This window comes from Gossypium hirsutum, chromosome D10, assembly GCF_007990345.1.
Source record: "Gossypium hirsutum isolate 1008001.06 chromosome D10, Gossypium_hirsutum_v2.1, whole genome shotgun sequence".
Classification (NCBI taxonomy): domain Eukaryota; kingdom Viridiplantae; phylum Streptophyta; class Magnoliopsida; order Malvales; family Malvaceae; genus Gossypium; species Gossypium hirsutum.
In genome coordinates, this window is record NC_053446.1 from 62,047,422 (window position 1) to 62,183,431 (window position 136,010).

The window sequence follows — 136,010 nt, forward strand, 5'->3', positions numbered from 1 at the left end:
TACTTGAAAACTCGATACCTGATGAGCTCATCCTTGTTCTTGTTATTTACATGAAATACATGACTAACATGTTTGTTGAGGTTATATGTGTTAGGCTAATTGCCAAATTGCTTTGGATGTATTATGCATGTTTATTATATAAGTAAATGAATGTGTAACAGCCCGGTTTAGACCCTAGTCGGACAGTGGTTTCGGGACCACAAATCTGAGTTAGAAAAATATTTTAATATTATTTTCCATGCTTTTAGTATGTGAATTGACATGTGTGAAATTTTCGTGATTTAATTTATCTGTTTGTGTGCTTAATTAGTAATAGGGAGAAATTGCATAAAAAGTAAAAGTGACATTCTCATTGTTAAAGTGTTAATTTGTCATGATTTGATTTTTGGGAAGTCCTTAAAGGGTTATTATACCATTATAAGGTAAGTGGACATTTAAGTCCATGAGTAAGGTGACTTATATTATGTTTTTAAGTAAGGCTAAAATAGTAATTAGTAAATAACTTCTTATTAAATTAATTAAAACATAATATGGCCATGCAAATGGCTTCATTTTGCCGAATGTTGAAGAAAGAAATAGGCTTTGAAGCATTTTAAGTTTCGGCACATTCATAGCTCAATTAAGGTATTTTTTGAGCTCGGTTTTTTTTTATGATTTTTATGTTTTTGAGATCGTTGCTTCGTATTCTAGCTAGCCCGTGTCCTAATTTTTGAATTGGTTGTGTATTTTGTAAAAAGCCATTGAGGAGAAATTGTTCTTTTTGTTGTTTGATGATGAAAAATAAATATTTGTTCATAGAATATTAAATTTTGTTAAGTAATTTTTGATAAAAATCCAAGTTAGGGATTTATTTGTGAAATTTGAAAATTAAGGGACCTAAATGTGAAATAAAAGAAATATATGGATTGCTAAGGACTATATGAAAATTTGGCTAATGCATGGTTTTGATGAATTTTGTGTATTTTGTAATTTTATGAAATAGGGACTAAATTGTAAAAATGTAAATTTTAGGGGCTAAAATGAAAATTACCCAAATTATGTTGTTATGGCTTAAATTTAATGAAATGTGTCCTTAAATAGCTAAATTTGAATTTATCTAGATCAAGAACAAAAGAAAACGCAATTAGAACGGAGGAAGTCGAAAGTGATCATGTAGTCGATTCCATCCGCTTGTCTTCGTCCGAGGTAAGTTCGTAAGTGAATAAATATTGTTAAATTGAATGTGTTTATTTTATACATTTCCAAATTAAATTTAGCACAGATTGATTAGTTACGAGCCTAATTTGATTGATTTAAAAAATCTGAAAGCCATACGAGCTACAAAAATGCTGAAATGTGACATCGTGTAAGACCACATCTGGGACATTGGCATTGATTTGAGATTTACGTGTAAGACCATGTCTGGGACATTGGCGTCGTATATGATTACGTGTAAGACCCTGTCTGCGACAGTGCCATCGTTATTTGATTACATGTAAGACCACGTCTGGGGCGTTGGCATTGTACGAGCTTTTGAACTATCCGAGCATCTTTTATATGAATTCAAATGGTATATAGGGAAATTATATGGCAAAACCGAACATGTATTTGAATTAAACAATTTTAGGTATGTTTGAATTATATGAAGTCGAAAATAAAGGTAAGTAATATGTATAGCATGAAAAGATGAATGAATCACTTATATATGAATATATATGTATGTGTACAAGATTAGTGAAATTTGGCCTACTTGTTTAATTTGTATGTGAATTTTGAAACTTTTTGCTTACAACTTACTAAGCTATTTAAGCTTACTGTGTATTGGTTCGTTCAATGTTTTATAGAGTTTAGAAGCTAGTTACGAGCTCGGGGATCGTCAAGGAAATCCATCACACTATCGATCTTTATTTCGATATTTTGAAAGCTTGAAATTTTGAATATATGACATGTATAGGTTAGCACTTGTCTCGTTTAGTTATGATGTGTATATTTATATATATAAATTTAGCCATGCGAAAATGGCTTAATTTTGATATTAGTACGTATGTGTATTCGGTTATAGTAAAAGCTTATTATGAAAGTATATGTTATGGTGTATTTATATGTGTGGTTTTTGGTTATAACGTTAAAGTTTGTGTATATATATTTGGCTAGAATTTGAACCTATTATGAAAGTATGTTATTAGTATATATATATTTGGGATGTTGGTTGGAATTCGGCAATGAGAAATTGGTAAATAGATTAAATGGTTGGTTTGATAGTTAGCTAATTTTTGGAAGTTTGAGTGGTGAACAATTTTGAATGGTGGATACTTTGATTATATTGTGTAAACAGGTATATGACAGATTATATATGTTTTGGTATTTGATGGATAATTTGGTCATTTAAGGGTTGGATTTTATTTAGGTGTATAATGCTATATATATCAATTAATAGTAGTATGGCCACATTAGATTGATTATTTATTAGTGATAATTAGTTATGTCTAGCCTTGCATTCGGATTAAAAATAGGTTAATATAATTGATCACATGATTACACTACAAGCATGTCTATTTTCGGCTATCAATAGTTAAGACCATTGGTTATATGCTTATGGTATCTTTGGTTGTGGATTGATCTTTCTATTAATGTATATAGGATATGGCTAATATTAATCAAATAAGTAGTGAATGAATGGTATAAAATTTTATATTGTAACTTGATAGCCAAATAGAGAATGGAACGAATGGCAAAGTGTGCACAATATCATGCTTGAATGATCTATTTCGATGTGATTAAATATGCATAAGGTTTTAATGGCTAATGGAATATACTTGAACATATTACAGAGTGGTTAAAGTCGTATTTGCTTATGGACATTAATCTGCGTATAAGCATATACAGAATTATGAAATAAAGTGTTTAATTGTTGTTAAGTATTTGAATACTATTAAGATGTTGTGCATATGATTTGAGTAATATGTTTGTAAATCATGTGTACATTTTGTATAGCTTTGAGTCGTGTCAAATTGTTTGAAATGGGATAATATTCATGGTATGGATTCGAAAAAAAAATTATGAGGTATTGATTTGTAATTGTAATATGAATTATATTGTATGATTAACCTTTAATTAGCAATATACTTTATATATATATGAATATGACTTGCATAAATATTTGAATCTGTACTTTAGTTTGGTAATAGCTCGTGACCCTAATCTGCCGACGAACACAGGTTCGGGGTGTTATAGAATGGTAAGTTAATTTTTCGTTATACGAACTTACTAAGCATTAAATGCTTACTTTGTCTTATTTCCTCTGTTTTATAGTACTCGAAGGCTCGTAAAGGTTGGAAGCTGGTCGGAGCTACATCACACTATCCCTCGAACTTTTTGGTATATATATAAATAGTAAACTAATTTTGGTAATAATGATATGTATAGGTTAAATGTTACCATTGATGACAATTTAATGTTGGTTGAAATTAGCCATTGAAATGACTATTAAATTATATGTTTTGATATGAAGGGTATGTTTAAAAGGGTGTATGAGGAAAATCATATAAGTATATTGGATATTAGTTTATGATAGTGTATTTGGTAAAACATGTTTATAAGTATTAGGCTATCTTGGTGAGTTGGACATTTGATCGTAGGGAAATTTTCCCTTCTCTTCTAAAACGGCGCTGTTCAAAAGGATTAAATTGAAATTTAAAATAAATAAAAGGGTAAATTAAAAAAATAAAAAAAAAACTTAATTACAAAAACATTAAAAGGCGGAGGGGCTAAATAAAAATAGATAAATAAAATTCGCAATGGTATCACCTTCTCCTTTTTTTAAAATCGTAAATAAGTAAAAAATAATCGAATGAAAAAAATAGTAAGCCACCTTTAAAAAACTGCCAATCGTTCTCTTTTTTTTTCTCCTCCCTCCCTTTTCTCTTTTTTTTTACAATGAAGGGAGAGGCCTCTATTTATAGCTGAGCCTCCCCAAATCCAACGGTACAGATCAGTTACATTAACGACTGAGATTAAAGGGTATCTACAAATTAAATCTTTAAGATTACAAAATCATATATTCTAAGATTGCATATCATATCTAAGATTATATATCATCTCTAAGATTGCATATCATATCTAAGATTGCATATATCATATCTTGGATTGCATATCATATCTAAGATTGCATATCCTCAAAAAATATGTTTCCATATGTGAGCCCAGGCTAAAATTGGGTATTACAGCTGCCCCTCTTTGCTCGTTCTTGTGTAACAGGGACGAAGCAAAGACTTTAAAAATGCCTGATTTTGTCCGGTCCTGCTGGATCTTGGTACTCTTCTTCTTTAAGTAACCTCATTCCTTCCTACTGCATCTTCAAAGGTATAGGAATTAGTGCTTCAATCTACTCCACTGCAACTTCAGGGAGATAAGACTTGCCATCTTCAGTCTGCCTCACTGCAACTTCAGGAGGATAAGACTTGCTTCCTTAGTCTGCTCCACTGCAACTTTAGGGAAATAAGACTAGATGCGATCTGCTTTCTGCAACTTCAGAGAGATAAGATCTGTGATTTTAATCCGCTCTACTGCAACTTCAGGGAGATAGGTTTATCGGCTTTAATATGCTCCACTGCTACTTCAGGGAGATAAGATTTGCCATCTTCAGTCTGCCTCACTGTAACTTCAGAAGGATAAGACTTGCTTACTTAGTCTTGTCCACCGCAACTTCAGGGAGATAAGACTAGATGCGATCTACTCTCTGTAACTTCAGAGAGATAAGATCTGTAATTTTAATCCGCTCCACTGCAACTTTAGGGAGATAGGATTGTCGGCTTTAATCTGCTCCACTACAACTTCAGGAAGATAAGATTTGTCATCTTCAGTCTACCTCACTGTAACTTCAAGAGGATAATACTTGCTTACTTAGTCTTGTCCACCGCAACTTCAGGGAGATAAGACTAGATGCGATCTACTCTCTGTAACTTCAGAGAGATAAGATCTGTAATTTTAATCCGCTCCACTGTAACTTCAGGGAGATAGGATTGTCGGCTTTAATCTGCTCCACTACAACTTCAGGAAGATAAGATTTGCCATCTTCAGTCTGCCTCACTGTAACTTTAGAAGGATAAGACTTGCTTACTTAGTCTGCTCCATTGCAACTTCAGGGAGATAAGACTAGATGTGATCTGCTCTCTGCAACTTCAGAGGGATAAGATCTGTGATTTTAATCCGCTCCACTGCAACTTCAGGGAGATAGGATTGTCGACTTTAATCTGCTTCCCACTATTTTGGAAAGATATGATTTGTCGTCTTCGATCTACTCCACTACTGCTTAGGGAGATAAGATCTACAATCTTCAACCTATTCCGCTGCTGCTTAGGGAAACAAGGCTTGGTGGCTTAAATCTGCTTCCCACTATCTTGGAAAGATAAGATTTGTCATCTTCGATCTGCTCCACTACTGCTTAGGGAGATAAGATCTACAATTTTCAACATCCTCCGCTGCTGCTTAGGGAGACAAGGCTTGGTGGCTTAAATCTACTTCCCACTATCTTGGAAATATAAGATTCGCCGTCTTCGATCTGCTCCACTACTACTTAGGGAGATAAGATCTACAATTTTCAACCTTCTCCGCTGCTGTTCAGGGAGACAAGGCTTGGTGGCTTAAATCTGCTTCCCACTATCTTAGAAAGATAAGATTCGCCGTCTTCGATCTGTTCCACTACTGTCTAGGGAGATAAGATCTATAATTTTCACTGATCTGTTCTCTGGGGAACATGACCTGTATAATGAACCTATATTATGCCTAAGATTAGGATGACATGATCCAAATGAGTCAAATGCTCCTAACTAGACATGTGCGAATGATGTTTGCATGAATGTTTTTTTTAAGAGAATGATCCCACCTGGGTTGTCTTTGTTCGAAGGTTATTAAGGCTTTAACACTGACGTGCTACAACGCTTTCTTGCTTGACTGGCTTTTCTGAAGAAATATTTAGTCAGGTTGCCCCCACTGTAAACCTCAAAGTTTAATCCATTGGGGCGTAAAAATTCATACCATTGTTCTCCCACTGTAACCCAAGGGTATGTGGCTTTTCTTCAATCCTCTCCTATCACAACTCAAGGATACAGGATCTAAATCTTTCTGGTCTCTTACACCATTCCCAGGGTGTCGTACCAAAGGCTCATGCGCAAATGAAGGCTCTCTTCCCTGAGGTAACCTCTTTCTATTGCCCGGTGATCATTACTTTGTCACCCACCTGACGTTTTTTCATTTTGTTCGATCAATGTTTTTTGACAACAAAATCCAAAGAGATAGTCTTCATTTAGACTCTTCCTTATCAGATTTCTAACCTTTTTAAATGGTGCGTTCTAAACAATAATCCTGTTTCAGGTTCCTGTATTATTTAGAAACTTCTAAAGTAATATGCAAAACCTCCATTGTGAAAGTTTTATTAGTCCATTAATCATTATTCCAATACAACATGTTTGCTAAAAGGGTATAACAATGGATGAGAATACAATTGGTTCTGAGCATAGCTCGAAAGGAATAAATTATCAACAAAAGTAGATAAGGATAGAAAAGAAATTGATTGGGAATGTGTATCTTGGAAAAGAAAGAAGTATTCCAAGAATAACAAATTCAATATATAAAAAAAATTGGATGCCCCAAATATCGCAGCTTGGACTTCTCTGTACAAACTTTCTGAAGACCCTCCTGAGTTTGACATGTGTTTGAGAGATCTACAGTACTCTGTCGATGCCTCAAGATGTCGTCTACCCTTTCCTGTTGATTCAAGTATAGCAAGATCATCATATGCCCCAATCTGATCAAAATTTAAACTGCTCTGATCACCTCATGCCCCATTTTGATCAATATTTGAGCCGCCCTTTTCGGGTTTTCAACTCAAATCCCCTTTGGTCTCAAGGCGTCCTTTGCAGATTTTCACCTTGGCCTCTCATTTTACTTTTTATTTTTCTTTTTTCCTTTTTCCTCTTTTTTTGAAATATTTTTTGATTGAATCTAAACTCATAGGATTAGGCATGTCCTTGTTATCCCTTCTGATCGATGCTTTTCCAGATAAGGCCCTCAATATAAGGTCCTTCTCAACTTGGATAAAATTCTTTTTGTATGGGAAAGATCCTCTTCAATACCAGGTTCCTCTCAATGAGTTCTCTAGTGCGGACCCTTTTTTGTGAGCTCGCATCATTTTCTTTTGGCGTATTTGACCATGATGGATAACTTTGAACATTCCTCTTCAATTAGATCTTAAAACTCAGAGTGAAAGAATCTTGCCTTCAATAGGCAAAACCACGATAGGCCCAAGAGAAATTCATTACCCTGGCAGAGTTCTTTTTTTTTTGCCATCATTTCTTTGGGCAATATAGCATTAATCGTGAACAGACTGCAAACTTTTGATATTGTGCTGTTGTTCAAATTTAGTACATTGTCAGATATGATCCTTTTGGCATTCTATATAATTCTTCAAGAATTGACATACGAAGCAGCTTCCACACATTTAGTAAAGTAATTGATGATCACAAAGATGAATTGATGACCGTCAGACTCTTTTGGCGAGATCGACCAAATGACCTCCATGTCCCACATAAGGAGAAGTCATGTACCCTGATAATTCTTTGTAGGGTGAGATCCATTTTTCGACTTGTTCTACCATCCTTAACAGGTCTAAAAATAGGCTACGATCTATGACATCTTTAAAGTTATGAGATCCCTTTAAACACATGTCTCACTCAGAAGGAGATTCTGAGTCAGTAGCAGCTTCACTCATGTCATTGATATCTAAGGACCCATAGTAATTGCAAAAGAATGTACAAAAGAATGTGTGAATTTACAAATGATTATTTATATAATTTAATTATGAACGAAAGAATGATGTGGAAGAAAATCCAAAAGAATGAAAGAATGATTACTTGCAAAGAATGAAAAAATATTGGCTCAAATGCAAAGATGTATGTTATTAGAATAATGATGTTCAGACATGAGCCTATTTCACAAAGGAATTCCTATCGTTTTTAGGCTAAAAGCAACAAGAATGTTCTAAACATTACTCTAAACAAGCTCTAAAGACTACAGAGATTTCTTCCGCAATCCAATTACTTAGAACACTCCCAAATTTTATAAGGGCAGACATCTAACAAGGTCCCTTTTCAATTGTGTCTCCGTATGTGAACACTTCTCAACACCTCTTCATATATTACATTCATACCATTATCAATCATGATTGGGTAGCGAATTTCCTGCATTAGATGAGTCATCCAACTTGACAATACACATGTTAATGAATTTTTCAACTAGCTTTTTGAAGGCAATGCAATTCTCTATTGAGTGCCCTGTAATTCCCGCATGATAATCGCATTGTGCACCTGTGTCGTACCATTTGGGATAGGGGGCTGTGGAGGTTTCACATGTAAAGGAGCAACAACATGCGTATTGAATAAGCTTTGATACAACTCCTTGTACGACATTAAAATTGGCGTGAACTGGAGTTTTTCAGTACCTGGCTTCACATATGATTCTTGCTTTAAAGAAACCTGATGGCTGGTGGTTTCTGTCTTTAACCGGCCCACAGCGATTGGTCTTGAGTGGCCCTCATTATATCTGCCTTCATTTTTCCCCTTATTCCCTTTCTTCCATAAGACTTTTATAGTATCTGGGTGCTCTACCTTCACCTGTTTTATTTCTGATGAATTGTCAAGAGCAACAAGATTGGATTTTGAGTTTGTCAGGTGATATACTGGTGTCGATGTACCAGTCAGATATTGTCGGGATCTGATAGTAAAGAGTGCCTCTTGTGGACATGCGTCTGGTTGGGCCTGGACACTTATCAAGGTAAAATCTGGAGAATATATAGGGTCCTCATTATCATCCCCAAAGTGAGCCTCTGGGCTTTTCCCTATTCTACAGAGTGATCCTATCAGGTACCATGTCAGTCACATGGCCGTACTGCCTTATGAATGCCTGTGCCAGATCTATCCATGAATTAATCTGGGTACAGCTCAATCGATTGTACCACTTGGATGCTGCCCCTGCGAGGCTATCCTGGAAGCAATGAATCAAGAGTTGGTCATTATTGACATAACCGGTCATTCGTATGCAGAACATGGTAATATGAGCTTCAGGGCTACTGGTTCCATTATATTTCTCAAACTCTGGCATTTTGAATTTGTAAGGAAGCACTAAATCCGAAACCAGACTCAATTCTTTAGCATCAATCCCATAATAGCCTTCTGCACATTCCATCGCTCGAAGTTTCTCTTCCAGCCATTTGTACTTTTCCTCTAGCTATTTTGGTAATTCATCATTCATTTTCTCTTTTCCAGTCGTCTTAACGAAATCAGGGATAGCAGGATTAACAAAGTTGGCTCCGGGGTTAGAGCCTGATCTTGCCTGGAGATTCATTAGCGTCGCAGCGTCACCCTGAGGATTAATGGTAACAAAGGACCTCCGCGGGTATATCTCAACTTGTTGGGGGGTAAAGTCCGGAGGACAGACAGGTCTCTCATTGTCTCCTTCTTCAATATTGAGCATGAAGCCTTTTCATTTACCAGTTCCTTTGTTGAACCATTGAGTTAACTGAGCCATCATACTCCCTTGAGATTCCATCATTTTATCTATCATTTTTTGTTGTTCATTCATTTACTTTTGAAGCTGCTCCTGCATTTCTTTTTTGGGATTGTTCTAGTCTTTCCATCCTTTGATCCATATCCTTAGTTTTCGATTGAGTATCGTAGCGGTGTTTAGTAGGCCGGTTGGTTTCCAGATTAACTGAGGAATGATGTAAATTAATTAGAATCTTTTAATTTTTTTAAATGCATATGAAGTAATGCAATGCATGAATGCAAAAAGACGTCAATTTTGATTCAATTCCATATAAGAAAACCTTACTAGAAAGCAAATTTCTTTTCATAAAGCGAATTACAAATAAGATTTTGCCCTAGTGCCCAGAACTCTGATCTTCCTAAGTAACAAAACTAATTCTTGCCCCCGATCTGATTCTAATTCATACTTCATACTCAGCATGTCAGCCTGTACTGCTAAAATCTATACGTAATCAGCTACTTCTCGAATCTAGACCACAGCTTCCTTCATAAGATGATCTCTGCTCCTAACTTGACTCTGAAAGTGGTGGAGCTGTTCATTATTACTACTTTCGTTTGCTTTCAAGTGCTTGATCTGGATCTCACAATTTTGCAGCACCGTTTCTAGCTCTTCCAAGGAATGCACTTGCTGTCCCTCTTTTGCTTAACTCGTGCAGCGACCCACTACTCACTCATCTCTGTTATACCTATCAGCTTCTTTGAAAAGGTTGACACATTTACCGCTCTCGAGTAAACTCTATCCACTTGAAACTTTGAACATCAAAGTAAAGCCGAATATTTTTCTATCGTAGGTACCAAATCGACATTCCCAAACGTGAAGCAACTGTAAGCAGGATTCCAAAACTGGGCGAGGGCTCGAAACAAATGTTTGTCTACAATCAAGCAAATAAGGCAAGTTCTCATAATTGTCGTAAAATAACTACCTAGTCTCATTATTCCATTGATTCCAAATTTCTTTCAACTCCTGCAAATTGTTTTGAGTTACACTGATGCGAGTAAAATCCCATAATTCCGATACATACCCATCGGCCAGGCTATCACCCTTTTCTTGCTGCGTTGTTTCAGACCAAGTTCGGACAGCCGCATTGTCCTCCACTTTATCAAGAAACCCTTCTTCCATGTCAAGCTTTCTATCTAGCAACCAAATCTGAACTGACGCCTTTTATGATGAAATGAAATGCCATGTCATCCAAACAAAATAAAACACAAAAGGTCAGTGTCATATAATAATATAAAATGTAATCAAGAAACAGTAAAACACCTAATTGGATGTCTACTAGGGTTCAGTAGTTTTACCTAGGGTGGATTCCTAAGGTTCATTATATGAAGTTTGGCTTCTAGGGTAAAGGTACCCGAACCAGCAGATTCCTCCATCCTCACCCATTATAGGCTCATATGGATCAAGTTCGGTTCATGGGAATACATTTCCCTATGGCTGCACGGAGATGAAAATCTCACGAAGACATAGGTACGGATGTATCCCGGAAGCAATCCACTACCCTACACGGAGGTGAAACCTCACGAAGGCATAGCTTCTCACTCCCACTTAAAAGGGTAAAAATGTTCAACTCATGAAATGTATAATGCAAACAATATTTAAGGAATAAGATAATGAATGCGAAAGGATGTTATGATTTTTTTAAAAAAAATATTTTTCTCGACCGTAAGACAAAAATTAATCAACTTTGTGGCTCGACTCTCTTCTTTTTTAAAAAAAAATTCCCTAGTGGAGTCGCCAAGCTGTCGAAACCATTTTTTGAAAACAAAAAATTTAGGTTGTCGACTCTAAAAAAATGAAAATTTGGGAGTCGCCACCAATCTTTTATTGAGGTGTGATTGGATCACCTAAAAAAACAACTTTGGTCTACGAGTTTTAGAAAAACGGATCTGGGAGTCAGTTACGTACGAGGAAGGATTAGCACCCTCGTAACGCCCAAAATTGGTACCTAGTTAATTAATTAGTATCTTAAGGTCGAGAATTTGGAAAAAACGTAATCCTTAGCAAAACTTAAAAGGCTACGTATTAAGACCCTTATTATTTCAGAGAAAGAAGATACCACACCCAATGCGTTAGGGCACAGCATTCTAATTTTCCCCAAAATGAATTGGGCCAAAATACTTGTACAATAAAACTTTAAAAGAACATCCACTCATCCAAGATTTAAGAAATCACACCCAATATGTTAGGGCACGATTCCTCTAGAATCTCAAACTCGGAATATTTCCTTTACTTTAAAAGAACATCCACTTATCCAAGATTTAAGAAATCACACCCAATACGTTAGGGCACAATTCCTTTAAAATCCCAAACTCAGAATATTTCCTTTATTATTTTTAAAAAAAAATCTTCATTTCGAGAAATCAATGCGTCACATCCAATACGTTAGGACACAACGTGTTGAATTCCCAATAATGAGTTTTTATTTATTTTTTGATTGAAGAGAAATGCTCGATTGTCGGATTTAACGAAGAAAATCGTAACCCAATACGTTAGGGCTCAATTCCCTTGAAAATCCTAAATACGAACATTATCTCAATTTAAAAAAAAATTCTATCTTTAAATTTGAGTAAAAAATGATGTAACGTGATTTTATACATACAAATGCTATAATAATAACAATAATAAATATATCATCGACATAAAAATAATATAAGCAAATGAATAAAACAAAAAAAAGGGTAATCCATGACATGCAAAATATTAAATGTAAACACAATTATACAATGGATGGGATAGCAAACAAATAAATAAGGATCAAAAGATGTACACATGGAAATTATGAAGATTAAAAATATACATATAATTTACAAATAAAATTTTAGGTTATAGAATTTATATATAAATACAACACATAATATACTTATGAAAATAAGGGAAAAAAATAAGTATATTTTAAAAAAGGAAAAAAAGGTGAGTATTTAATCACTTAAAAACGTAAATATATACATATATATATATGAAAATATTCATTTAAAAAAAAAGAAAATATTCGTTTTTAAAAAAATATATATGTGTACATATAAAAGGAATATATATAAATAAAAAAATTAGAATAAAAATAATAATTACACTATTAATTAATAAAATAAATAAAAAGAACATAAAAAACTAAATTGAATTGCAATTAAAAAAACTGGGGTAAATCCACAAATAAATAAAAGTAAAATGACTAATTTGAACGCGCAAGTTACATAGAGGGGCTGGAAGGGAAATTTTCCCTTCTCCTCTAAAACGGCGCCGTTCAAAAGGATTAAATTGGAATTTAAAATAAATAAAAGGGTAAATTAAAAAAAAAACTTAATTACAAAAACATTAAAAGGCGGAGGGGCTAAACAAAAATAGATAAATAAAATTCGCAATGGTATCACCTTCTCCTTTTTTTTAAAATCGTAAATAAGTAAAAAATAATCGAACGAAAAAAATAGTAAGCCACCTTTAAAAAACTGTCAATCGTTCTCTTTTTTTATTTCTCCTCCCTCCCTTTTCTCTTTTTTTTTTTACAATAAAGGGAGAGGCCTCTATTTATAGCTGAGCCTCCCCAAATCCAACAGTACAGATCAGTTACATCAACGGCTGAGATTAAAAGGTATCTACAAATTAAATCTCTAAGCTTACAAAATCATATATTCTAAGATTGCATATCATATCTAAGATTATATATCATCTCTAAGATTGCATATCATATCTAAGATTGCATATATCATATTTTGGATTGCATACCATATCTAAGATTGCATATCCTCAAAAATTATGTTTCCATATGTGAGCCCGGGCTAAAATTGGGTATTACAACTTGGTTTTATTATTATTATTAATTTAATTAATATATGCCTATTCCGTTCCATTTTTCCTTCATTTTTTATTATTTTAATAGGAATCTCGGTATCCACCAAAAAAATCAAATCAATGAAATGGAAGAATTATAGAATCGTAAGACTTGCCTTTCAATTATTTCTAATTAGTTTACCTCTTTAAAGAATACCTAACGGTAAAAAATTTAATCACTATTATCGATGGATACCTTCGTTACAACCAAAAGAATATAATAAATCATATTTCGAGATCTAACAATTTTGAGTTTAGAAAAAAAAGTATTTATGTCATACTAACTTGTTATGCTACTAAAAAGTGGTTTTTAAAAAAATATATTTAAGGTGGGAAAAAGTTATTTGGAAATAAGAGTTGAAGATATTTTGGTCTCAATTAATATACATTGCAGATATTTAGGTACTTCGCCTATCATATTAGATTAAAATTTTATATCAAAAAAAGCAACTACTTGGAAAAAAAAAGTCAAAATTTGCTATCATATGCCTAAGTTATAAATTTAGTATTTATATTTTAATTTTGTCATTTCCAATTTTTCTATTTTTAAAATTTGAAAATTTTAGTTTTAGCCAAATGATAATTACTATTAAATTCATTAAGTTTTATTGTTTTTAAAATTTGATGTATCAAACATATTATCGCATATATAATGCTATACCAGTTTGTTATTTTCACATGTTACTCACAAAAAATCAATTAATTGATTGAACGACTGTCGTTTACATTATGACTAAAATTTTGAAATTCAAAAAATATAACCACTAAGAACGATTCAATTGATGAACGTGGACTAAATCTATGACTTTAAGCCTAATACATGACTGACATAATTTAACCAAACATAGTTAACTGTTACCATTCGGTCAAAACTAAAATTTTGAAATTCAAAAAGTATAAAGACTAAAAATTTATCAAATTGAAGTATAGATACGAAATCTAAAACTTACACGAAATACAGGGTCTAATAGCAAAATTAAAAAAAAAGGGTTTTGTTTTTTCTTGAGCACTAATCCACTAAGTCAAAAGATGACACCCTTGTTGATGGAATAATTTTCTATTAGCCATCTTTGTATTATAATAACGGTCCTAATTATTTTACTTTTAGTATAAGCAACAACGGTCCTACTAATATTCTTTTAACCATTAAAAACGCACCGACCATGAAATTTTATTATTTGGTCCCTCTAATTTTTCTACTATTATAGCCTTTATTATATCAATATCGTTATTTAAGATTTTTATTGAGGTGCAATGCCACTCTCGGCTGTGTCTCACTTTAGTTGTGAATTTATGAAACACCGTTTATTTTTATAAAGCAGCAAATATAAATTTGAGGGTATTTTTCTCTCTTTATATGAAAAATTGCAAGGATACATTCACGTGATTACATACAATTTAGAAAAATAAATGCATATGATGGAATTTGAACTAGACCTGTCCATGGGCCGGGCCAGGCCGGGTTCAGGCCGGGCCCACAAAAAAATTTCAGCCCGTTTACTAGGTCCGGGCCCGGCCCGAAATATGGGCCTAAGATTTTGCCCAGGCCCGACCCGAAGAAAAAATATGGGGCCCGAGCCCGGCCCGGCCCGGCCCGTTTTTAATTAAAATTAAAATTAAACTTTTTTTAAAATAAAATTAAAACTAATTGTTATTAAAATTAATTGTTAGTAAAATTATCAAATTATTAATTGTTAATTGTATTAATTGTTGTAATAAAATCTAACATTTGATTAGTAAATTTATCAAATTATTAATTGTATTAATTGTTGTAATAAAATTTAACACTTGATTAGTAAATTTATCAAATTATTCATTGTATTAATTGTATTAATTGTTGTAACAAAATCTAACATTTGATTAGTAAAATAAACTTGATGTTTTATTATTATTATTTTGTAACACTAGTCAAGGAAATGAAAGTAAATAAACTTAAAATAAAAAAATATTATATTTTAAAAATAAAAAAAATATATTTAATATTTTTCGGGCCGGGCCCGGGCCAAAATAATCTTGCCCGAGGCCCGGCCCATTTTTTAAACGGGCCTAAAATTTTGCCCAAGCTCATATTTCGAGCCTATATTTTTACCCAAACCCTCCCATATTTCGGGCGGGCCGTCGGGCCGGGCCGGACTGCCCGGCCCATGGACAGGTCTAATTTGAACCCAATACCTCAAAATTTATTTTACCTCGACTTTATCATTTCAACAAAAGCTACTTTTGATTTTTATATCAATTTTTTATGTACTTATTTCATAATTCTTTTTCACCTAGATGCTGTGTATTGTAAATCTAGTAATAATTAAGGTAGGTAAAAGTACCATAAAGGCCCTATACTAAGAGAAAGATTGCATTTTACCCCTTCTACTCAAGAAATGGGTAAATTAGGCTCTATATGTAAGATAAAATAAGAAATTGATCTTTTGTATTTAAAATTTCATCAATTTGTACTGTTAAAATCTAGAGTGACTGACAGAATGATTAGGCAATGACACATGACATGCCACGTGTACCTCATGCTTATTAGAGCTGATCATAGGTCGAGCCGAGCCATGATTGGACTGGGCTGAGGCAAAAATTTAGGTCCGTTTCCTAGGTTCGACCCAACTCGAAAAATGGGTCTAAAATTTTGCCCAAGCTTGTGCCCATATAAAAAAATAATAAAACCCGAACTCGACCAGCCGATGTTAAATTTTTTTATATAAAATAAATTTAAAAAATATAAGACGTCAAATACACTAAAAACAATAAAATAAATATTTCTCAACAAATTGAAAATAAATTAAAAAAATTATACTTAAATAACACTAAGATATGTACAACTGAACAACCAAATGCCTCTAAAATAGTAGTAAAATTAACAATAAAACAAGAGTTATACAATATCCAAACAATAACAGCAAAATAGTAGCAATATAATGGTGAAATGACAACAAAACAATGACAAAATAGTGTAAAAACAACAACTTTTTTTTTTGCAAATTCGGGCCGGGCCAGGACCAAAAATACTTACCCGATACCTGGCCCGTTTAAAAAACGAGCCTTATTTTTTTTCAAACCCATTTTTTGAATCTATATTTTTGTCCAAATCTTCTCACTTTTCGGGTAAGCCTATCAGGTCTAATGTTGATGTATAGAAATCAATTTTTTACAGTGACATTGAAAAGAATTTTTAACAAAAGAACTTTTAACAAAAGAACTAGTTTACTCTTTAATATGACGTACATGAATTAATTTACCTATTTTTTAAAATAAAAAGAGTAAATTGCAATATAACTATACAATACTTTTACTGATTAAGTGTTAAAACCGAGTATGAAAAAGCTAGGCAAAAAGAACCCCATAAATGAAATGAGCAACTTGTGAGGAAATAGTTAGCAGCCCATTGAAGACTTCTGTTAAGAGTGAAAATGCTTTAAGTGAGTGTGGTCAAAGCTGCCGTCCACTGCCACTCTCATTTGAACACTGTTTCTCCCCCGCAAATGGCCACACTATTTGCAATCAAATTGCAAAAAACAGTAAACAAGTGGATAGGTTTCAGCTTTTTATTGATGATTTCTTTTGGTTTTTATGGCAACCCAAACCAAATTGGCATTCTTTTGACTGTTATTCAACATCTTTTAGTGTGAATCTAAAGAAAACCCTATTTCCATCGCTGCTTCCCCTTTTTGGAGACATAACAAGTGGGTTCAGAATGGATTTAAATTATCCGTACAAATTCAATGATTTGTGCATGTTTGAAAGAGATTGAATAAAAATGTTAAGTGTGTAAGATAAATTAATAAAAAATAGACTTATTTAAAATATGGTTTGAATATAGGCGTTTTTTTCGATTTTATGATATGTTTTTATATACTTAGTATCATAAAAAATCAAAACTTGTGCCCAGGTTTATTTTTATATATATATAACATGTTTAGTTAATAAATTGTTTTTATTTAAAATTCTAATAAAAGGAATATATATGTGATTACTAAATATTAATATTATAATAATATAATTTTTAAAAGGCTTAAATGTAAAATTAGACCTTAAACTTTCACTTTTTTATTTAGGTACTTAAAACTTTTTTTTGAAGGGGGTCAAAAAGTAGTATATAAATTATCAATTTCGTCTCATTTTATCTAAAAGCATAAAACCGGCTAATAAAAAAATGACATGTGGCACATTCTTATTAACATCATACATGTTTTTAGTAAAATGAGACGGGATTGATAATTTTGATATACTTTAAAAAAAACCAACTTGAGTAAAGCTTAAATAGGCCAGTTAACCATTTACACATAATAGATGACCTTAGCCAAAATTTTAAGCCTGTATTTCGACTTGAACCTAACTTGGACAACAAATTTACAATTAATGTCCTAAAACCAAAGCAAATCTGATCTGACCAAGCCTAACCCATGAATACTGACTCAAAAATTACTCTGATGGAGCAGTCAAGGTATATTTAGGAGAGGCCGCGGCAGGGGGAACACTGAGGGACCATCATGGCGAATGGATTGTTGGATTTATCAGGAGGTTGCAATGCTAAGCTTTGGGGTATTCTAGATAGTTTGATTGTAATACATAATAGGAACCGAGACAAAGTGTCGACTCAGACGGATAGTATGGATGTTATTTAGGCCATTCAGGTAGCTTTTTCAAGGTCATCTAATTCATCAGTTGCGAGACGTAATCAACAGATGTTGTCGTCAATGATTCAATGGGGAATTATTTATACTCCTCGAGAATAGAATACAGAAGTTGATCGCATCACAAAGTTGACTTTTAATAGGGATGAGGGTACACAATTATTTGCAGAAAATTCGGGTAATCTGATATAATTATTGTATTGTCTTTCTTTTTCACTCAAAAAAAAATTACTCTACTCTTTAATTACTTTCTTTAATAATACTATTTTACAAGCAAATTATATTCATTGGGTTTGAGTTGCGATATTCAATTGAATTAGTTCAATTCAATTAATTTTAAGCATCTAATTAATCAAATGTTGGAATATTAATATTTGCAATTTTGTTTAATCAAATGAAAACTTTTTATTAATGAAAGAGAAGTTTACAAGCAAAACGGGTGGAAATCCTTTTCAATATCCTTTTACAAACAAATACCATACCATTTTTGGGGGATTGGGTACGAAATGCTCTAAATTTTGTACCAAAAAACTTTGGGGGTTGGGTTTGGTAATTTTCCCAATTATGGAATCAATTGGCAAATAAAATGAAATAATAAAGGTAAAAACATCAATCTAGTTCCACTCAATTTTGATATTAAGCAAATTGATCCCTTTCAAAAAAAATCAGAGCAATTTAAATTCTGTCAATTTCGAAAGAGAGAAGCTAAAGATAATTCATCATGAAACTTAGCTTTTTTTTGTCAGTTGTACATAATTTTGATTGATATAATTCAAATATATATGTAAATAGGCAGAATGTGTAAAATTTAAGGATTAAATTTATTATCATACCAATCAAAATTATGTAAAGTTGACGGAAAAAAATTAATATTTGATTAATTTTCCATAGATGCTAGCTTTTGAAATTAATATGGATTGAATTGCTCCGATACATTTAAGAAGGACCAATTTACTAATACCAAAATTGAGAGAAACAAAATAAAAATTTTCACTAATAATAAAATAAAAAATAAAGACAGCATATGGATAGAATTTTGTTGCTTAATTTTCTATTTTTTTTTAATTATGGTTACCGATTCTTCTTCCACTATTTAATTCAGATACATCATTCCTTTACTTAAATTTAAGTAATAAAATAATATTTAAAGCAACCAATTCTTTTTCAAAGAAGATATGCTTAGACTTTGGATGATTATCTTTGATTTTTCTTCATAATAGTAATAATTTTTTAAGATTTATAGGTTCTGTGTTTGTTTTTTTTTGACACAATGCTTGGAACTATCTATAGTCTCTCCCCAACCTATAAATAGGAAGATAATGTGTTTCAGTGCACTTGAACCGACGTCTTCTTACATTAACAACAATACTCATGCGAATCGAGCTAAAATTTAATCGACTTGGATTGTAATTTGTAGTGAAACTATATATAAAAAAACATTATCCACATCTTAAAGAGACAACTAATTTTAATGGGATGAAAGTAAATAATCTTAAAAGGGATATAATACCAAAATTTTAAATGGACTAAAACGAAATTTCATCTTTTCTGGGGCCCCTGCCTCCCCCTCCCCTTGGGCGGACCCTGATGTGTATATATATTTAGAATTTTTATCACAAAATCGTCTGAATCTCAAACTCATTAAACTTGAATTTTTGGTCAAATTATTTTCCAAAACTCTCTTCTCCGGCGCACGGTAAACAAAATCCATGGTTTGTTCTAATCTTCTTCTTCTTCTTCTTCTTCTTCTTCTTCTTCTTCTTCTTAATCCTCTTCTTTTATTACATGTTTTTTTTTTCTGATTATATTATGTATGTCTTTTTTTTTTCAGGATCTTGAAAACGGAACAGTTCGATACGAAGATGTTAGTCGTTAATGGAGTTCTTTACATAATATAAACACCAGTTTCTGTAATCTGTTAAACTGAACTGTGTTCTGTTTTCTTTTTTTCCAGGAATATGTAACGAATTCTCGAGGATTAAAGCTATTTACATGCAGATGGTTACCAGTAAACGAAGAACCCAAAGCTTTAATCTTTATCTGCCATGGTTATGCCATGGAATGCAGTATCACCATGAACAGTAAGTACATACATATATGCATGCATATAGATTATATATATATAAGGAAACATGATGATATATGGTATAAAATCCAGGTACTGCAATTCGATTGGTGAAAGCAGGGTATGCAGTTTATGGCATAGATTATGAAGGCCATGGCAAGTCTTCAGGGTTGCAGGGCTATATCTCAAGTTTCAGTCATGTTGTTGATGATTGTTCCGATTATTTCACTGATATTTGTGGTAATTATGAAATTTCAATTTCTCTTTAGATATATATATGCTTGTGAATATATATATATAAGTTGTTTACTGTGGTTTTTTTAATGAAAAAATTGCAGAGAAAAAGGAGAATAAAAAGAAGATGAGGTTTTTGTTAGGGGAATCAATGGGAGGAGCAGTGTTGTTGCTTGTTCATAGGAAGAAGCCTGAATATTGGGATGGAGCTGTCTTGGTTGCCCCTATGTGCAAGGTAAATTTTATTTTCTTTATTTTTTTAAATTTTTTTAAAATAAATATGAATATAGTATGTCGATATATATTTTTATTTTATATTTTATAAAATGATAAAATTATGAAACTATGTTAATTAAAAATTTAAACACAAATCTTATTTATATTTAAAGCTAAAGTAGGTAACATCTTTAAATAAAAAAATGGTTATTTTGTGTCCTTACTTTTCTTTTTCTAAAAAAAAAAAACATTTTCTTGAGTTTTATTATTATTATTTAACTTCCTTTATTGTGGGAACCACGATGAACAAAAAAAAATGGTTTTCCAAAATAAAAAAATAAAAAGGAATAACGTGTGTTTAGTGTTTTCCTCTCTTTCGAGTAGTGGTATCCATATATTTATATGATATGACATGCTAGAAACACGTATTCTACTGACTCAACATGTATTTATAAAATTTTACGCACATGTAATATTATAGAAGAACGAGCCCGACCTACAAGCCTAACCTGTAAATTAATCTTGCGAGCTCATTACAATCCAACCCAAATCCATTCGAGTTGTGGGCCGGTATTAATAATTATCCTAATAACGGGGACCACATTTGGTAGCTATAATAATAATATACCTTAAACTTTTGGTTAAAAATGTTGTTAAATAAAAGTTAAATAATTTAATTAGGATTTTTTTTACAAAAATACTTTTTTTTAAAGAAAAAGTGAAAAAGAACGTTGACCCATAATTTGGCAGTAAAAGACGGAAATTAGTTATAAGAACATTATTGCTCATTGGTTGTTTAAAAATGTCAATTTTCCATTTTTAATTTGAAAGATTACAATTTTTTGGTTAAATTCTACCATTAATCCCTACACTTTATGAAAATTATAGATTTAATCCTTATATTTTAATTTGATTTTTTAATTCCCATCGTAATTTTTATTTTGTGATAAACAAATATAGTACAGTTTGCTTTTGACCTTTATAAAAATACAAAAACTAAAAATATTAAATTAAAATATAGGGACTAAATTGAATTTGAACATGTGTAATTTGTAATAAATAAATATTAATGTCCTTTAATCAACGTGAAAGGGGCTTTTATTTTGTCATGTACTAGAGTTTGCATTTGACTTTTAGAACAAATCCATTCAGAAAATGTCACAGCTTACCTCATATAAAAGGACAAATATAGCGAAAAGAAGTACATTTATTTAATAGTAAATTTAAAATTTAAAAGTTTACATTTGAGTCCCATGTAAATCATGTATAAATTCTTTCAAAATTTTATTTAGATCCAAATATATTTCAATACAAATGAATTTTTTTTTAATTTCTCTCATTTTTTTTTGTTTTTCTAACAAAAACTACAAAACAAGTAATATTTTTTAATTAAATTTGATTCTTAAACTAAAAAAAAAATCATTCCCACCTTTGAATAAATTGCTTTGAACAGCTGTTATGGTTGAATCAAGCTGTAAGTTTCCTTTTATAATTTAGATCAGATCAAGGAAAATTAAAAATAATTATTTTATATTAATTAATTAATTTATTTATTTATATGTATAGATTGCAGATGAAATGAAGCCACATCCATTGGTGATAAGTGTATTGCAAAAGGTCAACAAGTTTATTCCAACGTGGAGAATCGTTCCAGGTCAAGACATCATTGATGCTGCTTTTAGACAGCCTGAAATAAGAGCTCAGGTGCCTTTCTTTCTTTCTTATCTTCTCCTATAGTGGCGGGTCCAACCCTGTTTACTGAAAAAGTGGGTTCGGAATAAGGATATCTGAAAAGCTGAATCACTAGATTTAAATCCATGTCATAGAGCATGTAGCGCATCAATAATTTGGAATGCTACTATTCGGGTTATTATGGTTCACCTTCGTAAGCATTTTACGAAATGTCTCACTTTATGAAACTGTAGTTTATCTAGCCACTCGAGTTTCATTTATGCGTATACGAATATTCAATAGAGTCGAAAGACAAAACCCTGAAGTAAAATGGAATTACAGGTTAGAGCAAATCCATATTGCTACAAAGGACGGCTTCGTTTGAACACAGCCAATGAACTTCTAAACACCAGCCTGGAAGTTGAACAAAGACTCCACGAGGTTTGTTAATTTTTTCCATTATTTTACCCCTTTTTTTGGGTTAATTCACTAAATGTCCCCAAACTATCTCTTAGATTTTAAATTGGCTTATAAACTTAAAAGATGTTATAAATTGAGTACTTAAAATATCAATATTGTATCAATTAACTTAATCATCAATTTACGTGTTAAATGTTATTTCGAATTTGTGGTAGAGTATATTTACTATGTTTGTACTTGTCACATTGACAATTTGGGTATAAGTTTGAACGGGTCTTGTTCCATTAACGTCGAACAGGTATCATTACCATTTCTAGTTCTACACGGAGGGGAAGATAAAGTAACAGACAAAGCAGTGAGCCAACAATTGTACAATGATGCAGCAAGCTCGGACAAGAGTTTCAAGTTGTATCCTGGGATGTGGCATGGCCTGTTGTACGGCGAATTACCGGAAAACATCGAGATTGTGTTTGCAGATATTATCGGTTGGCTGAACCAGAGGAGTGAGTTCGGGAACTCGAGGTTGGAGAGAGAATTGAAACTTCAAGATGATGAGATATTGATCTTGAAACACAAGTGAACTTATTATAATTAAATGTTATAGTGAAAATTTGTACCTGAAAAAGAAAATTGTGTATTAAAATATTATATAATATATTGTGGAGTGTATCTTGTATTTTTCGATCAAATCAAAATTAAAGCAGAGACGATATTACGATTAAGAATCACGTGACATCACAACGACACAACAATATTCTAAACGGAGACAAAATAGAGATAATAATGTGACGAGAAGCTTCGGACGTCACGACGACACGACAATTTCCTAACTTAAAACAGCTCCATATTAGACTTTTAGCAGGATTATTTTTTTGTTGTGTCACCCTAGAACACAGAGAACAATCACCGTATAAGCTCCAATAGGCAATAAGCACTCAAGAACCACAACATTAGATTCCATTAAGGCACCAAAATCTAATCCAAAGTGTCATCATCAATTCCATATCACTTAGACGATGAAGTATTTTTTGTGTGCAAGTTACATGCATGTTATTTTTTTAATGATATTTTAATAAATTTTTTATATTATTTTATATTAAAATTTATTTTTTATAAATACATATAATAAAATTGTGCATCACACATGTATGAAAATTAGTTAATTTATTATTTTAAATGTTTTAAAGATGTTAAACTAAATTTTATCATTTAAAAGGGACAAAATACAATTTTATCATTATATCAATTTAGGAGTTAAATGTCATTATATCAATTTTATCATTATATCAATTTAGGAGTTTTATATGTTTTTTGTTTGTTTTTCTATTGTTTAATAAGTCTTCAGTTTTAGAAGTTTTTGTTTGCTCTTGTAGCACCTTTTTTAGTCTTAATTATGCATGTAATTTTAGTTTTACAAGTGATTTTAGAGATGATTTTGTTGTCGTCCTCTCTAATTTGGTGAATAGTCGATTCTTTGTCGATTTTTACTCGCCGCTTTGGACCATCAAGAGTTGATTTCATTATCGTATTAAGCGTTTGCAGTCCCTCCAGATACGTCGTATTTGAGTTGTAACAAAGTCAGCTGTCAACGTGTCATAATGTTCTATTGATGCTGAGGCTAAAGCCTTTGTTGTGTTGGTGGAGCTTGTCTTTCACCATTTACGACGAGTATTTGCTATTTGTTTCTCTCTGAATTGTACGGTATATATTTATCACATTGATAATTTGGGTTTTAACATATTGAAAAAAGAATAAAGTCCTAAAAAAAATTATATAGTAAATACTTCCGCATTTCATTTAATGTACAACTTGACAATTAAAATGATAGAAAAATTTGATTAAAATGATATTGATACTTTTAAAGACATAATTAAAAAGATTCGAAGTTTGGGGCCTAATTAGGAATCTGCGCTATAGATGGAGGACATCTAACGCAATTCATTTTTTTATCGAAATCTAAAGGGTCTTGTAATTTTCGTCTACTTTGAACAGGTTTCATTACCATTTCTAGTGTTACATGGAGGGGATGATACATTAACAGACAAAGCAGGTAGCCAACAACTGTACCATGTTGCATCAAGTTCAGACAAGACATTCAAGTTGTATCTTGGGATGTTACAAGCCTTGTTGTACGGGGAAACACCGGAAATAGGTGAGGTTGTGTTTGCAGATATTATTGATCGGTTGGATTAAAGAAGTGAATATGGAAATTCGAGAATGGAGAGGTAATTGAAACTTCAATTTTTGATGTTGATGGTATTTAGAAATACAAGCGACCTATTAATAAGTGATTGGGTGAGATGATAAAGTGCATTGCACTCTCAAGAGAAGAATGTAGATTCGAATTTTGAAAACAACATTATTGAGAATGGATAATCATAAACCCCAAACATGAATCATAGAACGGACATTCATAATATAAAAAAAAAACCAAAAATACAAGTGACCTAATAAGTAACAATATGCAAATTTCATCGCCTTCTTTTAACACATTCTTTCAAATATTATAAAACTATGTAGTTGATTACCTAAACTTAAATATTAATTTTATAAAGATTAACAATCTTTTTCACCTTCTTTTGTAATATAATGGTTAATTAATTTAGATCACACACATATATAGGCATGAGTTTACAAAATTGAACCCTTACATTTTTTTCACTTAATTTTTGTCAAAATTATGTAAATTTAATCTTCAGATTTCAATATTATGATTCAATTCGACTTTAAATCGAATATTTCGTTTTATGGTTGACCTTTAATTGAATTAGCATTTTTTTTTGTCACCACATATTTTATCCAATTTATTTGTAATTTTAACAATTTTTTAGCCTGATTTTTGGGTTTTTTTCCTTGTTATATCATCTTATTTTTTTCATATATTTTGAAAAAAAATAATTTACCCTCTCAAAATATAAACTTTTTCATTGTCTTCATGGCACTGGTATGTTTGATTTTTTTTTGTTCTTAATTTCTTAATTTTTCATACAGATTTTGTCGTTTTTTTTAAAATAATATTTTCTATCAATTTTGTTCACAGGAGCATCCACCAGAAAATGTTAAATATGATGAGGTGAATTTTGCAAATAAACCATTTTTTTTCTTTTAAATTGGGATTTTATGGCTAAATTTTCATATAATTTTTTTTACAGGAATTCATTACAAATTCTCAAGGATCAAAGCTTTTCACATGTAAATGGATCCCAATAAAAGATGAACCCAAAGCTTTGATCTTCATTTTCCATGGTTATGGCATGGAATGCAGCATCACCATGAGCAGTAAGTGTTTTGATTTTTTAATATAAAAATATGTAAAATTAAAGTCTAAAATGAGATATTTATTAAATTATTGGGGATGAAATTAATTAGGTACTGCAATTAGGCTTGTTAAAGAAGGATATGCAGTATATGGCATAGATTATCAAGGCCATGGAAAATCATCTGGATTGGATGGCTATGTTGAGAACTTTGATGATATTGTCAATGACTGCAATGACCATTTCTCCAATATTTGTGGTGAGTTTGCCTAAATTACGAAATATAGGTAAATTAGTTTCGATACGTTAAATTAAAAAGTAAATTGATTTTTTTGTTAAAAATAAGTGTGGCTGATAAAATAACCACGTGCACCTCATGCTGATGTACATAGACCAATTTTTAACAGTAAAGATGAGTGAAACTTTTAAAAGGACTAATTTACTTTTTTAATTTAACATACAAAAACTAATTTACTCATTTATGAATAGAAGGGGCAAAATGCAATTTGACTCATAATATAAGGTTCTCCATGATACTTTTACTCAATGATCAACTTGGAATTTTCCATTTTGCTACATCCAATGTATGTTTAGGGACAAAATCAAAAATTTATTCTAATTGGATTAAAATTAAAATTAAAATTTTTGAGACGATAAAAAAATATTTTTATCATAATATTAATTTATTATTTCAAAAATTTTAAATCAGGGAGTAAAGTGAAAATTTTAAATTACTATTTATTATTTTACTATTTATAAATAATAAGCAATTATTAATATTTACAAATGTGATTTAATCAGAGGAAGAAAAGAATAGAAGGAAGAAGAGGTATTTGCTAGGAGAGTCCATGGGAGGAGCCGTCATTCTTCTTCTACATAGAAAGAAGCCCGAGTTTTGGGACGGTGCCATTTTGGTAGCCCCAATGTGTAAGGTATGTGTAATGCTGAGTTCGGTTCGATTTGATCAGGTTTTTCGAAACAGAATTACATTGATTCTCAAATTTTTCATATTAATTCTGGGTTTTGAGTTTTTTAAATTTTTATAAAAAAAAATGAATTTTATTTTATGGCTTTGAGACATTATAAGGTAAAATTTCAAAAAAATTTAATAAATATTTCTTTAAAAAATTAAATATTCAAGTAAGTAAAAAAAATAGCAATAACTCTTAATTTTTTTAAAAAAATGGTTTTATATATAGTATTTTAAGTTAATTTCACTATTCTAAATTTGAATTATTTATTTTTACAACATAAAAAATAAAATCAATTATAAATCAAACAAATATAAATTCGGTTCATGTAATCACATCTTTTAAACTTGTGAATTAAAAACCATACAAACACCATTATTTGAATCAATTTTTAATTTCTCGAAACTTTTGTTTAATATTTGATGAAAAATATACATGTAACTGTTTTATACAATTTTTTTCTCGTGATTTGATGACGTATAAATTTTTTTAAAAAATGTTGATGAAATATTGGAATTTGTTGTTAGTGTTTCTGGAATTTATATATTTAATAAAATTAGTATTTGTGAAGTGATACATATTAATTAATTAAATTAAATTAATTAATAATAAATTAATCAGATTGCAGATGATATGAAGCCACCAGCAGCAGTTACAACGCTGCTCCAAGGGTTGAGCTGGGTAATCCCAACTTGGAAATCATTCAATATAACCAAAGACATTATTGAAATTGGCTTCAAAGAGCCTCGAGTTAGAGAAGAGGTAATTATGTTTTATTTTTAACATAACATTTAAAATCAGGGGCAAAATCTGAAAATCTTTTAGGGGTCGAAATTAAATTTTAATTTTTAATAGTCTACATATTTATAATTTTTAAAGGATTAAATCAAATTCTTTTATCATTTTTAAGGAGGTCAAAGTGTAATTTTATTTTTATTAATTTAAAATTTTAAAATTTCTAAAGGGCCTAAATGGAGAATTTTTCATTTTAGGGGGTTGAGACCCCCACCAGCGCCCTAGATATGTCACTGTCTAGAACTATCTATAGCCTCTCCCCAACCTTAAAATAAGATTTAATATTTTAAGAGTTTAAGGTTTAGTTCAGTAAATAAGATTTCAGATGTAAGATTTAGAATTTACATTTCATCAAGAAAATAGGTACATATTTTATTATACTAAGATAAATTTTTTTAAATATTAAATTAATTTTTGAATTATATTAATATTAAACTAAGTTGTAACCATTTTAATTATTTTTAAATTCTTAATATAATTTAAGATAAATACATATTGATCTTGTAAACAGATTAGGAAGAACGAATACTGCTACAAAGGACCACCACGAATGAGAACAGCCTCTGAGCTTTTGAGGGTTAGCTATGATATTGAGCAAAGGTTAAGTGAGGTTTGTACTACTAGTAATTAAATTTATTTATAAATAAATATTAATTTTTATAAATATGATTGCATGAGTGTATAGATGATAGATTAAATTTAACATTCATTCGAGTATGGGGACTTACGGCATAATTTGACCATAACTAAATTGTAAAAAAAATATAAACTATAAAGGTGGTCTTTCACTAATTCCTTGTTTATTGTAATATGATTAGGTTACACTTCCATTTATAGTTCTCCATGGAGAAGATGATAAAGTGACAGACCAACAAGTTAGCAAAGAACTATTCAAGGTAGCTTCAAGCACAGACAAGACCATCAAGCTCTACCCCGGAATGTGGCATGGTTTGCTCTGCGGCGAGCCCTTGGAAAACACCGAAATCGTGTTTTCCGACATTATCAGATGGTTAGAAGAACGAACTAAACTCGGAAATCCGAGGGCAGAGACGTTAAACAAGGTTCAAGCTGATAATTTGTCATTGAACAGGAACAACAAACTCTAGTAGAAACTATTGAAAACTTGAAGCTCCAAAACCCGAAAATCTGACTTAGTACACAATTGTTTACTCGAAAGTGCAATGTTCAAATCATTCATCATTTTTTTCTTAAACATATAATTTCATGGTCTTAGTTCTTGCGTTTACCTATTTGCAAAGAAATCCAATCCAGTAACAAGGCAAAAAATCGAAACACAGTCACACATTTCGATAGAATTTGTTAGAAAATATAAACCCTAATCGAACAAAACATACGATTCTCTAAAACCTGATAAATCTTAGCAATAACTGAACAAAGTTCTACAATGGTACGATTTAGGGTTTATCAAAAGCAAGTTCAAGCATATAAGGAAGGAAATAGGAAGGAATATACCTATTACTGACTCGAACTTGCAGGGCCGACAAGGACTCCTTGAGCGGAGCCTTCCTTCTTGTTGCTTTCATCTTTCGAGTCATCATCGGACTTTTTGATCCTAATTTTGTATTTTGTCTCGAAATCAGCAATTTCCTTCTTTTTCTTCTCCAGGGTCTCGTTAAGACGAGCAATTACTTCCTCGAGCCCTTCTTTGTTTCGTTGCACAGCAGGGAGAACCTCTTTGATGGTTCTCTCGACAAGGACACCTCCAATCATCCGGTAACACCGCCTCGACTGGTCAAGTGGCTGAATGGCATTTATAACTAGCGAATGCTCGCTCACTTCCATCTCCAACTCGGTGATCTTAGAATAAATTTGATTTAGTTCAGATCTCATAGCTCCGTACATATTCGCAACCACTTGTTCGTTCACAGGTTCCTTACCCTCAGATTTGCTGGCCATTTTTTCTCTGCAAACAAAGGGAATAATGACAGAAAATAGAGCAATAGGCAATATCTTAAGAGAGACAAAACATCACGGATTCAATAAAGCAAATTAAATCTATTAAACATTGCAGATAAGCAAAGCCCTCACATGGCAACATCAACACCCAGAGTAGGATTACTCGAACAACCACCATAATCAAACTCATAGCAATCTTCAAAAACATAGACCATTAAAAACTTCATCCAGATGAACTAAAACAATAGAACATCTATTTCAAAATGGAATTCAAATGAAAGCTTATTTTCTGAGCGACCTTACTCAGGGAAAAAAAGGTTGATCAAATTTCTTATGTATAAACCAACCATTTGCACATTATCTCAAAATGAGAAGAAAACCCATCTCGAGAAACGATACTCTTCAACACAAGAACATGGATATAAATTATGGCGGCAGATGGCTTTCCGATCATGTCACATTCATCATAGTCGGGAACATAATAGATATTATAGCTATCGATTGCAGGTAAATATCCAGAATCCGAAAATTAGCAGCAGTACATAAATAAGATCAATTAACATTAAAAAGCAAACAAAACAAAACCCTAAAATATATCTGCCAGAAATATCAATTAAAAAAAAAAGAACATGATCAAACAGATATAGAAAATGCCAAAATAAACTAAACACTTGCAAATCATTACCACTGAAAAGTTCTACTAGTTACTAAACATCAAAGTTAACGATCAATTTTTAGAACTAGAGATTCAATAAAGACCCATCGAAGAAATTGGAAAAAAAAACGAAGGGGAAATTAGAATAAAGCAAACCTGGGTCTGGGTATTGGTGTGGTGGAAGAGAAATGAACAGCAAAAAGGTGTGAAAATGGTGCGTTTTCCCGATTCGAAGAGAAATGAACAGCAAGAAGTGAAAGTCGGCTGCTGAGAAAAAGTTCGGTTCTTGGAGGAGAGAAAATAAATTGGGCCGGGTGTAATTTGACCTTTTTGAGGCCCATGGTTTTTTACAAGTGGATCTGATAGTGCCGTTAATATTTGAATAAATTTAAAATAAATTTTAAAATATTCTAATTGAATCCTCGAAGCATCAATTCAATCATCGAACGATAGTTCTAAATTACGGGTGAGAGAAAAAAACTGAGAATATGAAAACGGACTCCAACCGAGATGTTTGGATGATTTTTCGTGGTTAGGTTTGATACTTCATTTGATATTCAAGTTTGTTATATATTTTTTAGTGTGGTACTTATATTTAGTAAAAATCATATATTTTGATGCCTTAAATTATTAATGTTAACTTTTTTAATGTTAATTCGGATTTTAGAGTTGATTTGATGAAAAGTCATAATTAACTAATAATATAAGCATATCAATTCAACCATAAAAGAATACAAATATACCATATTAGTAATTATCTTTTACCAAATCAATTTTAAAACCCGAATTAAATACTAAAAAATTAGTATTGTTACTTTTGAGTATCAAAATGTATAACTTTTACCAATTATAATATCAAACTCTTACCAAATTCAATATCAAACTCAAGTATTGTATGTTATATTGACCTATTTGATTAATAAATCAAAATACCATAATTACTTTAATCGAGTTCTAATTTTTATTTAATTTATAATTTATTTTAATTTTTTAGGATATAAAAATAATGATAAACTACACCCAATGTCATTAAATTATTAGTAAGTTTATATTTTAGTCACTCAATCTCAAAAAGTTACAAAATAATCACCAAACTATTTGAAAGTTTCATTTAAGTCAATGGGCCTTTAAATTTTTTTAAGTACAATTAGTAAGCTTCAAGTAATGATTCAACGATCTATATAATAAATTAATACCCATCAACAAATAGAAGAACATACCTTAAATCCAAGTTAATCTGACAAAATTGAACTATAGAAGATAAGAAAAAAAACTTTATGATTAACCATACAACAACAATTGTAACAACCCAATAACTTAAATAAAAACTTTCGAACAATTTAATTACTATTTTGTAATTTTTTAAAATTACTAATAATTTAAAAACTTTAGATGTAATTTACCCTAGAAACAAATATTTCTCTTTAAAAAAACAAAGATAAAAATATTATTCTTTTTAATTATACAGTTTTTCTTTTTCCTTTTAATATTTGTCATTAGTTTTTTTTCCCTTTTTATTTAATTTTAAAATCACAATGCTAAGTCCAAGTTAGAAGAGGGCATTAGAGATCAATCTCTATCTATCAAATTAACAAACATACAACAATCTTAAAACTGCAATAACAGCAGCAAATACTCGAATCTGCAGCAGCTAATACTGATTTTTTGCCTCTACTAACACAACTAGTTTGCCTCATAACTACTTATACAATACTCCCATTCTTGGTCTCGTGTTCTTGACTTTCGACTCCATCGTCCAATTTCTTCCTCATCTGCCTTGGATTCCAACGTGCTAAAGCCTTCTTAACCGCAATTGGTTTCCCGCAATCCGGGTAAAAGAGAACTGTAAAACAACGACAAACTATTATTGAGTGGTGATCCCAAAAGGCAGAACCTAATCAGACTATTCTTAACTAATCCAGTTCAAGTGACAATTATCAGAAACAGGAGAGGTAATGGAAGCTACCTTGACCTTTGATGCTATCTGCTATCTCAAATGATCTTGTTTCGGGCTTCTTCGAGTTTCTTCAGTATCTCCCCAGGAGTACGGTCCAACTCGTCTGCAATTTTTCTCTGCAGATCCAAAGGTAGGGTTGGAAACTGCTCACACAAATCCCCATCAATCACATCCTGCAAATTCAATTCAAGCTTTCAAAACCCGAAGCAATAAGTTCAACCAATTTAATATATGGCTAACGACAGTTTGATGGTAATTATTTATTCACCTTGACAGGGAAATAAGCAGATCGGTAAGCCATATGATCTCGTCCGCACAAGGGAGGGTGTTCCTGCCTCATATGCATCTCTAGGTGCGAAAAGAAGTCAACATCATCACGGGAAGTGAACGGAAGCAATGCCCCCAAGCTCCCCATTACAGTTCCATAAAGAACACACTCTCCACCACCTGGTATAAGAGATGCCTTCTGCAAACTAGTTACCACATCCCCGACATGGAACTGAACTATCTCCTCTACCTTGTTAGGAGCTCCATTGAGCCTCCCTTGTTCCCATTTTATCTTTCCACCAGTTGGGTCTTCCTCTATTTCATCTGAGACATCTTGTGGCAGCCGCACAAAATAGACATTCCCGAACTTGTCTGCACCAGCCATGGTGTCAAAATCTATATGGTATGATGCAGTAAGCCATCTTGGAACAACATCATCAGCGAATATATACAGTTGATTTTCATCCCTCCTATACTTGCAAAAATGGAATGACTGCAATAGAGGACCACCTTTATTATCATTCAAGAATAATTGACAAAGAAAGCAAACAGAGGAATGAATAAAATCAAAGTGGACTATAATTTAAGAACCATGGGAGCATTAAAAAGACCTTGCAAAAGTTTCTTACTTTCAGCCATATTCTAAATTAAATTAGTTGATAAATTTCACAAAATCCATATACAGGTCAAGCAGCAAAAGAGAAGACATGCATACGAGTAATAAAAATAATTCTCAAAGAAATGAGCTAAAGATACGAGAATCCAGGAAAATTTAAAAAACCATACCTCTTGGATGTCCCCAACATATATTCTATCACGATAAGTTTGGATAGAGATAATAGTGTTAGGGAAAAGCTTATTCTCACATTTCCTAAGCAGTCTCCTTTTCCCCAGGTCATATAATCGGAGCACCGATCCTATCCCAGCAAGTAATCTTCCCTGAAATTGGCATAAAGCAAGAGGAACACCTTCGACTTGTGTCTTGTGCAGAAGTTCAAGCGATCTGCCATCTTCTAAAAACCTATAGATATGAATGAATCCTGCAGTTAAGCTTCTTTTGGGCCAAAACTGCAGACCCTTGGCCGTGCCAACAGCCAACAGAGTTCCATACTCTTTATCATGGAAATTCACAGTACACACACTGAAAGCAGCTTCATTGTCCTGAAGCTCCAAAAGACAAGTTGTGGAAGCAGTCCTCGGATCAAGAACTCTAATGCAAGAAACCCACTTGTTTGACTCTGCCTTAGGATAACCATACTGCTCATCAGAGAGGGGATCCTCTTTGTCCTCATCATCACCACCATTTTCCATTTGGTTCATATTGCTGTTACCATTTTCTCCCATTCCTGCAGCCTCAAAGCACTCCTTTCTTGCAGCTTCACGCTCTTCTGCAGTATATGATCCTTGGTCACTCTCAATAATTACCAACAATTTCCGCTTTGGTTGCAAAACAAACCTCCTAGGAGTATACCTCAAAGGAATAGCGGTCTCATTGAAGGTTTCTCCAAGTCGCTCAATGGTGAAAACTCTCAATGCATCCCCTGCAACAGCAACGACACCTTCGGCACACTGATCAGATGAAAACGAGGCAGCAAATTCAAGTGTCTCGTAAGAAAGGGGTGTTAACAGAAAATGTCCTTGGTGAATATAACCAAGCCATGGTCGACTAGACAAGCAAAGCATTGCAGGTCGGCCTCTTACTTTAACAGAGAACAACTTTGGGGCTCGTAGCCCTAAGAAACGTGAACGGGAATCAGAAAGTTGCCCTGTAACCATATCCACTACCGTCCGAAACAGAACTCCATTCTGCAGACCAGCATTAAGGAAAAGATTGGCAGGGTGATCAGCACCATCCTCACCACCTACCGATGCCTTAACTTCAAGGAAAAGGAGAGACTCAGGAGGTGAGGACACACTCTGAACACTCAGAACCTGCATACAATCATCAGGATCCAAAGATAATATACGGATTGTATTATCATAGGAACCAACCGCAAGGAAACGGGACCTCTGTCTTCCTTCAGGAACAGGGGCAATGTCCAGACATGCCACATCTCCAGACATTTCATGCTTCTCAACTTCCATAAGTTGCCCAGTCATATCCACCTCAAAGTATATAAGCTCACCTCCACTCAATGCAATAACTACTTGAAGCCCATTTGAACCAACTTTAACAATCGTCCTTTTCCCAGGTGTTCTCCACTCATTAATACGTCCATCTTCCCTTATATGCCTAATACCATTTGGGTGAACTTGCATCAGTGAATCATCACCAATTAAAGAAACAGCAAGAGAGGGCGTAGTATCAAGAAACCCACTATCGCTAACTTCTTCAACTGTTTCACCAATGGAAAGAACAAGTGTTGCATTGGCAAATGACACGACAATGTATGCATCAAAGGCATCATTAACATTTTTCTTCACAGTCCACACAGCACTTGGGACACCAGGAAGCTGTGAAACAGCCATCTCACTGATGGCTAAACCAGGCCTTAGTATCCTCAATGATGAACGAGGACCACGTCCACAAAGTGAAAATATCTGAGGTGTTTCTTCCTCGAAGAGATTAGCAATTTTCATGTCCATTATTGGCATCAGGCTCTCAGCTTGGTCAATCCTAACTAGATTCTTAAGCCCTCTTGGCTGGAAAAACACTGGCTGAAAACCTTCTTCTGTTTCCATCAATGTAGATGATGATGATTCCACATCAGGGTCATCCCCAATAGCCTGAAACTGATACAAAGCATGATTGCCAAACTCTGAAGCTGCAAATAGAAAACCAGTTTTCAACACACACATTGAAGACGTAACCGGAATTGTATCAAAATACTTAATCTTCAATTCCGAAACTCCTTCATTTCCATGTTCCAATGTAACCTTAAAAATATCCCCATATTCTGTCTGCAAAAGAAAGAAAAACATTGACTTCTGCTTATGTGTAGCCGCTGAAACAATCAAAACACCACGTTCTTCTGGCAAATCAGCCCGTCTAGGAATCACCGCTCTAACATCAGGATGCCCCTGATTCTTATAGATAACAAAATTTTCTGCGCAAACCAAAACGCCACTTGGCCCATCACCACCACCAGGCACTGTGACCAACATATTTGCCCCATTGTCAACCTGTTCCGACCACTTCCGAGACACATGGTTAAGCCCTAAATCAAGTTCATAAAACGTCAAATGCTTCTGTGCTTCACCAGCAGCCACTCCCGTGGAATCCTGATCAGCCTCCGAGTAATCCAACTCGATGGCAGCAAAAATAGGGTTATCGAAACCACAATCAACACCACAAATAGAGTAAACAATCGTATGTGATTTATGAGCTTCTAAAGGTGAAGAAATGGTTAACCTAGCAGCGGTATCTCTATTCAAAACATAAACTAATTTCTGCTTCTCACAAGCACCAATCATTACAGCTCTTCCTTTCGGGTCAATAGCCAAGTATTGACCCGGAACAATCCGGCGACACCCAGATTTCCCAAAAGTTTCTTGGTGAACTTTATCAAAGACGTTCTTCTCTTTATTGTATTCAAGTATAACGATCCGACCCGAATCGGACCCTACAACAATGTAGTCCTTTTGAGCTCCAGTTAGCCGGAACTGAGCTAGGGAACGTATGCAACCGAAAATTTCGACGGAATGAAGTGTTTGGAGCTTACCGAGATCGTCGGGGCGGAGAAGGGAAAGGATCTTACCACGGGCGACGACAATTTCTTGGATTTTACCGCCGGAGAAGTTTCCATTTATGGCGGAAACGATGCCGGTGGCTTGTTGAAGAGTTAAATTGTAGAGATACATGGCGGTAGTTAGGGTTTTTTAGATTTGGAATGGGGGTTTTAGGGTTATTGTTTTAAAAGAGGTTCATTCGAAGCTTTTGTGCGAGTGAGTGAGAGTAAATTGAGAAATGAAACTGTGGGAATTTTCTTGCGGTAAAGTTCAAAAAGAAAATGAGAGAGGAACCCTAAATGGTCAAAATGAAGGGGACGCCCAAACTTCCATTTCAATTTTAGGGTTTTTGGGCTTAATTTGGGCCTTACGTTTTCTCATTCAATTTGTTGAAGAATTCAGCTAAATCCTTTAAACTTTAAAAACCACATTAATAATTATAAAATTATAAAAATTAAAATTAAACACGAATTATGAAAAGTCATATTTTAAAAAATCAAAGATAAAAAATATAAAAAACCCCAAAAATAATTTCCCAAAAATTAGAAAAAACTTAATTTAAATTTTTGCTTTTTTATGTTTTTAATAGATTTTTTCCAATTATCATTTTTAATGATTTAAAATAGTTAGTAATTAGTTTAGATTATATCTTGTCATATAAATATTAAACTAAAGTTTACAAAATCAGATTTATGATTGAATCGGTCAAATCATCGATTTGTTTTTTCTTGTTTAATTAAATAAATCATTAAGAATTCAAAAAAAATTTTGTTCAGTTGATTTTTTAACCCAGCTCAATCAGTTTGTATCGATTACCGAATCAACCAATTCGATCCCTATCCCTAGATCGATACTCCATTTGACTTCTAGTCTAGTTTGGTTCAAACATCACTGAATTAAACCTCCAATTTTCGATTTAATTAACTGACTAGGTATGATTATTCGTAATATTGATTCAATCCAATCTTTTATTTATTAAAGATATTAAATTTTTATCAATAAAAAATTATAAAAGACCGTACAACTACTATTTGGTGATACATATTTTCAGATCTCAATAATTTTAAAATTTATGTGTCTATATGAATGCAATGACAGTCATAAAGTAAAGACAATACATGTTTTTGCACAAATCAGAGAAAAAAATTTAAAGAAAACCAGGTCTCTCTTTTTTCTGCCCTAGGGATCTCTCCATGCCAGTACGGAATCTCAGATCAAAAATTAAAACGTTCATCTGACTCAAGTATGAGAAATCATTGATCCCCTGTTAAAGAATGAGTAAGACCTTCTAACTTCTCAAGATATTTGTTTAGTGACACTAATTGGGATGATGGATGTTTTGCCTCTCCGTCTCCGCAACCTTTTGAGTTATCGTCGGAGCTTCTTCAATCCACCAGACATCTCATTTTTACCAAAATTGTTTTGTGACTAGTAAAAATAGTTGATTAAAATAAAATCGAAACAAAACAAAACAAGCCAAATCAAATTTAAACTCAAGTCGAGAGGCTAACATTATACGTTCTGTCACCTTCTTTTTGAAATATGTATAACATTCAAGTGATTAAAAGAACATTATAAGGAGAAAGAAAAAAATCATACAAAAAGAATCATTTTTCTAGATAGGACAAAGCAACATTTTAGTCCCTAATATTGACAACCATTTCCAACTTAATCCTTAAACTTCTTTTTATATCCACATTAGTCTTTAGGCTTGACTATTTTTTCTAATTTTGGCCCATATGATGATGTGACATTGATGTTGTATCGCGTAGTCACCTAAAAAATATTTTTTTTATTAAAAAATTAGATAATATTATATCGTAATCTTAAAATGTTATGTCATAGAAGAAGCCAAAGTTAAGAAAGTTGTCAAGTTTGGGAACTTATATGGACAAAAAATTTTAAAGACCAAATTGGAAAAAGTAGTCAAATTTAGGGACTAAATGTTGACCGATGCCAATTTTACTTTTGAGAAAAATATGTCATAAGTCCATGTACTCTTCACAAATTTGGAATTTAGACTCTGTACTTTTTATTTCTAGTAATTTAATCTCTTCACTTTTCGAATTTCAAAATTCAAGTCTACCTGTTAACATTATTAAAATTATTTCATTAAATCCAGGTTAACTACAACATCATTTTTTTAGTTGCACAACCACCATAGTTATGTAGCCACAAAGTGAGGTTTTATTTTTTTGTATTTCAAAACACCAACAAATTTAACAATACTAGTGATTGGATCTGCATTTTGAAATCTGAAAAAATAAAAAGACTAAATTTCTGAAAATAGAAATACAATGACTAAATTCCAAATTTATAAAGAGTATAAGGACTTATACCATATTTTAACCTTTTATGTTTTTAATTGAAGAGAAAACATGTATCCTATGGGCTACTATCAAATCCTACCCATATTATATCAACTACTCCAAACTAAACCAAAAACTAAAGCAATATGAAATATCCAACTCCTCTTAAGTGCCCCATTAATCTATCAATCTCAAGCAATGGCCAATCTTTCATGCTTCTTAACCTTACTTTTCTCCCTTTTGTTCATCATAAAAAACACATCCTCAGCCAGAAATCTTGAAAACCCATCATCAAATCATCACCATCACCATCATCATCATCATCACCACAAGATCTCATTTTCCATGCCAGATTTACTCAACATTTCCCACCCTACAACTTCAACACTCAACACTCACATCCCATTTTCAAAGCCTATAGGCTTTTTCCCACCTCATAAAGGCATCCCCATCCAAGAACCCATCCCTAAAGTCCCCGGCTCGGACTCGTCGGTTCAAACCTTCGGTGGTTCAAACCTCGGGATGTTTTTCCCAGCAAGGGCTACTCTCCAAGAGCTAGAGTTTGGTGCAGTGGTCACCATTGATGAGAACTTGTTTGGTGGTGGTATTGGTACCAATGGTTCACCACTTGGGAAAGCACAAGGGGTGTATGTTGCGAGTTCGGAAGGCGAAACGAGTCACATGATGGCGATGACGACGGTTTTTGCTGACGGTGGGTTTAAGGACGGGTTGAGGTTTTTCGGGTTGCACCGGAGGGATGTGTCGGAGTCTCTGTAACAGCCCAATTTTCAGTAGTGTCAGAACAATGATTTGAGATCACTAAATTCGATGAAAAAGTTAGAAATATTTTTGAATCAGTGAATTTTGTGATTTAAAAGAAATTATTAGGTAAATTGGGTCAAAAACGAGGTATCGAGACCTCGATATCATAAACTGAGCCGTAAATATTTTTATAAATATTTACAGAGTGTCAATAGGATAATATTAAAGTTTCGTTAAGAAATTTTAACGTTTCGATAGTTAATTATGAAAAAGGATTAAATTGCAATAGGGATAAAAGTTTAATTATAGATTAAAGAAAAGTTAAAAGGACCAAATAGGCAATTATGCCTTTTTTCAAAGTTGAGGCGGCATAAGTATAAAAATCTGAGATTTTTATGTGTTAAAAAAATATTATTATATTATAGTAATGATTATGTTTTTATATCATATTATTATTAATATATTATATTATATTATATATATACATAAAACAAAAGAAAGAATAGAAAAAGAAAGAAAAGAAACAGAATAGAAGAGACGAAACAGAGAAAGAAACAGAGAGCAAAACGGGCAGAGAAGGAAGGAAAGAAAGAAAGAAAGAAAGAAAGAAAAAGAAAAAGGGAAATTTAAGGTTTTAAGGTTCCAAGCTCAATTGGTAAGTCAAATTAAGTCTTTTTCTTATAATTTTTGAGTTTTTGGAATCCTAGAGATAAATACTACTTAATTTATGTTGATATTTTGAAAGTTAGTAGATTGTTAGACATGAGTTATGTTGAATTAATTGATGAACTAGAGGTTAAAATGATTGAATTTTAAGTTAGAAGTTAGTAAAAGATTGATTTGTAAAATAAAATATAAGTTTTGAATTGATAGGGATTAAATTGAAAGAATCCCGAAATTAGGGATTTATGGGGAAATTGAAGAATTAAACTGAGTTTATAGTAAGAATTAAGAGAGAATATAGAGTTAGAATGCAAAAATAAAATTAGTATTGATAAGGGATTAAATTAGAATTTGATGTTGCCATAGAAGGGAAAAATGTTCAGAATGTTATAAAACATAAGAATAAGAGATGAAGTTTAATTTCCGAGCCTTGGGGCAAAAATGTAATTATGTAAAAGTTTAGGGGCAAAATTGTAATTTTGAAAAAGTTAGAGTCGAGGGTTATTTTGATGAATGTGATTATTAAATAAGTTAAATTTAATATTTTAGATCAAGAAGTACGAAACTCGAGGTTAGACAAAGGGAAGAATAAAGTTGAAGACTAAGTTGGTGAATTTGGCTATAATTGGTACCGAGGTAAGTTTACGGTAAATAAATGCAATATTTCAATATTTATTATTAATGCTGTTAATTTCCAGCAATTATGAATTTATTTTATGAATTTATTTGATGATGATCCAAGCATGAAATGATAGAGAATTAAAATTTAAAAGTCCCGTTGATACATAAGGATGGTACTGGATACGAATGTCATGACATTTGGGTAAAGAGATCCCATGTAAGACCATGTCTGGGACATGGCATTGGCATCCTTAAGATCATGAGAGGTCCCCTGTAAGACCATGTCTGGGACATGGCATGGGCACCGAGACGAGAGGTCCCATGTAAGACCATGTCTGGGACATGGCGTTGGCACCGAGATGAGAGGTCCCCTATAAGACCATTTCTGGGACATGGCATGGGCAACATCACGAGAACATCCCATGTAAGACCATGTCTGGGACATGGCTTTGGCATGTTATTATCAGAAGAGACCCGAGTATCCTTATTATTCCAATGTAGTTCAACGGGCTTGTAAACGAATCATGTTCATGAAAGTTCAGTTTAAAGCATAAATGGCAAGCTCAGGTAAGTTGTAAGACTTAAGAACTTATTATACTATCAATTGATGTTCAACGATGCAGCAAGGATTGAGTAAGTTATGCACACAAGTATTCTAAGTAAACAAGTAAGAGAACTAGTATGAGATTAACTAAAGAGTAAACTAGAGATATAGACATTGAGTTTAATTATTTAAGTTAAATATTGTTATTTATTTGCTAGTAAACTTACTAAGCTTTATGCTTACTTCTTTTATTTCTCTTTCTCTTATAGTATTGCAAAGCTACTTCAAGGATCCTAAAGAAGTCGGAGATCGTCCACACTATCAACTACAACTGCTCGGTATTTTATATCGAAACACGTTTAAGTTATGGCATGTATAGGGATTTAGTTATTTTGTATGTTTGTAGTGATGATTTTGCTAATGAGTGATGTGTAAGTATTTGATGATGTATGGTTATTAAAATGATTAAGGATGAAGGTGTTTGTTGTTATGAAAGATTAGGTGATAAATTATGCATGGAAATCATGAAAGGATAAAATTTTGCAAAGAAACAGAATTCAGGCAACACAGTGACGTGAATTTGAAAAATCACCCAAGATAGTATAAAATGAATTAGAGGGTGAATGATATATGGAATTAAAGCTTGTTGAGTCTATTTTCATGGAAAAATAACGGTGTAGAAAAAAAGAAATTTATATTTTAAGATATGTGAATTTTAGTAAGATAGGGTCAGAACTATTTTGGAGTCCCCTGTTCTGAGTTTAGAAAATAATTACAAATTGTACAAAAATGGTTATGAGTTGAAATTTACATGCTTAGATTCCTTAATGAGTCTATTTTCTATAGAAACAAGTAAGAACTTTATATGAAAATCCTATAGTGAGAAACTTATTTTTAGTGACTAGAGGTCAGGGCAGTCTGGTGGTGACACAGGGGAGACTTTAACTAATAAACTGTACTAATTTGCTAAACCAAAAATTCTAAAAATTTTATGGTGAGTAGATATATGAGTCTAGTTTCAGGGAAAATTTACGGGATTAAATTTCGAGTTCTGTAGCTCAAGTTATAATTAATTTAGTAACTGCTGTGCGATTAGACAGATTTGCTGCGAATAATGAAATAAATTTTCAAACCTAGTTTTTATGCTCCGAACTGGTATGATAAGCTAAGTAATGCCTTGTGCTCGACTCCGGAAACGGTCTCGGGTAAGGGGTGTTACAGTCTCATATAGCTGTGATTGGTGGCATGGGAAAGTATGTTGGTGCTAATGGTTATGCAACAGTAAAATTTGTGGAATTAAGGCCTAATTCTGCAATGGCAATGAAACAAGGGGTTAACAAGTTGCTATTGTTCAATGTTTATCTTAGTTAATTTATAGCTTGATTGATAAACTATATGTGTATTATAAGTTCATTTGTTTGCAAATAAATTGGACTTACTTTTTAGTTTACAACATGTGTTTTCAGTTTAATATATTTCTTTAAACCCGAAATTTAATTTAGTTGGTGTATCTAATGCAATCATTTTTAAGATATGAAAAGTTTTCTAATTCGAAATTTGAATCTTAAATTTGTAACTCTTTTCCTTATTTTGAGATTTCTTTAAAAGAAAAGAATAATTATGAGTGAACTTTGTTAGGAGAAAATTAGAAATTCTGTAATGGGACTGAAATAAAATTTTAAAAAAAAAGTAGAGGTTTGAAGCTAAAATTTTTATATTAAAATGGCTTAAATTATTTTTTAAAAAAGTTTTGAGAGAAGCTAAAATTGCAATTTTTACATCTAACAAACAGGTTAAAAGGAACTAAATTGGATTATTAAAATTTGGTAAGGACTAAAGTTGCAATTTTATCATTTAACTAAGGGGCCATAGCCCAAGAATATGTCAGTCCCTAAAACCGAAGTTTAACTCAGTTGGTACTGTTGTCTGGACTTGGAGTCTGGATCTTTAGTCTGCAATTCTTTCTCTTATCTCGAGACTTTCGTAAATGAAAAATTAAAACATTTATGAGTAAACTTCATTAAACTCGCTAGGATGTAGTGAAACCGAGATAAAATTAAAAAAATTGTATTCAAATGACTTAAATTAAATTTTTAATGTTTGAGAAGGGCTAAAATTGCATATTTTTCATTTAACAATGAGACCGAAAGGAATTTAATTGATTATTGAAATTAAGAGGGATTAAAAGTGCAATTCTATCATTTAAAAGATGTACCAAGAATGAATATTTTACTCGAAGAAAGAAAAGAAGAGTCCAAAATAATATAGATGGAAACTCAATGGCTACCATTGTAAGAAGATACATATACAAGAAACCTGGAAGGTAAATTTATAACAGTGACAAATTATTTAAAAATTAATTCAACATACTCATATTTAATACACACAATACTCGTATTTAAATCCGAATAAAAATCAATAAAATTGATTTACTTAGCAAAAATTTAATGATTTATAAAATTTTCTCCAATTTTATTTACCATCAATCTCTTTTAATGTAAATCCAGTATATATAAAATATTGTAAAGAATCCAACCATACCATAAAGTTTGTGTAACCAATATTCCTTTAATCATATCATTAGAATTAGGTTTTTTTCCAACCAAAGCACTTCGTTAAAAAATTGGGTTTTTTTTAACTACTTCATATCATCAAATCCACTTTCTCATCACATATATGTGAATATATATGTATATACATATACCCTATAAACTATATATATAGGCAAGTGAAACACTTACATTCAATCCATCAAAATAGTATACATCTTAGCTAAAAACAATCTTAAACAATGGCAAAAGCTCCCATGCTCACTTCCAAAACATTCAAGGCAATCATCTATCTTTTGTTGGTGGCTATCACCTTCACTTGTGTCAATTCAGCTAGGGTCCTTGATGAGGTTGAACCGCAACCCCAAGTCGTCGACGACAAGCCGAGTGGCCAAGTGGTCCCTGCCGCCACTCCAAGTGTCCCAGAGGACGATCCTCCGGTTCCCACCGTGGCTGCCCCAGCTAGTGAGGATGAGGCACCAGTAGCTACCCCTGCAGCACCAGAAGCCCCTGCTGATGATGATGACGCACCAGTAGACACTCCTGCAGCACCTGTTGCAGGTGGTGCCGCAACGGGACCAGGAGCGGCGGCTGCCACAGGGGCTAACCCGGGCTCGCACGAACCTGCATTGTCCTTTTTCATGCATGACATCTTAGGTGGAACACACCCATCAGCCAGGGTAGTGACTGGTGTGATTGCCAACCAAGAAATCAATGGCATACCATTCTCAAAAACCAACAACAACATTTTCCCAGTGGAAGGAGCTGCTCCACTTCTGACAGGCAACAGCATTAACAACCTTAAAAACATCAACAACCTTATTAACCCCAACAATGTCCCTTTCCTAACAGGTCTAACAGGTGCACAAACCAGTGTTGTCGTCCAAAACTCCCACAACAGCGACAGCGTTATCAATTCCGACAGCAACCCTTTCGTCACCGCAGGCCAACTCCCACCCGGCTCTCTCCAACGTCTCATGTTCGGTACCATAACCGTCATCGACGATCAACTAACCGAAGCCCACGAGTTAGGTTCAGCTATCCTAGGCAAAGCACAAGGGTTCTATTTGGCTAGCTCAGTAGATGGTTCTAGCCAAACCATTGCATTGACAGTTTTATTACATGGAGGTGAACATGGTCACGAAATCGAAGACACCATTAGTTTCTTCGGCGTTCATAGGACCGTGTCACCTGAATCGCAGATCGCGGTGATCGGTGGGACCGGGAAGTACGAGAACACAAGAGGGTACGCCACGGTTGAGACACTTCTCAACCAGGAGAATCAGCATATAACTGATGGTGTCGATACAATCCTGCATTTCAATGTGTACCTCACTGAGTGATATTAGCAGCTTGGAGGCTGGTGGTCATTAATGGTGGTTCATGTTTTCTACTATTTTATATATTGTGTGATGGCTAAAATTTAAGTGTGGATTTCATATTGGGTTTGGTATTGAAATTTACTGGTGAATATGTGTTGATGTATATTGGTTTATGTTATGTAAAATCCAATGTCACTTTTAATTAGTGATTGATTATAAATTTATAAATTTACATTTTGAAAAAAAAAAAAGAACTTCAGTATTTTGTTTTCATCTACATTAATTGAGGTATACTTTTACACGAGTGCGTAGCTGGTGGAGACCAGCCCTAAAATGAAAAAATTTACATTTAACTTTCTTAAAAATTTATAAAAATTTATAAAAATTTAAATTAGTAAAGATAAAATTGTACTTTGTCTTCCTTCAAAATGATAAAAATTTGATTTAATCCTTTAAAAAAATTATAAAGATATAGATATTAAAATGGTAAAATTGTATTTTTACTATCTTAAACATATACAATTTAATTTCGACCCCTAATAAAAATTTATGAGTTTGTCCCTGTTTTTACAAATTCATGATCCAATCAAAATATTAAAATATCATATAAATCATTCTATTGATAAAAAAAATTAGAAATGCTTCTAAAAGTGATGTTAAAATACTTGGAGGTTACTATATTATAAGGATTTGGTCAAATTAGTCACTCTATTATTAAATGGATTAATTTAGTTCCTTTACTATTAAAAATAATTAAATAAAGCCAAATTGTAATTGAATTAACATTTACTATTTAAAAAATGTTTTGAAAATGATTTTTCTCAATTCAATTTAATTCCAAATAAAAAAATTCATCTACAGAACCATAAAAAATTTTAAAATAATAAATCTGTTAAATGATTTTTAAATAATAAATGTTAAGTTTATTCTAATTTGACCTTATTGATTCTTTTTATTAGTAGAGACTAAATTAAAGCATTTAATAATAGAGGGACTAATATGATACCGTCCCTATAATACAGGGATCTATTAGGTACTTTTATCCTAATCTAAAAGGAACAAAAACAGCAAAAGTTAAACATGGGGCATTCCGAGAATTGAACTCAGGACCTCTCGCACCCTAAGCGAGAATCATACCACTAGACCAAATGCCCAATTTTGATAAGTAGATTCTGTAAATCTTATATATATTTCCTTTTTTACAACGGGTGTTTTTAACACGATTTTTTTCCCTTTTTTGCAGAATTTTTTTTACCCTCTAACTTTACCAAAAAAAATAACTATTTTAGTCCTCTATTTATTTTTTTATCTCTTTTTGTCCTTAAACTTGCACATTTGTCAAATTACCCTATATTGGATAAAAAAGTTAATTAATTATTTTAATGACTTTTAATTATTTAATGACTTTTTTGCTTCTATTTATACTTCTAAATTATTTTAATAACTTTTACATTTTTTTAATTCTTAAAAATTAATTAAATACTGATGTGTCATTCATTTGACAATTTGTGTGTATACCACATCAGGAAAGTTAAAAAAGATTAACTTTTCCATCTATTTTTAGGTAATTTGACAAAAAACACAAGTTTAAGGACTAAAAGAGACGAAAAATAAATGGAGGATTGAAATGACTTTTTTATTATTAAATTGTTTCAAACAAATAGCTTGAGTAATTACGATGCAGAATCAAATCATCACATCAAAAACAAGCTAAGATCTGATACAATCCAGACTAAAGTCAACAAATTGATTAAATCGCAAAGCAAAATTAAACCATTACATCACAAACAAACTACAAACTAATATAATCTAGACTAAAGCCAACAAACTGACTGGAACTAACTAGACTAAAACTTACTCATGACAACCGCATATGAGGGGACTCGGAAACCTACACATAGTAAATCCCGAATCTGAATACTCGAGACCTAAGACTTCCACCTTACCAATTGAACCAAGACCTCATTAACTACAACATAATTTCTTTAAATGATTGATGAATGAATTATTTTACTAACATTTTACGTTTGTTGAAAAATATTGATTAAAATTCTGAGAAAGTTTTATTTTATTTTTTTAAATCTTATGATAATTATCAATGAAATTTAACAATTTTAATCCTTTTTATTATTTATAAATATTTTAGCAATAATAAGATTATTAAAAATAATAAATAAGGATAATATTTTAAAAATTATAACTTCCATTTTTTTTCTTTGGCATATACATTGAGCATAAATAAGTTCATTTTTTGGATTATAAATTTCATTGTTTTTCATGTTCATAAGATTACAACTTTAGATAATATTCATATATAGGAGTACAACATACCAAATATGTAAATCACACCAAATTAAAGTCACTTTCACTTAAAAATCACACACCAAACTATGTGGGCACCCTTCATCTAATAGGTCAGATAAACATTGAACTCTAGCACTGTTTGAAACCCATCAGTCTCCCCTGTTTGATTACTCGCTGGTACAATCCTCACAATTGCAAACCCTTTTGAATTCACATATTTTCCTGTCCCCCCCATGATGGCCAAATGCGACTCCGATGCCCCGGTTCGATGAACCCCGAAGAAGCTAAGCGTGTCAGCGTAGTGTCCACTCTCGAACATTGCTGTAAACGCCATTGTATGGCTAGTTCCATCGACTGAACTAGCAACGTAGAATCCTTGTGCCTTACCAATGAATCCAGAAGTTAGCTCATGTCCTATTGTCAACTCGTCATCGATGACGGTCATGGTTCCGAACATGAGCTTTTGGAGAGTGGAGCCTGCCGGAACTTGGCCACCCACTAAGGCTGGGAATCCACCGCCGTTGTTGTTACCGTTTTGCAACATTGCTTGTGCGTTGCCACCGAGACCTGACAGCAATGGGATGTTGTTGTTGTTTAAGAAACCATTGTTGCCGCTATTTTCGTCTACCCCATTGTTGACCGGGAGGTTAGCACCATTTGGTTTGGGGAATGCAAGTTGACCGTTGACTGCAGGGTTGTTGACCACACCAGTGATTGCTATAGCAGTGGGGTTTGACCCACCTAGGATATCATGCATGAAGAAGATCAAGGGGTGGTCAGCAGTGGCTGCACCAGCACCAGAGTTGGCAACATTGGGTCCTGTGGGAATGGGACCACTGGCTGCAGCACCTACACCTGGGTTCCCAACAGTGGTTCCTGTGGGAATAGGACCAGTGGCTGCACCTGCAGCCACACCAGGGTTGCCAACAACGGCTCCAGTAGGATTAGGCTGTGGGACTATTGGGGTGGCCGTAGCAACAGGTGGCACGACCGGATTCGAGGGTTGCTCATCAAGCATTCTTGCAGAAGTGGAGAATGCAATAATTGCGAAGGAAAGAAGGATAGAAATGAGTTTGTAGGTTTCCATAGCTAGTATGTTGAAGAAGAGTTGCTTTACTATTTTTCTTACTGAATTGGATGATGTGAGTGCATGTATGTATGTGTATATATAGGTTGAGTTTCATAGGGAGCACAAAAAATGGAGTTGTTAAAGTCGTTTCCATGGTCTAATGTTTATATTATATGATCTCAACAAAAACATTAGAAAGTGGAGTAGTATGTAATAAAATATTTTTATATTATCAGTTCATAGCAATTCCACTTGTACGTGTAACCCCACCTTCGAATAATGAAAGTGGATTAGAAAGAATATTTGGAAGGGTTAATGTCACAATTGGTCCCTAAACTTTCATCTAATGTGCAATGTGTACCTATACAAAGAGAATATCTAATTCGGTGCTTGTACTATTCTGTCATGTATCAATTTACCCCAAAGCTTCACCATCCTTTAATTTACACGCGGACTTAGCAACAAGGAATAAATGAATGACACGTGCCATTTTATGATTAGTTTTGGATTTTGAATATGATTTTACGGGTTAATTAATTAATTGATACTCTCTTTTTATTTTTATTTTTAAGCAATAAAAAAATTTTAAACAAAAAAACTATATAATTGTTGTCATTTAATTTATACAAGTACCATATTGCAAATTAGATGAAAGTTCGGGGGCCAACTGTAACATTAACCCTATTTGGAAGAGTGGCTTACATATGGTTTTGCTCACCAGAAAGGCTTTCAACTGCAACCAAATAAGAATCAAACTGAACCACCAAGTTCTTCACAGAATATATAATATTGGATCAAATGACAGACAGATAGTTCTTGCAGAGTTCATCAATGGCAATCCCAAAAATTTACAGCAAATTGTTTAACTTCATAAACTAATCACCACAAGGAAAAAGAAAGAAAAAAAAATACATAGAATCGGCTTTCTTTTTTCATTTCATTTCTTTTTGAAACAAAACCTACAATAATAAGGCATCATGGTATATGCCATCATCCCAACAAATGCATCCATACATATATAAGAGTTTTCACACCAATGCAAAGAATGAACCATGTTATGTATGTATGTATCTTTTTCAATACATTAACATGGCTGACATTGATAAAAAATTTTCCCTACATATATCTCTCACTCACTCACTTTCTCACGCTAATGCAACATTAGAATGCAAAAAAATCCGAAAAAAAAATGAAAGAAAAAAAAAAGGATTCACTTTTGGTTTTTAAGATGCATGTAAATATATCTGCCAAAACCATGAGGAAAAAAAAAAAAGAACTCTATAGGCTAACAATCTCTGCTGCTAGCTCATCAATCAATGAATTCTCTATTTCTCTACCAATTGCTTCAATATAATATCCTAAGGATAACCATCCATCGTCTTTTCCGAATACTTTCTCAGATGAGTTCGTTTTCGCTTCATTTTCTTGGCTAACCAATAACATGTACAGCTCTTCCTCAATTTCTTTCAAGTTCTGTGCGTAGCTAATAAGTCTTCTTGCAACAGGTTTTGTCCACATAGGGTCTCGTAAGCATGGCTGGAGGATTTTGATTAAACCCAAATTTATGCGGTCGAACAGTAGCCTCCTTGCTGACCTTTTCCAAGATATTTGTTCACCGTACTTCTTCTCTAATGTCTCGAAAACCGAGAGGCTTATTGGGGTTTCAGCAGAGTGCCATCCGTTGAGTATATCGGGGTTTCTAGTATGAAAGCCTGCCTCAGTCAAGACATCGACTAAATAGGAGAAATCCCTGCTCTCTGCTATTCTGAATGACTTTGTCGAGTATTCATTTACATCACATTCCTTTAAAGAGTCTTCTGTTGGATCAGTTTCGTCGTCACTTGAAACAACCATTCCCGGTCCTTCTGAGTAGTCTTCAATTGACTCCGATCTTAGAAATTCGAGTTGCCGCTTCACATCTGTTACAAAACAAGAACATGAAAAAATTTAATTGGATTTATACAAATGAGGCAAAAATCCAAGTGGTCAAGGAATCTTCAGTTTTACTAACCATTTAAGCTAGCAGTGACACTCAGAAAGCATTTAGAGCTCAATAAATTCCCTTCCGTGAATGGTGCTTCCAAAACCGAAACTGGACTGGGCTGATTAGCTGCTTCCAAGTTCACGAGAAAGTCAGGGTCGGTGCCGTACTGTTCAGATATCTTCATCGATATATCTTCCTGCAAGATTATAGTGCAAAAGTTCAAGGATATCCATGTTTCAAAGACAATGAGTAGCTCAAAATTAAAGCTGGAAAATTAGAATAACGAAAACATCCAAAGAAAGTTATTAAAAGCTCGATGTATCGAGCACAAAATATAGTCCGCATGTATCGTGCACATTGACTGTATTGTACATCCACCTTTTGTGCAAAGCATAGTACTAGTATTTATTAATCCTACCATAATAATTGGATGCTTAAAAAGGAAAGGAACATCGAACCTGTTGATTCCAAGTGTCGGGGATTCCAAAAGAAGAATCGTGATCTCTATCGGAGATAGTACAGTCCATTGGTTCAAACCGGTGCTCATTATGATCTTGGGTAGACTTGCCAGCATCTGTAGTTTCTACTACAACCACCACATCAGGGACAATGGTTCGAGATGCAGGTGAGTACGTTGATGACTCGGGATAATCCTCAGTAGACATTTTCCTACCTTTGATGTTGTTCCATTGATCAATTGGGATGATTTCATTTTTAGAACCAGAGTGAACGATACCACGCTTTAACGACTCAGGATCCCACTTCTCGAGGTCGTTCTCCTCGTATGTATTATTGATAACAGGTTTGTCTTCGGGCAAGTGATTCTTTTGTGATTCTCGGTCTGGACTAGATGGATACTGCTTGCATTTGGGTCCTGAGTTTCTTTGTTTCGGACAATCTTTCCCGTTGGAACCTTGCTTAACCCACTTTCTTCTTGACCAAGGAAACACCGGCCTCATTGTCATATACGAATCAACATGGAAAGCTTTTGGAGTAGTCCTGATTATAGGACTTCTAACAGACGTAGAATACACTTGAGATCTCAACTTTATTAAGTCTCCGTTGCCCCTGTTTTTCCAGCCATCTCTACTGCTAATACCTAAAGGACCACGAAAGTTTGCACGTTTAGCATGGTCAGACAATGCGAGCATTTCACCAAGAGTTCTGCTTCTGCCTCTACCCCCAAAAGAGGGCCCATTTTCCCGAAACTCTTTATTCATCCTCCATCTTTCCGAGATTTGCTTCTTTGCTTCCTGAGCCACATATGATCCATCTAAGTCGTGACATAAGGGCTTGTACCAGTTGTTCATATCAGAGTTACTTCGGGAAGAAACCATCATGAGCTCTGGCTCATTTGTAAGACCTTGAGCATCACTGAATCCTAACCTCGGTGGCTCGAAAGAAACTTCGGTTTCAGAGGAATGGATAGACCTACACCCTGTGGATTTCACATCATCGGGGAAGTTCTTCCTCTCCTTAACTTGAGTATACAAATTTCCTTTTCCGCAACCAAGGAACCCTTTGTTGTTCTTATCAGTCTCGGACTCTCCGGACTTTGGTTTCAAAATGACAATTTTTCTAGAGGAAGGCCATCGTTCGTTGCTCGATTCCAGATGAAATCTAGGAACCATAGAAGTACCATATTCCCTTAGGGAATCATTCACGAAGCCATTCTCGAGTTCTTGAAACAGCTTAGGATTTTCTTGAAAAGGGACACCTTCTTGATCGGTAATCATATAATCCGGTTTCTCGAAACAATTTGGTCCTTTGATATGCCTTTGTTCCCGAGACGATCTTAAGTCCAATGACTCTATTACTTCAAATGCAACCTTGAACTCCTTTTGCTCTTCAATGCTAAACCGAAACGAACGCCGTTCATTAAACAACCGTTTCTCCCAAGCACCTATCGAAGCAACTTTACGCAGATAATTCTCCGAGAGCACTCTTTGTTGCTTCCTCTCCTTATTGACAGCTTGCTGAGATTGCAGTTCATCAAGACCCATTAATCTTGCAATCACACTTGGTGTGGCCGTGTTTTTCGACATTTCGTCTACTCGAAACAATCACTCCCTTAATTCAATCGCATCCTCAAATTGGCAAAATGCATATACAATCTGCTACAAATGGAACAATTAACAAATTTAGAACTAAAAACTAACTAAATTAAAGCAACAATTAACAAATTTCATATCTCCACAAAGAAGAACATATGATTTACTTACCATAAACATCATTTTTTTGTCAATTAAAAAAATTAAACTTTAAAAACAAGAAGATTAAAGCAGTCATATGAGCATATATGATAAAGCCAAGAATATAGGGAGGTAAAAAAAAAAGTTCATAGAAGACTCATAAATGCAAACAAAAAAAAAGTAAAGCTAAGAGTAATAAATATGTAAGAAACAAAATCATTAAAATTCACTTTCTTGTCAAAAGTAATAATTAGAACCCTCGCATGAAAACAAAGTCTAAAGTTCAACCCCATAATCATTTTTTAAAAATACATTGAAACAAATAAAAGAAAACCCTTCTTTTTTCTTTAACAAAAGAATCAAACTTTAACAAAAGCAAACATAAAAAAGATTTAACAAAATAGTAGAAAGAAGAACCCAAGAAAGAGAAAAGAAAACCCAGAAAGAAAAAAGGGGAAAGAAATTGGAAGAAAGATCTGACCTTATTTGGAATGTTGGAAATGAGATTAGGGTTTTAGATGCTGAACAAAAATACCATCAAAATCACTTCATTTCATAGTGTGTTTTTTTTTTCTCAAAGGATTGATTATTGGGTATGATTAAAAGAATAAGATAACATAAGGGATCAAATAATTTTGTCTTGCTTATAATTCACGAAACAAAAAGACAAGCCGACATGTAGAACAAGTAGGTAGGTCAAACACCTTATATATATATTAAAAAAATCAAATTGTGCATGCAAATTCTTTTAAAAAAACAAATGGGCGGTTTATTAAAAAAAGAAACACAAAACAAAAATCTGGGAAATGGGTTTTTTGGGATTGAATCGAAGATTGGGGAAAAAATTGAAACTTTAGATTTGGAATAAATAAACAATGAAGATAATAAATTTGATGATTTGAGGAAGAAAAAGAAGGAAAAAAAAAAGGTGGGTATTTTGTAGGGACATGTTTTTCGCGTTTTTTTTGTCGTTTCGATGCTACGCGCGAACGTGAACTGTCGTTTCTTGCGTGTTTCCCGCCACCAAAAGAAACGGTCTTTTTTTCTTTTTTTTTTTTAAATAATAAAAAAACCCTAATATTTTTATTATATTCAAGTAAGTCCTTAATTTTAGGTTTGTAACTGGATAAGTTTTTAGATACGACATTAGCTTTTAATTTATCTATACCAATTCAATTATAAATTATTAAAATATTTTCTTATACGCAAATTAAGTTATATTTTTAGGATAAATTACACCATTAATTGTTAAAGTAAGGGTAAGTTTTATCTTGGTCACTTAATTAAAAAAGTTACAATTTGGTCACTGAATTGTTTGGAAATTTTTATTTAAGTCACTAAACTATTCAAAAGTTTTTATTTAAGCCACTAGGCTGTCAGGGAGCTCCAAGTGATAATTCGACAATCGATACGGTGGATCAATACTCATCAACGAGTAGAAGAACATACCTTAGGTCCAAGTCGATTTAACGATCAATGTCGAAGATCAAAGAAAAAATTTGTTTGAATTTTGATTCGTAGATTTGTGATGTCTAAACTTGTTTCATGAAAAAAAAAGTTGAACTATAGAAGAGAAGGGGAAAGAGAGCTTTTGATTGGTGCAACAATGCAAACAAAGAGAATCATATAGTATCGATTTTAATATCCCAACGACATAAATGAAACTTTAAAAAGTTTAGTGACCAAATTGTAACTTTTTTAGTTTAATGATTAAAATGAAAACTTACCCATAATTTAACTACTAATAAATATATTTTAATAAGATTCTTAATATAAATAAATTTTTTATTTGAAATAAAAATATATTTAAACGAAAATTAAAATATAAATTCAAATATGATCTGATGAATATTTACAAAAATTTTAATGGAAAATTGTCTCTCAACTATAAAATTTGCATTTTTTAAGTAAAAATGTATATCATCTATAATATATATAAGTTTGGAAAAAAAATTGAATTGACGAGAATATTTATCATTTTCTATCGTATTACTAAATTAACATTTAAAAATATTTATAATTTAATTTATGTTATGAATATCTTATTAAGTGGATGTCAATCATGATCAAGATAAAGTTTTGATGTACTTTAAATTCTAATAGTTATAATAGTTATGCCCCGAGCCAATGTTCGAGTACCAGGCGCTACAGCGCTGAAGTAACCCATGCTATACTCCCAAAAAAAGCTTGAACGACCTTCAACAAAAGGGTACCTGTACCTGAAACCAACACAGGTGGGTAGGTAGAGAATACCTAGGGGCGCGAGACAACTCTCCCTAAGGAACTCGGCAAAATAGCTCCGTAACTTCGGGAGAAGGGGTGCCTCCTCACAAAGGGGGTCACAGTGACCAGGCCTGAGCGACTGTTTACCAAAAACACAGGTCTTCGCAAAGTCGTAAGACCATATATGGGGGCTGACGCCTGCCTAGTGCCGGAAGGCCAAGGAAGTTGGTGACATGATGATAGGGGAGTCGGCACATTCTCTGTTGCTTTCATATTTTCTTTGTTCTTTATTATCTCCATCTCTCTTTATTTTATAACACGTTATCAGCACGATCTTACTCAAAGTGATAGTTGCTTTTATCGATGATCAAATTTATCCTTCATGATTTTCAATATCTTTGACGGCAAGATGCAAAGTTTTTACAGGAAGTTTCTTTTATTTAATGTTTCATATTTGATTATTATTTTTCATTCTTCTTTCATTATACGTTACCATTGTTTTGATTAACTTATTTTACTTTTTGTTCTTAAGAATGGATTATGTCAAGGCGATGACGTTGATGTTAAAGATCTTCAGGTATATTTTATTATATTTTATTTATTATATCATGTTTATTATAATTGGAGAATAATCATGACAACATGAATGGATAGATTCTGATTTAAAATCCAAGCATGTTTACGATGGTAATTATGAAATAAAAAATCAATAAAAACATTTAGAAATCTGTCCTACCAAATTTATTGCATTCCCTGAAGTGAATGCAAATATAAAGAAAATAACAGATATAATAATGAACCACTAAAAGTGGGAACATACTAATATATAAAAGAACAATAAGAGTTTTCAAGATAACTCTTCAAAGGATAAATATAACTTATATTATCAATATGATATGAAATATTATTGGCCATATATGTGGTGTTTGCCCAAATATTTTGTTTCTATTAATATTATTTGAGGAAGGATATGAGAATGTAGTAATGAATTCTATCATTACAGACAGAAAATATTTGTCTTATTTGATACTGAAAAAACAAATATTATTTCAATATTTAGTAGTACAAAATTAGTCGAAAGCTCCTGAAGAGCTAATATATTAATATCTTGTGATGGTTAATCTATTAGTTTTAAAAGATATTTACAATGGACCTTATATTGAGATTATGAATGAGGAAAATATTATATTTCATATGAATCACTATTTTTATAAATATCTATTTTGAAAGGATGAAAAAGAGATGATTGGTTTATAAATTTATATTTTAATCTTTGTGATCTTCTTTTGTCATCATCCCCATTAAAGGGTTGGAAGCAAAATATTTGACTGTGAAATATATATTTATGAGCAATAAAATATGATAATTATATCTAAAACTCGTTATGGTTGAATGCACCTGAAGTTGTAAAAAATTTTTAAGATATTTGAAGATTTTGGCATATTCCCTGAAGCGAATATTGCATATAATTGTTTAGAAATTATATTTATTTTGTTGACTTAGTGACATTATCCCTAAAGCGAATATTGCATATAATTGTTTGGAAATTATATTTATTTTTTTGACTTAGTGACATTATAATATTCACATTGATTTGACATTTCCAGTAGTAAATGTCACAATAGCACTTATATGTGGATTCAAAGTAAAAGTAATGATAGTAAAATTATTAATTTGTTACAATTTAGTACAACTGAAACACATGTTAAAGTAAACCAGAAGTTTACTAATACAAATGCATGTATTACTTGGCATAATCAGTTAGAGCATCCTGGATCATATATTATGCGAAAATTAATTGAGAATTCATATGGACATTCATTAAAGAACCAGAAGATTCTTTAATTTAAAGAATTCCTATTAGTTGCTTGTTTTCAATGAAAATTGATTCTTAGACACTCACTAGCTAAAGTTGAGATTTAATGTCTTGCATTTCAGAAATGAATGTGGGCACATTCATTCACTATGTGGATGATTTTGATATTATATGATTTTGGTAGATGTATCTACAAAATAATCACATGCGTTACCAACTCGCAACCTGTCGTTTGCGAGATTACTTGTTCAAATGATTAATTTCAGATTATGCAATTAAAACAATTCATCTTGCTAATGTTGGTGAGTTTATGTCCCAAGTTTTCAATGATTATTGCATGTCAATTGGGATAAAAGTTGAACAAATTGTTTATCAAATGCCTCCAACTAATAGCTAAATCATTACTTATGAGAACAAAACTTTCTATTTCAACATGAGATTGTATTGATTTACATGTACGCATCAAGCCAATAAATTATAAATACTCCCCATTAGAATTGATTTTTTGTCATGAGCCAAATATTTCCCATCTTACAATTTTTGGATGTGCAGTATATGGTCCAACTGCTCCACCACAACACACAAATATGGGTTATAATAAGAAATTGAGAATGTATATTTATATGAGTCTCCTTATAATATTTGAGCTATTAATTTGAGATTTAATTATACATGAATTGTCAGTTTTCCCAACATTAAGGGGAGAGGATAAAAAGTTGGATTAATAAAGTACTTGAAATGAATTATCAATGTCTAAGATCCTCGTACAAAGCAATATGAACCAGAAGTTCAACAGATGATTCATTTTACAAATCAACTGCCAGATTCATTAAATCTCACATACCAGCTGAAAATGCTCCAATACGAATTGATGCCCTAATAGTGCAAACTGTTAGTGCAAAAGAAAGTAATCCATGCCTGAAGTGTGGAAGATCGGTCGGTTTCAAATATAAAAATCCTTGTAAAAGGAAAGGAGCAAACATTCAATATGGTCATATAGTGGAGGTAGGGGTTCCTAAAGAGACCCATGACATAACTAATTATAAAACTCAAGAAGAGATTCAGCTACCTAAAAGTGAAAATGAAAATGATGAAAATAAAGAGATCTCAATAAGTTATGTCAATACGAGAAAAATGGAACCGAAACAAAATGTAATTGTCGACAACAATTTTGCTTATAATATTGCTATTGAAATAATAAAAGAAAATAAAGATCCTGAGCCTAAATCTATTGAGGAATGTAAAAATAGAAAAAATTGGCAAAAATAGAAAGATGCAATTCAAGCAGAATTGATTTCCCTTTCTAAACGTGAAGTTTTTGGACCTGTAGTCCAAACACCTAAAGGTGTAAAGCCGATAGGATATAAATGGGTATTTGTACGAAAACAAAATGAAATTGATGAAGTCGTAAGATATAAAGTTCAACTTGTAGCACAAGGATTTTCGCAAAGGACCGACATTGATTTTGAAGAGACATATTCTCCTGTGATAGATGCAATCACGTTTAGATATCTTATTAGTTTGGCAGTACGTGAAAAACTTGACATGCATCTAATGAATATTGTTACATCCTATTTATACGGTACACTTGATAGTGAAATTTATAAGAAAATCCCTGAAGGATTTAAAATTTCAAAAAGATATAGACTTTATTGAGAAAATTGCTAGATCAGATTAAAGAAAAGTTTATATGGATGAAAACAATTTAGACGTATGTGGTACAATCATCTTAGTGAATACTTGTTAAAAAAAAGGTTACAAACACGATCCAATTTGGCCATGTGTCTTTATAAAAAGGTTTGGATCAAATTTTGTAATAATTGATATTTATGTTGATGATCTAAATATTACTGGAACTCCTGAAGAGCTTTAAAATACAATAAATTGTTTAAAGAAAGAATTTGAGATGAAAGATCTTGGAAAAATAAAGTTTAATATTGGCTTACAAATCGAGCATTTAAAAGATGAAATTCATGTTCATTAATCAACTTATATGGAAAAGATATTATCGAAATTTTACATGGATAAAGCACACTCATTAAGTACTCCAATGGTTGTACGATCATTAGATGTGAATAAAGATCAATTTCGTCTTTATGAGGATGGTGAAGAGTTTCTTGGTCTTGAAGTACCATATTTAAGTGACATAGGGGCATTGATATATCTTACAAACAACACAAGACCTGATATAACTTTCGCTGTAAACTTGTTAGTAAGGTTTAGTTCTTCTCCAATACATAGACATTGGAATGTAATTAAACATGTATTTATGTATCTCAAAGGGATTATTGATATGGGGTTATTTTATTCAAATGATTCAAAATCTCTATTAGTTGGCTATGTTGATGCTGGATACTTATTAGATCCACATAAAGGTCGATCTCAAACAGTATATTTATTTACATGTGGAGGTACTGCTATATTATGATGTTCAACAAAGCAAACATTAGTTGTTGCTTCTTCAAATCATGCAAAAATAATTGCAATACATGAGGCAAGTCGATAATATGTTTGGTTAAGGTGATTGACCCAACATATCCAGAAGATATGTAAGTTGCCTTTACAGGAAAAGATGCCAACTATCTTATACAAAGATAATGCAACATGTATCAATTGAAGGGTAATTATATCAAAGGTGACAGAACGAAACATATTTCACCAAAATTATTTTTCACCCATGATCTTGAGAAAAAATGTGATATAAATGTTCAACAAATTCGTTCTAGTGAGAATTTAGCAGATCTTTTTACTAATGACATTGCCAACTTTAACATTCGAAAGACTATTACACAAGATTGGAATGCATTGACTCAAAGATGTAATGTAATGTTGTCATCAGGGGGAGTCTAAAAACAAGTTGTACTATTTTCCTTTAACGAGGCAGCTTGTAATAGAAGATTTGATACTCTTTTTTCTTTATTAGGTTTTTTATCCCACAGGGTTTTTCCTAATAAAGTTTTAACAAGGCACATTATCTATCAATGGACATCTAAGGGGGAGTATTATGAATATCTTATTAAGTGGATCTCCATCATGATCAAGTCTCTTTATTTTATAACAATTTAAAATTATGAATTATAACTTTATTTTATTATTCACGTGCTCTTTCAAATCATCAAAAGAGACAATATTATTTACGTATAAATTTTATTATTAATTATAATAGATTGTTATTTTTAAATTATATAAACTAATCTTTTTACTTTGTATAATATATATTTTTTAATTTTTTACTTGATATTTTATTATTAACTTAAATTATGATATTAACTTCTTTTCATTCATAAAATATATTTATTTTAAATATTATTTACATTAAATATGTTATATATTTTTAATTTATAAAAAATAAATATGTGTATTCACCAGGAGAAAAAGAAAACTAGTTGAATAAAAATATCATATCATATCTTATTTTCTAATATCCTTTTTGGATAAATTAAAATAAAATTAATAGTCTTTACCTAATAAAGGACTTCTTAAAAAATAATATGCCAACTTGTTTTTAAAGTTGAACTCAAAATCAATATTTATTAATAATCCCCATATTTCACATTAATATTTTCGCTGTATCAACTTAAAAAAAGAAAAAGAAAAGAAAAAAGAAAAAGAATTTCGCTGTATAAAAGAATAATAATTAAATATAAGGGTAAACTACCAAAATAGTCATTTTTGTTTACCTTAGGTTACATTTTAGTCATGTCTGAAATGTTACGTTTTACTCACTTACATTATCGCGTTGTAACATTTTAGTCATTGAGCCGTTAATTATTGTTAACGGTGTAACGGTAAAACTGACGTGGCATGTTAAATCATCATTTCAAACGAAAATTTTAGGTTAAATTATACAATTAATGATCCCTATATATTTTCGTTTTGAGCAATTTCTTTTCTTTTATGTTCTTTTAACTTTATTTTTCTTTTTTTTTTTCCATTCTCTTCTGCTTCTCCTTCTGTTCTCCTCCCTTCTTTATTTATTTTAACGTAGTTTTTCTAGGTTTTTCATTTGCTAAAACTAGCCCACAAGTTTGCCCCAGTCGAAAAAATTAAATTGTTCAAAAAAATAAAAGTATAGAGACTAGTTTTAACAAATGGAAAATATATAAAAAAAACTAGGGTAAATTGCACCCATGGTCACTTTTGTTTACCTTAGGTTACGTTTTAGTCACTTATGTTTGAAATGTTACGTTTTAGTCACTTATGTTATCGTGTTGTAACATTTTAGTTATTGAGCTGTTAATTGTCGTTAACGGTATAATGATACGCTAATGTGGCGCTTTAAATCATCATTTCAAACAAAAAAATTAGGTTAAATTATACAATTGGTCCCCATATTTTTCATTTTGAGCAATTTAATTTTTTCTTTTATGTTCTTTTAACTTTTTTTTTCATTATTTTCCATTCTCTTATGCTTTTCCCTCTATTTTCCTATATTCTCCATTTCTTTCAACATATCAGGAAGTCGAATTGGCAATGAAGAAAAAAGCATGGTTTGGGTTTAATGGGTTTTGGTTATAGGCAATGATGGTTTTCGACTTCCTACTTATTTCTTCACTGCCAATTCAACTTCTTGATATGTTAAAAGAAATGGAGAATGTAAGAAAATATAAGCAGAAACATAAAATAATGGGAAATAATTAAAAAAAATTAAAAAATTTAAATATGAACATAAAAAATTAAATTGTTCAAAATGAAAAAATATGAGGATCGATTGTATAATTTACCCTAAAATTTTTGTTTAAAATGATGATTTTACGTGCCACGTCAACTTACAGTTACACCGTTAGCGACAATTAATAGCTCAGTGACTAAAATGTTGCAATACGACAACATAAGTGACAAAAACGTAACATTTCAAACATAAGTGACTAAAATGTAACTTAAAGTAAACAAAAGTGACTATGGGTGTAGTTTATCCAAAAAACTACATAAGAAATAGGGAAAAAGGAAAAACAGAGAGAGAAACATAAGAGAATGAAAAAGAAAGTTAAAAGAACATAAAAATAAATAAATTGCTCAAAAAAAAATATGGAGATCAATTGTATAGATTAATCTAATTTTTTTTTTCAAAATGATGATTTAAGCGTGTCACGTTAGCTTATCATTATACCGTTAACGACAATTAATGGCTCAATGACTAAAATATTACAACGCGATAACGTAAGTGACTAAAATGTAACTTGAGATAAATAAAAATAACTATTTTAATAGTTTACCCTAAATATAACATAATGAAACTATATTATTTATTTAACATTAATATAATAATTTAAGATAAGATTGGATCGTATAATAATTTAAGATAAGATTGGATCGTCGTCTTAGTCTAAGCCGAACTTCTTTAAATACGAGAGAAGTAATTGGAAATTAAAAAATATATAAATAATCACACATTTAAATTTTAAATCTATTAAATTTAATCACATGAATACTGAATTTTGAGCTCATTTCCTGAACTCCCCACGTTCTTGATTTTGCAAATCAATTTATTAATTAATTAGGGAATGTAAAATGGTAGAAATTAAAGTAATTTTACATATTTTCGTAATTATTTATATAATTAATATTTTAATTATTTAATTTATCAATATAATTGTATTTGTTAAGCATGTAAATTTGCGAATCGATCCGATATCTCTATTATATTGATATGAAATATTCTATATATTAATATATATTCAATGTTTGACTTTTTTTACATAAAATAAATAGTTAGAAGTTTTAAATTTACATCGAATTTAACATGTATGATCTACATGAATAGACCGTGAAATATAACAGTTGGATCGTTAAAATATTAATCCTATAAATAATTACAAAAGTATGTAAAACTATTTTAGTTTTTACACTGTGTAAGTGGGTCCCTCCCCGTGAAAATATTAATGACATCTTTAAAAAATTGAATGGCTTAAAGAGTCTTTAATTCAAAATTATCATGAATCCAATATTGTTATTATGTACTTTTTGACATAATGTCTAGAACTATCCATAACCTCTTCCTAACCTATAAATAGGAGGATATTACGCTTCTACCCGCTTATATCAGTATATAGTTACGTTAGAAAATAATATAATTGTACTTTAATTTGATAATAATTAAAATATTTATAAAATTATTTATTTATTAAAAAGGCATGAATAAAATATCAATTAAAAAATTTAATAGAAGAATAAATAATTAATAGAAGGTAAATTTCCCTTCCTTCAAATAAACATTGTATTAGAATCAATCTTTTTAGAATATGATTGGTCGTATCGGTCAAATCATCAGTTTATTGATTCGATCATTTTGATTAAAAAATCATTGAAAGGTAAAAAAAAATGGTTCAATCTATTTTTAATCGGTTTGTACCAATCCAATCTAACTAGTTCGAATTCATTATTTAGACCGATACCCTAATTGATTTTTTTTCAATTGGTTTGATCGATTTTTTATTCTAATGCATAAAAATCAATCTTTCCAAATTAGAATGAAGAGAAGAGATGTGTATATTAGTTTTAAATTATACATTTTTTCAAATGTTTTATTTTATTTCATTCTATTTTTCAACTCCACCAAGTAATGGATGGAAAAGATAAGTAATTTTCTTTCTATTTTTCATCCTTCTAATTTTTTATCCCTTCAAATTTTCGTCCTTCCAAATTCCTTTATACTCTATCAAGCACAACCTTAATTCGAAAGCATCAGTAATGGAAACAATAGCGTCTAGATACGAAGTATTACGACAAAAGAAAAGCCTCATCGATTGACAAACAACGAAGTGTCCGCTTTGGATTGTGTAAATCCAAAATGTAAAATATCAGTAGAAATTTTCGCTAACTACGCATGAACTTTGATTTAATCTATAAAGCCGGAAATAAATGGACATGTAGGGGTTGCATATAAACTTCTTCATGCAAATCACCATGAACCAAATTATAATGGGTAAACTAAATTTGTAATCACCTAACTATTATCTTGTTTCTATTTTATTCACTACTCCGTTAAATCATTAACAAAATGATGACGTGACCCTTTTTATTGGTGTAATAACAAATTTGACCCTCCCATGTTTATGGATTAAATTTTTTGGAATTATAATCAAATTGATAAAATATACAAACATTGAAGGGTTAAATCTGTTATCATCCGAATGAAAAATATCACATTTAACAACATTTTGTTAATAATGTTAACAATAAGGTATGCTAAATAATGTTAATTTGATCCTTGGTATTTGTATTTTATCTTGTAAACCCATTTATGTCTAATGGCTTTTCTTTTTATGTAGGGGTAAAGTCCATGTATGATTCTACTCAAGAGCTTTCATTTCTTTTCTAATAGCCCACTTTAGTGGTCCGCTAACACTGCCTGTTTATAAGATGTGGGCTCTTGACAAAAAACAAGTACGGGCAAATGAAAATTTGGAATAAGAAACATAATTTAAAAGAAAAATGAATGAATTATATCAAATACTAGACATGATCATGAATCAAATCATCTGTCTAGATTTAAAGGCTCGTTTGAAAAGTGAGAGAGTTTGGACAAAAATATAGACCCAAAAAATAGATACTGACAAAAAAATGGCTGTTTAGAAAAATAGGTCTGGCCTTGAGTAAGACTTTTTTGCCTAGGCTCGGCCCGAATTTAACAAAAAAATCTGCTGTTTGTTGTTGTTTATTGTTATTTTGTTATTGTTATGTTGTTGTTTTTGCTATCATTTTATTATTATATTGCTACTGTTTTGCTATTATTATTTGTATATTATATAACTCTTGTTTTATTGTTAATTTTGTTACTATTTTAGAGGTATTTGCTTGTTAAGTTGCAACTATGTTAGTTTTATTTAAGTATAAATATTTTTTTACATGTATTTTCAATTTGTTGGGAAGTAATTATTTTAATGTTTTAGTCTATTTGATGTATTATATATTTTTTAAATTTATTTTTATATAAAAAAATTAATACGAGTTGATCGGGTCGAGTTCCAGTTTAGTTTTTTTTTATCCGGGCCGAACTTAAACAATATTTTAAATCCATTTTTCGAGTCAGACTCGAGCTTAGAAAACTGACCTATTTTTTTCACTAGCCCGACCCGATCCGACCCGACTCATAATCAACTCTAATCAAATACTTAATGATGTTGAAGAAAATCCTTTATTATTTTTGAAAAAACCGAGTTCATGATCCTTCTAATGAATTGGTTGAGCTTTAAGTGTTGGGGTGGGGTTTATTTTCAAGAAACAAGAAAATAAAGATCAAGAGAAGCTAATGTAAGCCTTAGAAGTGTACATAGCGCATTGTTTAGTATTTGTTTTGAGTTGCGAAAAGTTTGTGGTTTCTTGGTAGAACGAGATAAAGTGGAGGAAGTGACGAATGTCATCAAAAGCTAGAAAAAGCTTTCACCCCACAATAGTACCATCAAAGGGTAACTACGTACCATTTGGTACCTGTACAACTGAAACTCCACCTATCATACTATTATTAAATCTCAAGATGATGTTAAGATAAAATTTATCGGTGATTGGGATTCTCAAATTTAAAGGCATATTTTATTTTGAATGTGCATTTGGTGAGACATTGGATGCAATTGCAAGGTGATGAAACTTGTGATTGTAGAGTAAACACGTCGTGGCATGACTTACCAATTGAGGATGGCAAATGGCACTTTAAATTATGATGTGAGGGTAGTGGGAAATGTTGAATATTTTATGTGTTTTAATATCATCAATCTCATACATTTTCTTGATCATATGAATAACCAAGAAAGACTTATGAGAAATATTTTTAAATTTTTATTTCAAATATTTTCCCTAGAAAATAGTTCATAATCAATCAATGCTTTTTGACAAATTTCATCTTAATATTTATTGAGCAACCCACGTTTACTTTGAACTTGGCCAAAATCATGACCATGTTCATTATTGGAAAAAAAAATACATGAAGGCAATCTAACCTATTAAAAGTAATGGATAAAGTAAATAAATGGTGAATAAAGTATTGCTCGTGTTTTATTTTAGTTATTAAACTATACGAAATTAAATATTTTTGTCATGTTCTATCAACTTAGCCCTTTAATGTTTATACATTCTATCAATTTAATTTTAAATATTAAAAAACTCAATAAATTTAACTCTTAACATTTACAAAATGACAAATTTTAATTTTTAAAAATTTTGTAAAATAAATAGATTGCCAAATCTAATATGGTAAGAAATTATTACCAGTTAAAAAAATCATGGAGTTGTTGGCTATATCACAACCACAACCATCTAAAAACACACTTGGCCATAACAGTACAAGACTTAACGAGAAAGTTGAGTAAAATCAAGACAATCAATCTTATCAGTCTACTTTTTCAAGATTTTTAAAGTAAACTAAATATTATTTTCCCATTTTTTTTTTATCTGCATTGGGTTTAAATTATTATTTACCATTAAAAACTATTAATTTCAATATTTATCTCATTGTTTGATCCTTATAAGAAATTATAGAAATATAGTATTGTGTTTTTGAGAAACTATGAACCTTGTTTTGCTAATCTCGGTTTACACCAAATTTCAATCTTATACTCTACACGTGATTTATTTGTGGTTCTTTTTTCAGTTTCTTGTGCTTAAAAATAGGGTATTAATGATTTTTTAGTACTGCTACTAGTTGTTTATAAAATTGTTCAAATTTGTGTGTTTAGCTAATGGGTAGAGGAATCAATAGCATTTGCTATACTTACTTTTAGGCCTCGTTTTGTTTTGGGGTTAACCCAAAGTTAAAGTCTCGTTTTAGATTTGAGAGATTAGCTAATGGTGCTGATAATTATTTTTTTTTCTTTTAGTATATTTAGGTTTGGGTAATTGGGTTTTTAAAAGAAATACAAGGTCTTTTAAATAAAAAAATTTTATTTTATAAATATTAAGAGCTAAATTTATTGATTTTTTAAATTTTGAATTAAAATGATAAATTTTGTAAAAAATGAGGGCTAAATTTGTTGAATCTTTTTAAATATTTAGGATCAAATTAATAGAATGTGTAAACATTAGAGGGATAAATTTGTTATTAAACCAATAAAAAAATTCACGTCAACACTTTTATCAAATTTCAAATGGCTGTTAATATTTGGTGACAAAAATCTTTGATTCTATATAGTTTAGTGACCAAAATAAAATAAAAATTTAAAAGTTCAATGACAAAAATAGAATGCGGGTAATACTTTAATGACCATTTCTTTAATTTATTTTTAAAAAGTTAATATATTTTTGTTTAACTGATTAAATATATATAAAAAATTAAAGAAATATTTTATATGGGAAAGAATTTTAAATAATACTTTTAGCCAATTTCTTTACATTGTATTTAATAAAAATGTAAGGAAAATTTATCATTGAGTGTAAATTTTACAAACAAAGATATTAAAAGAAACTCTATAAAATAGTTTTAAAAATGGTGAATATATTTGGAAGGTAAGAATTTCATCAAATTAGCTTCTTTATTATTACTATTTTAGTACTTGGATGAAAGAGTAATTATGATATTAGTAATTGCATTCTATTATAATTATAAAGAATTGTAATCCTCTAGACGTGTTTTGCTGATAAAGTGTAATTATATCGTAATTTCGTATGTCGTGTTTGGTAGTACAATTTATAATTGTACAGTCACATATTTTATAATTTTAAAAATATTAGTATCATAAAAATAATTTTTTAAAAAGTAATAAAAATAAAAATATAATCATTATATGTATTATGTTAATCTAAAAAAGTAGTTGATACTAAAATTACTAATAAAATAAAAAGAAAAATTATATAAAATTTATAATATGTAAATTAAGTAAAAAATAATATAAAATTTATAATATGTAACCTTTATAAAGAAAAAAAAAATATAAATTATAATAAACTTTCATAACACTTCTTATAAATAATATAATTTTTGCCATAATTTTTAAAAGTTGTTTTTTTTTATAAATAAGTTATGATAAAAAAATTATAATATTTTTTATGAATAAGTATATTATTTTTATAATATATAAGATGAGTTACTGTACTTATGGTGTATAACTATTTATGATATTTTATTTATTATGTCCACCTTGCCCAAAACCTTGTAATTTTGGAATTTATGACAATTTGCCATTTATTTTACCATTGCCATATCTGCTCTTCAAAACAGAAAAGATCATTTCTTGATTCTCAAATTTTTCTCTCGAGGAAAAAATGGCTTTAGAGATCTGTGTGAAAGCTGCTGCTGGTGCCCCAGATATTCTTGGAGATTGTATGCTCTCTCTCTCTGTATATATATATATCCTTATCGTTGTAAAAAGAATCATGTTATGTTTCTTTTGGGGTGATTTTGTTTCTGGGTTTTTGAGTTTGAATTCAATGTTATTTTGCCCCCCCTTTTTTTTTAAATTTGTTTTCCAGGTCCATTCTGCCAAAGGGTTCTTCTTACTTTGGAGGAAAAGAAGGTTCCTTACAAGTTGAACCTTGTTAATCTCAGTGACAAACCCCAATGGTAATACTTCATAAAATTTTTAAAAAAAAATTGTAAACTGTTAATATTTGTTTGTTGGTGATGAAGTGTTGTTTATTGTGTTTAAGCAAATGGGTAGCTGTAAATTTGTGAAGTTTGGGAGGTTAGAATTTTAAGCAAAAATGGGTATTGAAATTTATGTTATTTATTTATTTATTATTATTTGTTCATTTGATAGGTTCTTGGAGATAAGTCCAGAAGGAAAGGTACCAGTGGTGAAGTTTGATGACAAATGGGTGGCTGATTCTGATGTGATTGTTGGGATTATTGAAGACAAGTTCCCTGAGCCTTCTTTGAAAACACCCCCTGAATTTGCCCATGTGTATGCTTCTATTTTTCTTTCATTTCATTTGTCGCTCACTTTGTGTACTCTTTTAACAGTTCTATAAGCTTTGATTTGTATGACAAATATTAAACATTATTACATGTTTCTACTTGTACTATCCGAGTTAAGTGGTCTTATGTTGCTCCGATTCTTTTTTTGTTGTTGTTGTTGAATAATTGTCTTTGATATCCATGTCCTACAAATGTTGGACTTAGGATGAGAATATGATCCTCTAGGACTCAAAATAAATGAAAAACCTTAGGGGAAACCATGTTGTAGACATATCAGTATCTGACACTTACACCCGAGACCGAGTAGCATAGGCTATGTCTGAAAATATTTGATAGCTTCGGTTGTCACTTGACTACTGAAATGTTGGGAGTATTGTTTCGTATAAGAACCATGAAGGCTCTTATACTAGGAGTCAGATGCATTTTATCCCTTTTACTCAAAAAATGGACTAATTAATCCTTATCCGTTAGATAAAATAACAAACTGGTTCTTTCTGTTAAAAATTTCTTTCGTTTCTACTATTAAAAATTGGCACGGTTGACAAAACTACATGTACCTCATTCTGACATATAGGGACCAGTAGAAATGGACGGAACTTTTAACAAAAAGACCAGTTTGCTCTTTGATCTAACGTACAAAAACTAATTTGCTCATTTTTTTAGAAGGGGACAAAATGAAATTGAACTTTTAGTTATAAGAGCTTCCATGGTACTTTTATCTCTTTTGGCTGATTCCATATGGATAATTACCTTGAAAGCATTGTTGCTCGTACTCATGTTTGACACGTGGATGTGACCTCTCAAGGATCCAATAAATATATGGAAAAATTTAGAAAAATTTAACCATACCTGTGTTGGATACTCATGCACGAGTGTGAGTAACATAGCTTGGAATAGAGCTGATTCTCTTTGTGATCTTTTTGCTCGTATTGGATTCATTTATTTTTCTTAGAAAAGTTCTGAAACCATTTTGTTTTCGAAATCTCCTGACTGATTATTAATCTTTAATCACTTTTTTGACGCAGTGGATCGAAAATATTTGGTACTTTTATCTCATTTTTGAAGAGCAAGGATGCAAACAATGGATCAGAGCAGGATTTGGTTATTGAACTGAAAGCATTGGATGAACATCTTAAGGGAAATGTAAGTGATAATAAATTTGATGTGCCTCTGTCTGTAGAGTCGTGATCTTATTTCGTATCGATTGTCATGTGAGTTTATCCTAATTTATGGGACTATGAATCAGGGGCCGTTCATTGCTGGGGAAAAGATTACGGCTGTTGATTTAGGTTTGGGACCAAAGCTGTACCATCTCGAGATCACACTTGGCCATTTTAAGAAGTGGACTGTTCCTGAAAGCTTGACTTATGTCCACAATTACATGAAGGTATGCTGCTGTACTGCTATCATATATATATATAGTGATTTAGCAATTTAACAAGTGAACCTTGTTTATTATTATAGTTATTTAAAGCATGTTTTGTATTAAAACATGCATAATTAGTAGTAATGATATATTATAAGTACCTTTGCTCCATGTAGCTCTGACTCTTCATTTTTTCTTAAAGAACTTGTGCCTAATACCCATATCCGGTACATTCTCAGAAATATATAAGGGGATATAACCCTTCAAACACATGAAAAAAAAAGTTAGAAAAATTTAATGTACCATATCCGAAAGTGGCACTCAAATACGGGAAATGTAGCCTGCGCTATAATGGGGCATGATCGTACCGGATTGACTGTATTTTTCGGTCGTCCGATGAATGAGTATAAGGGGAGAACCTTAATGTCTACTCGTATTTGAGTGTATTGGTATGAATATGTTGGAATTTTCAAGCTCTGCCGTGAATTTGGGGCCCTTGGATAATTATATTCTCGTACATATATCTATATAAGTGTTGGACATCGGTGTCAAACATGAGCAACTCAGCTTAGTACTGCATATTGTAGTTAGAGGTATAACTAAACCAATGAAGGCCCTTCGTTTTCGGAGTTGGTCTTATTTTAGCCATGTCAGGGTATGTGCTGGACACGGGTACTTAAAGAGTCAAAGCATCAACATGCATTTTAACCGATGATACATCTATGAATGTCGTGACTGACATTTCCTGTATCTTCTTGCATTTGCAGTCGATTTTCGGTCGGGAATCTTTCGTGAAAACTAAGGCTGCGAAGGAACATGTGATCGAGGGATGGGCACCGAAGGTCAATGCATGAATTTTACTTCAAAAGCTTTAGGTTTTTCAAACTCTTTCTAGAGCATATAAACTATGAAAGTGTGTAGAGGCTGTGAAAACTAGATGAAAACTGGGTGTTCCAGTCATTTCACAAATGTTTAAGCCTATAGCTTTCATTATCCTTGCTATGGTTAATCAATAAATAAGTGGTAAGAAATATACTACTATGAATGGGAGATTTTCTTTGGTATATATGACAGAAAGAGAGATTAATTCTATGTACTATTTGGAAAAGGATTGTAATAAACAGTGATGCCACGTCATTTGTATCCTTCTTTTAATAGATTAATGCCATATAAGCATTTTCATCTAAAAAAATTAAATCCAAATGAAAATTCTAAAATCCAAGATGAAATTGTTAATGTGGCATTAAACTATTAAAAATGGATAATATCGCTGTTTCATAGAATCATTTCTCGTATTATAAGGATGTAGTTTCAACTATGTAATTTTTTTTGAAAAAATTTATAAAATTATTAGAAGATATAAAATATATCTATAATAAAAATTGTTGGGAGAAACATATTCTTTGCTATTTAATGTTTTATTAGAAGATATTAAATATTTTTATAATAAAATTTGTTGAGATAAAATTCAAACCATACATAGTATAAAACATGAAACATTATTACTATTATTAAAATATACTAGTTTTCGATAATCCGTGTGGTGCACATGAATATACGTGTTTATATTTTATTATTTAATAAAATATTTTATTTTTTATAATTAGTTTAAGTAATCATTATTAAAAATCATTAAAAATATATAATATTCAAAAAAATAAAATATTTCAAAGAAAAATATAAGTAATTGATATTAGAGTTTGATTTAATTTGTATGTGTATACTAATAATAGATAATAAAAAATTGTGGTTTTAATTTATTAAAATTATTTAATTAATTTTTAATTTTAATTTTAATGTTAAAATCTTAATTTAATTTTTTAGTTTTAATATTAAAAACTAATTTTTAACATTTTATATTCAGATTAAATTTATGAATCTTGTCCTAAAAATTAATATAAAATCTAATTTAAAAATAAATATTAAAATATTCCAAATACATTTAAAATTTCTATTTTAATCTTTTGTTTCAATCATGATTTTTTTTAGATAAATCTAACTTATCAATGCTAATAATTTTTTTTACGAGGACTATAGAAATCGCTAATAATAATTAAATTTAATTAAATCACAAGACAAGTCAAGGTGTAAATTACAAAATAAAAAATTAAACAAATATTACCATTATAATTTCATATTATTAATTATTATTAATAATTAATATATTTAGTTGTGTAGTTCAAACAAATAAAAATTATTATATAAAAAAAAACATTGATACAATTTTATCTATTATTACTAGAGGTGTTCAAACAGTCAAAACTAAATTTCTATTAATAGAATTACCCAAAATGTAATCTTTAGCTGTTAACCGAATTAAAGTTTTTTTCAAATACATTAACTGAACCAAAATTTATATACTTTTTGTCTTTTGGTTAAAATAAGTATAAAACATTAAAAAAAATACGTTGCTAATGTTCATTTTCTTTTATTTAATAGTTCAAAAACTTAAAATGGAGGTGAAAACAAAAAATAAGACAACACTACATAAGTCTTGAAAATAACAAATATTTCGATTAATTGATTAATTCGGTTAATTATTTTATTTCAAATCGAATTAATTGATAACCGAAATTCAAAAAAATCATTAATCGACCTCCGACCGAATTAAATTCGACCACCGATTGATTAACCAAATTAAATTAATTTGAACTGAATTGAACATCCCTAATTATTACTAATTAGTAATATATTTCAAGTAGTTGAAATGAATAAAACTTATATTATTAAAAAATATATTTTTAAGAGTAATTTAGTATAGATTGAACAATTAAAAAATAATTTCAAAATCATATTTTTATATATATTAAATCAAGGCAATCGATTCTATTAATTCAATTTTGAAAATCATGATACCAAACGGCAAACAGCAAATTGGCTTTACAAGAGAATGATTGCAAAGTTATATTTTTTTATTTAAGTCAGAACATTATTTTAAGATGTATATATATTTATTTTTTATTTACAAGTTTTTAATTTTTTATAATTTATTTTTTATTAATAATAATGTTTAGGTTATATTATATCAAATAATAATTATTTATTAATTTTATATCAAATAAAATTATTTTTTATAATTATTGAACTCTAAAATTTTCTTTCTTTAAATTTATATTATTTTTTATTTTATTTTCTTAAGATGTCTATCTCAATTGATTTTGTTTTCGTTGATCCCAAAATTTAATGTATAATACCGTCTGCCAATTTTCGTCCTTATAAATAAATTTAAAAGCAAAAGCTAACTTTTATAATTAATAAAAATTAAATAACTAATTGTTTTAATATTATACATTGTCTACCTTGGCTATTCCCCAGCGATGTAAAAAAATATCATCGTAAATTAAATTATTAAAATAAGATTTTTTTTTAGGTAAAAACTTATAAACTTTTTGTGATAGAAAAATAAACGGTTAAAAGCATCGTTTTAGTTTTTTTTTTTTGAAAGCAGGTTAAAAGGATAGTTGATAAACTATTGAAGGGGATAGTTTTTTTTTAAATAGGGGAAAATGTTTATAAAATAAAAATACCTTAATTAAAATCTTTTTCCGGTATAAAATTATATATTATTTAGTTGTAGAATCAAAATAGTAGAATCAAAATTTAAGATAAAAATTATTGTAAATTTAGACTTTTATATATGCACCAAATGAACAACAAATAAATAAATAACAATTTTAAGAATACTTGTTTTAAATAGTATAAACTTATAAGAAAATTTTAAAAAATTGTATCATAATATTATATTACGCCATCCTCAATCAATTAATATAATTTTTAGACTTTGATCACTCTTTGATACTTATTGTTCGAATATTATCAGATATTGAAAAACTATAGCTTAATTCTTCATTTTCTTATATAACTCTTGCTTATTAATATTAAAAATCTCTATTTTTAATTTTTTTTAGATATTACTTGAATATATCTAACTACTTAATGCTATTTATAGCTCTAATATTAATTATTTCACAATAAAAATCTTAAAATTGTATTTAAATGATAATTTTATTTTACATCAACAAATACGATTTTTGAAAAAATAAAAATAATTTTTAGCTAATAATTATAGTGAACTTAATTTTGTTATAGATTATAAATAAACCTTGCATATATTTCATTTAAACATATTTTAAAAATATAATACTCTTTCTTAATACTCATTAGACTCATTTAAATATATATTTTAAAAATACACATTACTTTTACTTATATTCTTTGCCCAATAAGAGATCATATAAAAGTTTCAAATAAGACTTAGGGGCTGGGGACCAAAATTTGGGAGGCCCGCACAAGTGAGTTCTGCACAAAGTAAGTGCAGCGTCAACACTTGGCCAGCCTATTACCCCTCCACAAATTCTTGCGCACCTTATAGGTTTGGGCGCGGCGAGCAGCTCCCACCGCTCGCTTTGTTTTCCTTACTCATTAGTTTAAGGCAAGTTTTTCTGTTGCATGCCAGGTTTAATTTATAAGGCCCAACATAGTCTTCGTTTCTATTCCCCAGCGATGTGGGATGCAAACGTACCAACAAAAAATTTACTTTCTTCTACCTTTTGTGAACTGTATTCTTTTTGGGCATCCCTTTTAGTGCAACAGACTGATTTAGCTCCTTGGTATGAAAAAAATTAATTCTTAATAATCAAGCCAACTTTTTCTTTTATTACAAAAGAGGTTTTCACGAATATGAGAAGAGTTACGAATGCTTGAATTCAAACTCCCAACTTACTGTATACAACCTCATAAAAGTGATCATATAATCCGACTAGGCTAAGCTTTAGCTTCATGATAATTAAACAGACTGATAAAAGTTTTACGAACTAGATTTAAGCTTTAGCCATAGATTAACGATTTTTCCGTTCTTACCGAGCAGAACAAGTCTCGTAAGTTACCCAGTTATCGATTTTTGGCAAGTTAAAAAGCATTTTACTTGAATACTGGACGAAGATAAGAAATGAAATGAGTAGATTGAATCAAAATTTGTACAAGAAGCAGCTTTATACAGCTACTAAATAAGTTAAACTACTAGTAGTAGTACAATAATGTTCCAAACAATACATACAAGAATCGGAGTTCTTGGTCCTAATCTTTTAACTAAATTGTAAACAATTGAACAACATATCGGATATCGGAAACACCTTGTTAAAAAAATGGCATTATCCAAAACGTTTGCTTCGGATGCAAGCAAGTTTCAAGACCGTCGAGACAACAATGGCTCCAATTGAGGGTCATCCTGTGTTGAATCCGAACGCATTTGACTATTACCCGATTCTAGCTCAGAAACTGATATATCCTCCCTTCGCTGTTTCATTTTTCTCTGAAAGAAACTTGATTTTTCATGTGAAGGATCTGATGCTTTCGGAGACATGGTCTGAACATGCTGGAGGCAAACTTGGACTGCATCATGCACTCTTACAAAGTACCATTCCTTACCAATCATCTCAACGACACCGGCTTTCGATAAGGTCAACAGGACCTCCTGGTTTGGGTTTGAGATAGCTATCTGAAAAAGGATGAGTCTTTAGAAACTCTGAACTAAAAGCTCATAATCTGTTTAAAACATTCGGGGTTTAATCAATTACGACTACTCAACCTGGATGTCCCGTGATTTGTACTCCTGGTGCAAGTCTTTCAGAGCTTGGACAGCACTAGCGTCTATGTATGTTACAGCTGCAGTAGAATCAAAATATTATAGCTAGATGTACCGATGCTGCCAAAGCATAAGCAAAGTCTTTCTGACATTTGGCACAAAATGTGATCTTATGATTACGAGTATATTTCATGGTACGACTAACACTTACGTGCCAACTCCAAAATTACAAAATAAATTCGTTCAACTTCTGGTCCACGTTTGGTCGATTTATCACCCACAACTTCATATTCTCGTAGCCTAACAGGGGAATCAACAATTTGTGAATTTAAATTCTCAAATTGGGAAATCAAAAGTACAATCCAGTAAAAGGAAACTGGAAAAGGAAATTCACAGATACAACAAGGTGCCAAAGCCGGTTTATGTAATGAGGAAAGCATGAACATTCACCTGTCTTTGATGTAACTTATGTTCGCAAAGTAGATAGGAGCATCGATGCGAACAATCACAATTCCATTGTAAGTATATGCTTCTGGATACTGCTGAATGTTCCTATAAACAGTGGTGCCAGGAAGACGCCCCAATACAGCTGCAATGCCAGTAAAGGGATAAGATTAGAGTTTTACAATGGATTATATAATTGTGCAGAGCAGAGATGATAAGAGGATCGATCCTGATAGATAATGTCAAGGCACTGAGTTTGTTAGAGATGATGGAAGTAAGTTATCGTCGTAAATTACGAGGACAAGAGAGTACAGTAATCATCTTGGATCTAGTTCAGAAAAAGTGCAAGACATGACAATTTATTAGAGACATGGTATAGGTGATGTTCGATTCACTCACCAATATGCGGATTCGCTGATTCGTGAATGACGAAGGCAAGTGAGACGCCTACCTGAAATGTCAAAACACAATAAAATTATACCAGATATGAGACTAAGATCATGAGGCATAATTCAACCTTTGGGCTTCAGAGTTGATGGATGAATTGTTTCCAGAAAAGATATTAGACACAAGTAAAGCTGACTAGTTTTACAGGGTAAAATATTTTGGCAGAACTGTGTGTATAATTATAGATTCGTAATAGTAGCATGTAAATGTGAAATACTGAAAAATATATTGTTGATTGGCACAAAGAAAATCAACATATGTAAGGCAAATAGTTTTAAAAGTACTTACCCCAACAAGGACACCAATCTCGATTCCGAGAAACAGTGTTGTAGTAGTTGTAATGGTCCAAAGAAGAAAATCTTTCTTATCTACACGCCATAAGAATATTGCCTCTTCATAATCCACCTGAAATCATTAACATGAAGAAAAAACAAATTTTAACCAAAGGTACACAATTAAACAATCAATAACTTTGCAGGATATTGATTACTCTTTACTCCAGTTGATTTAATACATATTGCAAACTGCAAATTGTATGGTCCAACATCAACTGAAGCGTAAATGTGGCATAATCTAGCTTGAAAAATGTTTCAACAAAGGCTTGTGTCTTTGCTTACCAGGGTTATAACAGCAGAGATTACTATAGCAGCCAAAGCACACTGCAAAGAAGATGAAGTGTAGACACCTATGGTTAGCATTCACAGTAAACCTCACCAATTGCTAAAATTAAATCGAGCAGTACAAGTCATGTGGTGAGGGGGAAAAAAAGGAAAGGAAGGCATTATGGCAGGTGCAACATAAATGGTCATAATACCAACATATAAATCGTACGTACTTCAGAACTTACCTGTGGTATGTATTCAAATAATGGAGTCAAGAACAAAAGAGCACAACACATTATGGTTCCTGATATTATTCCAGATAAACCAGTTTTTGCACCACTCTCATGATTCACAGCTGACCTGGAGAAGGAACCTACAAAATACAAACAAAAAGTTCAATTAACTAGAGTTTGCAACAAAAATTTCAGTAAACAAATTCTAAGAATTAGAGTAGAACACTAGCAACAGAAACAGTTGAACACTGCATCAAGAGTTAATATTTCGGTACATAGGGTCAGGAAGAACTTTCACCTGTTGTGGGGTATGCTGAAAAGAATGACCCAAAGATATTGGCAACACCAAGACCAAACAACTGTTGACAGAGAAGAAAATTTCATTACAGCCTTCCTTTGAAGGAAATTTGGAAAACACTATATCTTACTACTAGCTTCCCTAAATGTAAACAAAACTAAAACTAAGCTATGCAATTGAGACATCATATTCATTTTGGGAAACCAGTTGAATTTGCAGTCCTCACAAATGGTAAAATATAGCAGTATATCATCCATCATGTATACTGACAACAGTATATCCATTAAGTAATTAGTTCCAAGTAAAAATGATCTTTTTAACCTAGTGATCTACAGCAAGGAACACATTTAAATTTGAATGTTGACAGGAAGCATATACACCAGGAGATTGAGAGGGAAGATTTTAGATATTGCTACTGGCATTCCGTTAGTTCTAAATGTGGAAATCAGGTACTGTTAAAAAAAAAAGCCCTAGATTGAATACTAGCTTATAGGAGTATAGACCTGGACGGTCTGACCTTGTGCAGGGTATACCTAGACATGGGGGAATGTTAACATACAAGAGTGATTTCATACAGGAAAGAAAAGCAGAGAAAAAAGTTAATTATTATAGAAGCAACTATAGAGGGAGTTGTGCTACATTTTCACAATATATACCTCTTGATTTGAATCCAGCTCATACCCATTTTTTGCTGCTAATGCTTTGGCAATCCCAACAGATTCCTAAGATTAATAAGTGACATATAACCATTAGAAGTCACAAATTCAAACTCTATTTGGAAGTATGTATTCTTTGTTGAATGATCCATAGGATTCCTTACCAAGATGGCAACACCAGTAATGAGAACTGCCGTGGAAATTAAAGACTTTGCATACTGAAAACTTTTAGGAATAGAAAAGCTGGGAAGGCCCTGAGGTATATCTCCAACCTAAAGATCAACAGTACAGCATTCTTTATCACCTTTTCCATGAGAATGTCATTTTTCACATAAATATAAGCACCAATTATCACTTGACTGAACTAAGCTATAGTGTTCTTGTGACTATGTGCCTGATTAATATCCAATAATTTGAATTTACTTTATATTTTTCTCACCAAAGTTATAGATGATGGATGATATATCTTGACAAAAGTTGTACCCAGAACAACTGCTGTCAGGGGACCCATTGCTCGCAAGAACCTCAAGTGCTTCCTTGATTTTCCCTACGAATGAGATATCAAATGTATAACCAAAAAAAGAACACATTTTAAGAGAAAGATAGAAGGGAAAGTTGGGTAGGGTCTAAGGGGGCAGAGAGAAGGAAAGAGTTCTGGTACCAGAAACTTCATAGTCTGAATTATAGCAAGAATTGTAGATCCCATTACAAAAGGGGGCCATGAGAACTACAAAAGGAAAACACCACCTGAGGTTAAACAAAGGAATGAATGAGTTGCAACAGAAAGGATAACACACTTACCAAAGTTGAAGGAGAATAATAGATGCTTCTCCAAGTACAATTTACAATAAGGAATGCAACCAAATAAAGAGCAAAGGACAATTAACACACAATTCACCATAAAAGCAAGCTCAAAGCCAAAACCCCTTCGCAGTTAAAATTCCTACAGTTTATGATCTATCAAAGAAAAAAAAAATTATGATTATGTCACCCATGGTTGGGCCAACAACTGTAGCTATTCAAATTGAAAGAGAAACAGTCATGCCCAACATGTGAACACAGTTAACAGGAAAACAAAACTCTTTCAACTGCAAGACAAAACTTGGAAGTATACAAAATTTTCTTAAATGATGAGAATGTATGACAACTTCTGAATTTGGAATGAATTTGCGAATTATACATTTAGAAGTTTAGATGACTATATATGCCAGTGACAAGGATAATGCCTTCTTTAATCAATGCATCAACATGAACATATATTACTGTAAATTAAATACCACTTGGGCATGTAAAGACTACCTCATCTGATCCAGCTATTATGCTCTTAATTACTGGCACAATCTTGCTGCTTCGATCAATGTCATACCCCAAGAAGTATTTTGCTTGAGATAAAGCAATCACAACAGCTGAAGCCGTAGTGAAGCCAGAAATCACAGAATGACTAATGAAACGAATGAGCCATCCAAGCCTGGAAAAGGGGGCAAAAGTAGATGAAAACTTTCCGGTCTATAGGCAAGGGAAATGGAAGAGATGATGGTAACATAATGTAGAAAGACGTTCTAGATAATAGTTCTCCATTTATCCTTTTTCTTTTCTTTTTTAAAATGTAGAATAACCTCTTTAAAGTCAAGAAAAAAAGTACGATTTTCAACAAAAATGCATAAGCCCCCCCATTCCCTAGTTCTGTCGACCAATATTAAAAAGGTTAAGCTTAATGTGAAATAGTTGGTTAAAACATAGTAATTCATCTAAAACTTGTTCATATAGGAACAAAGTTAATACCCGCATGGCATGGTTTGTTGATGAATCTAATTTTACCCTCAATTAATGTTTGAAAACCGTAAGACGGTCCAATATTTGCCAATGGCATTTTACGTTCTAAAGATGGTTACATTAAGACTCAAATTTGCAACCTCTTGACATTTGGTGATGGTTTTTTAAGAAGATCAAACCCAGTCCAAATATCCAGACAGATGATAACTATCTAGGATGGCAGGAAAGAGAACATGCGAGAGCAAAAGCAAAATTTAGATGACAAAAAAGATCAGCACTACCTCAATAGCCCCATTATGCATTCCAGGATCCCAACCATCAGTGCCAACAATATAGCAAGTTCTGTGTATAATGCATCTGATGACTCGGCAATTCCACTTAACACGTTGGAGACCAGGAGGGAAACCAATGCAACTGGACCAATTGCCAGCTGCCGAGATGACCCAAATATGGCATAGATAAATATTGGCACAAATCCAGAGTCTGCCTTGCCAAAACCACATAGTCATTGTGAACAAGATTAAAAATAAACTGATTGTGTTCTAAAGTGTTTAAGAAGACAATAATCTGTCATATAACAGAAAAAAAAAAAAAAACTTCCCAAACAAAGGTATATATTAAACAATAGCAACAGTGAAGTTTTCAATAAAATATCATTATATACTAAATGTGCATTTCTCTATTTGAGTACCATGTGTAGCTGATATCCTAACATAGAAACTAAGAGTGTGATGTCGTGTTCTGAGTTCTTAGTCCAATTTTCTACTCTTTCACCAAGAAATATATGCAACAATGTGTAAATCTGAGTAGCAAAACCACTCCATTATTTCATAACAAACATCTTTAGTATAAACAGAATCCAGAATAATTTGATTTGGTAGAAACTTACAGAGCCCATATATTGGTTCAAGCCCAGCTAATTTTGCATATGACATTGCCTGTTGACAAATTCAAGAAACAATAAAAAACCCCATGTCATAAATCCATATACCACTTGATAACTTCAACAAATAGATAGAGTCCTAAAATACATAAATAAGCATAAAAAAAGGCCATCTTTTGTACTACAAAAATAGATATCCATTCAATTCCAGGAACTTGCCAAAGCCATGCATTTAGAATCCAATGCTTCTGGCACTACCAAAGCAAAGAGAAGAGGCAAATCCAGCTAAAGCAAAATCTGATCCTTTTACTTTGATTATTTTGTAATTAAGTAAATATTGTTTCTCTTTTTACTGTGATGTGACCTGGCAATAACCTTGAATATAGACATCAAACTAGATCACTGATCCAATCAAATTATTCAACCAATTAGAAGCAGTAAATCAGTGATGAGTAGATATCAGATTAGTCCAAAGATCCAATCAAATTACTCAACCAATCAGGAAATTCTGAATCTATGCTCTATTGTGATTTGACCACAGGATAAAAGTTTAAAATCTAAAAACCATACGCGTATGAGTTAAGCACAGATGAAATAAAAAATTACGCAATTGAAAACAGACGAACAATCCTTTCGGTGGACTAGAAATCGACGGAAACCACCGAAAAATCTGTTTGGTTGCCAAAAAAATACAGGAAAAAAAAAACTCAACAAAGAATTAAAGATCCTGCACGTCGGTTTAATTGAACTTAATTACCAAAGCTTTAAAATTAAGGCTTAAGCTTCACAGTTTTTGAAGAAAACGAACCAATTTCAATATATAACATTATATACTGTATACACAACAGTTTTTATTTTTTTTACTATTTTCTTTTATCCTTCCAATCGTTTCTTTCTTTTTTTCCTTATTTTCTCAGTAAAAAAAGAATCACCTGAGGAACAAGCATGATACCAACGGTAGTACCCGCCATGAGATCAACCTGAAAATACTCCCGCCATCTGTACGTCCGAATCCAACGGCAACAAGGGAGGAACATCTCGATCCAATCAATAAACGTCATCCTTTTGATCTTCCCCCGGTACCGAGAAATCCAGGAATTAGGCCACAACGAAGACGAAGAATAATTGTTACCGAAGCCACCGGGGGTGCCGTACGACGACGTGTGGGGATGCTGTAGAGGGATGATTTTAATGGTCCGAGGAGTCGGCATAGTGGATCCGGAAGCGGCGGTCGAAGAGCGCAATAAGTCGCCGGCACTCGGGGATGCGTAGGTTATCTCCATTCCCGCACTGGCACTCGAGGATGCGTAGGTTATCTCCATTCCCGCACTATCGGAGCATCGTATGATTGAGAAACCACGGGATTCTTTTAACGAGCAGTTTTAGTGGCCGTTGGCGTAGGCGCGGTTGCGTTTCGTGGCGCAAGTTGAGGATGGGGAAGCTTCGTATATATTATGAGGTGAAAATGAAAATCGAAACAGGTGCCCGGGGCCCGCCAGTGTGACGTTATCAGGATAAAAACTAAAAGAAATTATATAAGATGCGTGAACCGTGAACGTATAGAATGGCGGGCGCGGCGTTTACCGCTTTATATGGTTTTCTTGAGTTCGGTTCTTCAATTGAACCGGTCGAAATATGCGCAAAATTTTTAAAATTAGAGGGTGATTAAATTGATTAAAACTATTATTAAAAATTTATAAAAATTACAAATCGATTTATTTTGTTTTTAATTTGATTTAATTAATTTATATAAATTATGGGTTAAATTTTTTAGATCATTAATTTTCAAATAAAATAATTAAATTAATTTGAAATCAAGCATTGGTTTTGAAGTAATCTTTTTATTAGGCAACAATGGATACTTTGACCCCTCAAGAGTAAATATTTCATTTAGTTCATTCAAAATTTTTGAAAATATAAATTAATATAATTATAAAATTACACTTCAATCTTCTTTACAATTTACAATTCATTTTTAATTCTTCTTTTATTTAAATATTTCGATGTTTATCTTGAATCAAATTCAAACTTTAAAAGTAAAACTTTATGAAAATTTAAGTAGTTTTAGAGTGAGTTTGGATGAGTGGTACGTTACGGTATGTTACATTTAGCTTTTTTTTATCTCACTTTACAGTATATAATCTCCCCGTCACTCTTGTTTTTATACTAATCACAGGTAAACACAACACTATCCAAATCTACTTTTAAATTTTTCATACAATTTCAACTCTACCAATGATAGGTTTGGATAGGTAATTAGGTACAATGCAGTGTATTTAGTTTACTTCTTATCTCACACTACAGTATTATTATAATATCTAATCTTATCATCATTATTATTTTAACACTAAAAACAGATAAATATAGCATCTATTCAAACCTACTTTAACTCAATAAACGATGAATATTCAATGATCTAATAATATAAAACTTGTACGTCACAATCGAGGATTATTTTTCAATTCTGTTGAAATCTAAAGATATTTGAAAATGATGGATTGGATGTTTTTTCGTTTTAATGGAAAACCATTTTAAATTAACAAAAAGTTGAGTGGTCAGTCTAGTTGGCATATCTACCAACCACAAACACATCGACTTAAAACAAGCAAATGGTCCACACCTTTATTTTATGAATATTATAACACAGCTGTTTCATTTGAAAAATATTTTCACCATATCGACGCAACATTTTATCATTGGACCACTTATAATTAACGTTTTAATACGGTAAAAGCTCCTTTCACCGTCCATTAATAGACATTTAATGTTGGATCTTTATTTTTTTATCATTTTGTTTATTTATTTTTTTAACAGTAATACTTTATTATATAAATTACATTATTTTTATGATATTTTTCATTAAAAATACTATTTATTAGTACTATTAATCATACGTAAATCTCAGAATATTTTTTAATTATTTTATTTGACGATTATATAAAAAGTATGAAAATATAAAAATACATTTATAATAATATTAATTACCCTTTAAAATAAAAATATTTTAATAATTTCACAGTTGAATTGTTCTCGAGTTAATCTTTGATATCAATTTAATCAGCTAACATATAGTGTAGATATTTACTGTATAAAAAATAAAACGTAGATAATATTGTTTAAACTAGATTAGTTAGTTAGATTAATTAAATTAAAAGCCGACTAAAATATTAATCTTGAAAATGACTTTATATCAATTAGACTAAAAACGATATATACCAAAATTGAATCACAAATATAATTAGGGATGATAAATCTTAAAACCCAATATTTTTGTGTTTGTGAATAGTAACAAGAAAATACACATATTTTTATCTTATAGCTAAAACCATGATGAAAGTGATATATGCCTTAACCACTTATCTAATTAAATTTATTGGCCTTAATTAGGTGTCATCATTGGCACGTTCTTCAATACCGAATTAAGCAAATTCCATGTGATGAGTAATAGATTGCTTTTACAGTAGGTAAAGAGATTTGTTTATTGATTTTTTTTTTAATATTGGGAAGTATTGGGAAGTAATAGATATAATTTTATTATAGTTTTGATTATATATATTTTTATATAATATTTATTTATAATTTTTTTGACTTTCAATTCATAAATAAGAGAATAATGCGTTTTAATGACTCAAACTCACATCTTTATGCATTAGTAACAATGCGCATACTAATTAAACCAAGACTCAATCGAATTTTAATAATAATTTTTTAAATAATTATATATTGAAATAAATAAAATTAAAAAATATATATTTTTAAGTCATGATATAGATAAAATGAAAAGAATATCTTAAATGGGTAATTTTTTTCAAACCAAATTACGTGTTGATAAAGAATGCTATAATGAGAATTTGACTTTTTTTAGTAATTTTATTACCGAGTCAAATAACATTAAATTTGTTTATCAGGTTTTTTTTAATTGTAAAAAAAAATAAAATTTATTAAATTACTTTTATATCCTATTTTTAATTATATGCTATATAATTTTAAGATATATTTGACATTTTTTAATTAAATTAAAGAATAATATTTGATACACTGTCAATAAAATTGTTAGACTCCATAAATATATTCAGGACAAGTGTCTTATAAAAGTATAATATAATATAATATTAAAAAAATAAATATTTAATAAAAAGAGACACATAAAATTTTTTTTAAAACTGTTTGTGGAATAAAAAATATACTAAATATTAACTCTTGAACTAATATCTAATTAACTCTAATACCAATTTAATCAAAATTTTAATATTATTATAAATATATAAAAAGGGGAAAAAACTTCCAACAATTTTGTTAAACAAGTATATTTTAAAGTCAATTTAGAGAAAAGTACTAGTTGATATATTTATTTTATTAGTTAAAAATTAAAATTCCTTTTTTATTAATATATTACATGCACTAAATTCAATAAATAAATAGTAAAATTAGTGACCGTTGAATTAAGAATCGAGCGATTTATCACTATGAACAAAAATTGACCCGGTTTAATTTTTATAACATTCAACAAAACATTGTACCAAATCTGGGGATTTTCCAACCTAGCAACGGAACAAAAGAACATTAGGCAACAGGAAACCTCACATCATAAATTATTCCAATCATTTGAACATGAACTTAATCTAAAATTAGACTAAGATACAATAAAATGAACACAGACATGATTTTGGGCAAGATTCAAAGCAAAAACAGAGTAGAACAGCATTGATAATTATCTGGTCCCATGAATCCAATTTAATAAGTGAATTTATGCTCTTCCCTTCTTTGGAATTTGAGAAAGATGGAAATTACCAAATTGCATTTCTTAAATCTTAATAATTGCATCCACATGTTATCAGATCAGTTTTCGACATTTTTTGGACTTTAAACGAAATAATAAATTAGAGTCGTCTTACAAAAATTATAAAATATATTCATAATTATTTTTTTGGTTAATATATATAGTCACACACAAAATATTTTAAACCTCTTCTAATCTTGGGTCTTGGACAACCACACTCCCAAACTACGTTAGAGTCAAGCTTACATGTTATCATAGTGACTAAAAAGCAATTTTGGGGAAAAAATTGAAGCAAATTTGTAGAGATAGGGACACCATGTTTAATCACCATTGTTAATTTGATTTAATATTACTGGATGAAAAAAATAATAGAGCGAATCTTAATTCGACATCACAATTTGAAATTTTTTTTTTATAAATATAATAAAAGTTATTATTAATTTTATTTCTAATGAATTATTTAGTTAAAATTCTGTTATATATTTTTGTATTATGTGTAAATTGTGGATTTAGTTTTTATACATTAATTTGATCATTTTTCAGTCATTGTATTTTTGAATAGATTAATTTGAGTTCTTATACTTTTTGAATTTTGAATTTTTAATATTGGTCCAAAATATAACAATTAAATTTGTTTAATTAAATTCTGCTATTAGTCTTGTATTACGTGTAAAGTTATAAATTTAGTCCATGTTCTCCAATCATTCTTGGTTTCTAAAATGTGTTGTTTTTAAAAAATTTTATAATAGTTTTAGTTCAGTTTGTAATATTTAATAAATTAAATATTTTAGGTCCGTTTTCTAAGCTTGGACCTGACTCGGCTCAAAAAAGGGGCATAAAATTTTATCCATGCTTAACTTAAATTATAGAAACAAAAATTGAGCCCAGTCCGCATTAATTTTTTAGATTATTTTATTATATATAAAAAATTAAAACTATAATATATCAAGTACACTTAAAAATATTAAAACAAATATTAAAACAAAAAACAGATTAAAAATACATTAAAAATTTTAATACTAAGATAGTTGCAACTAAAATAATAGTAAAATTAACAATAAAACATAAGTTCTACAATATCCAAATAATATTAAAAACGACAACGAAATAACATACAAAACAATAGCAAAAAATGCACAAAAAAACAACACCCAAACAACAAAAATAGCAACAACACCACCAAAAAAAAATAGCAATATAATTTTTTATTAAAAATAGTTAATTTATTTGGGTTGGGCTGGGCTAAAAACTCTTACACGAGGCCTGAGCTATTTAGAAAATGGGCCTCATTTTTTTGTCTAAGCCCATTTTTCAAGCTTATATTTTTGTCCAAACCCTCCCATTTTCGGGCGAGCTTTCAAGTCAGGTTGGACGGCCCAACCCATGATCAGGTCTACATAAAACTAAGAATAACACTTAATTAAAAGGCATCATTTTTTAAACGGGCGTGTGAGAGTGCTAATACTTTCCTTATGCGTAACTGTACTCAATTTCTATTTTATAGGCAAAAAATTATCTTCTCAATAAATTTTAATTTAATTTTAAAATTTTATTAAAAAATATACTTAAGTGATCGATCACACCTAATTAAAAAAAATAGTGGGGAGTCCATATTTTTCAAAATATCGTCTAGAGGACCTATAAACCGTTATGACGTATATAAAAATAATATATGATAAATAAAATAATAAAATAAATTATTGATAAAACATTAGTAAATGATTAATAGCAACTAGCAAAATTATAGTAAAAATGCTATTATAATACATAATTGATAACATAAGAATAAAACATTAGTTAAATAACAAACTTTTATAATATCAAAATATAATTGTAATATAATATTTAATAGGTTATTTTGTTAAAAAAAAAGTAGATTGAAATTTTTATTAATATATTAATTAATATTTGAATTTCAATTTATGTGCTTGTTAAAAAATTTATTAAAAAAAATATAATAGCTATAAAAGTTTTGTATTAAATATAACTTAAAATAATTAACTTATTAACTATACGTTTTAAAAATTATTATAATATAATTTGAATATAACCTAAATCCTATATATTTATTTTTGAATAATTCACGTGTAGCTAATTTGGCCTATGTTGGCTTAGCTGGTAAAGGCGAAAGTTTTATGTCTGGAGTACTCAAATTCGAGACTTAATGAGTCTATGGGAGTTTTAGTTCAATTAATAAATACTTAATTTATTACATTTCAAAATTAATAATAATTTTTATGCAATACAAATAAAAATATTATTAAAACCTGTAACATTTATATTTTAAATAATTGAAATAAAAATTAAAATAGAAAATATTATATTTCTTATTAATATTAAAATTTAAATTTTACATATTTATTTCTATTTAACATTTTATAATAACCTTATATGTATCTATAACTATACCATTTCCTAGTCCGTTTGTGTTGTATTGGTCAAATTTATACGGTACTTGTTACATTTCAAAAAATTAATAATTATCATGCAATACAAACAAAAATATTATTAAATTTTATAACATTTATATTTTAAATAATTGAGATAAAAAAATTAAAATAGAGAAATAATATATATCCTATTAATATTAAGTTTTAACTTCTATATATTTATTTTTATTTAAAATTTTATAGTAACAATATATGTATCTATACTATTATTTAAATTATTGACTGAGTTGATGTCATGAGACAATCGGGTATCAATACGGTTAGAGAAATTATAAAATTTTCTTTTCGTATTTAAAATATTCAATGGTACTTTAATCTCTTTATTTAGAAAAAAAAAGTATACATATAGAGCGATTTGGACCTAGACTAATAATGATAAAACTTTAAATTTACCACTAAACTAAAACTTTATTTTATTTATTTTATACATTTTAATTTTATTATACATACTTTATTACCTCCATTAATTATATATATCAATAATGTTATCGATTGAAACGGTGTCATAAACTAACTCGGCAACTACTTAAGATTAATAACAACCATGATAAATAATTGTATTCATTTAATATTATTAATTTAATGTATTCATGTGTTTAAACTTCACTAATTTAATTTTTTATTTTAATATTATATATATTTAATGTGTTATTATTAATAATTAATTTTAAATTATATATTTCATTATTTATTGTATGTAATTTTTAAACACAAATTTATTTTCTAAATACATAATTTTCATACATATACACTTGATAAAATTTCTGATATTGATAAAAACCTTAGTTTTATATTTTAATTAATTTATCCTGAATAATTTCTTTTAGGAAATATTTTCAATCATACATCAATTTTATTTTTCAGAATTAGCATCACTTGATGACACCAACTAAATTAAATTAAACATGTTGCATTTACAAACGTTTGCCATAAAGTTTAAATTGCTTTTATATGGCTCAATTCACCCAGCAGACATCATAGAATTTGATGGTAAAATCCCAGGAAAAAAAAGGGGGAAGAGGGTTGGAGGGGGGGGGGGAAGGGTCATAGACATAGCATTTAAGACATCCTAGGTTATTTATTTGTCTACAAAGCATGTGCTTGTGCATGTTCAGGTTTGTGACTGAATTCATAATCCAGATGAACAAAGGCACGCTCAATCTCAGGCAGCAACTCCAGCTTTTCTTGCAATGATTCCCCAATGTCATGAGCTTCTTGCAATGCCATGTTTGCTGGGAGTACAATGTCGACTTCCACAAAGTAGTGAGACCCGAAGGTGTAGGCTCGGACGGTATCGATATGTCTTATGGCCTTGTGGTGGTTCCAACACAGGTATGTTAGTTTCTGAAGGTATTCCGGAGCTGCTGATTTTCCGACTAATGAATTCACGTTCTCTAGTACTGTCATCGACCATGTCCGGATAGTGTATAGAGCCAGCTGCATTGATCAAGTTCCATCTCGATGAGCCATACATGCTAAATGTTAGCAAATTCCGGAGAAAATATTTTACTTACAATGATAGCTCCAACTGGGTCCATCCAATCATCGATGTAATTTGCGAGCAGCACAGCAATGAGGCCGATGATGTTTGTGATAACGTCGAAGAAATGATCTTGGGCATACGCTTTGACAATTTCATTTGTAAATGTGCGGCAATAAAACACGAGGAAAAGCTTTACCAGGGTCACTCCGAGCATAATGCCAACAACCCACCGTTCTTGTTCGTTCGTCAGGTTGAATTCATCATCCTGAGCAAAATGAAGAGAGATGCTATTATCATTCGAACCGAACAAGCAGTCATCCAAAAATATAGTAAAGATTTATGGAACAGAGATGAGAACTTTAATGCGTAATCAAAGTGGACTTACATCTGATACCATGGTTCGTACAGACTCCAAGATTATCTGCAGGCCAAGGGTTGCCATGACAGAGGCAAAAACAAGGATACCCTGCACAAAATTTACCAGTTTTACTTATCTTTATAACACTTCAAAACTTTATTTCGTGAAAACAGAAACAACCAATACTCATATTTCAATGGCTATGCACCTGCAGAAGATGCAGATTGAGATGCACAAATACAAACCCGAACACAACCATGCGTATACCTAAGGTTAACATGCGTACATATATTCCAGCTTCCTATCTAATCACTAGCCTTGTCCACGCTATATTAGAACATCCTCCCGAGGCAAGGTTTCATGTCTCCAAACAGTGTTAAGTAACATGAACAACTACGATTGAGAAATGATTATAAGTGAGATCCTTGCATGCCTTCAGAAATAAACTGCATTCCGTGTTAAGGTACAAAACCGGCTTAAATATGTTACAAGGCAGTCAATGCAGTCACACTCAGATCAAATGTTGCTTCAGAACAAGCACATGTGGTATTAAACTCCTCTTGTAAGAGTAGTCTATGTTTCTAAACATATGTTTGTAGACAACCGATATACATGGTGACTCAGAGATAGGCAACCAAATTGATAAATGAGGCTGTTATTAATAGAAAAAAGAACTCCAAGCTATAGAACTAACCTTACTCCTTAGAACACACAGTTTGCTAATTTATCTTACAGTGTTTTCCAATATTGCAGCCATCCCTTGCCAAACACTAAAGCTTAGTTTGTGAGTGTCGTGCATGGGGTATGGTATATGTTCATCACAGGTATGTTCAATTGTTTTTAAGATTTCAATGTATTTAAAGGATCCTCGGAGGATCACATCCTGAAACCAATGTCCGGATATGCATCGGATAAAGGTTGTTCAAAGAAACATTTACAACAAGGTGTAGTAAGCATACTGACCAATGGCTGCATTCTTTTCTTTCCAATAGGATACTGATATGGATTTGGTGTTGACATAGAGAACGCAGTAAACCAGAGGATAAAGCCAGACAGAAGATCGAGAAGCGAGTCCAACGTGGATGCAATTATAGCTAACGAACCACTCCAGACAGAAGCATAAACTTTAGCAGCAAAAAGAACCATGTTTGCAACATTGGAAATTCTAATGGCTAACGTCTCACTTCTAGCCAACTTTTCCCTTTCTTCCTGCCAATCACAGCAACAAAGTTCAGCCTAATACTTCTTCAAACAAGGTAATCTCGTTATCTAGAGAGAATGATTCGAACCTTCGACATTCCAGGAATAAAACCACGTTCAGCTAAGGCATCCATTTCATTAAAACCCTCGAGCATTTCCACCTGCTGCTGATAGTATTCAGCCACATTGTCTTCTGGACCTGAAACCATCAAAGGGAACAATTTAGATGCATTATTATAACTCATTTCGTTCATCTGCAAGTGGTGTGTTGCACATTCACCAAAGAACATTGTTTAAAGAAGCTGAGACTACAAACTAAGACGCATAAAATCTTCGATTCCAACTACAGGATTCCAACTAAAGGATTTCTCCACTCGCTCGGTTTTCCACTTACAGCAAAACTATCAATATACAAAAAGGTAAAGTATATGTTAGTTTACCGGAACATATGTATAGCATAAGAAGACGCAAAATGACCAAAGAACACAAAAAGAAACATGAAATGGACCCCATATACATGCTTAATTCGAAAGAGCTCAAATCTTTTAATTCTTTCCAAAGTAGAGCTAAAACAGAAAAGGTCCTCAAGTTCAACAAATACACTTTAAACTAACTGAACACGCATGCACGCACATGCACACATGTGGTTCTTTTAAATAACTCAACCAACAAACTTCATTTTCACTTAAATTCAAGAAAGCTAGCTATCTTTTACCCTTGGAAAGCTTCAAACTCAAAATTCAGAGCAAGAGAAAATAACATAAAGAAGACAAATTACCATAACATCAACCTCAAAAAAGTGCAAATCCAATTGTCAAGTTTCGTTTGATCAAGAAAATAAGAAAGCATTTCATCATAATTTCCTTATGAAACATCAAACTCTAAAGCACACACCCTATTAAAACAGCCTTAAAAAGAAAGGAGAAAAAACCCCAACATTTCACATACCTCCTTGAACCAAGAAAAACACCCTGCAAGGCTTAATAACTCTTTGCATTCATATAAAACCATGTTAGAGCTCACATTTAAAGACCAAAAAGCAACAATCTATTTCACTTATAAAAAAAACACCATTCCCTTGTTAAATTTATTAAAGTTTTGATGCTCGAACACATTGAAAATTAGCTCAAAACTCATATTAGCCATTAACAGGGAATAAACGGAAAGGTAAATCCATAACAAAGTCCGACAAAGAATCGAATGTTGCTAATTTAAAACTAAACAAATACCAAAAAGAAAAGTTTTGAACTTTAATATACTCATTTGAGTAAATTGATAACCAGCTTGCTAATTAAACTAAATACAGAAAATCCAAGATACCCAACAAAAACTAAGAACATTACTATATTGATAATAAATTAAAAATATATTGTTAGAAACTTTAATAAGAAAAAAAAAAGTTGAAATTACCTAAAACCCCGAGGCAATCATGGAGGCTTCGAGGAGGCTTTTTAACATCTTTGTGTTCAGGCGATAACTGGAAACCATCGAAGTTCAACCGCCAAGACCGGTCACCATTATTCTGATGTGGCAACAGCGCTAGCTCTTCGTCGCTTTCACGCGCCACCGTCTCTACCATTGTCCCGTTTCACTCCCTTCCAAAATGAGAAAAAAAAAAAGAGCTTGTGATTTTGCCTTTCCGTTTTCCGTTTTTATTCTATTTTAGCAGAGAAGGGTGTAGATTGGAAATTAGATGAAAAGAGGAGGGTATTTTGGGGATATGAAAAAAAAACTCCGACGGCTAAGTTAGCGCTAACTCAGTGCCGGGAAAGTTGGGTGAGTGAGTAAAGGAGACGGTTTTATAAAGAAGTTGGGTTTACGTGTGGGGATACGAATGACACGTGGGCGGTCAAGATGGGATCAGCGAACGTGAATCATTTGATATTTGTTAGGAAAGTGAATATTAGGGGAAGAACGATCTGAGCCACTTGATTCCTTGGCATCTTGTGATGAAGGCTCATCTGTGGACCCAAGGGATTTTATCCACTGAAATGATACTATACAGTCAGGTACACTAAATATTCGTGATATCACGGGGTTTTAAATTTTTGACCCATAAGAAAGTGACACGTTGATGAAAGAAACATTAGGAGGTGCCACACACCATAAACTAATCTATCAAAAGATATATTAACTTACATTTTTGTTGAGTGGGATTCTTGATGGGCCTCAATTAAATGAATAGTTGTAAAAACAATTAAATAAATTGGGACCAAAGGAGTTTTTATTTTTATTTTTTTAAATTTGGTTTAAATGTACTATGATTTAATTTTTATATTTTTGTTAGGACGTGGGTTCGAGTGAGTTGAAGCGCATTATTCTCCTATTTATAGGTTTGGGAGAGACTATGTGTAATTTTAGGCATTGTGTCAAAAAGAGCAAATATGATCAGAATCTATAATAAGATTGTTTAAAAAAACTATTTTCATCTTTTTAATATGGTTTCTAGAATCGAATTGATTCAATCACTAGCTCAACCAATTTTATTTTAATTCAACTACTTTTGCTAATCCAATACTAATAACTTATCAAAATATCTACGGGAGCGAGCCTAATGACTAACACTTCGCATTCAGTAGATCCATTAAAGAGGTAGATGCTAGTCACGAGTTTTAAAACCAATGCGAGAATTGAACCCTCAACCACAAGTTAAAGTAAAAGAGACCATTACTATCTCACCTAACTCCCGTAAGTAATTTTTAATACTTCAATTTAACTCATACAATATTAAAATTTTTAAATAACTTATGGAGATGGGAAAAAAGCAAAAATAAATTAACCCTTCAATGGGTAGTCCAACTAGACAAAGCAACAAGATAACAAAACTTATCATTTTAGCTTTAATGAAAAGTCTAAAAATAAAAGGTTTGATCATTTGCACACCTATTTTGACTAGTGTAGATTTGATTATCATAATATTATTTAATTCATTGTTGTAATTAATATCAAGTTGGCATTTTCTAAAAAATTATCTCTCAACACCATGCTTTGATAAATTTTATATATTAATCCGCAATCAAAATTTTTACATGATAAATTACGAAATATTTATTTTTTATGTAAAATATATATTTTTAAAAGAATCATGTAAGATTTAAATAAGATTTTAGTTAAATGGTAATAATTTTAGAAACTATAATTTTTTTTAAAAAAGTTTAAATTAATTTTTATAATTTTTATAAATAAAATAGAATATTTTAGTAACAATATTTATTATTTTATAAAAATAAATTAATTTTGGTTGATGTCACTTTCAAAGAATTTGGAACATGACATTTATGAAACCTTTGTATCATAAACTTGACTTGTCATGCTCAAACTTGCAAGACAGTTAGTAATAAATTTTAGATTTTATAACCACTTTTGAAGAAGTAGTATCTGATAGATTTAAGTTTTGAACAAACAATTATAGGTAATATAATGATAATATAATATATTGAGTAAGCTAATATCGTTGTTGTTGTAATAATTTAGAGGATGTGAATTTGAACGAGTTTATGTACGTAATATCATCCATTTTAAAGATTAGGAGTTACGGATGATTTAGAATTTGTATAAAAAAATATAGGCATGATGATAAATTTAACTCTTAATGTTTATATTTGTTTTGTTATTTTGGCTCTTATTCTTTTTAGAGCTAAATTTGACTATTAATCTTTTAAAAAAAATCAAATTGCTTTTCTTTAATAAAAATGTTGACTAAAACGTTAACATTTTAACAATGTTGGCATGACAACTTGCGTGTCAATCCATGTGCATTTATTTTACCTCAAAAAAGAATAAGAGTTAAATATACCAATTGGAAGCATTGATTTTTATTTTCTTTAAATATTATTAGTATGGTTTATTTATGCTTCACGTTGGGTTTGATTATTTATTTATATCAAATTATAGAGTAAGATTTTGAAAATTATAATATACTTTAAGCAAGATTTTTAGAACTAGACAAGTGGCCGAACTGGTTAGGCCACTGGTTTGCATGGTTCAAAATAAATCATTAAATAATAAAGAAATATTTAAAAAATCAGTCCAATCGATTTTTAAACTTGGTTCAACCGGTTCATACTAGTTTGTGGGTCAACTAGTCTAATGCATCTCTTCAAACCGATATCCCGTCCGGTTTAAACAACAATTACTCTAAGTATCTACACCTTGTATATTTGGAATTTAGTCCTACTTTTATTTTCAAGAATTTAATCCATCTACTTTTTAGATTTATAAATCTACTTTCAAATTATATATAACCACGTAATAATTTAATTGAAAAGTTAACGAAATTAACTATTTAAACTAATTAATTACATTATAAGATTATTAAACTAAGTAATAACATTATAAACATATAGAGACCAAATTGTAATTATTAAATCTCAAATTTAAACCTATTAAGAGGACTAAAAATGAAAATTAATCACTTTTATAAAATAAAAAAAAATGATAGGTGTGAGCTATGTGTCAAGGAAAATCTTACTTTAATATATAAGTCTAACACATATATATATATATATCCATAAGTATAGTTCAAAAAATTATAGTTGGTATCGTTATTATTGTAATCATTTGAATAATATAAATTAAAATTAAGTATTAAATTTTTATTTAAAGAATTAAGAATAATGCGTAATTTAAGAATTTATATAAAAATTTGGAATATTATGATAAAAAAGATAAATTGACACAAAATTATAGAGATTTGGGAGGGTTTTTTAAAAACAAAAATGGGTGAATATGGGTAGCATCAAATTCTTTGGTTTTGTTGAGTCCATCATTTGACAAGATTCAACAATGTTTTTAATTTTAGTGAAAGTTGATAAGTGGTGGAGTACATTACCCATCATAATTGTGAGGCAAAGATTCCATTACTTCTTCACCAATAATTTCAAAAGAAGATTATTTAATAAAAGTTATGATAATAGCTCAATCAAACGTAACACTCACAAATTATTTGACAAAAATAAAAAGAAAACAAAACTATTTGATAAATTTATTATGTAAAAAATCAAGGAAAAGGGGTTTAAATAGCTCTCCAAGTATTTCAGAAAATTAATTAAGTTTCTCGTAATTTTTAGCATTCAATTGAGTCCTTTGATTCGTGAATTTCATCAAAAAGACTCTTTGACCGTCATTGATCGTTAACTCGTTAACATGGCAATGCCAGCAACCGTCCGAGCAACTAAAGCAGTACCTTAGTACATCGTCTTTGTTGGCAACACCCTATATGTCTACTTAGCAGCCTTAGATGAGACAATAATTGCAGTTTTAATAAAAGAGATGGAAAGAAGACAACATCTGGTATACTATGTAAGCAGGGTCCTCTAAAAGGTCGAACTACGATACCTGATGTGAGTATGGGTACGACTTTAGGACCAAATGTGAAAGTTCCATTTCTTGCATCACAATGTACTAACTATGAGTTCGAAGATGCATTGCAAGTACCTATAGGGCCAACCACGAGGGCAAGGGCTATAAAAGTAAAGGAGGTGCTCAATGTTCTCATACAAGCCATTCGGGCTGAGTTGGAATGCATTTTGGACTAAACATGGAACATCAGCCTTGCAATGTTTTATTCATTGCTCAATAAGTCTTTATTTCAATTTTGCATTTTTAAATAAAGAAGTTGCTGTTTTTCTAGTTTGTTTTGTTCTAATATTTTTGTTGTAATATTTTAGTTTATGCGTTTGATGAACTAAAATGGGGTACTATTTATAGTGTTTTGAAGGTACCTTGTTGACCATACATTTGCCATGAAGTTCTTTCGTCTTCCAACCATAATTCAAGGATTAAGCAACTTAAGACTTAAGGATTCAAGCATACAATGGATCGATTAAATGAAGGGATTTTAGAATATTCACATCCATGCATGTAAAAGTGACCATTCGGTCAACCAAGGCCATTCAATTGCCATCGTCCAAGAAGGGAGCTGAACATGACTTTTGGAGGGATTTTAGAAACATCATATTTATGTGCATAAGTGACCATTTTGCTAACCCCATGTACATTCATTTCCACTATCCAAAAAGGGGGCTGAAAATGACCTTTGAAGTATTCCTTACACATCAAAGCATACATGAATGATGGGGGGGTTTATGTGACTATTTGCAAGTTCAGTGTACTTGTAAAATACATGCACGAATAACACATTCTAGCATCTTTTTTTAATGTCGATTTGGCCATTCATATACCTAGAATAGTCTATAAATAGTTGTTCATTTTGTAATTTGAAGGTTGTTGAATCTATATACATTTTGAGATATTTCTCTTGAGTTCTTAAAAACACTCATATCGAACATGTTGTGGCATTCAACCTTACTTTTTATACCTGCAGTTCTTATTTCTTCCATAAACAATGGGTAGGGGTCTTGCAAAGTCTATCTTTTATTTTAATTGCTTTTCATGTAGAAAACGGGTCACGTTCTAATAACGTTAGTTTTTTTCTTGTACAAATCATTGATTCTGAGATTCCTATCATTTTTCTTTTATTATCAAGTGCTTGTTTAGAAACGACTGGGCATCCGTGTGACTTGTAATTTTAATTGATTACGAGCTCACATCAATACCCTAAGGTGGGAAATTATATTTACTTTGGTGATAGCAACACGAAAGCTTTGCTTATATTTCCAGGCCCATCCGACAATTGTCCTACCATGCTAAAAGACACAGCAACATTCGTCAGAAAATGTAAACCCTGTAAATTGTTAGAATTGTGTGACCCAAATTCTAAGAGATTGCTTGCAAGTCAAGTTAAACAAAAATATATTTTCTTTCTAGAAGATTTAGTATTTATTAGTATAATATATTTAGCATTTATTAGTATAGTTTATTTGACTTACTAATTTAGCCTATAAATAGGCTCCTTTACAATCTTAGAATTAAAGAGACACCCATTAGATTAGAACTCATAACACATTCAGAGAATTTTGTGTTTACGTTTGAGGGTTCTTTGTTTTCGGGTTTTCGGGGTTTAGTTTTTATCTCCATCTTTGTACTCTTCATTCTTTTGCCATTATAGTAAATTTATCTTTGCCCGTGGTTTTTTATCCTCTTTTGAGGGGTTTTCCACGTTAAATTTGTGTGTTCATCTTCTCAATTTCTTCTACTATTTTACTTGTTCGTTGCTTAATCGGGACGATCCTAACAAGTGGTATCAGAGCTAGTTTAACTTTCATAGATCAGCCCGGTCAGAGATGGCAACAACAAGGTTTGAAATTGAGAAGTTCGATGGTGAGACAAATTTCAATCTGTGGCAAGTTCGGATGATGGCAATTCTAGTTCAAAATGGCTTGAAAAAGGTTATTACAGGGAAAAAGCCTGAGAATCTAAATCAAACAGAATGGGAAGAGCTTGATGAAAAGGCCTTGTCTGTAATCCAGTTGTGCCTCGCGAATACAGTATTGCAGGAGGTATTGATGGAGAAGACCTCATTCGCCTTGTGGAAAAGGTTAGAAACTCTTTATGCGACTAAGTCTCTGGCTAACCGTTTAGTGTTGAAACAACGTCTATTTACGTTTCGCATGAACGAATGTGAGCTTCTTAAAGATCACATCAGTCAATTCATTACTCTTTTAAATGATTTAAAGAACGTTGAGGTTCATATTGACGATGAAGATCAAGCTATGCTATTATTGTGCTCTTTACCCTCTTCATACAAGTCTTTCAGGGAGACCCTGATTTATGGCAGAGACAAACTCTCGTTCGAAGATGTGAAGGGTCATTTGTTGAGTAGAGACAAACTCGACAATGAGTTTGATTTGAATAGCAAAGCAGATAGACAAGCTTCCGTTTTGGTAGCATCAAAGAAACGAGACAAAAGGTGTCGCTATTGCAAAAAGTTAGGTCACGTCAAAGCAGATTGTTATAAACTGCGAAATAAAAGAGCTGCTGAGAGTAACGAGGAAGATGTAGCTGGTGCTAATTTGGTCGATGAAGGCGGTGATGATTTCTTGTTAGTGTCAACGAGCGATAACTCCAAGCTTACGTCTGAGTGGATCCTAGATTCAGGATGTTCTTTCCACATGTGTCCCAATAGAGAATGGTTCTCCACATACAGTTCAGTTGAAGGTGGAGTTGTGCACATGGGAAACGATTCATCTAGTAAAATAATTGGTATTGGTACTGTTAAAATTAGGATACACGATGGGACGATTAGGACACTCTCAGATGTCAGGTATGTACCTGATTTACGAAAGGATCTCATCTCCTTGAGTATTTTAGACTTGAAAGGATGCAGAATCAACATCGAGTCAAGCGACATTAAAGTATCTCGTGGAGCTCTCGTTTTGTTAAAAGGTAAAAGAACCGGCAGTCTTTATATTTTGGAAGGTTCTACAGTGACCGGTGAAATCGGACGTCCCTCGTCCGTTACGAAGTCAAAGTCAACTCATTTGAAGCGGAGGCAACTTGGTCATAGGAGGGAAAAAGGTATGACCGTTTCGTTGAAGAGAGGTTCTCTTTTGGATGCAGGTTTTGCAAAGTTAGGGCACTGTATTCGTGAAAATCAGACCCGAGTTAGTTTTGATTTGGCAGTGCACAAGTCGAAGGCTAGAAGTCTTCCAGCTTCTAAGCATAGATTCGACTCAGTTAATTCCCTGCATAGTTCAAGATAGGCCCGTGGCGGGTTTTGGCAAAGATGGCATTGAAAGAATTTGTGTCAAGGTGGAGATTGTTAGAATTGTGTGACCCAAATTCTAAGAGATTGCTTGCAAGTCAAGTTAAACAAAAATATATTTTCTTTCTAGAAGATTTAGTATTTATTAGTATAATATATTTAGCATTTATTAGTATAGTTTATTTGACTTACTAATTTAGCTATAAATAGGCTCCTTTACAATCTTAGAATTAAAGAGACACCTATTAGATTAGAACTCATAACACATTCAGAGAATTTTGTGTTTACGTTTGAGGGTTCTTTGTTTTCGGGTTTTCGGGGTTTAGTTTTTATCTCCATCTTTTGTACTCTTCATTCTTTTGCCATTATAGTAAATTTATATTTGCCCGTGGTTTTTTATCCTCTTTTGAGGGGTTTTTCCACGTTAAATTTGTATGTTCATCTTCTCAATTTCTTCTACTATTTTTACTTGTTCGTTGCTTAATCGGGACGATCCTAACATAAATAATTCTCACCCATACGCCGCACACCTGCTGAGCTCTTATACACCATTTCGAGTCCTTAACCTTTTACAACATGGGTAATTGACATTATAAATATTTCCATAAGCCACAGTGCAGAAGAAGTATATTGTAGTAACCATTGAGTACTTTACAAAATGGATAGAAGTAGAAGCATTGGTTACCATTACGAAAAAAACAAGTAGAAAACTTCTTTTAAAAGACTATAATATATAGATACAGAATCTTGCGCTGCCCATATTTGATCATGAATCCAATTATTAACCACTAGAAACTTCCAACTAATTGCTGGGTGCTAAACAATAAGAATTCAACCAGTCCATGACAAACTGGTGATGTGACTAGTGAAACCCTGCCTCCATTAGGAACAACACAGGTAAAATCTCAGCCTCCCCCCACCAAAACATGGCCCAAACACATAACTCAAGTTATGTTTCCCCTTGGGAACACTGATATCGCACTTGAGATGCACCGTAGGAAGACCCCTACATCTTAGCACCCTTTACATCTCTTATTTTGTTGTCATGCACTTACATTCAACAACTATCGCCAGTTCATCATAATCCCTCATATGTTTTAGGATTTGCCCTTTTTGGTTCTTGACCAACGGGGGTCTACTAGAATTGATTGTGATTGACCTATTACTCATTGTCACCACACTATTATTGACGACAAAAGACCTACCTCTGTTTCTCTACGCCGAAGATCTATTAGTCCTCCCTCCTCTTCTTACAAGTTTAACCATTTTTTTTTGACTAAGATTACGAAGGCAACGAAGTAAAGGGAAATTTCGACAAAAAATTGAACAAAATCTCATGCAAGAATTTTGAAATGACAAAGTACTCTAACGCAAAGTAGAAGAGCAATTTATAAACTTCTCAAATCTTCTTTATAAATACGTCATTTTGAGGACTTAAGGTCATGACCAATAGCAACTGGCCGCCCAAACAATGTAAGATGCTCCTCATCATGACCATTACTCCCCAAAAGAATGTCACATCTGTGACAACTGTTTGATGATGCTTCATCTTCTCCGATTAGATAAGCCTTTAAAGAACCCTCATGTCTCATGAAAGACCACTTTATGACCTCTAGCTCAACTAGGGGGCTATTGTTATATCCCACCTTCAAAAAGACACATGTTAAGCCCAAGAGGCATTGTTGACTCCGCATTCACTTCCTGAGCATGACCACTTGTCCAATCTCAAATGAGACCCAACCATCTGGGCTTAAGGGTAAATGCTATCCTAATGTGGACAAAGAGATCTTTCCTATAAATACCCTAGTAAGCCATATATAGGGGATCAACCTTTTAACATCCTAAAGTTACTCTGAGCACTTGTCTTCTCAATCAATATGTCCTCTTGTCCTTGTTCCAGCTCTCGACCTCTACAGATGAACCGACCTTCATTACCCATCCTAATCCCCTCCTTATCCTCCTCCCTTATTATGCTCTGTGTCAACATAATTTATGGTATAAAAGTTACTTTATATATACAACTAAAATTACATGTTTAGTTGTTGTTTTTATTAACTTCGTATAAAAGAGGGTTTTTCTTTTTCATATATATGAGAGAGATTCTTTTATACGAAATAGATGAAATCGTAAATTATTTATCAAAATAGAAGTGCCTCAATAATAGAAGCTTGAAGTCGGCACGTGGAAGAGCGGACTATGATTATATTATGCCTGACTTTGGTTCCCAGTCTCCCTCATTTTGAATCTGAGATGAGCTAATTTCCTCACCCCTTTTTTTAGCTTTGATTTTTTTAGTTTTCAAATTTTTTTTTTAGCTTTGATTTTTTTGAGTTTTCAAATTTTTTAGGGTAATTTAAATTATTAATCTATGTATAATACGTAAGTGGCAAATTTAATATTTGTATCATAATTTCATTAATTTTAGCTTTTTTTTTTAATTTAGAAACTTTTATTAGGTTTACTAGTTTTATATTATTTTTAAGTTGTGGATTTAATCTATATTTTTTAATTTGATTATTTTTAATCTTATATTTTTCAAAATTTGAATCTTTACTCAAACGATAGTCGTTAAATTCATTATAAATAGTGTGGCTTTTTGTGCGTGATAATGAATTTGCTGCATAAGATTTTGAAAAAAACAACATTTAACTTAACAAATTTAACGATTATTGTTTAGATCAATATTAAAATTTAAAAATTTAAAGGACAAATATTAAAAATAACTAAATTAAAGTAGAAAGACTAAATCGGTAACTTAAACATAATAAATGAATTAATAAAAGTATTTGACCAAATTTAAAAAATAAAAGGGTTATAATTGAATTAAATGACATAATAAAATCCTCTTGCTAAAACATATTAATACTTTTTCAATGATATTATTCTTCCGTTCACAAGGTTAAGATTATGAAAATTTTTTATAATTTTGAAGTTCGAGTCTTATCATATACAAATGATAAGATAATTTTTTTTGAATTATTTTGAATTTAAATATCTGATTTTAAATCTATTGTATTTTATATTAATTTAATTGAATTTTAATTGGTCGAATATATATTATTTATTATATTTATTATAAATTCCTTAAAAAGAGTATCCTAATGTTTTATTCTTTTAAAGACATGTATTTAGATTCCAGAAAAGGATTCCTATAACTTTAGTATTTTCATGTTGCTTTAATATTTCTTTTTATTATGCGGATTGAATCTTAGCTTGATTGGTATGAGTATTGTTGTTAATGTAGAAGGACGTGCGTTTGAGTGTGCTGAAGTGCATTATCCTCCTATTTATAGATTGGGGAGAGGCTATAAATAATTCTAAGTATTATGTAAAAAAAATAGATATTATCAAAACCTATAATGAAATTATACTAAAAAATATTTCCTTCAATTATTTCATGTCATTCTCAAAACATTATGTTATCATGTCATGTCATTTATGAATCATTTTTAAAAAAGCTTCGGTACAAACTCAACAAATTATTATTTAATGCATTGTAGTGAAATAATTTTTTTTAACAACGTTGTCACGTACCTTTGTGTTATATTAGAAAGGAAAAAAAAACACATGAGAGGGTTAAAATTCCACCTAAGGGTGAAGTCAAAATTTTTTTTTGATAAGATCAAAATTAAATTGTATATTTTTACGATAGTAAAAATATAATTTTACTATCTTTATAGTTTTTAAATGATAAATTAATTTTTTATTATTTTTGAGAGGTCAAAGTACAAATTTAAAATTTTATAAATTATAAAGAAGCCTAAATGAAAAGTTTTTCATTTTAGGAGGTGCCGAGTCATTGTCAGCCCTTTGCTTCGCCACTTATTCCACTATATAATAGTTATTATTATTATTATTACAAATGTTCTAAGCTTGGGTTGAGGTTGAATTAAAAAGATCAAACCTAAACTCAAATAGTTCATAAGTAACCTATGTAGTGATCTATTTAGTAGCTAAACTTAATATATTTATCACTTTCAAAACCCTTTCATAATCATGGGATATTGGCATTTATGAAACCTTAATTTGTCATTAAAGGATTAATGACATTAATTAAAGATTTTGCCAAAACTTGCAATATAGGTTGTAATAAAATTCAGGTTTAGTTCATTAAATTCTTACAATCACAGTCACATCCTTAAAGTATTTATATTAGCAAAATCTTTTTTTTTTAACTTTCTTATTCTTTCCAACATATTGTGAGCCTCTGTACCTTAATAAAATTCAGGATTTAGTCTATGTACTTAAAAAAATTAAAAAAATATTTTTTTTATTTTTTATTTAAAAATCTTAGTCTAATCATTAAGATAGTAAGTATTTTCTAATAAATTTTATCAACTTAGAATTTCGATTGCCTGTCCTCATATAACGTGAGATATGATTGACAAAAAATAAATATGTTAAGTTGACAAATTTGACAAAAATTACGAAAGAAAAAAATGATTGGAATAAGATTTTTAAATTGAAAATTTAAAAACAGAGGTGGATTTAAGAGGGCTGGCTGGGCCCCCTAAAATGAAAATTTTGCTATTTTGACCATTTAAATTTTTAAAAATTTTAAATTAATAAAGGTAAAATTGTATTTTGGCTCCCCTAAAAATGATAAAAATTTGATTTAATCCTTTAAAAACTATAAATATATAAACAATTTAATTTCGGCCCTCTAAAACTTTTTCCAGACTTCGTCCCAGATTAAAAATATTGAATTTTTAATTTTTAAATTACAGGGATTAAAACTCAATTTCTATATAATTAGAAAGTAAATATACTAAAAAGTGAAATGGACATGAAATATTAGGCTGAAATGATAATTGAACATAAAAGATATAGTTATTTGGTGACTTATTAAGATGAATATTGGCATCAAATTATTTTGTTTGGTTGCTTTAATTTGAGTGAACATTGGTTGGTGGCCTATACCACCCTTTATTTTTTGTTAGGCAAATATTCCATTACTTGTTCCCCAATATAATTACAAAAAGGATCATTTAATAAAAGTTTGATATTCATGACAATCATGACTGTATTTATCATTTAATCCTTAATTCAAATGGTATTGTAACAATTAAAAATAATCAGTACCGTATTGATGAAATATCGTTTTTGTTTTGATGGTAATGCATGTTGTTAGATGAAACTAGTTTGAAAGTATGTGGAAATTTCATGCAATAATTGTTAAAATGTACTCAACACATAGCTTGAGTTTCATATGAAAATGTGCTTTTGGATGGCCCTCATTTTTTTTATAGGAGCTAAAAGTACAGTTGAGTAGAAACAAGGGGAGATTAAAATTGTTTTCGAAAAGATTAGAAAACAATTTTTATAAGAATTAGAATAAAAAGTGTATAATTAATTTTTTAGGGTTTCATTTTTTTGGGAATCAAGGTTATTGTCTCCCTCCTCCGGGCTGCCCCTAATTGAAGAGGATTTTTTCAATTATAACAATTCTCCCTTTTAGGAAGGGGTTTTTGCAATGTAGTGCGTATCGTTCCAATAATAAATTGGTGCAACCAACCTCTTTTTTGCAAGTTGGAATTTCGGCTCATACCGGCCCATTTCATCTAATTTCAATTGAATTAGTCGAGACATTGTGCACCAACTAGTGCATGAACAACATAAAAAAATACAAATTTTCTAATTTTGTACTATTATAATTGTTAGAATTAAGTGACCCAAATCTTTATTTAAATAAAATACAGTGGTAAAATAAAATAAAAGTAAAATTCATATAGAACTACACTTCTTTTATTTTATTTTAGAATAATGTTTTTTAAACCTTATTAAACTCCATCTATTTGATATTAATTGGAATAAGGTGTTTCAATCTTACTACACTCCTATTAGAATATGGTTTTACAAGCCTATAAATAGACACAATCTACTCCTCTTGTAATCATTCGAATTCGACATAATGAATTTTCTTTTTTTCTGCCTGTGGTTTTTCCTGAAAGGGTTTCCACGTAAAAATCTGTGTGCTCTTTATTTTATTTCTATTTTCTTTGCGATATATTGTCATTATCGACATTCTATTTTTACAAATTGGTATCAGAGCTTCCGAGTTGTTCATCTTAATCACAGTAATGTCGTCTTTGAAGTATGAAATTCTGCTGTTGGATCGCAACACCAAATTCGCGTTATGGCAGATAAAGATGCAGACAATTATTACACAGATGGACTTCGAGGAAGCCCTGCTAGGGGTAGATAAGATGCCTTCAACATTGACGAAGGAAGAGAAGAAACTCAAGGTTTGAAAGGCATTAACATAGTCACATTTGTATTTGTCTAACAAAATTTTACAGGATGTGATGAAGGAGAAGACCACCACTGGATTATGGAAGAGGCTGGAACAAATATGTATGTTGAAAACTCTAACTGGAAAGCTGCATATGAAGCAACATTTTTATGCTCATCGTTTAGAAGAAGGTGCGTTTGTGCACGAACACTTAACAGTGTTTAAAGAAATTCTCTCAAACTTGGAGGCCATGGAGGTTCAATATGATAAGGAAGACCTAGGGTTGATTCTACTTTATTCGTTGCCCCCGTCTTATTTAACATTTAGAGACACGATTTTATATAGCTGCGAGTCTCTTACAGTTGATGAGGTTTATGATTCATTGACCTCGTATGATAAGATGAAACATCTTGTGGTTAAAACTGACTCTCAAAGAGAGGGTCTCATTGTTCGTAGGAGACAAAATCGGAATGCTGATGATAATCGTGGAAGGACACAGGAACAAAATCCTCGCAGTAAATCTAAGGGTAGATCGGAGTCTTCAACAGAGGTAAAACTTGTAACTTTTGCAAAAAGAAAGGGCACATTAAATCTGAGTGTTATAAGCTACATAATAAGATCAAAAGGGAGGCTGCAAATCAAAATAGAAAACAACTAAAAAATTCTAGTAAAGTTGATATTGTAGAAGACTACATTGATGGTTAACTTTTAGTCACTTCTGTCAACAATTCTAAATTGGGCGAGGAGTAGATCATTGATTCGAGTTGCACCTTCCACATGAGTCCCAATCGGGATTGGTTTATAACTTATGAAACAGTGTCTGAATGTGTTGTTTTTATGGGAAATAATGCTTCAAGTAGAATTGTAGGTGTTGGAACAATTAAAGTTAAGATGTTTGATGGAGTTGTCAGAACACTTAGTAACATACGACATGTTCCATAATTGAAGAGAAATTTAATTTCATTGAGTACTCTTGATTCAAAAGGGTACAAATACATAGTTGAAAGTAGGGTTTTGAAGATTTCCAAAGGTTCCCTCGTTGTAATGAAAAGGCAGAGAAATACTGCCAAGTTATATGTTTTGCAGGGTTCTACTGTTACTGGTGATGTAACTGTCTCATCCTCTTTCTTGTCAGATGATGATATTACTAAACTTTGGCATATGCGCCTAGGGCATATAAGTGAGAATGGCGTGGCAGAATTGAGCAAAAGAGAACTTCTTGAGGGGCAAGAAATTTGCAAACTGAAGTTCTGTGAGCACTGCATTTTTGGAAAGCCACTTTGCAAACTATAGTTGCTTTGTCCACCATTGAAGCTGAGTACATGGCGATTACTGAGGCTTGTAAAGAAGTCATTTGGTTGAAGGGACTTTTTAGTGAACTCAATGAAGACCTTCAAATCAATACAATATTTTGTGACAGTAAGAGTGTCATCTTCCTTACAAAAGATCAAATGTTTCATAAGAGAATAAAACACATTGATGTTCGGTATCATTTTGTTCGTGATATTATTGCTCGTGGTGATATTGTTGTGAGTAAAATTAGTACACATGAAAATCCTGCAGATATGATGACTAAGTCACTTCCTATAACCAAGTTTGAGCATTGCTTAGACTTGGTTGATGTTCATTGTTAAAGTTAAACCTTAAGGGGTTTTATGGAAGAGGTGGAGAACTTATTTATTGAGAGTTCGCGATGAAAAACTTGTTCATTGAGAATTCGTGTCAATGTAGAGATTGTTAGAATTAAGTGACCCGAATTCTTATTTAAATAAAATACAGTGGTAAATAAAATAAAAGTAAAATCCATATATAACTACACTTCTTTTATTTTATTTTAGAATAAAGTTTTTTAAACCTTATTAAACTTCATCTATTTGATGTTGATTAAAATAGGGTATTTCAATCTTGCTACACTCCTATTAGAATATGATTTTAGAAGCCTATAAATAGACACAGTCTACTCCTCTTTTAGTCATTCGAATTCAACATAATAAATTTTCTTCTCATCGGCCCGTGATTTTTTTCCGAAAGGGTTTTCATGTAAAAATTCGTGTGTTTTTTTATTTTTTATTTTTTATTTCTCTTTTCTTTACAATATATTGTCATTATCGACATTTTATTTTTATAATAATAAATAATAAAAATTTTACCGAAACATTGTACATCTACTAGTGCTAAATATTTTATATTTAAAATTTCTTTAAAATTATTCAATTTGATATTTATAAAATTTATATATACATATATTAAATATTTTTTTAAATATGGATAAATTTAAAATAATACACTAGACTAATAGTATAAATAAATATCAGTTCCAATAAAAAAAGGACGCGTCCATCCAACACTCAATTAATTTACAATCTACAAATAAGATGGGGATACGCTACACTCATCCACAGATAGGACTGCAAAAGTGGACGAGTCAAATCCAGTTAAAAGACTATTTTATGCAAAAGAAAATCATGGTGCAACCTACAAGCTACATGCTCCAAATCCTGCAAATGAAGGAATATACATGAAATAGGGAAGGGACCATAACAAGGTAAAAGTATTGCAGGGCAGTGTAGCGGAGATTTGTCCATAGGCCTTTCGTCCGAAAAGGTAAAAAAAAGTTTGAGGTTCAAAAAATAAGTGAGTAAAAAAATAAGATTCGTTTAGTGAATAGACCGAGCTTCAGGTAAGATTTTTTATTTTGGCTCAGCTTAACTCGAATTTGTAAAAAAAGTTGTTTTGCTATTGTTTTTTCATTGTTTTACTGCTAATTTTTACTATTTTATTGTTATTGTTTAGAAGTTGTATAATTTTTGTTTTATTGTTAATTTTACTACTATTTTAGAGACATTTGCTTGTTAAGCTACACCTATCTTAGCGTTATTTAAATATAAAAACTTTTTTAATTTATTTTTAATTTTATTGGGAAACATTTAATTTAATTATTTAGTATTTTTGATGTATTTTATTATTTATATAAAAATAAAATAAAAAAAATTAATATGGGCCGAACCCAGATTTAACATCTATAATCTAGGTCAAACTTGAATAAAAATTTAAACTCATTTTTCAAATCGATCTCGTATCTATCAAATGAACTTAAAATTTTATTATAATCCAATCTAAACTTGATCTAACCTATCAACAGTTCTAGTGTAACTTTTATTTGATGATAGTGAATCCGGTAATAGCCCAGTATCTACTGTTCTTATTTCTTTTCGAAGAAATCCAGTTCATACCTGCAAAAATTGAGTGAGGTTAAATGTTCTCAGCTACCTTCGGTTAAAGGTCATTCCTTTTTACCATTTTATCTATATCTTTCCACCTTCACTAAATATTTAGGACAAGAAGAGTTGCCCAAAATTATTTGATTGAAAGAACATTTTATTTGTCTCTAGATACAGCTAATTAAATTTGTCTTAGGTTTCGTGTTTACTTACAATGTAATGTGTTTAATTTTTTTTTATTGTTGTCACTATTTTTACAGTAACAATAGGTAAACATACCGTGTATTTAAAGAGACCCTTAAATCGGTCATTATTGATTGGTAATAAATTTTTTGTCTGTTTTATAATTTAAGTGTAATTTTATTTTTGAAAATGATATTCAAGTAATTTTTTAAATAATATCTAATTATTATTTTCTAAATATATACTTAATATATAAAAGAGCCTTCCTTCATGACGTGAGTCTAATTGCATTTCTTTTTGATATTATAAGATAAAAGGTGAAATTCAGTTTTGATCCCTCAACTATACTAACATTTGAGATTTAAGGCCTTCCTCTAATTTTTCTTTTACATTATAGTAAAATGTTAAGTTTTAGTTTTAATCTTTCTATTATGTTTAAATGAAAAAAAAAACTAAATTGTAGAAGAGAAGGGGAAAGAGTGCTTTTGATTGGTGCAAGTAGAGCGAACGAAAAAAGTAATACAACATCGATTTTAACAGCTCTATTATTTAAATAAAAACTTTTGAATAGTTGAGTGATCAAATTATAATTTTTTTTAACTAAGTCACTAAAATAAATACTCATTCATAATTTAGTGACTAATGGTATAGTTTACCCAAAACTTTTATATTAATGAGATAATAATTCATATAACACATATAACCCATTTTTAATGGTATAAACTAAATATTTAATCCCTAAATTTAGTAATATTTCTCATGTTGGTCCCTAAACCTTTTTTTATCTACATTAATCTCGAAATTTGATAAATTTTCCCAATTTGATATCTAAATTTGGATTTTGTTAAAGTTTAATGATGTGACACTCATAGATTGTGACACATTAATAAAATTTAAGTTTAGGGATCAAATTGAAAATTTTTGTCAAGTTTCATGACTAATATGGACAAAAAAAGGTTCTAGGGTCAAATTAGAAAAGATTATCAAGTTGAGGGAGTAAGAAAAACAATATTTAAAAAACTTTTATATGAATATATTATAGGTGCATATAATTTTTTTTGCTAAATACGATGGTGACAGATGAATTCCACAGAAAGGTAGTATAGCGAGATCTACTCTGGACCATTAACTATAAAAACTGAAACATGAAAAGCAAAACACTGGAAAGTATTACAGCACTTGTCCCCCTTTATTTTTTGTCTTTCACACCTATCAATTTTCATTTCTTCCATTGCCATCCCTTTCCAAACCTTTCATCAACCCTGTAAGGAAAAAAAAAACCAAGAATGTTGCATTTGTCTGAAAAACCCCATTTCATCTACACTTGTTTGATGTTATTAGCTTGGGTTTCTCAGTATGTATCTTTAAGTACTGGGTTCGAGTTGAATCATTCATTGACTTACATTTGGCCGTTGCCACATGAACTCACTTCCGGCAATGAGACACTAACTGTGAACCCAACACTGTCTTTGTATCTGATTGGGAAAGGGGGAAACTTTAAGATTTTGAGGGAAGGATTTAGGAGATATAAAAGGATTATATTTAAACAATCTTCTGGGGTTTCGATTTTTAAGAATTTGAGACGAATTAGATCTATTTATGATATTAGTCAAATGAGGATTATTGTGAATTCAGATAGTGATGAGGTAAAGTTGGGAACTTCTCTCTCTCTCTTTTTTTAATTTAATTCAATTAAATGTTTTTTTTATATGTATTTTGATGATTGTTTTGGTTTTGATAATGGCAGCTCAAATTGGGTGTGGATGAGAGTTATACTTTGTTTATAACAAAGACTGGAGGGAAGTCTATTGCTTGGGAGGCTATAATTGAGGTAAAGTTTGGAACTTTATGTTTTTTAGTTTTGGGGTTTGATTTTCATGGCTATTGCAAATCTTATTATGCTGCAAATCTGCAATTTTGGTTTCGATCTTCGATGTTTATTGTTTAATAGTGTCTTTCATGGTCATGTTTAGTGGAATTAGTTTATTGGAATTCCTAGGTGTTGAGTATGTTATATGTGTATGCTCAGTTTTTTATTTTTCCAATTTTCGGGTGTGAAATTCGTCTTTATTGAGTTTAATGTAGTATGCTTGCATCGAATAAACATGTGAAGACGGCTGATATTTGCTTCTCTATCGGTTTCTCTTCCTATTTTTTGGCAGGTGAATACCGTTTACGGTGCGTTAAGAGGGTTGGAGGTATGCCATCATTCGTTTTCTCGTATGATGAACTGGTTATTAGATGGAACATTGTATGTGTATTTAATGATTGAGGGTATCGTTTACAGTAAAAAGTTAAGTGGTCAAAAGTGTACATTCTTCTCTTTTACGACCATCTGTGTTTATTGTTGACGTGCATTACATTCATCTCTTTTACAATGCTCCAGACATTCAGTCAATTGTGTGCTTACGATTATACGACTAAATCAGTGCAATTATCCAAAGCACCATGGTACATTAAAGATAAGCCAAGGTTTGCATATCGTGGCCTTTTGCTCGGTAAGCAACACTCATGTTTGTAACTCAAAGAGTTACCCTATTTTCCTTCTTTCACTTAGTGACTTATATCGTATATGCAATCTGTTACAGATACATCAAGGCACTATTTTCCAGTCGATGTCATTAAGTCGATAATTGATTCAATGTCTTATGCTAAACTTGTAAGAAATGTTACTAGTTGTTTTTTTCAGTCCGTTGGAATTCATTCGAGTCCTACAAGGTCTTTATGTCATTCTGATATTGAGTATTGCATTCAGTAGAATGTCCTTCATTGGCACATCATAGATAAGCAGTCATTTCCCCTCGAAATACCCAAATATCCAAAACTGTGGAACGGTGCTTATACGAAATGGGAGCGCTATACAGTTGAGGATGCTAGTAAAATTGTTAGGTATGGTCCATATATCTCTGCTTCATTGTTTGTTGCTTCTTGTTGTTTTGGTTTTTTTTTTTTTTTTTTTTTGCATTCATGTGTATTTAGACACACCCTAATTGTGAGTGCTTTCTATTTCTTATTTTCATGTGCCAATGTGAAGATTTGCCAAAACACGAGGTGAGATTCGAGTTTATTAACGATTTAGATATAACATTTTATGTCGGTCTTTGAATTATTCATCCGTGGACCCTTCCTTTCTTTTCCTTTTAATTTAAGTGTAGCATTACATCATGTGCTTCTACATGCTCCGACTTGTCATTTTTCTTGAAGTACCCGTTTTTGACACATAGTCAAGCATGGAAATTGGGATATGACCATCTAAGGACCTTCTAAATACATGAAAAACTTAAATGTACCTATGTCAAACACATACTTGCATCCAACACTTACAGCTAAGTCCAAGTAACATAGATGCTGTTTAAGTGTTTGGCTGAATGCTGTCTATAACTGGATAAGCTTTTTTGCTATTTTGCATGGTGAATGCAGGCATCCATGTAATGGCAGAAGTAGATGTCCCCGGTCATGCAGAGTCATGGTAAGGTGCTTTGTCTTAACAATTTTTGTCTTAGGTTGACAGGATATCATTCTATTGCAAGACTAGGGGTTTTCTTATAACATTTTGTCTTTCAATAAATAAATGAAAACTTTTTATCATAGTTGCATGTCGGGTTTTATATTTCTTGTTTAGTTCTATTATGTCTTTAATCGGCAACTTTAACTGACAAGTCCCAGATTTAAACTGACCTAATTTTTTGTTTAGGGGAGTCGGCTATCCAGATCTATGGCCTTCTAATTCCTGCAGAGAACCACTTGATGTTACAAAAAATTTTACTTTCGATTTAATTTCTGGCATTTTTTCAGGTTAACCTCCACGAAAACCTTTCCACTACGTAATATTAGTATTTTTCTTCAACTCTACTAGTTTTAAGATCAAAACTAATCCGTTCAACATGCTCGTGATATAATATCATGGATGTAACACTTGATAGTATCATGTAAACCATTTTTTTTATTTGCCATTATTAACCACTCGCTTTCTTAAATTTATATTTGAGTTTGTCTTTTACAGATATCCGAAAAATCTTCCCATTTGAGCTCTTCCACCTTGGTGGCGATGAGGTTAATATAGGTCGTTGAAGTGGCTTTCTATCTCTTTCATCTCTTTGTTTAAACATGCAACAGTTCGCTTCCCACTTTTTAGTCTGAAAACATAATATCTCATGTTGTGGGACTGATGGAAACTACCTAAACTGAAACTAAATTGTAAAGTCATTGAGAACTTGAGAAGTTTACCCTTTTCTTTGAACTTTTAGATGGATAGATTCATCACTGTTTCAGTTTTGATCAATGACAAAGCACAGATTGACTACATTATTTGTATTTTGCTGAAAAAAGTTTAAATCGGTGACTGAAAGCTGTATCTGTCATTGACTTTGTTTCTATGTTTAAAAACGTTAAATGAACAGTTTGATTTTTTTTGACAGGTTGCTGGAACAATACACCCCATGTAAAGCAGTGGTATGTGCCTTAATCTTCGTCTTCGTCAACATTTTCTAATATGATGTTTTGTGATCTCTAAGTAACTGATAAATAGATCATGCTTGACACGGATAAATAGTTAATTTAGCTGTTCAATGTTGTTGTGCCGTGATAACAAGCTGTGTTGTCTTATAAAACCATTAATCTACTGAAGACAATTTCAGGCTCAAAGATAACAATATGAAGCCTAAAGATGCATATAAATATTTCGTACTCAAGGCTCAAGAAATTGCAATCTCGAAAAACTGGACCCCGGTCAACTGGTATATCTCTATCCATGATCTAAAATTGCTGTAAGATGTTTCTTGCATCACAAGTTATCAGGTCTAGCCCCATTTGTACTCATCTTTTTTTCCGGTAAGATATATGAATAATTGAAAATTCTGATTATTCTTCATATCAGGGAAGAGACCTTCAATGCTTTTGCAGGGAGTCTTAATCCGCAGACCGTGGTGCATAACTGGTGAGTTTTAAACTTTCTTTAACAGAAAATGTTTCTCATGCAAGAGCTGTTACTTAGTACTCCGAGCATGGATGATTTTATCAACTGCGGTAGGTTGGGTCCTGGGGTTTGTCCAAAGGCTGTCGCGAAAGGATTCAATTGCATTTTCAGTAATTCAGGTGTTTGGTATCTCGACCATCTAGATGTCCCTTGGGAGCAAATCTACAATGCCGAACCACTAGAAGGAATAGATAACGAGTCCAAGCAAAAACTTGTTCTCGGAGGAGAAGTTTGTATGTGGAGTGAGACAGTTGATACATCAAACGTTCAACAAACAATTTGGCCTCGAGCTGCTGCTGCAGCAGGTATTTGACATCATTATCATTTTATTACCAAAAGTTATTATTACATTAACTATACGTCCTCATATTACTTCTGTTTCGTCTTCCTATAGAACGCTTGTGGAGCACAAAGTCGGCATTATCAGCAGGAAATGATACTGTATTGCATCGGTTACATTACTTCCGATGCCTATTGCAAAGGCGTGGGGTTCAAGCTGCTCCAGTCACAAATTATTACGCTCGGCAACCGCCAGCTGGTCCTGACTCATGTTATTGGCAATAACTTCTATTCTTACTTGTCGGGTTGCTTCAGTGTATCTGAAACTGCTTGTACCCACTCTTATATATGTCTAAGTACATTTTCCAATAATCCACTGGTCTTCATTTCGTATTATGCAATCTTCAGCTCGATGTTGAGAGAATTCCCGGCACTAGTACAGCACGGGTAATGCTAGTTCCGGCTAATACTTATACTCTCGAGCATGAACTCCGTTGATAAATTCGTAATTTTTGAGCTCCAGATGCATATTAATTTGTCTGCAACTAGAAAACTTTATTTTCCCCTTCATAAAGCATAGAATATTCCCTTCTAAATTATATGGATCAACTTTTCAACAAGTAGTAGGATAATGTTACCAGTACTTTTGACTTGAGGAAAGTTTTCTCTTCGAACCCGGGTTTGACTGTCGGATATGGATACGTGGTAGACACGAAAGACTGAGTATGTTTAATATTTTAGAGTTCAGTCACGTATTTAGAGGGTTTTTGAGGGGTTATATGATTCATATCCACGTATTCATGTCTGTATACATGTGGTACGCTTATGTCAGATATGGATGTTTTAAGAAAAACGAAAATTCCGAGCTATAATTTTGAAATGTCCACTTCAATGCCAACTTGGACTTCAGCATGGTAATGAAAATTGATGCAGACTTGGACTTGGCTTTTATTTTTCACATTGATAAACTTCATTGTTTCTTTGAATTCTATACACTAGATGTTGACTGTAGGGTCCCCAATTTGATTAATAAAGAGAAATTAATGGCCAAAATTGACATTTTTCTTGAGAAAAGAAAAATACAAACCGAAAGCAGCAAAGAAAATCCTCATTTTATAGGGTAATGAGAACAGAAAAGTTTTCTAATTGGTATAATTTCTTATTTGACCCTTTAATTTTTTAGAAAAATTATTTTAGTTTTTTTATTTAATTTTTTTGTCTCTTTTTAACCGTTGTGTTTGTATTGTTTATCAATTTACCCTAAAAATGGATAGAAAAGTTAACTTTGCTAATGTGGCAGTCCACGTATATATCACGTTAACTTTGCTAACGTGGTAGTTCCATCTTTTTTCCAATCCAGTTCCTCCACCATCACAAACCCTGGTTAGATTAAGGCATAATACACTTTTTAGTTATTGGGAGAACTCAAGTACTCCCTTTCGGATCCAGGAAACAATTCTCGGAGATCTTTTTTTATTTTGGAAGATATAGGAGCGAAACAATCAACCTATTGATATTGAAAGACCCAAATAATTCTTCCAATGTATCATTTTTGGGTCCAATGAAATTTATAGGTATAGGAAGAAGCCCTGTCAAATAGAGAATTTTTTTTATCATATTTCGATTGTTAATATTATATATAAGGACCGCTACTACAAATAGTACTACACCCTTAATTGTGAAATACCGATTGCTTGTTGAACTCTGTGAATTACGTGAAAGTAGGATACTTTAAATTTGGAACCATACTTTTTTGCGATTTTTCTTTTGTATCCTTAAAAGCTAAAATGATTTCTTACTTAACTTATTTGTTTTAAATTGAATATAAATTAATTGATTAAAATATTTATAATATTTAAAATCGAGCTCAAATTCTCATATTCACAACCACATAATTCATTAAATGAAACTATAATTTTACATATTTTTTAATAATTTCATTAAAAGTATAATATTTTTAATAATAATTTTTTATTTTTACCTTATCGTTTCAATTGTATTTAAATTTAAATACATAATTTAATTTTCATTAGAATAATTAATTTAACCTTCGGAAAAAAAAAAAACTCTTCGTCACCGAAGGGAGTCAGACTTGAGCACTATGATGAGAGGTTCAGTGTGTGAGAGGATCAAATTTCAATGGCCAAAACTTCAAAAAGAACTTTTAAGTTATGGCAGAGAAAAAGAAGGAAAGGTGAAAAGGATGTTTCACCAACTCTGCATGAACAGCACTCCAAAGAAAACACTGATCACGTCAACTCCAATTCCTGCAAACAATATGCAACGCATGCTTTGCTTGTCATCCAATTTACTATATATATATATATTTGGTTAAATTTTATTATTAGTCCTTGTACTATATATAAATTGTAAAGTTAATTTGGTAAAAGTATTATAGAAGTCTCTATAATAAGAGTTAGATTATATTTTGTCATCTCTACTAAAATATATGTTAGATCAAATAGCAAAATAATCATTTTATTAAAAATTTCAGCTATTTCTATTATTAAAAACTGGTTCATGTACATTAACATGAGGTACACGTGGTATGTCATGTGTCACTGTCTGGTTATTCCATCAACTACACCAGCTTTTAAATAAAAAAATGGATTTGCTCTTGCTCTTAGTAGAGGCGGCAACATGCAATTTGACTACTAGTATAGGGGTCTCAATAGTACTTTTACCAAATTAATTTTTGTACTTTAATATGATCATTTCTAGTCTCTTTACTTTTAAAATTTTAATCTGACTAAATAGTGCTTGCCAAATTTGTTGAATTTTGTTATTTCTAAAATATTATTGAGAGAATATATTGTCATTTGTGTAATCTCATGTCAATTTGTTATTTTTACATAATACTCAAGTAAAAATCACATTATTTAAATTAATGGATTTTTAATGGTTATCATCTCAGTTAGGATTGAAAGTTCCAAATTCAAAAAGTGAGGGACTAAAAATGATTAAATAGTAGAATAATGACTAAACTCACAACTTACTAAACTAATAGTAAAATTTGACCTAATAGATTTAACTACTACCAGCTTAGGACTAAAATTTCAAATTTCAGTAGAGATTAAATTTCCAAAATTTAAAAAGTACAAAAATAAAAATTGATCAATTTGAAAAATATAAATACTATAATTAATCAAATAAGATTACAAGAATTAAATTCAAATTTTACTCAAAATACAGGGACTAATAGTAACATTTTACCTATATAATTACATGTGTAAAAAAACCACACCCCAACCTTATCCAATTTTTAGATTCTTTTAAGCTTCGCTCATTCTTTGCCACGTGGACACATATGACACTTTCAAAATTTTTCATATATAAACACGTCATATCGATTTTTTTTATTTTGTTTGAATCTAATATTTAAATAAGGTGTCGATTAAATTTTAACTCAATTAGTATTAATATTTATATTCTTATCAGTATAAGAAGATATGAGTTCAAGTACGTTAAAGCGTATTATTATATTATTTGAGAGTTGAGGAAGGATTATTGTAAATTCTAAACATTATATCAAAAAAGTAAAAATTATGGTAAATTTTAAACATTATATTAAGAAAATAAAAATTAAGAGAGTAAATAAAAAAAACCTAAATAAATTATTATTTTATTATTTATTAGAAAAAGAAGCAAACATTGTGACAAGAATCTAGGTAATAATTAATAAGTTTTTGGAACTATATGTAATTTTCTCCTGTCAGAATCAAATGTTTATGTCTACTGCTACAAGTCAAACATAGGATTCTTTTAAAGCTAAATTACTAGTTCCACTTCAATTCAGAAAAAGAAAATTTACCTTACAAAAATAATTCAGAAAAAAAAATAAAAAAAAAACTTGGGAAAAAGAACAGTGAAGAAATAATAATAATAATATATTTATTTCTGTCAATATTTTTTTATTTGAATTCCACTACCGCTGACTGTCATGAACAGAAGCAGGTGACTCGCACTTTAAAATGAGAATTTTCTATTTTATATTTTTTAAAATTTATAAAATTTTAAATTAATATATGATAAAATTATAATTTTGTTAGTATTTGGGAATCGATAGCCCAAGTGACCGATGATCTAGACCTCCGACTCGGAAGATGAATGTTTGCTTATAGACATAGTCAGCTAATGTTCGCGGAGATAGCTTGCGCGAGAAGCCCGCGAGGGAGCTTGCATATGCCTCGCAGGAATGAAGTCTCAAGAGGAGAGCTCGCGTAAGCTTCGTATGGACGAGGCCGCGAGCCATGTCCGCAAAAGTGACCCCCACTCGTGACTGGCAGTTGCGAAGTTCGCTAAGAGAGTCAGTCCCAGGGTCAAAAAGGACCGCGTGCTCCGCAGGCAAGCGTCCAATAAGCCGAATGAGGCCCAAAGAATGTCAACACCAAGGATAGGAAATGTTAGTACCCTCGGCCCAAAGGCCAAGATAAAACAGTAGCCCTATTATGAGCTGTAATAATAACAGTGGGGATATGTATAAATACTCATTGTGTTTCCCTTAATACAACACGAGAAAATATTACTCAACAAATTTAATTCCAAAAATGATAAAAAAATTTATTTTTTTTAAATTTTTTTATAGAAATATATAATTTAATCTCATGTCCCCCAAAAAATTTTACTACACCTCTAATCATAAACTAAATAGACAATTTACAAGGTAGTCGATGTTATACAGAGAAATATTTCATTTTTGTTGTGCTTTATTGATATTTTTAAATATTTTCATATAAAATATATATACACATATAAATATATTTTAATTACATACATACACATATATATAAATTTTAAAAGGTTACAATTTGTTCTAAGTCCCCATATTCTTTGTACGTTTGGAATTTAATTAATCTACTTTTATTTCTATGAATTTAGGGCCCTTTTTGATGGGCACTTACCTCTCGTGTGATGCGTTTAGTTTTGTTTTTGTCTCACGTTACAATATCGCTACAGTATCTAATTCTACCGTCGTTGTTGTTTTTACACTAACTGTAGGTAAACGCATCACCATCTACTTTTCTGATTAAAAAAAGCAAGTCATTTTTTTTTCTAATTGTTAACACCTTTAAAATTTTTTTGTTAAATCCAAGTTCAATTTTATGTCATTTTTTAGTTACATAGCTATTAAGTGAGTATTATTATTATTATTTCCAGATGTCACACCAACAAATTTAACAACAAAATTTTAACAGTGTTAACAATTGGATCTGAAATTTAAAATCTGAAAAGTAGAGAAACTAAATTTTTTAAAAATGGAAGTACAAGAACTAAATTTCAAATTTATGAAGAGTAATAGGACTTATAACATATTTTAACCATTTAAAAATTATTACTTAATTTAATATTTTATTTATAAATGTAATTATATAAATAAAAATATTAATATAAAAAATTTAAAATTAGATTTAAAATATTATAATCTTATATTCACTTGTATGAAGCCACATTAATCAAATCAGGTTAAAATAAAAAAAATTAAAATTTTAATTAAAATAGAATAAAACTATTTGATATCGATTTAAGATTTGAACAATATATATTAATCGATACAAGGTATACCGAACTCGTATAAACTATCATGATTAACAATATAATTTTATATAACAAATAGAAAAAGGAAATTGAATAAAAATCAGGTTTATACATTTCTTTTTCTCAATATGTTTAATGTTTCTATTTTATGTGAATTTGGTCTTTATTTGTTTTAGTTAAATTTAATCATCAGTGTTTAAAAAAAAGTCAAATTACTTTTTAAATGAGAATAATATCTAAAACAGTAATTTTTTTAATGATGATGATGTGACAATTCATGTGTATTTCATATTAACATGACATTATTTATTTTATATATCACGTTAACAAATAATTAAAAACTTATAATAAAATATTAAAAACAAAAAATATATAAAATTCATAAAATTTTAAAAACTTAGCATGAAGTACAGGGGCGACAGCGAGGACTAGCAAGCCGCTCACCCCCTAAATTTAGAAATTTAAAATTTGACCCTTTAAAATCTATGAAGTTTTAAATTAATGCATAGTAAAATTGCACTTTGACCTTCAAAAATGATAACTTTTTTATTTAATTTTTTAAAAATCATAAATATATAAACTATTAAAATAGTGAAATTATATTTTAGCTCTCATAAAATTATACAACTTAATGTTGGCCTCTTCAGAAAACTTTTCTTACTTCACCCCTGATGAAGTATACGTGGATTGTCATGCGAGCTACCATTTTTAAATATTTAACGTTTTAATTAGTATTTTAGTTAAAAAACAAATTGAATCTTTTCGAAAGGCTAAAAGCTAAATTTAGCTCAAAAGAAAAAAATTATAAAAGTCAAATTGATAAAAAAAAATGTAAATATGAAGAACTAAATTTATCATTAATATAAAAAATAAATAAATTAATGTATTCAAAGAGAAAAAGTAACTAAAACAAAAGGTTGGTGGAAAATTTGGAGATAAGGAGAGTTAAAAAGTTGGTTTATTCACGAGATATGTATGGCTTACTACACTTTTGAGCAAACAAAAGTTGGTTTATTCAAAATGTCAAACCATTTAAGGGTTTCTTTTCATAAAAGAAAATTTATCAATGTTGATACCACTCCTTTCCAATCTTCATAAAAGCTTCCACAAAAAAAATATCCACACTTTGTCGATTGGCATTAATATTATTGTTAGTATTGGAGGACGTGGATTCAAGTGCGCTGAAGCACATTATCCTCTTATTTAAGGGTTGGGGAGGAGCTATAGGTAGTTCTCGCTATTGTATCAAAAAAATAGATATGATAAGAACATATATTAAGATTAATGTTAAAAAAAAGTATCCACACTTCAAATTCTTATTTTATATTTTTCATAATAATATATGACCATTTCGAGGATCTCTAGTTTTTGGGAAAATATGGTTAAAATATGTTATAAGTTATTGTATTTTTTTTATAAATTTTGAATTTAGTATATGTATTTTTATTTTTAGGAATTTAGTCATTTTATTTTCAGATTTGAAAATTCAAGTCAAATTGTTAACATTGCTAAAATTATTTTGTTAAACTTAGATTCATTACAAGTCATTTTTTTAGTTACATGACTACCAAGTGAGTTTTATTTATTTATTTCAAATGTCATATAAACAAATTTAACAAAAAATAATAATAGTGGTAACATCTGAATCTGAATTTTAAAATCTGAAAAGTAGAAAAATTAAATTCCTGAAAATAAAAGTACATAAATTAAATTCTAAGTTTAAGAAGAGTATAGAGACTTATGACATACTTTAATCAAAATATTTCCAAGGCCAATATTTTTCCAAGTTACTTCTTTTAGAAAATTTCACGTGTCTTGTATATATGCACACATTGACAATTTTATATTGTTGGACAAATATTATACTTCATTTTTTTCTTTTTAAATATGTAAAAAAGAAACTATTCAGCTGCATGCTCCCTTCAAGTATCCTCCTACGGGGAGATTGGTTCTCATTCAATCTACAATGGCAACTATCTCGAAGTATTTCATGCAATGTTATATGCTCCCTTTAAGCATCCTTACTCAACTAGATCGCATCAATAGAAATTTCCTATAGGTGGTGGTGAGCATGTGAGACATGGTTATCTTGTCAAGTGTAAGACAATTTCTTGGCCTAAAGTTAATGGAGTGTTAGGAATCTCCTTCACTAAACCAAAAAGTCAAGCCATTCTAGTGAAATTGGATTAGTGTCTTATTCAGGAAAAGGACATGTTCTAGGCCAGAATGTTTGTTGCAAAATAACTTTAGGACCACCGTAGCCTTCAAAGAACAAAAAATGTTTCTAGTTTGGTCCTTTTTGTGAAATATTAGCTTGATCCTCGAATCATGGCTATAATGGATTATCCACAATGGAAGATTCGTTAATTTCTGACATGACAACTAGTTGGGTTCAAGCCCCTTAAGAAAATTAACCAATGGCCCTATGGCCCGCTCAGAAGACTCCTTAACCTTCAAACAAGTTAGAGATAGATGGTTAGACCTTTCTAAGTACCCTTATCCTTAGCCATACACCAGGAGATGAAATACGGTTCTTCTAGGTAATCGTAAGAGTTTGTGGAACTTGATATGGAAAGTTAAATTACCTCCAAATTTGAAGTTTTTTCCTCTAGAAATATGGTCTTGAAGCCCTCCCCGCTAAACAGTTTATGGCTTGTTGTAGAATGGTTATTTCAAATCTTTACCCTTTTTGCTCTAACAACCTTGAAAGTATCCAACACCTACTCTAGGATTACCTTTGTACAAAGCAATTACGAGTCTTTGTTTATGCTTATTTCCATTTCACACCCGTTATTTAGGATGATTGGGACAACTGGTTTGAGGATGAAGAGTTCGCAAATCCTTGGCATATCTTATTTACATTTACCTTATAGGAAATTTGGTTATGTTGGAACACCTTGGTTTTCAGTCAAAATAAACCATTAGGGGGATTTGTTTAGAGAGTCCTTATGAATGCTAGCGAATTTGATGTTCTTTCCCCCTGTGAAATTGAAAGGTCTCCATGATTTTGTCACTGTCTCTTAAAAACCTCCTCTGCACGGTTGGTTTAAACTGAACACAGACAGTTCATCTTTGGGTAATCTGAGCAAGGTGGGTGCAGAGGCCCTTATTTGAGACCATTATAGTAATTGGGTTGTTGGGGACTTTCGCCATATCCCTAGAACAACTAGTGTTGAAGCAAACTTTTGAGCTTTGCATGATGGTCTTATCTTATCCTGAGAGTTTAATATCTCGAACCTTGAAATTGAAGTGGATGCTACTACTGTGATTTATTTTATGAAAAGTGTTTCTAACCATAACATTTTGCTCTTTCTTTTGATTGATGAGTGCAGGACGCTCCTCTATTTTATGAGTTTTAGCTTGTTGACACACGTCTTTCGTGAATGGAACAAATGCGCGAATGCATTAACTCATTTGAAGAGTATTTTTTAATCTTTTTCTCCCTTAGATAATCCTTCTTTTAATGACTTGTTCTGTATTAGCTTTAATCCACCTAGTTGCTTAATTCATCTACTTCTAGATGATGCCCAGGGACAGTTATGTATCGAATTTTAAGTTGGTTTTTTCGAAAAAAAATTGTTCAGTCGTAAAAAAATAAAATTGTATGTACCATATTTTTTTTTCTAAAAAATAAGACAAATCAAAGTATTTGGTAAAATTAAAAAAAATGAATTTTAGAATTGAGAATACAAAATATGAAAAAAGAGAGAGAATAAAATCGATTAAATTATAAAAAAGATGTACAAAAATAAAACATTGTGCATCGATCGTACAATTTTGACCTAAATTACCCTCATTTTAAATCTGTTGGCATTGTATAAAGGGACCTTGCAATTTTTAATTTTTGGCCAAATTTTATAAAAGGCTCCTTATACTTTTTTTTATTGTCCATTTAGTCATTTTATTATAATATATTATTTCAAATATCCCTATTTTAGAATTTTGTATTTCCAATTTAAAAGCTATTTTTTATTATTTTAATAAATAATTTGAGCTGACTTCATTTTTAAACACGTTATAATGATATATAGAAACATATTGGCATTTTTTTTCACAATTGAATAAACCTTTTGCATATTTAAAAGGATAAAAGAAAAGAGAGATGGTATCTATCTAATTATACAAAAATACGAATATATGTCACGTCACGTTTGTTTAAAAAATATACCATGTCAATACAAGGTTTTGAAAGAACGAGAAGAAAGGCATACCAAAATTAATTGATAAGTGGTCCTATTTATAAAAGTAGAAAAGTAATTAAGGGTCCTTTTAGATGGGCGCTTATTTTTAATGCGATACATTTAATTTTCTTTTTACCTCACGCTTCAGTATCTAAAATTGACGAGTATTATAGATTAAAAAGAGTTTTTGTTGTTTCTAGAATGTGGCAATATTGTCATTCAACTATAGCAACTCTTTGTGGCGTGTATTGTCGTAATAGAAAGATAAAATTGTCTGTTTTGAAAAAAAAAATTCTACCAAAGGATAAATTTGTATTTTTAAGTGTGTACAACCAAATATACTTGATGTATTAATTTACAAAAATGTAGTGGTAATATTTTTTTATAAACCAAAACCACAAGAGATTGTCCCTATAAATCGCTTAAATTTTTTTTGAGAGGTTGATTACCAAAAAAAAAAATTCTGATGTAGATAATTGTAAGGAATTTTTATCCAGAATAAAAAATAAAGTGTGAGAATTGGGATGACCCAATCTCTGATGTCAAAGGGAAAGAGAACACTTGTTTGTTGTAACATATGATTGTGGAGGGGCAAAATTAGGCCACACATAAAGCCTATCGTTACTTCGGTTAGACACTATATGTTATTGAAATCAGATCCTTCACCAAAAAATGAAAAAAAAATAGATGTTTGATCATTTTTATAAAATTGAGAAACATAAATGAGATTTTGTTTAATGCAAGGTGCACATAATGTATTGACAAGTTTAAAGGAAGGTTTTAATGCTTGCACATTAGTAGTACTAGTGTGGGTAATGAGAATAATATTACCATCTCTCATAGAAATTCCTTCATTGCCTTTATATTCATCAACATTGGCAAGAGGATGAGGATCATGGTGAGATGATGAGAAGCGATACTATCTAGAATCCAATATGGAGCACGTTGTGCATTCCGAGATGCAAACACGTGCAATGTGACCATATTTATCACAAAGTTGGCATTGAACACGAGATTCAACATTATTGGGAACCTATGCAGGCCAGAAACCTTGTTGTTGAGGACAAACAAATTGTAGTTGATAATATTGGGGTTGATTGATGCGACGAGTGTTGCGAAAAAAATTAAGGTTTCCTTTGGTTTGGCTTTTACAGCCAGTGAGGTGCAGTTGGGGGGAAAAAATGGTGCCAATCTCACTGCTATGCTGTTTGGTTCAGCAAGTCAGTGCAGTGAGATTGCATCTCCACCACACTGCTCAGCTGAAAATCAACTGGTGATTTCAGCAGCAATGGAGGTGCAGTGAGCTGTTGGTATTTTAACTCTCCAAAAATACCCTTACTTTAAATTTCCATATCTTTCCTCCTCCTACCGTGCTTCTCCTTCTTCAATTTGTGCAACCAGTTCACTTCACAAAGCTCCAGGTAAGTCATTCATCTCCTTCTTCAAGCTTTATTTGTTATTGTTGACACCATTTTTTTTGGATGAAAACGGGGTCGACTTGATTTGAAAACGAAACGGGAGTCGCCACCAATCCTTTTTATGAGGTGTGATTGGTTCACATTGAAAAAGGGTTGTTTTTAATAAATAATTTGATTTTATTAAAACAACAGTTTTAGTCCATGAAATTTAGAAAATGGGTTCGGGAGTCGGTTACGTACGAGGAAGGATTAGCACCCTCGTAACGCCCAGAAATTGGTACCTAGTTGATTAAATAATGTCTTGATGTCGAAAATTAAAAAAACTTAAAAAAAAATTAAAAATACGATCCTTGTATTAAAATGCAAGAATTTTTTTTTAAAAAAAAGGGATATATTCCACGTTAATCGAGAAAGAAAGCATCATGTCCAGTAAGTTAGGACACAATGTCTCGAATTCCTGTCACGTAAAAATGCCAAAATTTTACTCATTTAAAAGACATTTTAGCCATCTCGGGTTTAAAAATGAGATCACGACCAGTAAGTTAGGACGTATTTCCTTTTTTAAATCCCGAGATCATTTTGAAATTTGAGTTTGAAAAATTTGTGCATTTAGATTTATCGAGAAAATCGAAACCCAGTAAGTTGGGGTACGATCCTCTCGAATCTAAACACGAAATATTATTTATTCAAAACAAGTTTTGATAAACACGAAGTCGTAGTAAAAATGTGAAAGCAAATTACATTTTTATGCATGGCAAAACCATAATGAATACGAGAGTATAAAAATGACACGAATAATGATAACAAAAAAAGAGGCAAACCTACAACATATGAACAATAAAATATAAGATCGAAATATTCATTCAAAATAATAATGAAAATGAAATAAATAAATAGTAAATACAAAGTAAAACAATGGTAATGAATAAAAATATAATATATATATATGTTAGAATTGTAAAGTATAAAATTAAAAAAAATAAAGAAAAAATAAAAAATCTATGTACATAAAAATGTGTAAGTATGTATGTATATATATATTAAAAGGTATGTATGAATATGTATATATATACTTAAAAATTATCAAATATAAAAAATTTATATAAGTATGTATATGCACATATATGTATATAAAATTAGTGTACATATATTCCTAAAAGATATATATAGATATACACATAGATATTTTTATAAACTATAAAATAGATAAAATATGAGTATTTATATATGTATTAAAAATTCTATAAAATATATATACACATATATATGCACTTGTATAATAATAATGATAATATAATAGGGAATTATAGAAATAATAATAGTAATAATAACATAAAATTGCTAAAATATGGGCTAAATCGAAATAAAAATGAAAATGTAGGGCGAAATTGAAAGAAAAATAAAATAAAAGGGACTAAATTACAGAGCGCGCCAAAAAGGGAAAGGATCAAATGGGCAAATAACCCAACCGCTTCAAAACGCAGCGCAGCAGTGGGCCAGATTGAAATAAAATTAAAATTATAGGGCTAAATTAAAAATAACAGAAAATAACGAAATAGGGCCAAATTGAAGCGCGCCACAAATCGGAGGGACTACGCGCACAAATAGACCCTTAAACAAAAAGGCGCGGGTCCTCGGGTGCGGGTTGGGTCGACGCGCGGATCCCCTCCCCTAAAACGGCGCCGTTTCATTTTGAATATAAATAATAGAAAAAAAACTAAAAAAAACAAATTAGATTCATTTTAAAAAAAAAGGCTGAGAGAGAACTCTCTCTCTCTCTCATTCTTTCAGGCCCGGCGCCGGTCATCGGCCGAACTAGGCCTCCAGCAATTCTCCACCCTAGCGCCGCCGCATATGGTGGCCGGAGACTCCAAAATCGGATCTTTTTTTATCCTTTTCGAAGTTAAGTGCATCTTAAGCACGAATCGAAGGGCTAAATCCGAAAAAGGAGGTCTGAAACTTGAAGAACAAGGAGAGACCGCTCGTCCTTCCCCTTTCGATGTAGCACAGGTAACGCCCTATTCCTATTTTGTTTCGTTAAAAGAGTTGTAGAAAATAAACAAAAAATAAAATAAAAGACAGAAAATAAAAAACCGCAAGATCTGAGAAAATAATTTGAAATCAACCTTTTTTCTTTTGCTTTTTAATCTTCTTATTATTCACTGGTTGTTGTTAATTCATTGTAAGAAAAATACAGACATGGTGTTTGGCTTTTATAGCCGATCCATTTCTATTTTCTCTATTATTTGCTATTTTGCGTGTTTCCCCCTTGTTTGCAGAGTGATTTGATGCTGATGGGTTAGGTGGCAGAGTTGGTGGCTGCTAGAGGCGACGGCAACAGAGAGGAAATAACGATGGCGGCGTGGAAGTCAAAAGGGCTGGTGGTGCGGCTGAAGGCAGTAGGCTAGGGTTCTGTTTTCTGATTTGCACTTTGGGCCATTTGGGCCATTAGGGTTTAGTTTTAGTGGGTTTAGATTTTGGGTCTAGGTTTGGGCTGATAGGTAAGGTCTAGGTGGTATTGGGTTAGTGTTGGGTTTGGTTATTGGGTAATGGTTCTTGGGCCCGGGTCTGGGCAAAATTGGGTTGTACAGCTGCCCCTCTTTGCTCGTTGTCGTGTAACAAAAACAGAGCAAAGACTAAAAAAAGACCAAATTTGCCCGGTCCCGCCGAGTCTTGACTTCTTTGATGCTTCTCCTCTTCAAGTAGCTTTATTCCAGTCTACTGTGTCTTGTCGCTTCAATCCACTCTACTGCACTTCAACAAGATCCGACTTGTAGCTTCAATCTTCTTTGCAGCAACTTTTGGGGTATAGGCATTGGCGTTTCGACCCATTCCGCAATGTCGGGGAGATAGAATTACTGGCTTCAATCAGCTCCGCTGTAATCTCAGGGAGATAAGATCTGAAATTCTTCGGTCTGTTCCACTATAATCTCAAGGAAATAAGACCTGACGCGATCTACTCTGCTGTAACTTTAGAGAGATAAGATCATTTAATCCGCTCCACTGTAATCTCAGGGAGATAGGATTACTATCTTTGATCTGCTCCGCTGTAATCTCAGGGAGATAAGATCTGCACTTCTTCGGTCTGTTCCACTGTAATTTCAGGGAGATAAGACCTAATACGATGCACTTTACTGTAACTTCAGAGAGATAAGATCCTTTAATCCGCTCCACTGTAATCTCAGGGAGATAAGATTACTATCTTTGATCCGCTCCGCTGTAATCTCAAGGAGATAAGATCTGCACTTCTTCGGTCTGTTCCACTATAATCTCAGGGAGATAAGACCTGATACGATCCACTCTACTGTAACTTCAGAGAGATAAGATCCTTTAATCCGCTCCACTGTAATCTCAGGGAGATAAGATTACTATCTTTGATCTACTTCACTTGTCAAGGCAGGACGACAAGATCTGTCGTCTTTGATTTACTTCGCAGTCAGTACATGAAAGTAAGATCTGATGCCTTCATTAATCTGTTCTTTGCGGAACATGACCTGTATGTTCTATTTTATGAACCTAATTGTGCCTAGTGATTAGGATGACATGATCAGAATGAATCAAATGCTCCTAACTAGAGGTGTATGAATGACATGCAAAATGTCATGAAAATGATTCTTTAGTGCTTAGGTTATCATCACACAAAAGCTTATTAAGGCTTTATCACTAACGTGCTACACCGTCTTCTTGCTCGGCTAGCATATCCAAAGAAACACTTAATCTGATTGCCCCCCCACTGTGAACGTCAAAGTTCAATCCACTGGGACGTAAAATTTGTACCATCAATCTCCCACTGTAACCTAAAGGTAGAAATATATGGCTTTTCCTCCGACCTCTTTTATCATAATTCGGGGATATAGGATCTGAACCGTTCTGGTCTCCTACACCATCCTCAGGGTATCATGCCAAAGACTCATGCACAATTGCAAAATTTTCTTCTCCGAGAAAACCTTTTTTGTCACTTGGTGGTTATTGCTTGCTTGTTCATTGAAGCTTTGTCACCTAACACGACATTTGTCATTTTGTCTTATCCATGTTTGGACAATAAAGCTTAAAAGGATAGTCCTGATTTAGACTTTTTCCTTTTAGACACTTCAAATCTGATGTGTTCTAAACAACAGTCCTGTTTTAGGTTCCCTCATTATTTAGAAATTTCTAGAGTAATATGCAAAGCTCATTTTGCTTGAACATTCAGTCCATTAATCGTTATTCCAAATGTTTTTGAAAAAAGATTATCACAATGGACAAACAAAATGCTATTGAGAACAAATCTCGAAATGAATAAGTTAACCAATTTTCCTAAGATAAGATGAAAAATAAACAAAATGAAATTTATTTGGAGAATAAAGCTTGAAATGAATACATCAATCAAGATAATAAATTTTGCCAAGATTCAAAATATAAGATAACAACAGGTGCCCCAGATATCGCAGCACGAGCTTCCCTGCTTAAGTTTTTTTTTAATATGTGTTTAGGGAATCTACAGTATTTTGTCGATACCCCAAGATGTCGCCGACCCTTTCTTGTGATTCAGGTATAACGAGACCACTACATGCCCCAGATTTTTGATTGAAATTTAAGTTGTTCCGTTCACTTCACGCCTCATCAAAATTTGAGCCGCCTTTTTCAGGTTTTCAACTCAAATCCCCTTTGGTCTCAAGGCGCCTTTTTACGGGTTTTCACCTTGGCCTCTCCTTTTTTCTTTTCTTTCTTTCTTTCTTTTTTTTTCAAGTGAAATATTTCTTGACTGAGTCTGAGTTCACAGGATTTGGCAGGCTTTTACCATCCATCTCGCTCAAGATTAAAGCTCCTACTAAAAAGGCCTTTTTTACCACATATGGACCTTCCCAATTTGGCATCCATTTTCCTCTAAAATCCTTTTGTAGAAGAAGAATCTTTTTCAACACCAAGTCCCCCTCGTAAAATTCTCTGGGGCGAACTTTTTTGTTATAGGCTTGCATCATTCGTTTCTGATATATCTGACCATGACGAATAGCTTTTAACCTCTTTTCTTCTACCAAGTTCAGCTGGTCATATCGAGATTGAATCCATTCAGCCTCATCCAACTTTAGTTCAGCTAATACTCGAAGAGAAGGAATTTCAACTTCTATGGGTAAAACTGCCTCCATCCCATAGACTAAAGAAAACGGTGTTGCCCCCGTAGAGGTCCTAACAGAGGTACGATATGCCAGAAGGGCAAAAGGTAATTTCTCGTGCCAGTCTTTGTAGGTTTCAGTCATTTTCCCTACAATTTTCTTGATATTTTTGTTAGCTGCTTCCACGGCACCATTCATTTTTGGACGGTACGGTGACGAATTGTGGTGTCTGATCTTGAACTGACTACAAACTTCCGCTATTGAGTTGTTGTTCAAGTTCAGTGCATTATTGGATATGATCCTTTCAGGCATCTCGTATCGACATATGATCTCTTTTTTCAGAAATTTGCTAACTGCTGACTTCGTGACATTTGCATATGAAGCAGCCTCCACCCATTTAGTGAAGTAATCAATAACCACAAAGATAAAACGATGCCCATTAGAAGCCTTCGGAGATATTGGCCCGATAACATCCATTCCCCACATGGAGAAAGGCCATGGAGAAACCATAACATGAAGAGGTGACGGTGGTGCGTGCATTTTGTCACCATAGATTTGACATTTATGGCACTTTTTGGCATAATTAATGCAATCCCCTTCCATTGTGGACCAATAGTACCCAAATATCATAATTTGTCTAGCCATCGTGAAGCCATTGGCATGCGTTCCACAGATACCTTCATGCACTTCTTCCAAAATTTCCTTAGCTTCGACAGCGTCCACACATCTCAACAATACTTGATCTTTTCCTCTTTTATACAATATATCCCCATCTAGGACATAATCAATGGCCAATCTCCTCAATGTCTTCTTATCATTTTCAGTCGCATGGTCAGGGTACTCACGACTCTTCACATATCGTAATATGTCATGGTACCGGGGATGATCATCCTTTTCTCTTTCATTGTCAATGTTGCAACAATGGGCTGAAGCCTTATAAACGCTGATCTGGATAGGCTTCATATCCTCTAGCCTGTTCACTCTAAACATAGAAGCTAGGGTAGCCAAAGCATCTGCCATCTGGTTCTCATCTCGTGGGAGATAACTAAAGGTGACACTATCAAAATCCTCAATTAATTCCATAACCAATTTTCAATGCAGAGTCCTCGTATATCTCTAGCACCTTAATTTTCCGCTCTATGGCTGCCCGGATGCCCATAATGCAAGCTTCATACTCAGCCATATTATTTGTGCAGTCAAAGTCCAATTTGCTAGTGAAAGGATAATAATCTCCACTAGGAGACACGAGTATTGCCCCAATTCCGTTGCCTATAGCATTTGAAGCTCCGTCAAAACTCAACTTCCAAGGACCACATTCTTGGAAATCTTTCTCTACAGTTGCGATATACATCAAATCCTCATTTGGGAAATTGAAGTTCAATGGCTCATAATCATCCAGAGCCCTACTTGCCAGGAAGTCCGCTATTGTACTCCCTTTTACAACCTTCTAGTTCACATAGACTATGTCAAATTCAGATAGGAGAATTTGCCATCGGGCCATTCTTCCATTCAAAGTGGTTGATTCCATCAAGTATTTCAGAGGGTCCAATTTAGAAATTAACTAGATGGTATGGTACAACATGTACTGTCTCAGTCTCCGAGTTGTCCAGATCAGGGCACAACATAACTTCTCGATTGGCGAATATCTTGTTTCGCATTCGGTGAACTTCTTACTAAGATAGTAAATTTCTCTTTCTTTTCGTCCTGTCTCATCATGTTGACCAAGCACGCATCCCATAGAATTTTCAAATACTGCCATATACAGTATGAGCGGTTTGTCTAGGCAATGTGGCATCAGCACTGGGGAGTTGGATAGGTAATGGTTAACTTTTTCAAAAGTTTTTTGGCACTCCTCATCCCATACACCTGGATTATGTTTCTTAAGGAGATGGAATATGGGGTCACATTTCTCGGTTAATTGTGAAATAAACCGAGCGATGTAGTTCAGTCTTCCTAGAAAACCTCGAACCTCTTTTTGAGTACGCGGCGGAGGTAACTCTCGTATTGCTCTTATTTTGCTGGATTTAACTTTAGCTAAAATTTTCTCAACCTCATATATAATTTCTTAAGGACCTGCACATGTTCCTCTTCTGTTTTAGATTTCGCAATCATGTCATCAACATAGATTTCTAATTCCTTATGCATCATATCATGAAATAGTGTTACCATGGCCCTTTGATACATTGCCCCTGTATTTTTCAACCCAAATGGCATCACTTTATAGCAAAAGGTTCCCCATAGGGTTATGAATGTAGTTTTCTTCATATCCTTAGGATGCATCTTAATTTGGTTATATCCAGAGAAACCATCCATGAAAGAAAACAGTGAATGCCCCGCTGTGTTGTCTACCAAGGTGTCAATGTGCGGCGAGGGAAAGTTATCTTTTAGGCTAGCCTTATTTAAATCTCTATAGTCTACACACATTCGTACCTTCCCATCTTTCTTAGGGACAGGAACAATATTGGCCACCCACTCAGAGTATTTGACCACTTGCAAGAATCCAGCGTCGAATTGCTTTTGTACCTTCTCTTTTATTTTTAATACAACATTAGGCTTCATTCTTCGAAGTTTTTGCTGAACTGGTTTGCAATCTTCCTTTATAGGAAGTCAGTGTACTACAATGTCAGTACTTAGCCCCGACATATCTTGATATGACCATGCGAAGACATCTTTGAATTCTCGAAGCAGCTTAATGAGGTCTTGTTTTACTTCTTCAGCTATGCATGTGCCAATCTTCACCACCTTTCCCTCTTCCAGGGTCACTGTCTCCACTGTCTCCTTGTGAGGTAGGATTTGTTTCTCTTTTTGCTCTACCATCCTCAACAAGTCCGGAGATAGGTTGCAATCTGTGTTATCTTCAAAATCTTGAGATTCCTCTAAACACACATCTCGATCAAAAGGATTTTCCAAGTCCATAGTAGAGTCACTCATGTCATTGATATCTTGGGACCTGTTATAAATATCGAAAAATGTACAGGGAATGTATGAATTTAAGGATTCTTATTTAATATGGTCATGAATGAATGAAGGAATGATCAGGAATGAAGGCATCCAAGATGACTATTCATGTGAAAGAATGAAAAGAATTTTAAAAGAATATATACTCAAAATGCGAAAATATATTTCATTGAAATCACAATGTTCAAATATAAGCCTCTTTCATTTCACAAAAAGTTTCATTTTCTCTAGGCTTAGAACAATTAGCATGTTTTGAATATTACTCTGAAAAAGCTCTAAAAACTTCAGGCATTTCTTCTGCAGGCCAATTGTTTAAAACACTCCCAGGTTCAACGGGATAGATGCCTGATGTACTTCCTTCTTCAGATTTTTCTTCAGATATGGCATTGATGTTCAAGTTTCCTAGCATTTCCTCTGTGATCTCCCTTCTTGGAGTCCTTAGTCCAGAATACATGGTTTCTTCCGATACAAAGGTCTTGGATATGTGGGGGAAAGCCATCGGTTCCCAATCAACTTCTTTTCCGTTCACACGCGTCTTCCTCCTCTCTTGTCTTTTCTCCAACTCTTTTCTTCTTTGCTTAGCATTTGGTTTAAATCCTAAACCAAAACGGTCTTGCTTGTCCTTCAGCACTGGTGCTTCTATCCTTCCTTGAAGCCATCTTCCCAGTCCTCTTCCTAGCATAGCTCCTTTCCCAACTGTCATTTGTAGTCCCATCCTCGTGGCTCTAGATATGCAGGGCATCGGGATCTTCTTTCCCTCAATAACAGAGGTCGCATTTACGAACTCTAAGGATCGAAAGGAACATTCAACCGCCTCATCATCTGTTCCCAAATATGGTGCGTCACTGGTTACCGATTCAATGATATCTTCCTCAGCGTCAATTGTAATTAACCGGCCTTCTGTTACCAATTTCAACTTCTGGTGTAATGATGAAGGCACCGCTCCTGCTGAATGAATCCAGGGTCTTCCCAACAAGCAGTTATACGAAGGCTTGATATCCATCACTAAAAAATCCACCTCGTATATATTCGGGCCGATCAAGAGGGGTATTTCTATTCTTCCCATTACCTTCCTTTCAGTACCATCAAATGCTCTCACTATATTCTGGCATGATTTCATGTGAGAGCTATCCACCGGTAACCTATTTAAGGTGGATAGGGGTAAAACATTCAAGGCTGACCCATTATCAATTAGCACTCCTGCTAACGCATACTCCCCGCAACGAGCAGTGATATGTAATGCTTTGGTGGCTCCTCTTCCCCCGGCGGTATTTCATCATCATTAAAGAAAATGAAATTGTCGGCACTGATATTGTTAACCAAGCGGTCCAACTTATTCACTGAGATATCGTGAGCGACATAAGTTTCATTTAGCACCTTAATCAACGCATTATGATGTATCTCCGAACTTATAAGCAATTCGAGCACCGAGATACGAGCCGGTTGTTTATGCAATTGTTCTACCACGCTGTACTCGCTATGTTTCAAGAATTTTAGAAATTCTCTAGCCTCATTTTCAGTTACCGGCTGATTGACACGCGGTTCAATTTTGTCTGTTTTTGCTTTTCCCAACTCAACTGCTAAGGCTTTTCCTTTTCCAGATTCCACTCTCGCGTTTGCCGGATCATTGCGTTTTCCACTTCGTGTATAGAATCATTCATCTTCTCCTGAAGCGTTTACCAAGCTCTCTTTCCCTAAAATTGTCACATTGCAGTCGTAATTCCAAGGAACCTTTTTGCTATCCTTGTAAGGAAAGGATACAGGTTTTTGGATTATGATCTTTGGCGCTATTTGAATTCCAAATTCTCTGCTCATTGGTTTTAAAATAATTACCACTAGGTGACTAGCCTTTTGGGCTTTCCCCGTGGATCCTTCTTCTGCAGCATAAACTTCTCCTTCTTCTAGTCCATTAATCTCTTCATAAAATTCCAACTCTTTGTTATCCATTAAGTTTTGCACCATGGTTCTGAATTCGGTACATTTTTGGATGTCGTGGCCTTCTTCTGCATGGAACTCACAAAACTTACTTGCTCTTTCAGGCCTTTCTATTGAATCTTGCTTGATGCGACCTTCTTTCACCATCTGTTTCCAAACCCATTCAAGGGGGGTCCTTATCTCTGCTACATTGGCTTTGACTCTCCTTCCTCCATTCTCAATTATCGCGTTCACCCCTTCATCATGATTGGGCAACGGACTTTCTGTGTTGGGTGAGTCACCAAATTTGACAACGCCCAATTTGATAAGTCCTTCCACTACCTTCTTGAAAGCAGTACAATTTTCTATCGAGTGTCCTGAAATTCCGGTATGATAATCACACTGAGCGTTTGTGTCATACCATTTTGGATATGGGGGTTGTAGAGGACTCAAGTAACGAGGAGCGACAACATGCGCATTAAATAAATTCTGGTACAGCTCATTATATGTCATTGGAATGGGAG

General features: G+C 31.8%; 12 protein-coding genes and 2 non-coding genes across 20 annotated transcripts; 6 read left to right on the forward strand and 8 right to left on the reverse strand.

Annotated features, from left to right (window-relative positions):
• The first annotated feature begins 19,593 nt into the window (after window positions 1-19,593).
• Window positions 19,594-23,320, forward strand: LOC107930665 (caffeoylshikimate esterase). The gene is made up of 8 exons (XM_041103551.1): window positions 19,594-19,750; window positions 19,870-19,902; window positions 19,993-20,119; window positions 20,197-20,343; window positions 20,442-20,572; window positions 22,120-22,257; window positions 22,567-22,665; window positions 22,943-23,320. The coding sequence occupies exons 1-8, from the start codon at window positions 19,748-19,750 to the stop codon at window positions 23,222-23,224; spliced, it is 960 nt and encodes a 319-aa protein (XP_040959485.1). The 5' UTR covers window positions 19,594-19,747; the 3' UTR covers window positions 23,225-23,320.
• Window positions 23,321-25,434: 2,114 nt separating this feature from the next.
• On the forward strand, window positions 25,435-28,917 carry LOC107930682 (caffeoylshikimate esterase). Its single transcript, XM_016862391.2, has 8 exons — window positions 25,435-25,588; window positions 25,685-25,717; window positions 25,797-25,923; window positions 26,014-26,160; window positions 26,703-26,833; window positions 27,494-27,634; window positions 28,179-28,277; window positions 28,486-28,917. Exons 1-8 carry the CDS (start codon window positions 25,580-25,582, stop codon window positions 28,771-28,773), a joined length of 975 nt encoding a protein of 324 aa, XP_016717880.1. The 5' UTR covers window positions 25,435-25,579; the 3' UTR covers window positions 28,774-28,917.
• Window positions 28,918-28,951: 34 nt separating this feature from the next.
• Window positions 28,952-30,604, reverse strand: LOC107930742 (probable prefoldin subunit 2). Its single transcript, XM_016862462.2, has 2 exons — window positions 30,396-30,604; window positions 28,952-29,591 (listed from the first exon to the last, which is right to left on the reverse strand). Exons 1-2 carry the CDS (start codon window positions 30,578-30,580, stop codon window positions 29,144-29,146), a joined length of 633 nt encoding a protein of 210 aa, XP_016717951.2. The 5' UTR covers window positions 30,581-30,604; the 3' UTR covers window positions 28,952-29,143.
• Window positions 30,605-31,801: 1,197 nt separating this feature from the next.
• Window positions 31,802-36,451, reverse strand: LOC107930724 (spliceosome-associated protein 130 A). Of its 2 annotated transcripts, none has more exons than XM_016862433.2 (4): window positions 33,250-36,451; window positions 32,465-32,956; window positions 32,212-32,369; window positions 31,802-32,082 (listed from the first exon to the last, which is right to left on the reverse strand). In XM_016862433.2, exons 1-3 carry the CDS (start codon window positions 36,262-36,264, stop codon window positions 32,232-32,234), a joined length of 3,645 nt encoding a protein of 1,214 aa, XP_016717922.2. In that variant the 5' UTR covers window positions 36,265-36,451; the 3' UTR covers window positions 31,802-32,082; window positions 32,212-32,231. The 2 variants fall into 2 exon arrangements, with proteins under 2 accessions (XP_016717922.2, XP_016717921.2); XM_016862432.2 differs by having other exon boundaries at window positions 32,206-32,369.
• A 2,188-nt stretch (window positions 36,452-38,639) lies between these two features.
• Window positions 38,640-39,218, forward strand: LOC107930683 (dirigent protein 18). The gene has a single exon (XM_016862393.1). It carries the CDS (start codon window positions 38,640-38,642, stop codon window positions 39,216-39,218), a length of 579 nt encoding a protein of 192 aa, XP_016717882.1.
• Window positions 39,219-43,767: 4,549 nt separating this feature from the next.
• On the forward strand, window positions 43,768-45,120 carry LOC107930684 (dirigent protein 9). Its single transcript, XM_041103552.1, has one exon. It carries the CDS (start codon window positions 43,823-43,825, stop codon window positions 44,921-44,923), a length of 1,101 nt encoding a protein of 366 aa, XP_040959486.1. The 5' UTR covers window positions 43,768-43,822; the 3' UTR covers window positions 44,924-45,120.
• An 864-nt stretch (window positions 45,121-45,984) lies between these two features.
• Window positions 45,985-46,056, reverse strand: TRNAP-AGG (transfer RNA proline (anticodon AGG)). Its single transcript has one exon. It is a non-coding gene; the product is annotated as a tRNA-Pro (tRNA).
• A 1,124-nt stretch (window positions 46,057-47,180) lies between these two features.
• Window positions 47,181-48,457, reverse strand: LOC107930672 (dirigent protein 25). The gene has a single exon (XM_016862382.2). The coding sequence runs from the start codon at window positions 48,291-48,293 to the stop codon at window positions 47,310-47,312; it is 984 nt and encodes a 327-aa protein (XP_016717871.1). The 5' UTR covers window positions 48,294-48,457; the 3' UTR covers window positions 47,181-47,309.
• A 727-nt stretch (window positions 48,458-49,184) lies between these two features.
• On the reverse strand, window positions 49,185-53,329 carry LOC107930736 (uncharacterized). Of its 4 annotated transcripts, none has more exons than XM_016862455.2 (4): window positions 52,933-53,329; window positions 50,718-52,373; window positions 50,287-50,455; window positions 49,185-50,194 (listed from the first exon to the last, which is right to left on the reverse strand). In XM_016862455.2, the coding sequence occupies exons 2-4, from the start codon at window positions 52,302-52,304 to the stop codon at window positions 49,554-49,556; spliced, it is 2,397 nt and encodes a 798-aa protein (XP_016717944.1). In that variant the 5' UTR covers window positions 52,305-52,373; window positions 52,933-53,329; the 3' UTR covers window positions 49,185-49,553. The 4 variants fall into 4 exon arrangements, with proteins under 4 accessions (XP_016717944.1, XP_040959487.1, XP_040959488.1 ...); XM_041103553.1 differs by having other exon boundaries at window positions 50,718-52,376; XM_041103554.1 differs by having other exon boundaries at window positions 50,718-52,376; window positions 52,482-53,329.
• A 14,192-nt stretch (window positions 53,330-67,521) lies between these two features.
• LOC107930662 (glutathione S-transferase DHAR2) lies at window positions 67,522-70,793 on the forward strand. Its single transcript, XM_016862360.2, has 6 exons — window positions 67,522-67,741; window positions 67,891-67,981; window positions 68,178-68,321; window positions 69,361-69,478; window positions 69,582-69,722; window positions 70,469-70,793. Exons 1-6 carry the CDS (start codon window positions 67,684-67,686, stop codon window positions 70,553-70,555), a joined length of 639 nt encoding a protein of 212 aa, XP_016717849.1. The 5' UTR covers window positions 67,522-67,683; the 3' UTR covers window positions 70,556-70,793.
• A 3,185-nt stretch (window positions 70,794-73,978) lies between these two features.
• Window positions 73,979-74,137, reverse strand: LOC121222972 (U12 minor spliceosomal RNA). Its single transcript, XR_005920338.1, has one exon. It is a non-coding gene; the product is annotated as a U12 minor spliceosomal RNA (small nuclear RNA).
• Window positions 74,138-74,643: 506 nt separating this feature from the next.
• On the reverse strand, window positions 74,644-82,124 carry LOC107930735 (probable sulfate transporter 4.2). Its single transcript, XM_016862454.2, has 17 exons — window positions 81,554-82,124; window positions 80,628-80,676; window positions 80,020-80,221; window positions 79,265-79,433; window positions 78,627-78,692; window positions 78,405-78,512; window positions 78,130-78,237; window positions 77,966-78,031; window positions 77,310-77,370; window positions 77,024-77,151; window positions 76,794-76,835; window positions 76,465-76,581; window positions 76,129-76,180; window positions 75,736-75,874; window positions 75,497-75,585; window positions 75,289-75,365; window positions 74,644-75,198 (listed from the first exon to the last, which is right to left on the reverse strand). Exons 1-17 carry the CDS (start codon window positions 81,941-81,943, stop codon window positions 74,887-74,889), a joined length of 2,175 nt encoding a protein of 724 aa, XP_016717943.2. The 5' UTR covers window positions 81,944-82,124; the 3' UTR covers window positions 74,644-74,886.
• Window positions 82,125-88,731: 6,607 nt separating this feature from the next.
• LOC107930731 (metal tolerance protein 11) lies at window positions 88,732-92,743 on the reverse strand. Of its 3 annotated transcripts, XM_016862445.2 has the most exons (7): window positions 91,841-92,205; window positions 91,209-91,293; window positions 90,982-91,091; window positions 90,656-90,901; window positions 89,720-89,800; window positions 89,366-89,599; window positions 88,732-89,288 (listed from the first exon to the last, which is right to left on the reverse strand). In XM_016862445.2, exons 1-7 carry the CDS (start codon window positions 91,901-91,903, stop codon window positions 88,938-88,940), a joined length of 1,170 nt encoding a protein of 389 aa, XP_016717934.1. In that variant the 5' UTR covers window positions 91,904-92,205; the 3' UTR covers window positions 88,732-88,937. The 3 variants fall into 3 exon arrangements, with proteins under 3 accessions (XP_016717934.1, XP_016717933.1, XP_016717935.1); XM_016862444.2 differs by lacking the exons at window positions 91,209-91,293; window positions 91,841-92,205 and adding an exon at window positions 92,303-92,743; XM_016862446.2 differs by lacking the exon at window positions 91,841-92,205 and having other exon boundaries at window positions 91,173-91,288.
• A 17,559-nt stretch (window positions 92,744-110,302) lies between these two features.
• Window positions 110,303-114,909, forward strand: LOC107930671 (beta-hexosaminidase 1). Its single transcript, XM_016862379.2, has 15 exons — window positions 110,303-110,779; window positions 110,881-110,964; window positions 111,296-111,331; window positions 111,520-111,631; window positions 111,722-111,792; window positions 111,892-112,022; window positions 112,168-112,184; window positions 112,554-112,602; window positions 112,828-112,928; window positions 113,137-113,196; window positions 113,552-113,585; window positions 113,771-113,869; window positions 114,010-114,069; window positions 114,163-114,413; window positions 114,503-114,909. Exons 1-15 carry the CDS (start codon window positions 110,420-110,422, stop codon window positions 114,670-114,672), a joined length of 1,635 nt encoding a protein of 544 aa, XP_016717868.2. The 5' UTR covers window positions 110,303-110,419; the 3' UTR covers window positions 114,673-114,909.
• The last annotated feature ends 21,101 nt before the right edge of the window (window positions 114,910-136,010 follow it).

Excerpts from the sequence above, each read along its gene's own strand:
- LOC107930665 (XM_041103551.1), top strand. Across the intron at positions 20,573-22,119 it reads TGGTTGCCCCTATGTGCAAG|ATTGCAGATGAAATGAAGCC; the intron begins GTAAATTTTATT and ends TTATATGTATAG. Across the intron at positions 22,258-22,566 it reads AGCCTGAAATAAGAGCTCAG|GTTAGAGCAAATCCATATTG; the intron begins GTGCCTTTCTTT and ends ATGGAATTACAG.
- LOC107930682 (XM_016862391.2), top strand. Across the intron at positions 26,834-27,493 it reads TGGTAGCCCCAATGTGTAAG|ATTGCAGATGATATGAAGCC; the intron begins GTATGTGTAATG and ends TAAATTAATCAG. Across the intron at positions 28,278-28,485 it reads TTGAGCAAAGGTTAAGTGAG|GTTACACTTCCATTTATAGT; the intron begins GTTTGTACTACT and ends TAATATGATTAG.
- LOC107930742 (XM_016862462.2), bottom strand. The coding sequence starts at position 30,580 with ATGGGCCTCAAAAAGGTCAAATTACACCCGGCCCAATTTATTTTCTCT. Across the intron at positions 29,592-30,395 it reads ACACCAATACCCAGACCCAG|AGAAAAAATGGCCAGCAAAT; the intron begins GTTTGCTTTATT and ends CTTTGTTTGCAG.
- LOC107930724 (XM_016862433.2), bottom strand. The coding sequence starts at position 36,264 with ATGTATCTCTACAATTTAACTCTTCAACAAGCCACCGGCATCGTTTCC. Across the intron at positions 32,957-33,249 it reads ATGTTGGGGACATCCAAGAG|TCATTCCATTTTTGCAAGTA; the intron begins GTATGGTTTTTT and ends CCTCTATTGCAG. Across the intron at positions 32,370-32,464 it reads CTGCTTATTTCCCTGTCAAG|GATGTGATTGATGGGGATTT; the intron begins GTGAATAAATAA and ends TTGAATTTGCAG.
- LOC107930683 (XM_016862393.1), top strand. The coding sequence starts at position 38,640 with ATGGCCAATCTTTCATGCTTCTTAACCTTACTTTTCTCCCTTTTGTTC.
- LOC107930684 (XM_041103552.1), top strand. The coding sequence starts at position 43,823 with ATGGCAAAAGCTCCCATGCTCACTTCCAAAACATTCAAGGCAATCATC.
- LOC107930672 (XM_016862382.2), bottom strand. The coding sequence starts at position 48,293 with ATGGAAACCTACAAACTCATTTCTATCCTTCTTTCCTTCGCAATTATT.
- LOC107930736 (XM_016862455.2), bottom strand. The coding sequence starts at position 52,304 with ATGTCGAAAAACACGGCCACACCAAGTGTGATTGCAAGATTAATGGGT. Across the intron at positions 50,456-50,717 it reads CCGACACTTGGAATCAACAG|GAAGATATATCGATGAAGAT; the intron begins GTTCGATGTTCC and ends ATAATCTTGCAG. Across the intron at positions 50,195-50,286 it reads TGTCACTGCTAGCTTAAATG|ATGTGAAGCGGCAACTCGAA; the intron begins GTTAGTAAAACT and ends GTTTTGTAACAG.
- LOC107930662 (XM_016862360.2), top strand. The coding sequence starts at position 67,684 with ATGGCTTTAGAGATCTGTGTGAAAGCTGCTGCTGGTGCCCCAGATATT. Across the intron at positions 67,742-67,890 it reads CCCAGATATTCTTGGAGATT|GTCCATTCTGCCAAAGGGTT; the intron begins GTATGCTCTCTC and ends TTTGTTTTCCAG. Across the intron at positions 69,723-70,468 it reads ATGTCCACAATTACATGAAG|TCGATTTTCGGTCGGGAATC; the intron begins GTATGCTGCTGT and ends TTGCATTTGCAG.
- LOC107930735 (XM_016862454.2), bottom strand. The coding sequence starts at position 81,943 with ATGGAGATAACCTACGCATCCTCGAGTGCCAGTGCGGGAATGGAGATA. Across the intron at positions 80,677-81,553 it reads GTATCATGCTTGTTCCTCAG|GCAATGTCATATGCAAAATT; the intron begins GTGATTCTTTTT and ends ATTTGTCAACAG. Across the intron at positions 77,152-77,309 it reads TTCAGCATACCCCACAACAG|GTTCCTTCTCCAGGTCAGCT; the intron begins GTGAAAGTTCTT and ends TGTATTTTGTAG.
- LOC107930731 (XM_016862444.2), bottom strand. The coding sequence starts at position 92,471 with ATGGTAGAGACGGTGGCGCGTGAAAGCGACGAAGAGCTAGCGCTGTTG. Across the intron at positions 91,092-92,302 it reads TGATTGCCTCGGGGTTTTAG|GTCCAGAAGACAATGTGGCT; the intron begins GTAATTTCAACT and ends TGATGGTTTCAG. Across the intron at positions 89,289-89,365 it reads ACCCAGTTGGAGCTATCATT|CTGGCTCTATACACTATCCG; the intron begins GTAAGTAAAATA and ends TGATCAATGCAG.
- LOC107930671 (XM_016862379.2), top strand. The coding sequence starts at position 110,420 with ATGTTGCATTTGTCTGAAAAACCCCATTTCATCTACACTTGTTTGATG. Across the intron at positions 110,965-111,295 it reads CTTGGGAGGCTATAATTGAG|GTGAATACCGTTTACGGTGC; the intron begins GTAAAGTTTGGA and ends ATTTTTTGGCAG. Across the intron at positions 111,793-111,891 it reads CAATGTCTTATGCTAAACTT|AATGTCCTTCATTGGCACAT; the intron begins GTAAGAAATGTT and ends TGCATTCAGTAG.